General features: G+C 41.2%; 2 protein-coding genes across 6 annotated transcripts in view; one reads left to right on the top strand and one right to left on the bottom strand.

Annotated features, from left to right (window-relative positions):
• Positions 1-3,480, top strand: part of GPR12 (G protein-coupled receptor 12) — a 5,094-nt gene extending 1,614 nt beyond the window's left edge. For both annotated transcript variants that reach the window (XM_087757318.1, XM_087757319.1), the window contains exon 2: positions 1-3,480. This exon is cut by the window's left edge. In XM_087757318.1, coding sequence (XP_087613444.1) covers positions 1-127 — 127 coding nt within the window. In that variant the 3' untranslated portion in view covers positions 128-3,480.
• A 32,485-nt stretch (positions 3,481-35,965) lies between these two features.
• WASF3 (WASP family member 3) lies at positions 35,966-111,430 on the bottom strand. Of its 4 annotated transcripts, XM_087757135.1 has the most exons (11): positions 111,322-111,430; positions 95,692-95,822; positions 86,402-86,494; positions 62,999-63,141; positions 55,155-55,289; positions 51,651-51,804; positions 50,724-50,841; positions 44,417-44,592; positions 41,295-41,558; positions 39,287-39,657; positions 35,966-38,556 (listed from the first exon to the last, which is right to left on the bottom strand). In XM_087757135.1, exons 4-11 carry the CDS (start codon positions 63,129-63,131, stop codon positions 38,399-38,401), a joined length of 1,509 nt encoding a protein of 502 aa, XP_087613261.1. In that variant the 5' UTR covers positions 63,132-63,141; positions 86,402-86,494; positions 95,692-95,822; positions 111,322-111,430; the 3' UTR covers positions 35,966-38,398. The 4 variants fall into 4 exon arrangements, with proteins under 4 accessions (XP_087613261.1, XP_087613263.1, XP_087613260.1 ...); XM_087757137.1 differs by lacking the exons at positions 44,417-44,592; positions 95,692-95,822 and adding an exon at positions 42,417-42,583 and having other exon boundaries at positions 111,322-111,425; XM_087757134.1 differs by lacking the exon at positions 95,692-95,822 and having other exon boundaries at positions 111,322-111,425.
• Positions 111,431-139,892: the final 28,462 nt, after the last annotated feature.

Genomic DNA, 139,892 nt, shown 5'->3' on the forward strand with positions numbered 1-139,892 from the left:
TTCCATCATCAATCCTGTAATATATGCTTTTAGAAACCAGGAGATACAGAAAGCACTTTGGCTCGTCTGTTGTGGCTGTATTCCTTCTAACCTGTCTCAGAGAGCAAGATCACCCAGTGATGTCTGATTGGCAGCTAGGAGGACTCTCCTTAACATGTTACTTTCCAGAGATTCTTGCGATGCTGTCTTTGGTTTAGATGCATTCATTAAATGGTGTGTGATGGGTTCATATAAAAACCACAGGACTCACTGACCTTTTTGTAAACAGAAAACCCCAGTGACCAAAATGAATCGAGTGGTTTGAGGGAGATTTCCAAAATCAAAATAATCAGTATTCTTACAGATTTATAATGTTGCTCAGGGCCTTTTTGTTATATTACCCAGACTTTGCCATGTTTGCCATGATTTTACATTAAGTTTGCTAATTAAAATTAGATTGAAACAGCATACCTCCTTTGAAATTGTTTATGTGATTGAGTTTAGTCATATTGCATGTTACAGTCTGTTGTCAGGATTTTTTCCCCTCTTTAATTCTTTCTAAAACAGAAAAAGAAAAGAAAACAAAACCCAAGTCCTGCTACCCCATTTGTATATCATCAGAATACTCTTCAAAATAATGGCCAATCGTACTGATATCTATGGCATTTATTGTAATAATCTCAGTGCAACAAATTTGCTCTAAGTGAGGAAGTACTTGTATAGGTTTTTATTTTACATCTCAGCATGAATTAGCTTGATAATTGTTTTAAAGGGTTACCTGTTCTCTCCTGGGTTCTGGCTGGATGTTAAAACAGAAGATATGCTTTGCCTTCCTTTTCAAAAGCCAGCCATATGGTTTCTCTTAGATATGGGATGTCAGAGCTCGTTATACTATTAATTTTAAAAGGAATTCAGGGGGGATCTCTGAAATTGATGAAACAATATGGCCTCTTTCGGCTGTGCATTTGTAATAGATGCAACACTAAGTTTCTCAGACAAGTTTATCTTTTCAGAAGCATATAAGAAAATACCTAATAAAATAACCTACAAGTTGCTTGCAACACATATTTAGCATCTATGTGAAATGGTTCCCCTTAAGTTTGTTATCAAGTCAAAACTATTGCCACTGGTTTTCATTGCACTGCTGTATAATTTAAAATACTAAAGCTTATAAATTCTCAGAGCATATCTGGTTCATAATTGTATGCAACCAGAACTGCAACATGAAACAATATTTCCTTCTTTTCTGGCAGTTTCAGCCGTTACAGATTGGGATTCTTTGCACTGTACACATGTCAGTTCACTTCATTATAGGATGATAGTTCTGGTCTAAAAAGCAGAGCTTCCTCTCGTGAATGGTTACATTTCAGACCGCTTCTAACCTTTTACTGAAGCCACATTAGAATGCACTAGAAAGAAAACATTTGTTTTCTAATTTGAAGACTTGATTGTCAGAGAGGAAATCTTCCTGGCAGATGTCTTTGTGAAACTTAAGGTGTACCCTAATGTCAGTGCACGGGAGTTTGTAGCACCGCTTCCATTGGTGTTAGTGGGAGCTCAATGTGGTAATGCCCTGGCAGCCGTAGGAGGGTATATTCCCTTGAATGTCAGTCAGCATACTGTATTGTTGCTTCAGTATTTTCCATTACAGTTTAAAAAAACCCAACAAACTCAAGTGTAAAAATAGCAATATTTACGGTTCAATGAAAAAATATACCTGTATAGTATAGATAGTAGAGACAACTGTGTTGCTGGTCTGGATTTTTCCAAATGGAATCTGTCCTTTTCACATGGACGTTTGGATGACTGTAGCTTTTTGTGGCAAAGTTTCTGTGACGTTAAGAATCATAGGCTATACACAAAGCTGAATCTCAAATGTGAATGAATTGTCTGTAAACAAGGCTCTGTAGAGATTTTTATATGCAATAATTAATTTTAGTTGCAATGCTGGGTTCAAATTCCATTATTTACTTGGTTCAACCTTCACGATATTTGGCTCTTACTTTGTAATCTGATTAGTTTAATAATTGCATGGCATGGTCCAGTAGAGCTATGAACTTGCAGCTCCCTTGGCTTCACTGCGATTTACAGATGCTCAGCACAGCTAGACTGTGGCCCCTATTCAGTGTAGGAGATTGGTGTTCTTCATCTACTTCTGAACGCTAATGAAACTCTAGTTGTTGCATTTTGTTATGAATTTTTGTATAAGAAATAATCACTTCATAAATATCCATGCTATGTATGCGTTCAGTTTTGCAAGTATGCAAAGTATTGGGAATAAATGGCAGTAAAAGTCATGAGCTGAATAACAGAGAGAGGCTGAATAATGTAGAATGGCACTTTTAAAAGCAGGAAATAAGTTAGTCATGCAAACTTTACACACACCCCCTTTTTTTTCCCCCTATTTGTTCTTCTGTATCAAATTGCTCAAAAGTGTGATGAAGACGAGCCGCTACAACTGTGACCAAAATTCAGTCCTGAGGGCAGCTGTTGTTTTGCTCATGCAGACCTGTTCTCATCCTCTTGGATAACCTCGCAGGCACTGGTGTTCTTCTCTCCACAGCACCTGGGTGGTAGGGAAGACAGAAAAAAACAGCACAGAGGGAGATAATGTCGTCCTCTCTTCCCATGCTGGTTCACCTAGTGTCCTTGTCATCTTCCTCGCTCCACAGGCTGCTCAAATCCACAGAGGCTCTCCAGAGTGCTGGGGGAGCCGACCTTTTCCTTGTGCCAGAGCACAGAAATTTGTAATTGGAAACTCCTCTCCTGAGGAGCAGTGCGAGTCAAACGGAGGAAAGAAGGATTAATTATAGAAGTCCCACAAAGCTAGCTTGTAGGGATGTGATTTGCCCTTGTTTGAGGAGTAGCGCGTGGTTACCTTAAACCGCAAACAGATGAGAAACATGATTATGCCTCCCAAGCTACTGCTGTGACCCCCAGTGAGGATGTTGTCTCTTCCAGAAATATGTTCTTAAATTGAGACTGTGCAGCATTGGCCAGAAAAGCCTTCTGGAAGTCAATGACATAGGTTTGCCCACAGCTGTCAGACCAAGCTTTAACATGGTTTGCAGTACTGGATAGATGCTATATAACACACATGTCAACGAGCTTTTGGGAGTAGGGGCAGAGCTGTGGGTACAAAGCTGCCTACCTCACTTGCACAGGAGAAATGCTTGACGGACAGCCACTTTTCAGACCCTGCAGAATTAAGCAATTCTCTGCTATCACCTCAGAGTTACAGTGTAGGCCCCGGTTCTGTATGGTGAGGTGCCAGTATCCATCCAGGATCCCCCTGAAACTGGCAGAAATCCTGCCAGCTTGCAGGATTCTGTCATTTGTTGTCCTGTCAAACAACACCCGGGCATAAGACGTCATTAATGCGTTATTTAGTTTAAAGAATTGAAGTTCATTTTTATTTATTAATATGCTTTACCTGGTGTTAGTAGCAGGTTGTACCTTGATGGGCAAAATTTACTATAGTCATTTTTTTCATATATTCATCCTCAGAGCTTGGGAGAGGATTTTTTTTTTACTTGTCTTCCTCCCCCCCCCCCAATTTTAACCATTTCTCCTAACAGATTTCAGCAATAAGGGGAAATATGTTTTTAGCACAAGAGCAATAAAATCCTCCATGTTGCAGGTACTATAAACTGCTGAGTAAACTCAGAGCAATAGAGAGGAAGCAATATATTCTTTAGACAAAAAATAGTAACTTGCATAAAGACTTTAAGTAAGCAGAAGTCTTCCTTTGTTAAACAGTTGCTATCAGACTGATGTGGGACATTATTTTTGGTGGGTTTGTGTTACCGTTATTGAGTTCCTGAATAGAATTACTCAGCAATAACCTTTTACCTTAGTTCTTGGATCCTGAATTCATGCTATTTGCGAGAGAGAATTACGCACTGCAGTGGGGATTTTTATTTGTTTCATTGTTTGGCGTTTAGTTGTACAGCATTCTGTGGATAAATTCATTGTGTTCAGGATTTCCAATTGTAACTTAATACTGAAAATACTCTTCACCAAACAAAAACTGAGAATACCGGAATTTGTCATGCCCATCGAGATGGATATGATAAATGGTGCTAGCCCATTCTGAAGACAGCTTGGCTTTTAAAAGCACAAGGTTATGGTATCATTGAAGAAAACTCCTACCAATACCCAGGGTATTTGGAAGCAAGCTGAAAGGCCTGCTATCGCTGCTGTATCTTCCTACCATGGACACTCAGTGCCATAGGCAGCTGCATCCATCCTTTGTGTTCAGGGGCCAGCTGTGAGGCATCTTGGAGTCACTGAAACCCCTCCATGGACAGCAGCAAGCTTTGGCTTAGACCAGCAGCCGTTCTGTCCCCAAAGAGTTATTTTTCTGTTGTCTCATTTTCTTAGGGATTGTTTAGCTTTTAAAAATAAGATACTTGTGGATTCATTTCTCAAAAGTAATGAGCAACCTGCAGCGTGACTGGAAGTTGGGATAAAATAGCTTCGCTACAAATCAAGGCCCTGAAACATAACTACACACTCATTACTTAAAAAAAAAAAAAAAAAAGTGGTTATGTAACATTCAGAACCATATTTTCAAAATCTTGGCCCTGACTTTTATGGAGGAAAAAGTATGTATGGTCTGGTTTTTGTATGTACAATAAAGAAAGAAAGAAAAATAAGAATTGGACAGAGTGGTCACTATTTAAAAAACCACCAGCTATTCTGGCACTTTATCTGAGATACTAAATGGTTCTTAGTCCTTGAAACAGAAACCAACTCTGGCAACTTTCTAGAAAATCCTGAATACCCACAAGTCAGTGTAAAAGCTTTTTAGCAAAAGTAGGAGGACTAGCATGGTTGCTAGTGCAAAACGATTTGATGTAACAGATCAGTTGTGAGTGGGAATAAGAACAGTATATCTGCACACCAGCTGTAGACAGATCAAGTCCTAGGTGTATAGGAATATAATCAAAAAAAGGTGAACAGCATTTCTTTAAATCATACTGCTGCAAGAAGATGATACCAGATAGACTCTCACTGGATACGGATCCTATGTTGTAAGAATTCAAGAATATTTCAAAGTGCTACTGGCCAGCTATTCAGGAAAGGCATCGTGGTGGTGTACTTTTTGAGGGGGATCAAGAATGCAGCTAGATCTATGAAAGAAGTAATTAAGGATGATGTTGAATATCTACACGTAGACTCATCAGATCTCTTTGGGAGAAGGTCTGAGAATCATTTTAAGGTTTTACTTGGCTGCCTTTTGGAGCAGCCAATTCTAGAACGAGAGGTTGCTCCAGTACATACATTAAATGCAGTAAATAATCTGTCCTTCTTTACATATTTGTCAAAAGGAACAAATAGCTATTTGCAGTCAGAATTGTTGTTTGCAACTAGACAACATCTTTTTAATGATACCACAGGAAGCCACTTTACGAAAACAGTTTGATACCTTCAGTGGTAAACTTAGAAAAACAAAATTTTCACATGCTTAGCGTATTGCACACTTAGCGTATTGCATGTTAGCAAGAAGCCCTGTAACTTGATTGGTATTAGGCAGCAGGGCTTCTCAAAAGCACGTGAAATTTGGTGCTTAACCAAAAAAAAAAAAAAAAGGCCAGTGCAGATAACAGTGCATAACTATAATTGGGAAACCCAATTTAAAATAATAATTAAATTTCCTGATTTTTTTTTTCTGGTTTTTGAATGCCATTATATAAAGCAGTGGTTTACCCTCTCTTTCAGTGCCACATTTAGTTTGGCTTAGTGGTAGTCCAGAGATATGCAATGGAAAAAAAATAAGATCTCTCAATTTCTGCTTATAGAGAGGGGACTAAAAGGAAGGGGCATGATTTATATGTCACGAATAAGCAATAGTACAGGAAGGATAAATTAGGCATGCGTATCTCCCCCATGTGTCAGTAAAAGAATGATGGGACTCCCAATAAACTTGAAAGGTCTCATATCTGGAAATACTTTTTTGGTACAAAAGGAAATTACCCCATAACACTGGGCACTACTGGCTTCTTCCGACCAAAAATTTGCAATTCCTTTTAATGGATCAGAAATCTGGATGAACTGCAAGGACATCTGCTTTGATATTAGGTGGATGATGAAAGATGAGAGGATGGAGGTCTTTATGGCTTGGTGAATCAGCCAGGTACTCGGTGCTTCAGCTTGGATAGGAAGGATGCTTGAATAAATGCATCCCCTGTGAGAAGGTGTTTTTGAACTCTCCGTTTTGAACCCTACCCGATGTACCCGGAGCACCTGAGAGGGGTCCTGGGGCTGCCGTTCTTCTGGGGTGTAGTGTAGCAGTCCCGTGTCCTGGAGGCTGGCAGTATTGCTGTTCCTGTGGAATGGTGTCCAGGGAACAGAGAGGAGGAAATACCATCAGAAGTGAGGTCCTCCTTCCTGGAAAACGTGACCTCGTATGTTTTATTCAGATTATTATTTGTCGTGGTAGCACAGTCTTACATGGCTCTACTTGAAATAGGAAGAGATTTTTTTGTGGAAAAATATTGAAAATATGAAAGTAGAACCAACAGCACATTATTTTACAGTAAGTCATTATGTATTTCTGTTTCTTCTGAGAAGCAGCTGAGTCTGTAACTTTGCAGTAACTGTTTCTTTGAAAACAATACGCCTTTGCACTAAAAAACGAAAAAAGTCCATGCTGCAGTTTATTCACATAATCATTGTGAACTTGTAAGCCAGACAAGACGAAGAAACAGTTGCATTTTTCGCTGTGTTATCCAAACCTCTTCTAGAAAAGAAGGGAAAAAAACAAACCTGAATGTAGGTTAGATGAAACCGTATTGCAATTAACTAGTGCATCACTGCTGTGATGCAATTAATTCAGTGCCATTGAAAGGTTAAGGGGCGATTTTCCAGTGGAGGTTCTCTGCAAATGGATTGAGAGAGTAAAACTAATTTTAAAACAAAAGTCAGTTAAACTTGCCATCCCAAACTCTTTGAATTGGCTTTTAAGGAAATTGTCCTCACCTCCCCAAACCTTTTGTTTTGCACTCTACCTATGCCAAGGCAATTTTTGCAAACTTGCTGACATGCTAGATGTTTAACTGGACAAGATAGTATTATGGGTTTTCCCCTCCCAAGTGGGGGGAAGACTTTTATGTCCCAGAACTAGTGAACTGATTGATTTATCTGATATCTCTAAGTAAACCAGACCTTTCTAAAAAGCATAGAGTTCTCACATTCACTGCACGTTTAGGGCCTTCATTAAATTACTATTGTAGAATAATTCAGCTGATGGCCATAGGATTACGGGGTTGGGGGAGTCCTTCTTTTGTCCTTCTCCCCCCCCAGTAGTAAGATGTCTGGCACAGTCCTTTTTGTGCCAAGACCAATGTTGGTTTACAGTTGGACTCAATGATCTTAAAGGTCTTTTCCAACCTAAATGATTCTATGATTCCTAAGAACCTGCCTCGCATAAGTACAGTGCTGCATTCTTAGGTTAAAGCTTATTTACAAGGAGTTTAATAGCTTGTTATAACCCTTTCAAATATATCAGCAGCACTTTTTCGTTTAACAACTTTGAGCATCTGCCTTACACTGGAAATATATCTGATTCACCTGCGGGGGTTGGAGGGAAGCAAGTGAACTGCTACTGTTTTCTTTACACTGGTAATACTCTTTTTTCCTCAAACCATTTGATCCCAACTGTATGATCTACCGTGATGTCTGAGCACAGGCCTAGTCCTGGTTTCTCAAGGAAAAAGCAAGCCATACTAACTGCATATGCTGAAGACTGCATCCTGCAAGGATTTACCTTAGAAAACAGAGGGGCCTTCCACTTTTAAGGAACAGATGCCAACAAAATAGATTTGTTTTTTAAAAAAGTATAAACTAATTCTTAAAGGGAAATACCTATGTCCGGGTTTAACTTAAAGAACCTAAGTACTAGTTATATTACATGCTGAATGGAGAAACAGTTTCTTAGGGTATTTTGGTGTGCCATTAACTTAAGTATTATGAGCTATCGTACTTAAATAGCATAATTACATACTTAAATATAATATAGATATAATTATTATGATTATTTAACTTACTTTATATGTATGATATGCTAGATATCATGCTTTATGCCTTCAGTATTGTAATGGTCAAAGTATAACCTCTTTGCTGAGGCAGTTTCATATGATTAAAGAAAAAGATTGCCAAACTTGTATGACTGTTGCAAACACTGAAAGACTCAGTGGTAAGTAATCAATATTTCAACAAAGACAGACAACCCAGAGGTTTTGGAAGGGAGGTGAATTCTCGTGTCTTTAATTTGGCCATATCCCACTGCCAGCTTTGAGTTTACAGGAGTGTGTTACATGGCCACATATGGGACAGAATACAAGAAGGATAGGTATCACTGACATGAGCCTATATAGCAGTTATTTGTTCCTGCGCACGCTGTTCCCTGTTCTCTCTCTGTCTGTCTGTCTGTCTTTCATAGGTGCTTTGGTTAACAGGACTGCACAGATCATGAGTCTAAACAGCAGTCCACACAGTCATGTGACACAGGTGCACATTTTGCACTGGCTGATGCTAACCTGAGGAATATTACAGTGTCTAAAAAAATCTTGTATGTTTATTTTTAAAGGGCACATGAAATACGCATATGCTTCAGGGGCATTCTAGGAAAAGGGACTAGGACCTGTAAGATTTAGGGCCAAGGTATGGAGCTCTTAATGCATTGATTACTTATGGTCCCCATAGAATTTTCCTCTTACTTCAGTGTTTGCTAAGATGAAACCCATTAAAATAATCAGGAATTCAGCTTCCACTGCTTTCAGGGAAGAGATATTTTATAGTATGCAAATGAAAGCAGCACGACCATTTTCCTTTGGAAATTGAGATACCACATCCTGAACAGAGTGTACTGTTGTGGCCCCATGGAGCTCGGGGAGTTGTGCCCCATCCATGGGTTTTTGTTTTGCCCTCTGACAACGTACTCCCTCAATATATGAGCAACACTCAGTCCACTTTGTGGTGCCTCTGCCCCAGAGGGCTCATGAGAAAATGGCACAGAGGTGAGGGTCAAAGCATGCTGGGTTTGGAAGGGAGCTCTGCTCTCAGCAGAGAGCTTTCTGAAGACATGATAGAAAATAGTAAGCCTTCTTCAGTCACATTCCAAGCAAATTTCAGCTCCTTTCTTTTGTATTTCCCTTTGAATGTAAGCAGAGACTTTGGTCAGTCTAGGAGGAGAGTAACTCATTGCTGGGAGTTAGCACGCTCCAGCATGCAGCTTTTTACAAGGCAGCTGTCCCAGAGGAGAGTGGCTGAATGTGCAGTAGTCTGCTTCTGAACTCAGGCTGGTCCCACAGGTTAAAATGTATATGAGGAAAATGCGGTTTTCCAGAATGTGGAAACAGTACGTGTGATTTGTGCCAAAAGTGTGGAATGGGTATTGCAGCTGAAGAGGCAGGTAAATTGCCTAGATTACATACACAGCAAAATACTCAGGCAATCTCTAGGGTTACTTGCCTGTGCTCAAATATATTTTCCATTGAAGCTGGTAGCAGTCCCATGTATGTACGGAGGAGGAGAAGAATATAGACTTTTCTATTGGGCCTCAGCCAGAGCCCACTGAAGGAAATGGGCATTCTTAGTTTTGTCACTGTTTCTAGAAAGAGCCACATTAGACCTCTATCCATTTTGTATGTCTACAACTTTTTACTCTTTGGGGCTAAATTCTACAGTGACGTTGTCCTTTGTTTGGTCTCAGCTTTACTGTCGCAGCCAAAACCTACAAAAGTTGATTGTAAATGTGTTTACAAATAAAAAGAAATTTCATAGGATAAAATGTTATAACTGTGCCTCTGAAATAAAGCTATAAAACTCTGTATTTAACTTCAGGCCATGAAATTTGGAATACTCTGGGCTAGTAGAACCACTCGTAATTTTCTGGACTTATGAACTAGACCCCTACTTCTTTTTTTTTATTGCCAAATGCAATTAAAAATAACCTGTGGTTTACCATGTTCAACTCATGAAATTGTCAGAGAGAACTTTTCCTAGGAAACATCGTACGATTCATGTAAACTCCTGATACTACTGACTGCAGTGTGGTTCCATGCTGAATTCGAAAAGCTTTAGCAAAAGCAGCTGCATGGGGGTAGTTCTCACGCTACACATCTCATTAGGAGCCAAATGGCTTTAAACTAGTAATTTAAATTCTGCATGTTGCGCTTTTCTTATGAGAACCAATTACTGGTTTAGTACATAAAGGCCTGTGGTTATTTCTTATACTAATTTAGGGGTTTTTTTATTTAACTGTGGTTGACATTTGAACCGTAGCTTGCCAGTATATGAAAAAATTTTAAAAGGAAGTGAAACATCTTTGCCTCAGTTTCCCTTAAGATTAAAGCTTTGGATTGCAACTACAGAGCTTCTTGTTGTATACAAGATAGTCATTTAATGCACTTTATTTAAAAAAAGGCACAAATTATTTTGTTTATAAAATGTTACAATTGCACTATAATGTAAGAATTGGTTACTAAATATAAACTGTACAGTTTTGTAGTCAACATTGTAAGTGTTTAGTCATAAATGATTGAAACAATTACATGTTTCAGTTAAATGTTAATTTTATATGTGGTATATGTAACCATAAATAAATTTCCCTTTCTAAAAAAAGAATGGTTGTCTGTTTCATTTCATTGAATTTCACATTCTATTTTAAATAACAAAACAATATTCTTTCTAAAACTGTAAAATTAAATATGCTCCAGTGCAAAGAGATGGCAGATGACACTAACTGAACTTGGGGGATTAAATTCAGATGTGCAGACTTCAGTTGAACTTCTGTAGATCCCCTGCATCCACTAACACTGCAGAAAGAAATACCAGGCACTACAGCTTTGCACAAAAAGTCTGAAAGAAGAGCTAACAGAAGTTCTTGAATATAGAGTTGTAAATGAAAGCCAGGGTGCCCTTCTAAGTCTACCTTTCTTATCCAAGTTAATTTACCTCTACCGCGCTTCTCTTCTGACACGCTGCCATTTATTAGCATTGTATACGCTCAGTTTTGGGGAACAAAATTCAGTATGGATGTACAAGAGGGTCTGCATTGGGTCTTGCTAAATGGATGTAAGTACTTAACATTTGAGTTAGTGATCATTAATTGGGAGCGGTAAGAGTCGAAAGAAACTATGTTAACCTAGATTTTTTTTTTTAGAATTTTGTTCCTGATCCTCCAATTAAGTAAAAAAAAAAAAAATCAGATGCATGATCAGAGTTCTGTTTTTTCAATTTGACTGTTATAGACAGGCTAAAGGAAAATAGTGAACTGTCATTTTTCAAATTAACTTTTAAAAAAAATTGTATATTTTAATTCTTGTGAATGGTTTTCTTGAATGCCCAACTTATTTTCCAGGGATATGAACTGATGGAATGAGCTACATCTCTAACCTTAAAACTGACTATTGTGTACCGTAGCCAGTGAAAATACAGCTTCTGAGAGAAACTGACCAGTGACTGACAGATACCCAGGTAAGTAAGGGAGAGTGAGGCAGCTTCCTTTATACTATGGAGCACTACAGCCCAGCAGCTCAGGTGTATCCTGGAGGAGATCTTAGTGATGTTTACTTCTACCAGACACAGCTGTCCTCCCCACCTCTCACATCAGACATTCAGGCACCAGCTACTTTATCTAGAGAAGACGAAATTGGTATCGTGGTGCAGGGGTAGAGTCCCAGTTTGCCTCTCTGCAGTTAAACTACAGCCAAAAGGACTACAGCACAATGGTGATCAGGATGTATTTGATAAATGGTTTTTGCTTAACTAAACATGAATTGCAATTACACGGTTCCCTTAGGAACTATCAGCCATCTAGTCTACTAAACTGGAAAATGAATAAGAATTAATGGGAAAAAACAATAGAGAGGGAGGTGAAATAAATGTTTCACCTAACAGAGAAGCCAATGTTGAAATCATGTGGCCAGGGATGTTTGGGGATCTCTTTGGGCTTAATTGCTGGAGCCTAAAGTAGGACAATAAACTGAACCTGTTCTGACCATATGATGCATGTTTAACCTGCTTCTGCAGTCAGGAGGCCAAGGAATGAGCCGGGAACAGCAGGGATGGATGGTTCAGACATCTTGGCGTTGCTGCGTTGGTGCCCCTTCCACACCTGACAGCGTCGGCATCAGCCTAACGGCTTCCTAGCAGTCTCAGATAGAAATATCATTAAGAGGGCAAAATGGCTGACCAAATCAAGAAACAGAATACTAAAAACCTGCCAAAACTTAGTGGTACTCAGCCAGAATTGTAAAGGAATTCCTTATTAAAATGGTGGAAGTATTAATGGCATTACAGAACTGGTAAGTATCCTGGCAGTGTTTTTGTTTAGTGCAGATAGCGTCCTGCTTACGAAGCAATCCAGCAGTATCACAAGCTCAGGAAACAGCACTATTACTAAAACGGTGTTTTGGATTAACTGGGAACTTTAGGCATTGGCAATGCTTAGGCCACCCAGTTAGAACTACTTTGTGCCCCCTGCCAAATATATACCGCTTTATGCACTGTGGTTGAATATCACATATGTCAACTAAGTCTGGAACTAAGCAGAGGTTAACAGCAGAATTTGTAATAATGGATATGCAACAGAAAACTTATGTGGCCAATAATAAATGGTCACTGTATTTACAAGGATAAAATAATTGAAAGCTGTCAGGACATCAAATAATTTCCATGCTACAGTAAGCAAAAGAAAGTTTCTTTATATGAGGCCCACAAGTGGAAATTAAAAGAGTGCAGTCCAGTGTTATTCTTTGGTTCAAGGAGGCTTGGCTGCAGTGTTCCAGGTGCATGTGCCTGTTCTTACGTTCTTCTTTTAAGTGTCTGTAGGTCACGTCAAGATGAGCTGCTGGGTAGGTGGACATTTGGACACAGTGCAGCGTATCTTACCTTCTTACTGAATTCTGATGAATCGTCTTCTTTATAGCAGGATAACAAAGAGTGTCTACAACCTCACCACTGTCGTACAGCATGAATCTATGCAAGGTGTGAGGCCCGAGCAGTTAATGGATATTTTATGTTCATCACTGAAAACTGTATAGGAAATACCATCAATCAGGCATGTATGACAAAGACAATTCCATTTGCAGGTACTCAAGCTTTTAAAAAACTCCAATTCGTATATACCTTTTAAAGTTATTTTGAAATGATCTAGGATCGCATGAGTCTAAATTTTTTTTTTCTAGAATTGCTTTTAAAGGTAGCAGCTCAAACCTAATTTTTTTTTTTTTAATTGAAATGTCATCCTTATAACAGAAATGCTCCCTGAGGTTGTTACTCTTTGTATTCCTCTGACTTGGATGTGAGCTGAGCAAACCCAGTGCTGTACAGCATGTTACAAACAACACTTGGTTACTACATGCAAATCAGCTCTCACTTGAGCGTCTTCTGCTTGCGGATTTTGTTGGGATTTTGTTCTTTCATATCTGCCAAAGTGTTTCATCCCCTTATTTTGTGCTAATTGTAAAGATGGTGACGTTTCAATGCAGGGCATTCTTTGTCTGATAATAAAAGGTATTTTAATGTACCAGGACGCTGTCTTCCCACTAGTGGCCTAGCAGAGCTGGTTTCATCTTCATTTTTTATCATGATGTATGGGGTTTAAATGATGCCTGACAGAGAGCCTATATAAATACGTTTTTAAGATGCGAGTTTGCCATCATCATCATTTTGAGCTGTCAAGCTCAAAAGCATCTTCTTAAGATTTCCAGAATAAGGATCATCACACTCCTAATCATTCAGCTTACAAGGGGAATGCAGAGGATGTGGCAAGCTGAGGTGGGAGGGAGCCCTCACAACTCCAGTTTCAGGCATTAGGTGGGTCTAATTGGGTGCGAGAGGATTCCAAAATCTCAGACTAACCTAACTAGCCTTCGCTCCTCTGGATATTCTTACTCTTTCACCTTCGCGAGAGGGGTGACAAAGAGGGGGCTTGTGTTGATGAAGCCTTCATGTTCCCCCCTTCTCTCTTACATGTCATCCATCGCTGCAGCCTCCAGTTCCCGTTTAGCTTTTTCCACGAGCTGGTCTTTCTCAGTGATGCCACTGGCAGTGCAGCGCAAGGACATCCATGGAAATTACTGTTAGTCAAACCGTGCATCTCCGAGGGCATCAGGCAGGAGAAGGAAGCATTTGCTATTTGCCAGTTTAACCCAACAGAAAAGTATTTCCTTCCTGACATCCAAGCAGATCAGATAGACCCACTGCTCTTGAGAGAGAGGCAAGGGTGCGCTTCCACTTCGCTGCCACTGACCAAGAGGCAGGGGACCATTGGAGAGGAGGGGCTGGTCCCTGCACAGCCTGCAGACTCTCCCTTGGCTCTGTTACTCTGCAGATACAGTTGAGTTCACTGCCTGGCAAGGTAGTGTATGCTACGCTGAGCCAGGGCCACGCAGCAGCAGCTCATCTCTCCCTTGATGCTTTGGCTCCTTCTGCAGCCGAGTTTCTTGTTGAAATGGAATCCAGGATTTAGAGTCAATGCTGGATTCCCAATCCTTTCAGACAGCTTTCTGTGAGAACTAGTAACGCAGATCTGGGTTTTGTTGTTGTTTTTTAATTAAACAGCCTGCTTTAGGGTCCCTGGAGTTCTCTGTGCTGAGGTTGGTTTTTGTTTGGGTTTTTTTCCCCCCTTCTAGGAAGAAGTCACAGAAAAATGTCATGACTCCTTAATGCTTGGTCCATTTCATTCATCATGCTCTTTCTGGACAGTGTTTGTTTGCCTTCTATCCAGCCACAGCTTGTGCACAGCCTTTACAGAAACACAGTCAGCCTTGCCAACAGATGCATCTGGTCTTAGATCTGAAAACCCCTGTGTTTGCCATCACAGGGTGGTTCAGGCTGGCTCAATTTCAGCAGCTGCATGTCAGCTCTGGGACCACAAGCTGCCCACTTCCCCAGGAGCAGCAGCAGCCCTCTTCAGATGGTGACAGCGACCTACCTCTGCACCCCCAGAGCATTTGCTAAAATTGGCCATTTCTCCTAGCAGAAGGGCAGGCCAAGAGAACCTTCCTGGGGTACTGGTTGTGGCTGCTACAGTCGAGACATCCCTAGGCCTGGGAAGAGCGGGGTGTGAGGGGCAGACAGCAACAGACACTGGTCAGGGAGGCACTGGTGAGGCCACACCTCAAGTACTGTGTTCAGTTTTGGGCCCCTCACTACAAGAAGGACATCGAGGTGCTGGAGCGTGTCCAGAGAAGGACAACGAAGCTGGTGAAGGGTCTGGAGCACAAGTCTTATGAGGAGCGGCTGAGGGAGCTGGGGTTGTTTAGCCTGGAGAAGAGGAGGCTGAGGGGAGACCTTATTGCTCTCTACAACTGCCTGAAAGGAGGCTGTAGCGAGGTGGGGGTCGGTCTCTTCTCCCAAGTAACAAGCGATAGAACAAGAGGAAACAGCCTCATGTTGTGCCAGGGGAGGTTTAGGTTGGATAGTAGGAAAAATTTCTTCACCGAGAGGGTAGTCAGGCACTGGACCAGGCTGCCCAGGGAAGTGGTTGAGTCCCCATCCCTGGAGATATTTAAAAGACAAGTAGATGTGGTGCTTAGGGACATGGTTTAGTGGTGGACTTGGCAGTGCTACGTTAACGGTTGGACTCAATGATCTTAAGGGTCTTTTCCAACCTTAGCGATTCTATGATTTTCCTTCCCTTGTGATACCAAGTTGCGAGCAGGTGCAGGAATAGACGTTTACCTGTCCAGGATATATTTGCTGCTCAGACATCTGTGGTGCATCTCCTAGAGGGAAGAGTCACCAGGCCAAATGGGTATGTGTCATAAGCCAGACCTGTCCTGTGGATGTGCAGCTAGGCCGTGCTGGTAGGAGTATGTACGCAGCAGACCCACAGCGGCTTTTTGGTTTCCAGCTCGTATCAATTCAGTGTTTTCTTCACATTTACACTTAATTTATCTTACCAGGGAATGCTGTATTCTTCTTCAGAGATGAGATAAAGCATTCATTACAGCCTGGTAGTTTCCCCTATTCTCTTTAGCGTTTTTCTGCTTCTACTTGATTCTATTAGAGGCTGTTTTAATGAGCACTCATTAAACACACGCATCTCTCTCTCCAGAGATCGAAGCAGCAGAATCTCCATCATTTCCACTGCTTCACAAAATGATGCAGTGCTTTGTTTTAGTCAAGTTAAAAGCAGAACAAAATGCTGCTCTGTGTCCCTTTCAATCATCTCACCTTCAGCAGTCATTTGCAAAAAGACTGTTGCTTTTTCCTCTGCTTAGAAGTAATTTTTTACACCATTTAAATGACAGCTTAATCATATGATAAAGGACTTCCCCAAGCACAGGTCTTTCCCATGTGTCAAAATATCAGTGGATTCCTTATTTAATATCAGACACAGCTGCATTGCAGCCGTAGGTGAAGTTTCCCCTGTGAATAGCTTGTGTGATATTGTATCACTGTAGAGAGTGCTTCCTTTTGGAAAGCTCTTCTGAGACAAGTCTCAGCAGGGCTCTGACCCCCACAGTGGCAGTCAGCAGCAAAAATCCAGAACAGGGGCTGAGTACCTGTAAAGATGTCGGTATACATGGAAAGGTAGGGCCATATATAGAATAATTCAGGCCATTTATGATAAAGTAGCAGTATTGTTTTCAAAGATACAGAAGCCTGGGCAGACACATGTGAAGTTCTTCGCAGCAGATAGCAATGTGAGCAGAAAGAGGTCATGTCAAGCATGCGGCAAATACAAGTATCTGCTGCTCTTCCTTCTTGCTTCCATGTCTAAGTGCTTGCTGTGAGAATGTGGCAGGTAAGACTAGTGCTCTCTGTCACTGTGCATTTGTGGGATTAATGCCTAAAAGAAATTATTACAGTGAATTTAACATCTTAAAAGTTTTGAACAATTTCCACTCCTGCGAAAAGCTAGGTTCCATCACATTACCTGTATGTCTCCCTGTCAGTAGCTTATATCATCTGGAGGAGCGCACAACCACATAGCAGTTGTAAAGTTTAACATAAAATTACCATGTTATCAAGCTTAGAGTGTAAAACAGGCTGGCGTCAGCCTTCTGGTGATGCAGAAGCAAATAGCAGTGCAAAACAGAGCCGGTGACTTGAAAGGCTTCCAGTAATAGGGTAGGGAAAGGTACGGATGCTTGATGGATTCTGTGAGGCTTTGGGCACTGTGCCCCACCTCCCCTTGGGCACCGTAGACATCTCCAATCTGAACCGGTGAAAATCCAAGGGGAGACACAGCAACTGGGAGTTTCTGGTCAGTGGATCAGGTTAAAGGCTTTATGAAGCCTAAGGTTTACTTGACCCATTAAAAGTTAGAAAAAGCCTCATCTCCAATAGGGTTTTACCAGATGCTTGCTAACGCTGATGAAGAATGGCTTCATTTTGTTCCTGGTGAAGACAGAGCCCAGGAGGTATTTTGCAACCAGCATCCATTGGTTCAACTGCAGCAGAGGTACTGTTTCCTGCAGAAAGGTCACAGGCCATTTGCAGCTTTCCGAGTCAAAAACAATCCTTAAAACTCCAGCTAAAAACCACCTAGCAGCTGTGTAAAGCACTGTAATTGCCCCTGGGTTGCAGCAGCTGACTACAAGAACTAGAAACAAAATCCTGCCCAGGAGAGCTTACGGGTTTTTTGCTGATGGTAAAACCAGAGCAAATGTGTAAGTAGAAGAGCAGGACTGTACTTTGCGTGCACAGCATCACGGCTAGGATATGGTGTTTCAGAAATAAATGGGGCAATGGGCTGGTGCGTGTATTATGTGAGAGCTCATCCTCTCTGGAGTGAACATTGTAAAAGAATTCAGGAAGCCACACGGAAACCTCTTGATATAGCTCTGCTTTCCCTCTTGTTCGCCATCAGGAGAAACAGAGGTCTGAGTAGCTGGGGAGGTATGGAGGTGACATTTGAGATGACACTGAGAGAAGAAGCTGGGAAGCCAGCAGGGCAGCTGAGAGGGACCCAGCTTGGACCTGCCTGGAGGAAAGGGTTTTAATCTTGATGACTGGGCTTTGAGCTGGAGGGAGGGCACAGTCCTGGAGGTACCAGTAGCCCAAGACAACATCTTACCAGTGTATAAAATCAAATTTAGCAGAGGAGTTGAATAGAGAGGAACTGATGGGAAGCTTTGACATTTGTATAAAACGTATAGACATCTGTGCTTTATCCTGCAAAGGCTTTATAATACCCAAATTGTCATCCAGATAACTGAGCTCAGACTGCTCAACAACTCAACATCACCTTGTGCTGCGTTCTGATGTTAAGGGACTTGTTTTGTAAACACGCACCCACGTGGGAAGATAACAGTACAGGTAAGTCATAGGTGGTAACAGAACAGCCTGTGAGGAGACACGGAGGGAGCTGGGCTCGTTCCGCGTGGAGAAGAGATGGCGTCGCGGGGATCTAACAGTGCCTATGGGGAGGTTCTCAAGACGACGGATCCAGGATCTTCACGGTGGTGCATGATGAGAGGGTGAGAGACAGCATGCATAAGCAAAACAAGTGAGGTTGAGCCTGGGTGTAAGGAGAAACTATTTCCCCATCAGGACAGTCAGGCAGGGGCACAGGTTGGCCAGAGAGGTCGTCCCTTCTCTCTTGGAGGTTTTCAAGACTCCACGTGATAAAGCCCTGAGCAACCTGGTCTGAGCCTGCTTTGAGACAGAGGTTGGGCTAGAGACCTCCTGAGGTCCCTTCCAACCTGAATTATCCTCATGGAGAATGAGACACACCTGTGGGTGTCCAACCATCTTACCCATCAGTCCACGAAAGGCAGACTGAGGTATAAAACAAGAGGGGATTTTTGTCTGGTTTGTTTTTTTTTTTTTTTTTTGCAAAGTTTAATCCAAGCTGTCCCACAGTGCCCTAGTAATCTTGAGTCAGAGACCCATACCATGGTCCGGAAGGCTTAGACCTTGGCAGAGCAGTAGTTCATAACAAGGAGGCAGAGATCAAACTATGTGCAAGTGTCAACCTCAGAAAACACTGCTTACAGCATCACGAAATAACTTGGCTTGGATGCAGTACTTCTTGCAGGGCTCCAGGTGCGTTTTCAGACCTGCTAAGTCAAGGAGAATAATTGCTGCTGGATGGGCTCTTGCTAATGCCGCCCTCTGTTGTATGGCTTCAACAGGCCGCTGCTGCTCACATTCAGCTTGCTGCCCCCCAGGACCTCTCCAGCCTGGACTGATGTGGGGATCTATTCCATCCCAGGTGTAAGAATTTGTATTTATCTTTGGTGAACTTCATGAGGTTTCTGTCAGTCCGTTCCTCCAACATCCCTGTGAACAGCAGCCCTGCCCTCCAGCTTACCCATTCCTCCTCCCGGTTTGGTACCATCTGTGAGCTTACATGGATCCTGTCCTGTCATTCAGGTGTACTGATGACAACGTTAGGCAGTAGTGGCCCCAGTGTCAGCCTCTGAAGAACAGCTCTTGCCCTTAGCTACCAGCTGGACTTCTTCAAATCAATGACCCTTTGAGCCTGGTAAGTCGTTCCAGTTTTCCACCCACACTGCAAGTCCACCCATCCATTTCTACTTCCCGGTCTGGCCGCTAGTATCCCATGGGGAAAGAGCATTGAAAGCCTTGCTAAAGTCAAGGTAAACAGCCTCGCTGCTCTCCCGTGTCCACATAGCCAGTTTTTCCATCATGGAGGTCGCTGTGACCTTGCTAAAACTGCGCTGGCAGTTCCTGATCACCTTCTGGTCCTTCATGTGCCTGGAAATAGCTTACACAGGACTTGGTTCAAAATCTTCCCAGGGACTGAGCCTGTAGCTCTGCATGTTGTTGCCTGTTTTTGAAGATGGGCATAAAAATTGCTTTTTTTCTAGTCACTGGGAAACTCCCTTGATTGCCGTGACTTCACAATTATGTTAGGGAGCATCTTCACGTACTGACAACAGCCTCGAGCTTCCTCGGCACCCATGGGTGCCTGCCGGCTGGACACCCTTAACACTAATTTCCTGAAGGAGTCTGTAGCTCAGAGTCGATATGAGCACAAGGCAGACAAAATTAAATGGTGCAGCTTGACACAGCGTGCCAGATTTGATGGCGGGCCAACACCTAGCGCTTTTCTACGCCACCCGCACGATGGCAGGGTGCCTGTGCACACTGCAGGGCACGAGCCCTGGGGCAGCAGCGCCAGGCAGTGAGCCCAAGGGATGCAGCCCTTCCCACCATGCTTTGAACCCAGCTTCCCCTGCGAGTGTGAAGATGCAGAAACCAGCCCTGGGCAGGAGAAAAGCCAAAGGCTTTTACCCTGAAGCCACGTTTTGAGATGAAGAGTCCCACAGCGGCTGCAAGGTTTTGGTCTGATCAGATATTCCTTTTCCAGACAGACACACAGACGCTGTGCCCCATCAGCAAGCAACGCGGCATCACCAGGTGGGCTGCAGCCCCAGCAGAGCTGCCCCAGAGCTGCTGTGGGTCACGGCACCTGCTGCACACCACCTCCGGCCCCTGCTCTGAGCCAGCCCTTCAGGTGGGTTTGTAACACAGAGCCTTTTACAGCGCCCTTCTCAGCTGGGAGTCACCTTCGGCAGGAACAAACTCCTCTTCCATCTTTCTCCTTGCTCAGCACGGCTGCCCAGCCCTGGCAGCAGGCGTCTCTGGATGATGTGACGCAGTCACTCAGCTCCAGCCCAAGCTGTAGGCATATTTCAAGTCCTCAGGGCCCGATTAGCTGAAAAAGTTAAGGCAGGACTTTGTGTCTGCAGGGTACCTGGCACAACATACCCTGGTCCTCACCTTAGAATCGCAGCTAACCTATGTTTAATACAAATAGAAAAATATAAAGATCGATCACAATTATCAGTTCACCATGATTTATTCCTCTACTTGAAGTCATTTGGGGGATCAGTCTAGTTGGTGGTGACTGACCCATAATTGCTCTGACTTTTGGCTCTTTTATTCACAGACTGGAAAAGAACCGAGAGCACATAAGTAACTTAAAGACGTCCTGTCCTCCCTAGGACTGAGGCACAAGGAGAAGCTTGCACAATTTCTGGATGGAGTGAGCCTTCCAGTCTCCAGGACTACCAACACGACATATTCAAAAACACTGAAGTCACGGGGCGGGGGAAAGAAGAAAAAAAAAATCCTGCCACTGCCAGCATTACCAATCAAGTACTAATGTTTATGAAATGAAAATTTTCTATGGCAGCTGGTGTTTTGCTAAACTAATATATATTCTTTAATACTATTTTCCATATTATCTCTGGCATTATCTCTCTAAATATAATATAATTTTGCTGCAATAATAGAATAAAGTACTGCCCGTCCACGGTTTATAGAAATTCCTGTTCCCTGCTCTAGCTTGACGATGGATCAAACCGCCTGAGTAAGTGAAGTAACAGCTCGTTTGTCACTGTCCCAGATGGCTGTATAAACCACTTGCTAGGAGCCCTGTTCAAACTGCTTTTGTAGCTGATTTTAGGCTTTTGTCCTGTTGAAAAGTTCCATTGAAAGCCTTGAATCTGCCACAAGAAATGGTTCCTGACTTACATTACATGCATTTTTAAAAAATTTTCACACTCAAAAGTATCTGATGGAAATGAAATCTCCACCTAAGCCGCCTGGACTGATTACAACAGGCTCACCACCATCCTGCCCCGCCAAAACCGGCTCACCTGGCAGCTTCCATCTCCATCAGACTGGGAGAAAAACATTTTCCCAGTTCATTTGCAGTCGGTCACTGGGAACCCTGACTACTAACTCCTGAGCGATGTTAGCCCGCCCTGAAACGTAACAGCAGCTGCCCCACACCAAACTCTCAGCAGCTTGCCCTTGGAGGGGCGTGAGGCTGCAGGGGAGGTTCATTGCTCAGCCTGGGGATGAGGGAGGCTGGGGGGCAGCTTGTCCTGAGGAGAATGGGGGTTATAAACTGTGCCAAGTTTCACCTTAAAAGAAAAACGTTCTTTCCTAACTTTTCTTGTAGAAAAGGAAAAACCACACACACACACACACACACACACACACACACACACACACACACACACACACACACCCCCACACACCCACCCCCAGTGTAAAAAACGTCCCTCCCCGCCATTGAAACCTGGGCTCTCTGACCTGGGTTACCTTACCGGCCACCAAACCTCTTTTGCTCTGGGAAGGAGGGAAGTCCCTGGGAGGATGCAGAAAGTGAGACCTGGGGGATGTGTGCTCCCATCAGTCCCTGAATACTTGTGGGAATGAAGGTGTGTGGAGTCCCGTCCGCATGGAGCATACTCCACAATGGAGACTAACAACAGAGAAAACGCAAAGATCCAGATGTGCCAGCAACAGTAGCACATGCACATTTACATCCATCCATAAGGTGAATCCCCTCCATCACCACTCTGCTCCCCGGCAGGAGGTGGAGCAGCTGAGGAGGCGTTCCTGGGGAAAGCCTGCTTAGGACCAGTGTTTCTACAAGCGGCGTAAGTAGTACAGCTCACCTCCACCCCGCATCGCTGCACGCACACTCGCTGGCTGTAGCGTACCTGCCACCTGCCTCTCGTATAGTAGGAAATCTTGCATGAGCTAATTCACCCTGCCAAGAAGCCAACCTTAGGATGCACCAGAGTGTATTCTCACTTGAAAGACAAAGAAACGGAAACAAACTGAAGGAAGATTTGTCTTTATGAGTACGGCTCCCAGGACAGTAGGGCTTTTCCTCAGCTCTATAGCACCAATAAAAAGGAATTACAGAGACTACATTACTAAAATTATCTTAGGCGCATGCATATTCCTGCAAGAACTGGGAAAAGATTAAAACCAGAGCAGCTAGTAACAGCACTATCTCATCTAAAAGGTTTGCCTACCGATGAGAGAGAGAGACTCTTCGTGTAACTCTCTCTCGAGAAGCCGAGCACCAGGGCCCGAAGGACGCCGAAGCTGCTGTGAGGCAGTCCTGGGGGGGAAGCGGGGCAGAGGTGCCCTTACCAAAGCCCGGGGGGGCTGTGCAGGGCAAGCTCTGGTGCCACCTCCCTTTTTGTCCTGGTTTTCTCTTCTTTCCCCGTTCTGGCAGGTCTCCTCTTCTCCCTTGTTTCTACTCCCTCTCTGCCTCTTGCCAAAGTAGTTCAGGAATTAGCAGGGGATGCTTTTTGGCCTCCTTGTCAGTACATTTAATTAGAAGACACCCTCATTTGCTTTGCTTTGGCTTTCTTGCCTGGCAGAGTAATTTGCATTTCACAGGCAATTCTCAGGTCTTGTTGAACATCTACCTGAAGTGAGCAGCATGGAGAGTCGTGCTGAACAGCTTGGCAGTGGCAGCTGTGGCACAGCCAGAGCCAACAGCTGAAGCAACACCTGGAAAGCCTACAGGATGGTTAAAAATGAAAGAAAAAGCAAAAATGCTGAATCTGCAGTGGACTTGGGCTGTCAAAGGTCAGTGCAGACACAGAGATCGTGACTAGGTGGCACACAGAGAACAAACCAAAGTCCTGAACCCCTCTCCAATGCAGAGCGATAAAAATTTATAGCAGTTGTGCCATCGACATCCTTTGTTCGTAGTTACCTGGGTGCCTGAAATATCACTTGACAGAGAACATACTTCTTGAATCCCCACCTCCTCTTTGAACACCACAGCAGTGAGGCTCAGCTTCCACACTCCTCCGTCATCAGGCTTTGCCAGCGCTACCCAGAGCAATAGCTCGTACCGGCTCCAGTGCTGAGCCACCTTTTTGGCTTTGTTGCATATTTGCACCACCAATATCATAACAAATCAACTGCTTGCAGAGACCAGATAGCTTTGCAATGCCATGCCCCTTACCAGTGAGTTGGTAGTACAGCAACTGTTGGGTGCTCAGATGAAGATGATCGCAAACACCTCCATAATGTATGAAATAAATCAGATCTTTCAGGAACACTTACCTTCTCAGTGGATGCTGGACGCTAAGAGCTTTTCAGATCTTTGCTATCATAGTACGGATCCTGTTGTACCATTTCAGATTGCTCTTGCCTTCACCTTTGTCGATGCCTATTGTTAAGCCATGCTTCCACGGCTGAAACTTCCAACCTTCACTAGTTATAAGCAAAATTTCCAACTTTCGATGAACACAAGCTCTTCCTTGGGTCCACTCTTAAATTGATCCTGAATTATTAAAATTACTAGCGGGCCAGGAAGAATCAGTACATTGCTACGGATGCGTCCAATGCACCCTACCTGTGGTAGGCGTCTACCTGTGTTCACCTGGTGCCCAGCACAGGGCAGCCTCTCATCAGAGAAAGTGGAGCTTCACTAGGAGTGAATGTAAACGCAGCAGAGCATGTACACATCAAGTCCTAAAAGAGATTCGTCGTTGAGAAGGTAATTTAGGAACAGCATGATGAAAAGAAGTCTGCTGTATTTTTTTGCCACCTGTTCACATGAGGTTTTTTTGGTCTAGTTCACTTCAAGAAAGTGCAGTCATCTGGCAGAGCTAAAACGCAAATACAAATTAAAATGTCAGCCCTGGAATTTGTTTTGGCTAGAGATCTACAGACATAGGAAGATAAGATAATTGTACAATTCGCGGACTCTAGGCACTTCAATAGAATTATCTGTGGATAAAATGAAGTAAACTGCCTTGAAAGAAACAATTCATTGAAGTAACTAATTAAACGGGCTGCATCGTTAAAAAAAAGTAGTATCAGAATCTGCTCTCTTTTCCATAAAACATCGATCCGGTTAATGGAATTTGCAGTATCTAAAGCTTTCTTCTGTATTTTCTTTGCCTACATAGGGCACAACCAAAGAAATCAAACTACTTGCTCATGACAGCAAGAGAAATAAGGAATGCAAAGTAGATATAGGCTTTAAATGCTGCAGTAGAGACACAGTTTTACAGAATAAATTGCCTGTCTCTACATGTATCTGCCGTGCACGCAAAAGCTGCATTACAGAAGGTTATTAACCAAGCCGGCTCAACACTTACTTTCTATTCTCCAAGAAATTCTGAGAAAACCTTAGTCTAGAAAAGTCACAGTTTTGAGTAATTGACTTGGAAACCATTATATGTACTCTGAAAAAGGTAGTTTTTCAAGCTATTAAAACAGCTCACCTGAAAAGGCTTCCAAAATTTCATCATGTGCCCAGCACTACCATCCCAAGGGCCAGCCCAGCTTCTCACGTTCTTTACAACATGAGCTAGTGGACAATGCGCAGCAACCCGTGGCCATCTTCAGTCCAAGGAAGACATGGAGAAATGGGCTCTGCCTCCGGTTCCCAAGACACTTCCCAGCAGTAGAAGGGCTCTGGGCTTCCACTTCAAGGCACAGCAATGATTTGTCTAGGAGGCACAGACACCCTCGCCCATTTCCCTCACACACTTTTCCATTGCCTACCTTCTCCAAACCGTGCTTGCCCTGCTTGTGGCTTCTCCTTTAGTTGACTTTGTACCAGGTTTCTCTGCTTCTGGTACCAGCAATCCCAGCTCCATCCTTTCGAACTCCCCAGACCCCTCCGTTCCCAGCTGTAGCCGCCGTGCCTAGCTGTTCCCCATCCCTTCGTGGGCAACCGACCCTACTCCCATCGCATCATGCACCTATCCTCCTCCCCCTACTCCAGTCCTCTGGCACCTGCTGGTTCTTCTTGCACCTTTGTAAGTTGAAGTATAGCAGATTTAAGACAGGTCTAACTTAGTTGTGCAAAGCTGATTCAAACCAGAGGAGGCAAAAGTGATGTAAAGAGCCTGACTAAAGTTAATCTTGGACTAATGGCTGTATTCATCATACAGAAGAAGAGAGAGCATCGCGGGGGGGAGAAATAGCACCGCAACTTGGACCTGCAGAGATCCAGGCAGGGAGGGTCGATACTCCGGCGCATCATGTTCGCCGTGCTCTGCTACTGTGAATCACCATAAACTGGACAGCATAAGATGTTATGTACCGACTGTGGGCGTTCGGTCAGTTTTAATTGTATTGAAAGAGACATTGTTCCGATGGAAATGTTTTCTTTCATTGTCACTTTTCCCATCTATTCAAGAGCAAAGCAAATTGTAGAAAAATAGAGCCTGAGGAACAGAACGACTGAAGCAGATTGTTATATGGCTCCTGTCAGCTGAAAGGAAAGAACAACAAGATCAAGCAGCAGCAATGCCTTTCCAAGACACGGTGCAGAGGGATGCCGCGGTTACCCTATGGGCAGACCCAGATCAGAAGCAGGCTGGGCTGGGAATCACACCATACGCTACAGGAACGCACCGGCAGCGTGGTCTTTGCGGAGATGGCTGGGTTTAATCTGAATCCGCTCCCTGCTTGATAGCATTACGGCATTAAATTGAGGACAGTTTGGTCCATGGCAACTCTCTCATCATGGGTGGGCTTTGAATTAAGAGCGACCCACAGCTCCTCTTCAGGTGATGCGGCTGCCCACCAGCCACCCCTCGAATTCAGGTTAGACTGCAGGGTTCACCTTTTCTTTCTGTGTTTGTACACCAGCTGGCATCGCAAGCTTCTGGCCATAACCCCAAATGCTAATAAAACGACAACGCCTGCAAAACATTTCTTGTTCGGAATAAACAAAAACCCCATCTGGAAACTGCAGATGTATCAAGTTTATTAAGAAAGGAAAAAAATGATTCTTTTTATGGTATTAGTACTATTGGCTTGTAACCTCTTGATGCAGTTTAGATATTATGGAGTTTCAGATTTAATATTCCACCCAGAGGATGATATAAAAGCCACTATTGATTTCCACTCCCTGTAAGCAGGCTTCATCTCTATGTAAATTAAAGATTCTATAATATATGTCACAATATAGATTAGTTGTCATTCAAGCCTTGATCTATGAGAACAGATCTCATACCAGCAGGCTGACTTATTGGCAAGTTCCAGACAATAACGCACCTAATGAAGTCGGGTTAGGCCTTTGCGCATTAACGCCTGCATCTACAGACACATCATCAAACATCCCAAGGAAAATTTGGGATGGATTTCTTATGAGAGGAGGAGCGGTGTACACAGCAGTGCTGCAAAAAGCACATCTCGCTGTCATGGTCCCAGGGGAAGAATTATCCCCTTTCTTTTCACCAGAGGAGGACAGGGGAAGGCACCGCCATCTTCTATCTACCAACTATTCCAATCCTTCAACTATGTGGAGAAGTTCCAGAAGAGAGAAAGTGAAGCAGAAGCATAAATGCGCTAAGGTCTTCCACGCAAGACCCCGGCTGGCTTCTCCCTGAGCAGGGAAGGTCGGCGCTGCCGACAGCTCTTCCGCACCGCAGCGAGGGCGTTGCCTACGTGCTCTTCCCTTAGTGACCAGGAGACATTTGCTTTCTCCTCTTCAGAGTGATGGTGGAGGCAGCAGTGGGACGCACATCATCAGCCACTGCATTTTTGGAGGGGAAAGCTTAGCCCCATCTTGAAGATCCTTGTCACACACTGGAAAAAAAAAAAAAAAAATCTTAGCAGAGGTACCCAGGACTGCGTCAAGCCCCGAGCAGCTTGGTCTGACCTCAGAGCTGACCTTGCTGCAAGCAGGACATTGGACCAGAGACCTCCTGAGGACCCCTCCTGCCTGAACTACCCTGTGATCCTACGAAAGAGCAGAGGAAAGGCTTTCTACTAAGGCTCATTTCCACCACACAAAGGGGTACAGGAGTCGAAGGAAACAGTATTAGCGCTTGCTGCTGAACATACCGCCCTTCTTGGCCAGGAGATGGGCTCCCAATTACCTCCCCATCCGAACCTGCGCTTGCTCACAAAATAAAAGGGGAAAAACTTAGGTCTGCCAAAACCTCACTCTGTTCCTCCAGCCCTTTTAGAAAAGGCAGCCACAAAACTCTCTCCTCCTCCTTGAAAAATAGCCTCATCGAATCCAACAAGGCCCTCAGATTATTTCTCATTAGGCTGCTGAGGGGCATTAGAAAACCTCAGCGCTGCAAAACTCAAAGCACGTCTCCCAAGCAAGGCTGGAGAGGAACAACCAAGGTTTTCCAGTTTCACCTTAGGCTCAGCTACAGCCACCAGAAGTCCAATGATGAAACCTGCTGTGCAAATGCAGTCTGTACAACTGGCTTTTTTATTTAGTGATTTTTATTAGTGTAACTGAGAAGCAGAGCAGCACATGCATAGTCTCCCCTGTAGAAAGAAGGACTTACCCATTTTTAACTCAAGCATTGCATTTACAGCAACACAGCTGGTGAGCAGAGGTGCTCAGCAGCCCTAGGGCTCAAGCGGGCAACTGAAGGCAATGGGCACAAACTGACACACAGGAGGTTCCCTCTGAACATCAGGAAACACTTTTTCACAGGGAGAGAGACTGAGCACTGGCACAGGTTGCCCACTGAGGTGGTGGAGTCTCCATCGTTGGAGATACTCAAAAGCCATGCAGACATGGACCTGAGCAACCCGCTCCAGGTGGCCCTGCTTGAGCAGGGGGGTTGGACCAGATGACCTCCAGAGGTCCCTTCCCACCTCAACCCCTCTGTGATTCTGTGAATGAAAAGTTTAAAACAACCAACATTAAGCTGCTGCCATTCACCCCCCTCTCCCAGCCTCCCTGGAGGCCTCCTCTTCATTTGTGCAGGCACATCACCTCACAACTAGGGCAGGCTCAGAGGACTTCTGAGGACATTTACAGGCGGGAGCTGAGCAGAGGTGCAGGAACTCCCTCAGCTGTCATATCTTCTCACTTCAGTGCTTTTAGCTTCACGGCAGTTTCACGTTTCAGAGCGTCTCTGCCTTGTTCCAACTTCGCCAAGGACTGGGGGACTCGGAGGCTCCAGAAGCCAGCACGGCTGCCCGTGCACTGAGACTTTGCTGTACACCCGCTTTTACTGCAGCACCACTCACTCAGTTACTGAGGGAGGAACAAACCGTTGCAAGGTCTGCAGAGGACGGTTCCCAGGGTCTACTGTCCTCCTGGAGCTATCAAATCAGTAGAGCGAAGCTCACATTAGATCAAGTCTTAATAGTCAGGTTTCTCTTCTTTCAGAACGCTTGTCTGCATGGGGCAGTGCCTCCACAGAAAATACGTTCCTCAGGGGGAAAGAAGTTGAAGAGACATTGTTTTATTAAGACAATCTGCGGTCTTAAAGACACTGAAATTTCACCAAGGTACATAGGAATATTTGCTCTGTGGTTGTATAGAAAAATAAAGGCCTTGGGAGTTTGGGGAACAGCAAACTGCATGAATCTCCACACCTTGAACTTCATCTCCTGTCCGGGTTCTCATACAGCTAAATTTTAATTAGAATAAACTCTTATGACTGCCCCATTTGTCCACTGGAGGTCAGTATCTTTCTACAGAAAGACAGTCCCTCTTACCTGGTGTGTTTGCAGGGCCCAGAAACCTCACAGCAGCACCTCGTTTTCCTCTCACAGGATTTTAAGGCTTCGGGCACAAGACGAAGACAGAAGCCTAGTACGGGGCCATCGTTGCCAAAGGAAGCCCTCTCCTTGCACATCCCTTCTCAAGCTAAGGTTTCAATAAGGTCACACAAAGGATTGAAGGAACCTCCAATTTATTGTTTTCCCAGGTATTAAGCAGGCTCGAGCAGGGCAAAAGCTTCCAGAGCCCTCCGGCAGCTCTCCTGCCACCACTGTGGTGCTGTAGGAGCCAAGTGCCTAGCTTCCCTCCCAGGTAAAACCACATCCAGTTGGGCAGGGAGTTCCTAACTGAGGAATAACCGCGTTCAAACATTTTTGTGCTTCGTGCATTATCTGGCCTCGTATTTTAATCAAATACTAACGTGTAATTGCCAGCCGACAGATTCTTACTATCTAGTTAATCTTACTTGGCTCACTCGCTAGGACGAGCTCCAGCGAAGGCGCCTGTTTCGGCTGCTGCACAGGCTGCGTAGGAGACGTGCTGCACCGCGCTGCTTTCAGAAACGCTCCCTCATTAGCAACGCTTCTTCAGCAACTGCCAGCGCTTTGCCAGGCGTTCAGCGCATCAAAGATGCGGGTGTGTGCCTGTCCCAAGCTGAGAAATACGAGATGTTGAAGGATGACAACGGCAGTGGACAGGAGTGACCGAGTGTGGCGGGGAAGGGTAAACAGCCACAAAACAGAGCTGTTCGGCAGCTGCGCGTAGATCACAGCCACTGTCCGCACCAGTATTGCAGTTTGGATCAGAAGCACTTTTGAAGCGAAATCTGCTCGTTCCCACTTGCCATGCTTTAACTCCCATCACGGAGCAGCACATGCATTCGATTCCTCCCAGAGGCAGCTAAGCGCGAGACCTGCTCTCACTGCAGCAGCAGGCGTTCGGTTCGCACCGCGCAGAACTCCCGAAACCCGGCTAGTGCTGAGCAGCGCCCACTGCTCCTGGCCTACAGACGTGCTCCCTTTGAGGTCCACTTCTGCGTAACGTGGACACACTCTGACCAACTAGTTGACATCATGAAGGGTGGTGAAACACTGCAACGGGTTGCCCAGAGAGGTGGTAGATGCCCCATCCTTGGAAACATTCAAGGCCAGGTTGGATGGGGCTCTGAGCAACCTGATCTGGTTGTAGATGTCCCTGCCCATTGCAGGGGCCTTGGACTAGATGGCCTTTAAAGGTGCCTTCCATCCCAAAGCACTCTATGATTCTATGATCATGGCTGTTTAGGCTGCAGTTTCACCTCCTTCCAGTAGAGGACCGGTCATCCATACATCTCAAGGCAATTCCGGCGGAAGGGAAGTAACACTACCAGGGACTCTCCTTGCCTTCGTCTCTCTAGTTTGGGCACCAAATGGACAAACTGAGGCATGAAGTCTGATGAGGTGACACAGGCCCCATGCCATGTATCTCAAGACCTGGAACTTTCAAGTTCCACGTTATTTTCTTTAACTTCTGTGCTAACAAATTAATGGTGCTTCCGATACCTTCAGTTCTGCCCTGCCAAGACCACGGATGTTCTCAGAGGAAAACTTTGCTCTTTCCATCCCACTGCCTCTCCATTTCCATTCCCCATATGCTTCCTGAGCCAACAAATTTTTCTACGTCCTTTCTACAGCACTGGGATCCCTGTTAGCATTCAAACAGATGGGTGAGAATGAACAGTTGCCGCCCAAAACCCAGAGAGAAGCAATACCTGCAGCAGGCTGGTAATTACAGCAATTGTGCAGAGCTCACACCTGGAAGCCTTAAAATAGAGCTGCACTATAGAAGCATGCTTTACCCACATATTCCTTAAATATCCTACCACCCTGAATATTCATCGTTTGCTTTCTGAGCAGAAAACATTCCCAGTTCAGCAGACTCCTTTAATAATTCTTGTATACATGAATTTTAAAAAAGACCTATTTACTATTTAAATGCCAGCCTAAGTCTATTTATCCTAATCAGGTATCGAGGCCAGCAGCACTGCCTGTGCCGTTTGTACTCTCATGTCTCATCTGATCAGTGAAGGAGATAAAAGCTGAAGCAGGCAGCTGGCTGAATCGAAGAGAAAGGTCATTACATACTGCCGCTGATAAGGTGAAGAGAATAAAATAGACAAGGTGATCTTCAGGGAGAAGGTTAAAACTTAGCCTCACCATTCAGAGGGTGTTTCTGTATGGAGATAAAATAAAACAAATGCAAAGAGAAGTATCATCAATTATTCACTGAAACTATTGTTTAGCACAGGAAAAATCCCAGCCTTTCTCTTCTTCCCCACCTCTGTCCCAAAAATCTCTTTTCCTCCCTCCCATTGAAGAGACAGAAGAATGCCACAGATCTGTGGTGTTACTCTCCCCATTTCAGTGAGGCATCCTGTACTTAAATGCTTTTTCTCTGATAACACAGTAAGTAAGCTGTAAGTAACTTACAGCTAGACAACTCCCATGTCTCTTATCTCAAATCATTCTAGTTGTTAGCAGCTGCCTCACAATTTGGTATATTTTAACTAGGTTTGAAAATCCTTAAAGTGAGGATTTAGTATCTCTTTTGGCAAAGTGCAAAGTAAATCTATCATGCTGTATAAATAATTCATATAAATTCTAGAAACATAGCAAGCAATATAGGTCAGGAGGGGCACTACAGGAGAGGGATGGAGCTTCCTTTACTTAAAGCATGTGGTAGGCCTACATTCAGTTTCCTAGACAGACTATGTCAACTTGAAGAATGAAGATGGCTCTTAAATAATTTAAAAAGCAAAGGGTGACCTGACAGTCAGTGGGGGTTTTGAAGAGAATACGGAGAACGAACAAAAATGAGATAACTAGGTTTTTTCCAGAAAAGAATTTGCCTGATGGAAGTCAGCTGGGTGCAAGGCAGCTATCTTGCCTTTTTTTTTTTTTTTTTTTTAAAAACATTTGTGAAATGTCACAACAGCGGCTTTCAACAGTTACGGCAAATCAGTGACTGGTCACTGGGAAAGCCAATGAGCCAACAGGATCCACCAGTTTAAGTAAACTCCAAATGCTCCTAGGAGTCGTTGACATTTATAAATAATGAAGATCCAGGTGTATGTCAGTATTTCAATGTACACATAGCGCTGCACACATTACATACCTCAATGTTCTCTTCTCACAGTCAGATTAAATATTTTGATGAACCTATACAAGAGTTCTTCACAGCACTCCAAAAAGTTCACTAATTGCTGTAAGCAAAACTTCTAAAGCTTTGTTAAAGAGAAACATGCCATAAACAGAAATCGCGTAGAAATAAATTTATGAGGAAGCTTTTACAGACAGTCTAGAAAGCGTTAGTGGTGGTCATTCTGAGAACTTGAAACAAAATAAAAGCCTTCTTCCTCAAATATGGAAATAACATTCAAACACAACGGCAACCAGAAGCAGTTTAGCCAGCTGTGTGAAGGCACCCCAAGAAAAAAGTTTTAGTCTATTGAGCTAAAGTATGCTAAATTTGGAAGGAAACCCGAACAGAACAGACAAATGAACCAACCCAGGTGTGGCTGAAAACACCACAAAACCAGACCAGAGAAAATGAATACACACAAATCTGAAAGAATGTCCCAAGTGAAGTTAAGGTGAGGTCTCAGATGGCTGGAGCGAGCAGTAACTTTGGAAATATTCGAGTTTCATCACTAAGATAAGCCGACGATAAACAATCCTGCTACCACCATCACCCTCTGCAGAGAAAGGCCCCGCACCTGGAAGCGGCACCCCTGGTAACATCCACTGTTACCCACGCAGCCACACAACAAGAATCTATTTGAGGGAAAGAAACCACAGCCAACCAACCAAACCGAAAGCCCTGCTGATGCAGTGCATGGGAAAATCCTTGGCTGGTAACATGTAAACTACCTATTAAAAACCAGAAAGAAGAGACTCAAGAGAGAAGGATGCAGGGGACAGGCTGCAGGTGAAAATCAGCACTGGGCTATTGACTTCCGAAGAGTAAAGGCAATTTTACAGCAGCTGGGGACCGCACCTAGTCTGTAAAGGGTGACACGCAACAGGCGCAGGCCATTCAGCAAGTCAGAGAAAGGTAACTGGTAAGGGACTAGAAAGTTGAATTTGCTAGAGAAATAGAACATTAACAGGATTACTCAGAAAACTGAGTAAGGAACGCATCCAGCCCGATTCTCAAGAAAAATGGAGAAAACAGATGAGTTCTGCCATCTCCTTCAGTATAGTTGGTAGGACTCCTGTTTAGGGTCCTACCCTAAACAGGGACAGACCAGGGACAGATGGGACAGACTGCCTAATATTAACTGGCATTAGGGTAACTTTGCCAGAATCCCAGCCCTTTCCTCCTTCCTTTAACCTACACCGCATTGGCAACATGAGTGACCGCTGAAGGGGGTGGATAGCTTTCACGTGGTACGACAGCGTGTTAGCGACTGAAACGCCGAGTGGCTCAGAAAGACAACACATCTAATGCAAGCCGTTGAGACGCCTCGGAAACACTTACCCTCAGCTCTAATCTCCACAGCTCTCTGCGTGTGACCCCACACCAGGAGAAAAGTGCAGTACTCCCTGCCCCAGCTAATCAGATAAATAGAGAAGTTCTTATCTGCAGCAGTAAGAATTACTCTCTGAAGAGACGACTATATTTAGCTAAGAATCTCTTAAGGGCTACTTGTTTTCTTATGCAGCTGAAAAAAAGCCCAGTCCAGCACAACCGTATGAGATCGCTTTCCACGTGTAGGAGCACACACTTATACCAAACACAGATGAAAACACATTTCTCCAGAGAAACCTACAGATACTTGACAGCACACGAGAAACCACCCTTTTCCTCCACCTATTACTACAGAAAGCAAAATATGAAATTCCTTCTCCCTGTTTTGTACTTAAGTGTTCCCATTCTTTCTGTTCACCTCTAATGAAAGACGATGGTTGACTGGAAACCTACAGTGCTTGCAGAGTTCCCACACTTCCTTTAAAGTCCAAGGGGATTGGGAAGGTCGTTCAGTGACAAGCTCAAGTCACTCCCAACTGTTTTGCAGTGGATGCCAGGGCCTGAGGGATTCTAGCAGGGTTCATCTATTTTCATTCCCTGTACAGCACTGAGCACACTGACAATGCTTAAGTACATGAATACAGAGTAGCCTCAAGATGCTGAAAAACCTTGGACTTCTGTGTGTGTGCACGTACATACGTATGTATGTGTACATATGTATGTACGTACTGGTATCGGGAACACCTCAGACTCAGACTTAACAGCTCAGGCTGGCTGCTCCCCCCCCGCCCCGAGTAGGAAATGTTCCCCAAGGCAGACTACAGCAGGTTGGATTTGGTTGGTTGGTTTTTGAGGAAAAAGGGTAATGTCACCTTAAAAAAAAAAATCATTGTCAAAGCCATCTTTGGATAAGCTGTTCTAATATTTATTTTACTCTGCTGCTAGGAAATAGTACCTCAGCTCAAGATTGAATTCATGCAACTTCAGCTTCCAGCCACAAGATTCTAATGAAATGTTCATTATCATCAGGTTTATACTCAGTAGTGCAATTTTTAACATTTTTAGACGCATACATTTGCTGTATCCTTAGATGTGTTGTTTCAGGTGGAAGGGAACACCTTTTTACTATTAAAACAATGCCTGGCACATGAGAGAGAACATACCTGCAAAATACATCACAAGAATCGATTTCCCAAAGAGTCATTTCCCTTCCTCCCAACTCCATCTGCATACTGCGAACGAGCTCAATCTTCAGCTTGTTCTGAACAGCATGCACCCCTCTCACAAGAAAGATTTTCTTCTTCTTCATGCAGTTCATCTTAGTACAGAGAACTCTGAAATACCTAAAAATCCAACTGATGTCAGTTTAGTCACACGGAAATATTTAACATTCAAAAGACAACCATAAAAGCTGCAGAGGCAGTACGCTGAGTGATCATCGGTCCTAACTCCAACCCCAGCTGATAGATGAGCAGTTATAAATGCTTTAACTAAGATAGCCTTTGAACCAAAATGGCAAGTTCATATATTCAGTTTCTACATAGAATTGGTGTCTTCACTCTAAATTACCTGAATTAAGTTCAAATCAAAGATGGAAAATCTCATCTCATTTCTCAGTGAAATAAGAACCGAGCGCCAGAGGGACTGGAATTTTCAGCTGAACAGATTAAAGATGGATTCATCTTCCCAGGGAACAACCAAGTCGAAGATGCATAAACAAGTCTGTTCAATTTACAATTAGGCTACTATATTACACAATTGGTTTATCATGTCATACTGGGAAGAACGACATAAACCAATTGTGTAATATAGCAGTCTAATTGTAAATTAAATGGATTATGTTTGTAGTAGGCAGACAAGGGTTTGCATTTTACAATATTGTGCTTCGTGTCATTAACCTACAAAGACTCTTTCTTATTAATGAAAGTGGGAAAGGGCGCTTGCTAATACAACTCATACATTCTGCCCTGTTCTTTCTGGGAGCAAAGCTGTTTAATGCATTTCACTGAAAAAAAAAAAAAAAAAATAAAGCTACCAGCAAGAACTTCAACGTGGAGCTTGAATCAAGGAGCAAAAGAACAAACGAGTATGCATGTTAGGAGAAGGAGCAGTACCTTTAAGGAGTCTGGTTTTGTGGAGTCCAGCCTCCATCCCAGTAAACGTGTGGTTCCTGGGATCACAGATAGCATTTGCAAGCCTTACATTTTCATTTCTGTTATTTACTGATAAGGGATAAAGATAAATAGCAAAATCTTACTAATCTAAGGAAAGAAAGACAGGCTCAAAAGTGAGATTTTATTCATATTTGTTACTTATTCACAACCCAAAGTATGATAAAACTGATAAAAACAGCCTAGAATAATGTTAGTTTACATCACTAAATTCAATTCACATTTTATTAATAAAATACCAAAAGGAAAATGACAACATTGCAGGTTCAGAAAAACAGGTTGGCTACTATGACTGAAAAATCTACACTATCTTAACTGGTCACAACTGATTGCTTGTTTAATGTTTACTATTTAAAATTAACATAAATTACAAAATTTCAGACACACCCAACTTCTGTGCTCATAAAATATATCTTCTGTCATATCAAATTTCAGTAGATTGGAAAGAATTTTCTGCTGAGATATTTCATTTCAGCATCCCTTAAAAGAATGCTGAGAGTACTCTCCCCACCTACACAGGGACATAACTGCAGTTACAGTCCCAGTGGCACCTTTAGCCTACCCATCCAAAGAACGGATTTGCAAGCGCACCATGATGACCAGAACAAACCATCTCTCACAGATTGATGCAAACCACAATCAGGCTATGGCCTAAATTCTGTCCTCTGCGGTGGACACACAGACCCCAGACTGCAGGACATAAAAAAAGCAGACTTCAGCTCTGTATTTTAAGGCAAAGACAAAACCAGCTCCAGCTGAAACGGAGATGAGTACCTTCAGCTGCCGCCAATTAACAAGAGCTGTACTTGCTCACCATTACACAGAGCTTGGTCACACTTCATGTGATAAATTTTAACACTACCATTGAGGCAGCATGTTACCACTCTACCATAAAGACAGCCACCACAGACTGGAAAAATCATACACAGATTAAGCAGCAATGATGTAGCCAATAGTTTGCATGCAAACATCGTGTTAGACTGTTACATCCTCAGGACTAAAACTGTTAATTGTGTAAACACAAGTTAGATAATTATCTTCCATTTCTCTTTTTATTTTACATACTCTTTTTTCTTTTAAGGACAGGGCCTCACAGAACAAAGGGTCTTTACCAAATGTTAGACCTGGAATTACACAGACTTCAGTTACAAAGATTAAAACTAATTTGGTAAGGAAAAAACTCTTCCCCTGCTATGAATACATTTTTCAAATCCTCATTAGGCAAAGCAGCAGCCTGACTCTCAATCCAGAAGAAAAAACAAAAACAAAACCACATTTTAATACTGTACTGCAAAAAAGGAATTATTTTTAAAGAAAACAGAGACAGCATGGCAGCAACTGTTCCTAGGGAAGGAGAAAACAAGTTTATATATATGGCACAGTACCTAAACAGCCATTCAAACTGTTTTAACTGCCAATGTTTTATCAATGGGATGTACCGGGAAAGAAATACATTCAAAGTAATAGTAGTTTTGAGTAAACGTGCTACAGGAAACAAAACAATCATGACTATACATGTACAAAACAACAAGAAAAAACTTATTTACAAACATTTATACCTACAGGCATAAAGACTAAGTTTAATACTTGTGAAATGCCTCTGATTGCTAGATCTGGACTGACAAAGTTCCAATCTTTCGTAATAACAGAGTAACAGAGTAACACTGCAACAACCGTATGGCTTCAATCAGGTCTACCCTGAAGTTTTTGCATCTAGTCGATCTGTATCATAAAACTGAAAAGCTCTACAGGTATTTTAACTTTCATTTGTAACACGGACTTGCATCCGCTACCTACCTGAGACCCCCCATCACTCTACCCAACAAGCAGCCAGCAACCTAGAGCTGGTACTGTTACAAACTTATCCAGTCTGCACACAAAATGTTCATTTTGGATCATGTGGATGCATTCTTCAAAGCATATATTTCATCACCTGCTACATTTTTAAGATAAAGAGTATATAAAATTAATTCTGTATGCAAAAAAACCTAAGCCCAGAAATTATTAAAAATAGACTAAGGCGGGCATAATTAGTAACTAATTAAAAAAAAGCGCTAAAAGTCATGTTTATGGAACTCAACACTTCACTCATCATATAGTTAACTGCCCTCAAAGACTAACAACCAGACCAATTCACAAGTACCTAAGTTGCTTACATTATTAAAAGAATAAGATGTAAAGTCAAAAAAATATATTTTATCCCTTCAAGATCAGGAAAGTAAAATAAAATGCTGGTTCTGTAACAGTGCAACAACTGCAGCATATTTTGCACGCAGCACATGATTTGCTACATTTAGTGGCACTTGAGTATTATGTGGTAAATACTGAAGGTAAGACAAGTTTCTGAACTGCATAAGCATAATCACATCGTTATTACCAGAGTTGCTAAGCTACAGCATTCTGAATAATACCAATTCAATTTTAGCACTTCGATCACTAGCCTTAATACACATCAACGTCCTGCTTTACATCTTGCTAAGAAAGCAATCACTGAAGCCAAGTACTTCATGAACTTGCCACTGGGCTTGGACCAGGTTCAATCTGACCAATCGTTCTCATCAAACTCTGAGTCATCATCGGAATCACTGTATTCCACGGCAATGCGTCTTGAAAGGATGGTTGCCACATCATTTCCAACAGGCTCTCGCTTTGCTTCTTGCTCACGTTGCTCCTGCACCTTTTTCAGCTGAATTCCTGTAGAGACAATTACTCTCAAAGTTTTCTGCACAAGAGATTTTAAATTTCATAGTTATTGGTGAGTTTTTTTTGTATTCTAACAATATATTCAGGAAGAAAAGAAGGAAAAATAAAAAGAAACCATTGAGTTAGAGAGCCTCCCTGAGCAAGGAAGACAGAAAGACAAAAAAGGAAGACTGGAATCCATTCTCAGAGACTGAATACTTCTAGACTTCTAAAACTGCCAACAATATATTAAAACTAAATATTCACGGATGTCTGGGTCCTTTTGATCTGAAGATGAAAGTTTTCATAATTGTATTTGGAAATACCATTAGACCTACGGCTCCATATTGTAAGCAAAGTCAGGAACAGCCATTAGTCACTGGTTAAAAATCAGTGGGCCGAAGCCTGGTGTTGGATAACTCAGTTCTTCTGAACAGCAGCCAAAATCCACGGATCTCTACTGGCTACTTTACATAATGAACACACAAGTACTGTTTTCATTTGATGATGTCCACACAAACACTAGGACATATTTAACAAAGCTGCACATCTTGGAATATCGGGATTCAGAAAGAGATTCAAAGTCAGGGCTGACAAGTGTCAGAATAGGTGCGTGGCACCTGTGGTTAACTACTCTCTCAATGACATTCTGCCCAGTTGGGAACAGAAGGCATAAACCCAGATCACTGGAAAACACAGTGCTTCCATAGAAAAAAATAGCTAAAACTCAGTGTCCACTTACCCATTCGAATGGCAGCAAGAAGATCGCTACGTGCATCGCTTATTGGGGGCTGTGCAGGTTCGTGGCGTTTTGCCTCCGTAGCTGGAAGAGCATGCATTGGGGAGGAAGAGAGGGATGAACCTGTAGCAGGAGGGCCTGGAGGGGGAGGAGGTGGGCCGGGAGGAGGAGGAGCAGTGACAACAAGCCCACTAGAAGGAGGAGGATGAGTAGCTGCGTATGTAGAGCCAGTCACCAGTCCAGAATGGGAAGGTGGCACAGGAAGCTGAAGGGGACTAACAAATGCAGTTTGTGCCGAAGGAATCATAGGGGGAGGAGGAGGAGGAGGAGGACCTGTAGGATTGTAATAATCCACCATCTGAGCTGGAAGCATCCTATATAAAACAAAACAAAAACATTTAATGCATTGAAAGTTAGGATTTACAGAATCATCACCCCTTAAACTGCTCTCATCCAACCTCAGCTAAAACAAAAATCAAAAGGAATTTAAACGGGCGAGTTAAATATGCAAGTGATTACAAACATACGAACTGTCAAATATTGATAATAGATTGAGATTTAAGGCAGATGACAAAGTTAAAGGCAGTGTCCTTTCAGCACTCCACAAAGCGAGATTTTTATTGCAATACTCCTGCCTAGTTAAGTACAAAGCTATATTTGTTACTAAACATCTACTCTGTGAGAACATTAAGAAAATGCCTATGATGAAGAAGGGACCAAGGAAACTGTAGACTACACATATCACTTCGAAAAAAGACCAAGTGTTAGAACAAATATTAAGAGATAATAAAAGACACAGGCATGGAGGACAACAGAAAATATGAATGGAAAGATTTACCCAAAGGTATATCATGCATCTCATGTGCTTCTGTAGTCAAGTTTATCAATTTAAGTATTATTTTATTAAACTGATACATTTCATTGATACTTTAAAGAGTAGGAACAGGGAAGAGCTAATTTCTTTGTTAAAATGTCATTAAAAGAATTCTTAAGCAGAAAAAATGGGAATTAATCTAAGGGTTATGAAGCAGGTAAAGAACTAGATATAGGAGACGGGAGTTGAAGGAAAGTTACTGATGACATTCAGAGATACATGTCAATGTATGACAACTGTGATACACTGACAGTGGTCATGTACCTGGGGACTAAGCACAAGTATTTCTGTTACAAACTGGAAATAACAGAGAAAACGCAGGTTGGAGCAGTCAATCATAGCATAACTGAGTCATCTACAGCATGATACAGGCATGAATTGGGCAAATGCTATCCCAGGATGCATCAAGTGAGGCTGGAAAACCTTGGCTTGTTTAGTTTAAAATGACACAGGCAAAAATGATTACAACTTTCCTGGGGTTACAACTTGAAAGTTTAAGCCATTCAAGCAAAAGAACAAACAGGCACAGACTGGTTAGAAAACAGATGTTTTCCTGCTATCGGAGAGCCAGTACTCTGGAGCAAGCCCTCCTTCAGAATGCATTCAGGCAAAATATCCACATAGGAGTTTGATAAATTCGTATCTTGAATTATGGAGGTGTCTGTGGTAGTAGGGAACTTGATTCTGTGTCTGAGGAGATCCCTTCCAATTCTGTCAAACTCCATTAAACAGTCATTTCAGGGATGCAACAGACTGCCACATTAATCACATTCAGCAATGCTTTTCCTGCACGTTTCCTGAAGTTTAAAATATTATTCAAATCATGCTGTAACTATTTTCCACTTTAAAGGAAAATTATAAAATTATCCCCTTTTTAATATTATATTAGGAACCCTTAATATTTTACAAGCATATTAATTTCACCGCATTCAATACACAGTTCATTATTTCTGCTTTCTTCACTTAAATCCAGTTCATACATAGAAATTATACCCATTTTTTTCTGTCCTCCCCAGGGAGATAACTAATGTATTTGGGGTCTTTTTGTGTGTATGCATTATATGTTATGATGGTTATGAAAAACATGCATCCCTCTAGTTTTGTTAAGAATCGACTGGAATAAATCAGGAGTTTTACCCATATTCTGCTGGTACCACAGGTACTGAGCTATGTTGGCCATCTGAAGGCTGGGGCGGAGGTGGAGGTGGTTGCTGAGGTCTGTTTAAAGTAGCATGTCGTACAGTGGTGGAAGGTGGTCTGTATTCATGCTCATGGCTTTGGGATGCTGCCATGTACTGTGGACCATCTCCTGTTCCATATGAAGGCATTGCTATCTGCTGATGGAGGGAATGATTCGGAGTAGCAGGATAAGAATAATCTGTAACATCAGATGCATGGGACCTAAAATTAAAGTAAATGGATGCAGAAGAACAGATTATGTGAGTGTAACAGGGTATTATCTAAATAGCTCACAAGAAAAGCAAAAAGGAATGCAATCAGAATTTTCTTGCAACAGGACTCCCTGATTATCAAGCACCATTCCCTTGTAAGTCCACAGAAAGCACAAGAACAAATGCAACAAAAAAATCACGGTTCAGCTTAACACAACTTAAAAATAAATTAGTCTGACAGGTCAGCATAAAAGGACTAAAATTGAATGTTTTCAATATTTCAGCATACTAGCTGCATGCAGAATGTCCTCCTATAATACAGACTTTAAAAAAAGGAAAAAAAAAATAGAGCTTTCTCCAGATTTTAAGAGTTTTTTAGTAGTCATAAGGAGGCATACTGTTTTTCACACAACAGACTCTCAAAATCCTTGACAAACGATAATACTTATCAGGCCTGCCTTAAGGTAACAATAGCAGCAGAAAAAGGAAAGCAGTACTGCAAGCATTCACAATTATGCAGAAGAATGTATTTTACCAAAGCAGAGACAACCAATTCCAAAAGTTAGAAAACGTTTATTTTGTTTGCACAATTAATTTTGCTGGAAAGGCTTAGAGAAACTGCGAAATGTAAATATTAGTTGAGCAGAGAGTTCATAAAGATACAAAGTCTAGGATGCTCTGTCAAATAAGCCCAAGAGAGGGAGCAAAAGGATCTCTTCATCCCATTACTGCAAATAGTTGTTTTAGTAATGAACAATCGTGCAGCCTGGCTTTTAGTGAACGCAGTAAACTGATGCACTTATCTGTAAGACTGGAAGCAAGGTAAGCAACAAAAAGCCAGGGCTTTGAGTAAAACAAAATGACAAACCCTTTGGGCATTTTGTCCTCTTTCATGCTTCCTGCCTGTTCCATTTTCTTTGCGTCACTCATGAACTCAATGCCCATTTTCCTTCTCTCCCACTCTTCTTTTCTTGTTCTTACTTTTCTCACATTAATTTGCTGGTTTCTGTTTGGATTCAGCTTGTGTTTCTCTCTCTAAAGTACAATAAGTATAACAAACACATTGTAAATTGCCACAGTCTGGACACTTGTAAGATGCTTTAAACATTGACATCCAATTAGCAAATGAGAAGAAACATGAGCTTTTTTTACTTCAGCATTAAAAAAAAGAATTACAATACAGCCAAATACACTTCTTTGGGACCTCATTTATAAAACACTGCTCATGCAGTAGCTGAGACATAAAAATGTCTCTGAAACCAGTACTTATTTCTATATGTATGGGGCTTTTTGTAGCTTAGTTCATACAGCTAAGACGAGGCCAAGATAAAAAACAGAAAGCATTCTCTCCACCTTACCACCACTCACAAAATTAACCCTTCATTCAAGTAAAGCAGATTTCAGGATTTGATCACTGATATTTGATTCACTGAAATTTAAAGTTCTCCATACATTGTAACATTTGAAAGGCTTATGTAAGTACAAAACATCTGTCATACCACAACATCTATATCCAACATAATGATGCATCCTACAATTTCTGCTTAAAAAAAATCCTACAGATTCCAAATATTATGGATATCTGCAAACAGTCAAATACATGTTGACACTGCTGGGAGATAATCACTTCAATATAATTATTTAAACTCAGGAATCCTGGAAGCAAGGTGTTAAGGCTAGAAAAAGACTCAAAATGCGTGAAACGTAGAACTCGTGATGCAAAAATCCACATCTTGCACTTGACAGCTGAACATCCATGTCATTTTACCAGATCAACCTATGGAAAGCATAGTCTTAATGGAACATTACAGACTGACAAACAGAAGACAACATTTTGCATTAGAAACAGTAAAAAAAAATTGGTGATTAAAGAATTTTAGACAGAGAGAGGGGGGTCTGAATATATTATTGAAACAGCAGTAGCATTTTTCTTTAAAATTTTTTGTTTCAATTACAAGATAATTACTCTTCACAAAGATCAAAATATTACATATACAAAGTTCTGAGCAGATTTTTTTTTTTTTTTTTTAATTAATCTCCACTGGACAGCAGACTAAAGGTATCAGTCCACAGTGGTGGCTGTTTCCTCAGCCTAGCCATTCAACAATTTAGTATTTAAATTGTCACACACTTTTTCCAGTAGATTCTATTTATTCTTAACATTACTGCTAGCAATTAACCATGACAGACAGAGGAAATAAAATAAGTGGGAAAATCCTCTAGCAAGACCAGCTTAGTGAAAAACCTCAGACTTCCATGCACACCAGGAGAACGTAACTCCCACTGAGCTCAAAGGGAATCTCAGTCAATGAAGATGAATTCTGCTGTGTGTCTCTAAAGCAGAGACTTCTGCTATTTCAAGCAATAATGTTGCATCTGGTTTTGTAGCTTGCTTTTTAGACAAATGTAACATTGATAAAGCTGAACTGTTCCCCCATTAAAGCATTCTGTTAGAGGCAAAAGTATACCTGAGTTGATCACAGAAAAATACTTATTTAGCTATCAGCAGCATAACATACAACAAACTAGAAATGAAGGAAGAGGTACTGACATTATCTAGTGGAGACAGATTTAAATGCTTTTGCAGCTGCAACTACTCAAGATCAAATAAAAAGGATACAGCAAACACTTATTTCACTACACCGCGTAACATTATGAGGACAAAATGCTCATCTGAAGCTGAGGAAAAAAATCATTAATTACAGAATTTGTTATTTGTGCTTCAAAATAATTTTGAGAAGAATTTTAAAACATGCATTGTATGTTTTGTCCATTCTAACTATTCCCAGCCTGTAAAAACACCTAATTCTACTCAGTATTTCTGAACATACAACTGTGGTATAACAAACAGCTTTGCTGTAAACAGACCTAGTATCTGGGGACAGTGATCCCTCGGAAGATGCTCCATGGTACACACTTTGAGACAACCTGTTGTCAGGTCTAAGCTCTTTGTCATATGCCATCATATTCCACTCCTGGCGTCTGTTCCTGGCTTTTCTAACCTTTTTCACCTCACGGGTGGTGCCATCTATACGCTTTTGCTCCTAATTTTCAAACAAAAGAAATAAAGCATGCAAAGAGAGAAAAAAAGGAAAGGAAAAAAGCTGGTTAAAATGCAGTTAGAGTGCATGAAAATAAGACCAGATTTACAGATGAGGCCAAGTCTTCATAAAATTTCTCTGCACTGAAAATGAAAAATCTCCTTAAGCCATGAACCTCCTCACTAGTTAAGACTGCTGCTTTGCCCTGCTTCTGTAGGATGAACATAGTAGTGTGATACTGACCTACTGTTTTTCCCAATACAGACAGAGATGTGACTGATTGTAAAAGCTAGAAAGTTTAACTACTTCTGACATCGTATATCATTTATTTAGACCATCCTGAAGCACTTGTAATTTCCTTCTCCTGCAAATCAATCTTATGAGAACATGTTAAATATGCTCGGGGTTATTCTGGGTATTCGTTAGGGTCACAATCCCCTGAGGCCCTGGGGAAGTATGGAAAAATTAGAAACACTTTCCTATTTCACAGTCTGTGTGAAATTAGTTGTTTGTTTTAACTTCCTCTCCCTTCTTAGATCTGATTAACTACCAAAATTCCTCCTAGTTTTTCCTCATCATTGTTTCCCATTATCTTATACAAAAATGAATGACATTAATCCTCTCTGCAATGTGGCAGTAATATTCAGGCCAGTAATACATTACAGCTTGGTAGCTTCATGACAGATCAGTTTAGTTTTTTTAAAAACTTTCTATATAATATCAGGCCCAATCAATGTCAGTGTTTATCTATCAGTAAGATCTCCTAGAAGTGGCACTCAATGCTTTCACACCTCTGAAATGTTGTCCTCACCTACTTCTGACTAACTCTGTTTGAATACAAAAACCGTACTGGTGCTTCAGTAGGAAAATAAGCAAGTTTGCACAATCCAAACTGAAAAGAGTATTAATGTGCTACTCCTTTTCTCAACATTATGAGGGTGTTGGATTTCTTTTTTTTTAATCAGCTCTAGAACCCACATCTTACAATACTAATTCATAAATAGGTTAAACATGTTTTAGCTATTAATAAGTTGGTATTAGGCTTTTGGCTGCTAGAAAAATAGTTTCTCAGGAAATAGTTATATTGATATTCTGAGAATGCAGTCACGTTCAATTGTATTTCGAGACGAGTTCAGTAAAATGCTGATATCCAAGCATTTTATTGTGGAATCTCCACCTTCAAAGTAAGGGATAATAGTTGGAAAGCCAGTCTCACCAAAAACTAAAAGAAAAAGGTACATCACAGGTGAACATCGGTATTTTACTCCAACTGTCAAACAGCACTAAGTAATTCTGAAATCATGTATTTGGCATTATACAACTAACAAAAATCTATCAAATGGCTTGCTTGCCCTTGTTTTGGATCTCTTCGTTGTTTATGCATGTCCATATGAGGGACCTGCTGATCCGCATCTGCTAACATTAAGAATGACAGAGAAAGTCTTTTTAAGTTCAACATCCAAATGTTCCGACAACGCTTGCTCATTCCTAGCCCCTGCAGTGAGTAGTTTTTTGATCTGATTCATGTGAAGTAAATATCATCACCTTGGTTCTTAATTACTTCCTATAAAATCTTTTTCCTCCCCAAACTTTTTAGAATCACACCGTTCTTTATCCAGGTTATGCAAGGCTTTACTTTCTCCTTTAATACCACTTCTTCACTTCAAAATCTCCCGATACAGGAATTGGAGCAGAAGGGAGACAGATTCAGCCATGCTTTATTTTAAACATATAAAGTTTTGCTAATCGCCATGGTTGAATATATGCTTGTTAAAGTCTTTTTCATTTGATTGCTGCAAAAATTTAATTTGTTTTAATTTGTGACTTTTATCCTGGTTCATTTTTTAAGATTTTGTTACTAAATCATGCTAGATTTGAGAGGAAAGTTCAAGTAAGCCTTTTGGTTAACTGAAAATATGCTTTAGTTTTTTCTTCTCACAGAATAGTAACTCCATCCTCTAAGGGTCACAACTACCTATTTCTCACAAGTTTCTAGATAAAGTTAATATCTGCCTTTTGATGAATGTATGACGCTCCTTGGAAGATAATCATTTTGATACAATTCCTGCACAACCAGGAGTGCTTACACGACTGCTTACATATAATCACCTATTTATAAGTTTGGTTTTAAAGAGGCACTATGTTTTTTACGAAAAAGGTAAATACATAGAAGGTAAATAAATAACCAACATAAAATAAACTCAAAGCTGAGTTTGCTTTCATTGGATCAGATTTTGGTTGGATACGTTGTTCCAGAGCAGCATCTGTAAGTGTGATAATGAATAAATAATGAATACATAAATAAATATGGAACCCTTTTTACTCAAACAATACTAAGCCCTACTGGTATTGAATTTTGGATTAAATATTACAGAAATACATCTCTCAAACATTTAATTTCTTCCAAAGTAGTGGGGCAGGCTATTACCAGCAGCTGACAAAACTGTATATACCTCTAACTACATATACCTCTAACAGAGTAGTTTTCAGTTGTTCCAGTGATACTTTCATTACCTCGGCAAACAACGGTGACAGCTCGAGTTTTAGTACCTAGGGCAATGACAGAGTTCTAGAGGAGCTGAAGTCTTTCAAAATAACTACAGTTAGAAATATCTCTTAGGAAAGTTAAGCAGTATTAAGAAGAGTTACTTCCTTTAACCAAGTGTAGTAGAAGCTGTGGCAGACAAGTGGATGCTGTAGGTTAAGCCAGAAAACAGGTACATCATTCCAGCTGCTGGCAGAAAGGGATTTCAGCAAACACAACAAACAGAGCCCTCAAACAGGGTTAAGTTAATTTTAAGCTTGATATTTGCATCAAGAATTAGGAAATGGTATTTCAAGCATCTTAATAAAGAATTAGAGCTAGTAACAGAAAGTAGCTTCAGCAAGTATTTGCAATACTTTCAAAAAATTGGAAGTGTGAGCCTAGCGTATTTTCCTGACTTCACAAATTTACAAGATCCTATCAATCACAAGTCATCAAGAATGATTTTTGAAATCCAAGCCCTCCAAATTTAAAGATTTCTACTTTTTAAGTAACTAATCATTCCTCAGAAAAAATGGGGAACAATAACAAGCAAAGTAGGTTAACCAAAGGAAAGTTGTTCAACAGTTAACAACTGGTCTACTACAGTCATTCAATTCAGAATATTACTGATACATGCAAAAGTCAAAACTAACTTCATTGAACTCTCAGGCACTGATCTACTGAGAGTTTGACAGTAAAAAACCCCAGAGACTACACCACAGATTTTTAAACTTAAAGAATTAAAATTACAGTTTTCTTCGGAGAAAAAGTTCACCTGAAAGAGCCAAATCAGAAAAAGCCTGTGTTAGATTTCTTCAGTTAAACTGAATACAGAAACAATAAATAAGCGTGATATATGAAAGGCAGGAAAATGAAACTCCTCACAAACCTTCTGCTGCAACAGCTCAAGCACTTAAGATAAATTACCAGAATAATATTGGAAAACTGATTCTCTGGTGCAAGTGGTACTCTCAGGCTTCACTGACCACCTGAAAAATTGAGGCTAAAAACCAACTATATTTGGTCAGCTGAGTACGACTGCATTTGGATGTCTAGTTTATGATTTGCTAGACAATACACATCTATTTCACCTGCACAGTTTCTCAACAGCTTTCACACTTTGTGCTTCTGTAGAGTACAAATTGCATAAGGAATTCTCACTTACAAGATTCAAAATACAACTTCAGCCACAAAATGCTCTGGATTTATTCCTGGTCACTGATATTGTAAAGACAAAACCAAAAGAAAGTGACAGTCTGTTAAGCAACCTGTGGAACACATGGTGCCTGTGAGACATCTCACCCAAACCCTCCAGCTCTCTAAAGGTTCCAGATGATAAAAAGCTCATTTGCGCACCAGCTTCTGGAAGGCTAAAAACCAGACTTCTTCCTGTCACAAAGCGACACCTGTCCATGCAAACTCGAATCTGTGCTGCTTTCTTCTTAGTTGGTCTCGTTATATATTTAATCAAATCAAAGAGCACTTCAGGTAGAATTTATCAAGGGGTATTCCTGTGATGTATGGCTATTATCCCACATGATTGGAATTGAGCATATTTTACATCTGTTTTGTAGACTGTAGTAAGACAACTGAAATCTACAAAAAATATACAAGGGATGGAAATAATTGAGATGTGTTGCCTAAAATACAATCTAAAAGCAAGTTTATATGTAAAACGGGTTTTGTAAAAATCTCAAAAGCTATAAAAAAAATTTCAAGCAATATTCTAATTCTTTTTTAAAAAGCTTTTGTATTTTTTTCCTTTTTTCCTTTTTAATATTAAATCAGAATGAAAAAATTTAGCAGTTGATAGTTTCTTTTTATATCTCTCTCTACTGAAAAGATCTAAATTTGAAGGGAAAAAGGTGGGAGGAAAAAAACTCAAAGGGTGCAATTATCCCTATATATTTTTTCTTAAAGAAATACTGAAGGAAATTTTAAAACCCAACCAAACTAGAGAATGAAAGCTGCTTTATTTCCAGTCTTTTAATCAGCTCTGTGACTTATCATACTGAGAATATAGTGGGATTATAACTCTACATATACATTTGTATACAATTATACAAATAACCAAGTGAATATTTTCCAGTACTTTGCTTTAGACAGTAACTTCTATTGAAAATGTTTACGCAGCTTTTTCAAGTCTAATATTTCAATACTGAGATACCTGTCAAAACAGAAAACATTTTTGGCTCATACGCCTAACAGAAAGACCTGATTTATTTCTTCCAAAACTTTTAAAATCATGAATTCACAAAATGTTTTAGTTAAACTAAGTCTTCCTGTTTTGTTTAAAAACATTGTAGTCAAAGTTTTGCCTAGCAAGAGGAACAAGGAATTAATAGAATTTTATAAAAACAGAATAGTAAAGCTTCCCAGTCATGCCCTACGATTTGATTTCTAAGCAGGTACCATATATATTAGCATATATATACACACGTATCATACACATGATGTATATACACACAAAAATATACATTAGCATGTATATTCATGTATCAGACATGTATATACACGTGTATAATACATGTGTATATATATGCTGCTATATTATGATACCTGCTTATATATATACATGTATAGGTATGTTAGTGTATATGATACATATGCGTACATGTACATACAGATATATATGTGTATGTATGTGTGTATGTATACTGAAAACTAAGTAGCTTCCTTCTATTTACTCTGAGCAATCTGTGCATCTTGCTTGGATTCCTTTTATTTTAAATCCCTTATCTCTCACTGAACCTATCTAAAAGGGCACCTTCTGCTAGATAAGACAGGCAGTCATTGCTTCAAAATTTCTTTCTTCACTTTTTTTTCAGAATTATCTTCAAAAATCTTAAAGCCCTCGGATTTGATAAAAAAAACTGACTGCAGAGAAGCTGCAGAAGTAGCAACTAATTTCTTCATTCAAAACTAAAATCCATTAAGAAAACCTTGATTGCATCAGAACACACGTCTTGGATCAAACTGCTGAAGATATTCCAGAAGGACTGAAGACACTTCTCTCTGAAAAAGCCCTTTTTTGTTGGTTTTAAGCTTAGAGAAAACAAAGAATATTACTCCTAAAATTAATCTTCTCTCGTTGCTGAACCACAGAATAATTTTTCTGTGTATTATCATCTTACTAACTTGTAACAGGTGTAGAAAAGTGAGGAGTTACTATCAAGGAATTAAAAAACCCAACAAAGTATTTATTTCTGGGTAAATTCATGTTTTGCTACAGGAGTTGATGCTGCTGGATAAAGAATTACGAAAATAAAGGAAACGGTAATTCAAATTCCTTCCCCCCCCCAAATCACAGTGTCTTTTTCCAGAGCACAAGAGGGCCATTTTGCTGAGTACTAATAAGCAGATACTGGCAAAGGATTAAAGAAAGTATCTTGGAAGATAACTACAGTACTCCTAAAATTCAATTTGCCAGCTTCTTAAAATAGACAGTATGAGCCATAAAAACTGAACCAGCTGAATCTACAGCCATGTGTAAAGAGGAATAGTCTTTCCATGCACACAGACTAAGTATGACCTAGCAATTTTTACGGCTGGACAACTATACACAAAATTGTAATACATACATTTGTTATTATGTTTCTGCTTTTACCTTTTGTCTCCTCTTTTCTTTTCGCTTATCTTCAGTATCTTGTAACATTTTTTCTTTCCAAAGATCAAAAAAGTAGGAAGGATCAGTATAAAACTTCAATCCATCTTTCTTATCATCCCTGGAAATACAGTAGAAGAAAGGTAAGAAAATATGAATTAGTATTTTTCAAGCCAACGAAACTCACCTGTGACAATCACCCAAGATTCATCTTTTTGCATTATAGGATGACAGCATGCCAAGTGCATTAAATGCCACTCTTGGCAGTCAGAGCTTACAATTGGTTTGATTCATGACAAGAATTTCAGGGGAAAGGGGTGGAATCCACAGCCTTTTGGGAGGCATGCTCCCAGGCTATGCCTCATCAGAGCTCAGCAGGAGCTGACTAGGCTCCTGCATCAGCTGGCTCACTGGAGTGAAATTCACTGGTGCTGCAAGAAGATCAGTGCCAAGACAGGATGTGTAGGGGACATAAGAGTGTAAGAATGGAACTCAGCTGTCTCAAAACAAACTGGAAATAGAGTATTTGGCTCAATCCAGATGGGTCTTAAGATCTGAATTTAGGAACAAGGTAGGTGTGCGTACCTTCGCCCTTATGACAGGAAGCACAAGAGAGTCGCTATTCTCTGTGGAACTCTTCTAACTAGGGGAAGGGCTAGGACAGGGCTGGCAACTCAAAGGTTGAATCCTACCAGACTGTTCTGGGAGGATTTGAGACAGAGCAGATCTGGGCTTACCAGCACCAACTGGCAGCAGGAGCAAGGGACACCCAGACTAAGAAGCCACAAAAAAGGTATGCTATCAAATCTTAATTTGACGCCATGGCCTGGAAATTAGGAATCTTCTAATATCCTAAACTCCTGGAAAGCAATGGGAAACTAGGAGATAAAGGCCAAAGTACAAGAATGTAAACAATGACTATTTCCATACCTATAAGGTGAAAGAATATTCAGAGGTGGTGGTTTGTCACTCTGATTATAAATATCAGCCACCGGGTTAGGAATGCTGTTCTTTGAAACTACCTGCTGATCTTGAATTGTTGAGCTCTTGAATGCTTTTTTCATGTTGATATCCTGTAATGATACTGTTAGAAACAAAAACACATTTATCACAGGTTTGAAATTAACATAAGCGGATAAACAAAGTCCATTTTACACTAGCTATTTAAAATATTTTCAGCAAAATACAGAAGCAAAACAAATATTTTTCTCTAGTGGATAATCATGATATTTAAGCACAAAGGCATGTAAGAATTACCATAATAAATCAGATTTAAGTCCCACTTGGTCCAGAACCTCACTTAAAATAATGGGGCCAGGGATTGTGTCTTGGAAGATCACTCAAGAATCCTGTCACATGCAGAAGTCCAACGATCTCTTTTTATGAGGTTTAACCTGGATTTCTAATAGCAGAAAGACTAGCTTCAAGCCTGAAACACAAGATCTGGTATTCCTGACACAGCATATTTTATAATTACATGTGGTACCCATATACATTCCACCCCATTCTAAGTTTCACTAAATTATGGCCTCCACAACCTCCTGTGAGAGAGAGTTCCGCATCTTTTACCCTCTTCCAGCTCCAAAATCTTTCCATATAACTGAACATCCCTGGATCTTAAGTTCTCCTCATCTCTCTATAGAGAGAAATACTTACCTTCTTTACATAGTCCAGCAACACACTTCCGTTTTATTTTTTCACCTACACAACTCTGGGGGAAACAATACTAGCCTTTTCATTCTTTCTTTTCAAATGAAAGACTTAAGTTGCTTTTAATTGTTCCTGTCACTTTCAGCAAGACTTTCTTTCATTCTTAATATAAATTTTCCTGAGATGGAGTGACCATTGCTAAAAAGATCCAGATAAGGCCAATCACAATGTAAAAGTGGCAGTAAGCTCTCCGCATTATCTTCCATTCTTAGGCAACCTGAAATACAGGTTTTTGGCTGCAGTGGAACACAGGGCTGAAGTCTTCACTGGCTTGTCTACAATGACAGTAACCATTTCTTGAATTGATCCCACTGTTTCACAACAGTGTAAGCTGTAAGAGCAGTGCAAACAAAATGCACTGGATTGTTCTCTTTTTATTGCCATTTCATCTTATATTTCTTGCCCATTCATGTAATTTATTGAGTCTCGAGAAGAAACTGAGAATTTCACACAGTAACTGAACAGTACCGGGCAAAAATATTGATGACCTGAAAAACCAGAAAGGCATGAAGTTTGATACAAACCCTGTAAGGTACACTGTTATCCTTTGTCATGATGGAAACCAAATCCCACTCAGACTTCTCTACCCAACTATTTTTGCTATCTGTGCTGAGGTCTTGCCTCTCACTTCAAGACCACTTAAGAGTCTTCCGTAGCTTTTAAAATAGCAAAAAATTAGAAATAGAATATTTCATTCCAAACCATCGTTCCTCCATCCATATCATCTGAAGTATCAAAACATCATTTTTTATAAACTACTTTCTATTTAAACCTGCCTATAAGGAAACCAGTACGGTATTTCAGGCAGATTTTTTCAGATGTGTATATCTGAATTATTACATTCTTGTTTGAAGGAAGACATTCAAAAGAGCACAAATCCCATTTTTCTGGCGCTGTTTAGTGTAAGTTATTTATATGTTTTTGAAAACTTAACCTCAATTATTTTAAAATGTTTTTTCAACCATAGCATTAGTTATATATATAAAATATTTTTATGTATACACTGTATATTAGTTATACCTAAGAATGTAAGAAATCACCGATGCAATTAAATCTAAAGGTTTTTTTTAAATCAACCTAGCAACTGACATTTTACTTAAATGCCTCAGCTACCCAGAAATATATTTAGTATTAGTGACAGTACAATGAATTATTATAAAGACTTCAATTTCTACAGTGAAACAGCTAATAAAATTTCTTACTGACACTGAAGTGACAGCAGTTTGTATATATAGCTTATTAATGTGAAAGACGATTAGCAATGCAAGAGTAGTAACTGCTATCAATTTAAAATAAAAAATTATTAAATTCTCAGTCCATACACTAATTTCCCCTTTCAATAGGCTGCTTTTAATTACTCTCCAAACTCTGGAAACCAGCCAAGAGGTATTGCATAATACAAATGAGATATTAAAAAAAGAAACAAAAGCAAAAACAACCTCTGACGAGGACTGCGTTTCCAAAAATGTTGAACTTGAAAGTCATGAAGACTGACATCATCCACCTCAGCACGGAGCAAGTACAGTATATGAATGTCATCTAGTTTGCTCATATTACCACCACAACATGCCTCAAAAACTAAGCTGAATAGTGACCCCACAATAGCTTAGTTTGTGTTACCATATAGCTCTTGACCTCTAAGACAGCAGAAGAAAAGAGCTAGTATCATCTGTGATACCCTATCAGTTAACATGTTCCAGAAACAGAAAAAAATCAGACGTGTAATAATTTTCAGACAGTAACAAGCTAAAAATGGAAGGCTAAATATTACACTATTAAATATCAACGGTAACATTTAATATTGGCATTAATAGTAGTATTAAATATAATATAAAAACTATACAAATACAAATACTAAATATAATATATAAACCTTATAAATAGTACTATTAAGTATATCACAAGTAATATTAACTACTATTGAGTAAATATTACACTATTGTCCTGATGTAACAAGCTTTTACATTTTACTAAATGTCAGAAATTATCTAAACAAGGAGTACATGCAGTGGCTGGCTCCGACATGTAACTGCACATGTAAGCAAACATGCACATTACAGCTTTTAGGGCTAGACAGAAAAACACGTTTTACTTACTCAAATAAGTGCTTTCAAACAACGTAATGATGTTACTCAAATCCTTTGTTTATACTGTGTATTGATGAAGTGAATGACCAAACACATAAGCAAGTGAGGATGTAACAGCATTTTAAAGGAAATACTGTTTCTAGTGACTAAAACCCTCCAGCAAATTTCACCGAGCTGATGCAAACACGCAGTGTTTAGGTAAAGAGTATTACAAGATCTTCAATGACTGCACTACTAATATAGTCTGTGACCACCCTACCCTGAAATAAACAAATAGAGCTACTGTCACAAGCTTTTTCCAATATTCTGACTTATTTCCACTAAGGTCTATATTTATTCACTTCTGATTTATTACACTCACAAACTAAAAGTTTTCCCTGTGAAAAAGGCAGCTTAATGGCTCCATTACTACAGGGGCTTCTTGAAGTAACACTAAGTCAAAAATGAAGACAGTTACACAACTCAAGAATATTTTTCCTCACTCTGCTGACATGATTTTTCCCAGCTTGCCTTACTGAGAAAACAAGATGAAATATCGGTTCAGGATTACTTTGAAAAGACAGAGATTGTTGTGTAATTAAATACTGTGGTCTTGTCAACATCACTTCTGGCTCAATGCTTCCACGCAATTACCTACCCTCTTCTACCGTTGAATCCAGCTGGGTAACTTTGACAGCAAGGCGATCAATTCTGTCTTGAAGGGAATTTGCTCTGATGTAGAAGCTGTTGGCCTCATTAAACAATTCACCAAATATGTCTTCAGCATGTTTGCCTGTGTAAGAAAATAGACAGGGAAGTCCCTTTGCTAAAGGCTTACAAAACACAAGACAAATGGCTTCAATATCATGAAGTTATAATAAAACACAGTAGCTGTAGAATTATAACAGCACAGTTTGTCATTCAACAAAACTCTGGGCAACATATTTGTACAAAAACTTCAAAATATACCATAAATGCTGCCTGAAGTCTGTTCACCTGGACATCCTGGTTAGTCTTCTACTTAAACAGGGAGACTTTCAAATTTTAATCCTTATATAGCTGAACTACTGCCAACTGACACACAACTGATCATTAAAACCTGCCTCTGTGATGAAAATAAAAGGCCATCAAAGTTACTGCTGTCCATAAAAGCTTCTGAAGTAAATTTTGAAATCTACAACGTTGCAATCCATGGTCATTAAGATTTAATTTATAAGCATGAGCAAAAGCCAACATCAAAACAAAGGCAAAATGAAACAGATAAAACCCAGGATCCTCATGCAAGGCAGCCCACTTGCCTCTACAAATGCTCACTGTATAGATGTTGCTCTGTCACTGGAGTCATTTGAGAGACTGAGTAAGATGGCACTGACCGCATTTACCCATGGCCACTCTGGACTTGATATAGCACAAAGGAGAAGCCTACAAACTTTTCAGCATTCTTATCAGCTGCCGTATTTTCTCAGTCACTATGAGAGTGGATAGTTCAGTTCAGATCTGCAGCCTCAGGCCCTACCTAACAGTGCTACAGTAGACAGGAGTGCCACATGATAAACCCAACCCCCTCTTGGTCCACAGATCCTTGTGCATGCCCATTCCTTTCCCAGACCTCGCTCCTCCCAAAGTACTAGGCATTCTCATCCACCGTTTCATAGAATCATAGAATCGTTTAGGTTGGAAAAGACCCTTAGGATCATTGAGTCCAACCGTTAACGTAGCACTGCCAAGTTCACCACTAAACCATGTCCTCGAGCACCACATCCACCCATCTTTTAAATACCTCCAGGGATGGAGACTCAACCACTTCCCTGGGCAGCCTGCTCCAGTGCCTGACTACCCTTTCAGTGAAGAAGTTTTTCCTAATATCCAACCTAAACTTCCCCTGGCGCAGCTTGAGGCTGTTTCCTCTCGTCCTATCGCTTATTACTAGGGAGAAGAGACCAACCCCCACCTGGCTACAACCTCCTTTCAGGTAGTTGTAGAGAGTGATAAGGTCTCCCCTCAGCCTCCTCTTCTCCAGGCTAAACAACCCCAGCTCCCTCAGCTGCTCCTCATAAGACTTGTGCTCCAGACCCTTCACCAGCTTTGTTGCCCTCCTCTGGACACGCTCCAGCACCTCGATGTCCTTCTTGTAGTGAGGGGCCCAAAACTGAACACAGTACTCGAGGTGCAGCCTCACCAGTGCCCAGTACAAGGGGATGATCACTTCCCTAGTCCTGCTGGCCACACTATTCCTGATGCAAGCCAGGATGCTATTGGCCTTCTTGGCCACCTGGGCAGAAGGTATGACTCTCCTTCTGCCCCAGTCCAAACCTCTCAACCACTCTGGATCCGAATCCCCAGTTTAATACTTCTCCTGCCCCAGAACTTCCCCTACAAATTTCAGGTTCCACCCAAATTCATTGCTCCTGCTCACTCAACTGACAGTACCGCACCTACTTGGGTCTCAGTCCCTCCTACCCAGATACTGCTGCTTCATTTAAGATCTCCCCCTCCACAACTTCTGCAGCCAACACCCCTCCCAGGACATCCACACTCCATCAGTTCTCCATGCAAAAAGCAAAATCCCACCTCCTGCATTTAACCATGCTTTTTACACACACACAAAAAAAATTTAAAACCCTACTTCTGAGTTAAACTCATCTTGTTATGACCTGTATCAAGACAAGCCTGAAGAGCAGAAATGGAGGGGAGGGGGTAAGTGAAACTCTGTCTAATAGTTGGAACAATACGGAATATGTATTACCCACCTAAATGACAGTGACTTTCAAGAGAACAGCAATTGTTGACATGTTGAGTCCTATAACCAACCTTAATATTGTAAAAAGAAAAGTACAGATATAATGAAAATTTCAGTCAAGATCTCACCCTGTGAACATCTGGAAACCATAATTCAAAGTCAAAAATAGCCACACTTAGGAAGTCAGCAGGATCTTCCCCTTTCTTGGATCATTTACTTGGGACACACACACACACACACACACACACACGAGACAGACAACACGACAACAACAACACTAAAACAATATCTGAAAGCACTGTTTGTGAATTACAAATAAAAAAAATAATTTGATTGCTTTGCTTTGAGTGGAGGACTTAACTGGTAATAGATTTCTTCACTAAACATAAGATCAGCCAATAACTAACACAAAATGTTAGATATTTTGGTGTACCCAAGCTCTGCTTAGGATGCATGTGGAAGGTGGATAAGCAAGGTGTGCTGCCTACCAGCTCCTTATCTCCTCCCTCTCCAAAACAGAAGTCACACAACTGCAGAATAGTTGAGGCTGAAAACCATCTAGTCTAACTCCCTGCTCAAAGCACAGTCAGACAGAGCAGGCTGCCTAGGACTGTGTCCAGCCGGGTTTTGAATACTTCCAAGGATGGAAGATCCACTGGCAACCCGTGCCAGTGTTCAACCACCTTCACACTAAAAGTGTTCTCTAAGTGCTTCCCAGCAGCTAGTTGAGATTCAATTACAATCCCCACTTGATTTAGTTGCTGCAAATGAAGAGGCTATTCCAAGCTACAGAACAAATAAGCTTTTCAGCTCTTCAGCTAAATAAAGCAGGCATTACATTCTTCAGCCACCGGTATTCAGAGCTCAAAACATCAATATATTTTAATGGATGTTAGTTTATGTTAATGTATCGCAATCTGCCTGCTGAATGAGGACTGCCACATTCTAGGATTAAACACATCACTCCTAGAGAAGTCAAGCAGACGGGTGCTTGTCAGTTATCTTTCAGGAGGCAAAATAAGTCAAAGTTGATTTGTGGGAACATAGTACTTTTAATATTGAATTTTTTTTTTTTTTAAACACTTGCTACTCTAAAAGAAGTGAAAGACAAGATTGTCAATCTCCTGTCAGTAAAAACAGTGACATGGTAAAGCAATATTGCAACACACTATTCTGATTAATGTGATGAAGTAAGTTTTAGAAATAAAGTAATACTTCTCCAGTGTTTTCTATATTACCATTTTTTTAATTAGATTTTTAACAATACAGAAACACGCAGAAAAAAAACTATCTGACATTACAAGCACGTATCTTTCAACTTAAGAGCTGATTCTCATACTATGAGAGAGTCATTTAAAAACATGAGATGCTTCCCGACATACAGGCAACCAAAATATTCATTTAAAAAAACACCAAAGGAATTATGCAGTCTTTCCTTCTAAGGCTCCCTCCAACCACAAAAGTAGTTGAGGGGAAATTTAGTCATGATGCCGCCTCACCAAATCCCTGCTCTTCATTGGTTTTAATGTCAATTAACAGAAGTGCCACTTTCTAGCATTTCCACAGGTCATCTTCACAGAGCTGTGTATTTGATTGCTCATAAAATAAACTTCTAAGCATTGTGAGACATTTCTGGAGACCAGTAGTTCACAAGTAATTGAAATCATAGTACCTCTCCCCAAGTTCTACAGTAATTACATGAAACACCATCTTGCCACATCAGCTTATAACATCTCTAGCAGAGACCAGACACCACCTGAATTAATTACAATTCATTTTCACATACTGCACGAAAAGGTGTGCATTAACACATTTGAATATGTTGTCCCAAAGGTATCTTTTGTCAGCAGTCAAAATGCTCAGTGCTGTAACGGAAGAGGAATCCAACAATGATGCTGGTTTCTCTGAAGATCAGAAACCCGGCGCTGTTTATTACTTCAGCTAGTTTCCTTTCACATATTGGAGCCTAGAAAGTACAGCTTTCCTTTGCATTCCTTGTTCCACAGCACAAGTACATGGAAGAACACGTTCAAGTTAACAGAAAGATTTACAGTGCATTAAATTTTTCACACTGTGAACATGCATTATTAAAGAGAAAAGGTAAACAATGACATCACCTGGCATTCAGGTGTCAGTTCTAAAAAGACACTGGAAGAAAGATTACACTAAGGCTGCCCCAAAGGGAGCCAGCACTGCACCAATGCTCTCCTCGGGGTCCTAGGTAAGGACTGAAACGTCCCACGGAACTAGCTGGTGTTTCGTAAGTTGGAATTCACCCAGGACACGACCATTTCATCACAACATGGAGCAGAAAACAGTGATTCCACCCAGCCATTTGTAACTGGATTAATTAGCATTAGAATCATGCTTCCGCACACACACTTTTTTTTTTTTAAATAAGCAAAAGTGGTAGGCTGTTACTGACCAGGTCTTGATTTTTTATCTGCCTCCTCTTAGTACCTCCAGCACAATACCCAAGGCCAAAAAAGCTAACTTCCCAACTCAGCCTGATTTAGCAGTGGTAAAGAGCAGAGTCACACAAAGCTGGATACAGTGTGCTCAGGCCTGTGTGCAAATTAGTGAAACTCTGAGCTGATCTACCCAAGAAAATACTGGGAGGCAAGCTGGTGAATATTACTCTCTGTGTGAAAGAAGTCGTCTTCCAAGTCCCCACAGATCACACTTCCTCCATTTTATGTTGTACAGCAAAAAACATTTGGTATCGCTTGCATATGGGTCAAAGAAAGTAGCTCTGTACCCATGTACAGATGGTTTATACCCATGTAGAAATAAGATTTCAGCCTGACAGGTAGTATCCGAATGAATGGAGAAGCCAAAGACACAAAAATTCAAAATATTTAAAGACTCAATGAGTATGTTAATGTACGGACTGAAATCTAATTAAGAAAACCTTAATAACGGAGTACATACACAGTTTTTGATATTTAGTTTTCAACGACAATCAGATGCAATTTATTATTTCTTCCCCATACATACACATGTATAAAACTCAGGAAACAAAACCATGGTGCAACAGATCCTGTTGCAGAGAGCAGCTTTTTTCACTGGCTAGGGTCCTGCAGCCACCAGACCAAACTTCACTGCCAAAAGTAAGGAAGTATTTTGTGGAAGCTTTCTCCAAAGCCTTTGCTCCATGACTGTGTTTAGTACGTAAAGCAAATGCTCCCAGTCCTCCCCCGGGCAGATTCTCTCCTCCCAAGTGGAGGTGAATCCCCTACTCAAGCTTTTGCCTTATATAAACGTGCATAGTTTCATACAGAACGCTGCTCACTGTGCCTGTGCTCCAAGCCAGCTGGCTGCAAACAAACCCAAATCTGAAGACATAATAGAAAAAAGCTCCACTGAGAGCTCATTCCCTTTGGATAGGAACTTGTTCATGTCTCCTGAAAAGAGCAGAGGCAGAAGCAAGCCAAATTTGTACGCAACAGCACAGATCTGCCAGTTTTTAAAATCCACACTGAACTCACAGTGCAACATTAAAAAACAGTGTGACTGCAAGATAGACCTGTACTTGCTCTCTCTACGCTTCAAGCTGCGGGAACACCAACAAGCTCTGATGCTGCCAGCAGGACATACTGCATTAGCTCCAGCACAGCATTTTTCTATGATCATTTCCTTGCTCCCAACTTGGCTTGAAACAAAGGCAAAACAAACGCTGTCTGCAGAACAAAACCCTCTGCAAACATGACAGATTTTAGACTGTGGACAAGCCTGGTGGTAGACTTCACTCATTAAATACCATGTATTCATCTGTTAAAACAAAGGATACATCATTTATTTGCATTGATCTTTAACTTGACACTAATGAAGTACTTTAGGGCTGTCAACAGATACTTCTGATGACCAGAGAAATCTGCTAAGGGAAAACTGCAGGATATGGATTGTGTAAGTAGCCAGTTCCTCAGCAACAACCATAAGAGGATCTGAACAGGGACTGTAACAGGCAGATTAGCCCCAAGACCAAATCTGGAGAAATGAAAGCTAGACATTCCTAGCAAGTCAAACAAGTGAAAAGGGTATTATCTACACTTCGGCAATCATTGTACAATGCCAAAATGAGGTCTTGTCAGATATCCTTGAATGTAATTAGAAGACGTTAGCCATTCTTCTCAATTTTCTGAAACTTAAGGATGTCAATACTGAGCAACTGTCTGGTGAAGTGGCAAATGAAACTCAGTGACAAGACAAACACAAATTAACTATAAATAACATTAGACTCTAAATCAGCAGCTACTGCTCAAGAAAGATCAGAGAATCACTTGGAAACTTATCCGAAAATATCAACTCAATGTTTAGCAGCAATCAAAATTTCGTCAATTCTGAGGGAACTAATAAAACAGAAAAAGTCTGTTTTGATTATGATCTGAAGTCCTCAACACTCCACCTTAAAAAGACCCCAACATACTCTAACTTACATATCCAAAGCAGAAATAACAATTATCAGAAATACAAAATGGTTTCTATCCAAAACGTGTGCTAACAGATCAGGATACTCCAGCCTGGAAAAGATATCACAAGGAGAACACAATAAAGATTTAATAAAATCACAGATGATTAAATCACCTTTCATTATTTTTCACAACTCAAGAACAAGGAGGTATCAAAAAGAATAAACAGATCAACTTCTACTGTGGGACATTCTGCCACAGGTCATTGGGCAAGAAAAAAGTGCAATCCCTGTTTGAACACATCTAAGCAATTCCACAGACAACATGTTTACAAATGCTCATTACATAGGATGATTCCGATGGACCTCCAGCTCAGAAATCCCTAAATCACTGACTACTTGAGAGGGGAACACGCTGTATTTCTTGTACTCTTTCCCTAAGCAGAGGCTATTTCCTATCATCACAAATTGAAAACCGGACTTAGTGGGACCCGTAATCTAAACTCCATACAGACTTTCTTACATTCTTAAACATTCTTTCTTACATTCTTAAATTTCCATTTACAAAGTGAAGAAACTGATGAAGCAATAATTTCTTTTCTAGAACCAGAGTTATCAGCACAAACAACAGCTGCTGATTGTTAAACATTCTCTGAAGAAATCTCTTTTCTCATTCATTAAGAAATATTGTTCTTCTTGCAAGCACTCCAGGCATGCTTCTAGAATTGCTAGTTGTGATGTCAACTGACAGGTGTACTGTGTAGGCTACTCTGTATGGAGCTGACAGTAGCTTGCCTCAACCATAGCCTACAGGTTCGTTCAGTGAATGCCATTCTTTTGATGTACATGCGTAATTTCATTCATATGAATTGATCACACACATACACAAAGGAAAGACTTAAGAAATATTAGCACATTAAGCCAAACTGAAAGTTCAGTCAAATGTGTCATTTGATGCAAGAGGCAGAAGGGTTTGCTGGCTTCATCTTGTGCAACTGAAAGCCTAACTCAAGCGCTAGTCTTGTTTCTTACACCAATTTCTCTCACCTTAGAAAAATTCCTTGTTTCCTATAGCATAGTTTTTTGGTGTTGTGGGGTTTTTTTGTTTGTTGGTTGGTTTTTTTGTTGTTGTTGTTTTTTTAAACACTTGTAAATCTTAGAGAGGCTCTGATTGTATAAACTTCAAAATATAAAAGAGCATAAAAGCAATGAAGCAGCATTATATTACTATATTACATAAGTGGCAATGTCCTGTATCATAATTTTGCTATTTAAAACAAGCCATCTTAAAGCTTTTAATTTATTCAGTTTTTCATCAGGAATCAAATACTTGCAGGAAGTTACAGATACTTACTTAAGCTGCTTAGCTGGCGTATGATAGCAGCCAGGGTACTATTCGTTACACATTCCAGTTCACTGGTAATTCCCTCTGGCAGAGCTCCTCGGCAGAGATGCCGCGGTTCAATGTTCCTTTTCACCAAAGGCATGGCTCACAACCTGGAATTTACAGAAAAATACGTAGTACGTTTACAACAATGAAAATAAGAGCTATGAGTCTGTGTAACACACATTCAGTTTTTCCTATAAAACCTACTTCGCCTTTCTTCTTTTAAAGCACTTGCTTCGGCCTTCCTGCCGTATGATATTGTACAATTGCTGCCGAGGCACTGAGTCATGCACTCAAGCCAGAACATGACAAGAGCGCTGCAGACAAGCCCAGAGGATACAGTCCATGCAGATAACGTACACAAAATCCAGGCAAAAAGTGTAAGATTTACTGTCTACACAGACCTGTGCTCTGGTACCACAATCACTGGACTTTAGTGCACATCTGCATTTATAAAAAACTGGCAGTCCTCACAGGAGTGGCAGGAAAGATCACTGTCTGGAGCAAGCTGGCTCGCTGCCTTGGCAAGCTGGCCACCGACGGAACGTCCGTGCATTGCAGCCCCCTGACTATGTCAGGCACTGACCTAGCCTTGCTCCGACAGGTTTCAGTCGAAATGATAAACTCTTCTGACAGATAAGGGCAGGGCCTCACAGAAATAGGCTGGGGGAGAATAAGGAAGAAGCTGCAATGTGAGGAAGAAGATATTTTTCCACAGGTGGTGCTGAATGCCAACCTGAATGAGGTTAAGAGCACATATTGAACAGATTTTGGGAGCGTGCCAGATGCAGGAAGACATTTATTTGAGAAAACAAAGGCTGTCAGAACTGGTTTTCTTGGAAAACTAGAAGAAACTAGGCTGGGGAAAAGAAATACAAAAAGAGATCTCAGAGCATCACAAAAGGGCACCATGGCATAGAATACACTATGCTGCAGGGAGAGCTTTGAGAGCAAGGATGCCCAAGTGGGACAGAATTCCCCCAAAAGGGAAAGGAGAGCATATAATATAAAAAGTTCTTCAGAAGTTTTCTTTAAAATGTCATTCATACAATTACAAGTCAATCTGATTAGCATTTTTGAATACTGACAATTCAATGTCCATGCACTGCTTATGAATAATACTCTGTTTATAAAGACCATGTGGCACCAGAATTTTCTGGAATGAGAAGCCAGTGTATTACCAAGGGCGTAAGTTCATTTGGAAAAGGCTTAACAGAAAATTTCTTTTTTATTGCACTAAAGCAATTAAAGTAACCTTTCAATTTCTCTAATTAAAAATCACATTAGTAAATTAAAAGGATCTTTTAGTTTTTCAAATGTTGCACAGTAATTTTTGTAATGACTTCTCCCGCTCCAAGGTTTAAAATATTTTCTTCTCAAGAACATTTCTAAAAAATTAACAACTTCAGTAATTAGCAAAAAGCAAATTATTTAACTGTAAGGTGATTTCAGAACAAGCCAGGAAGAAATAGGCTCATGACTTCTAAGCAGTAGTCTTGAGTTATATTTTATATCTTTCTTAATATGACACAGTTTATTTGAATATGTCAGAATTTAAGGTCAGTTGAGTTGCTAAATTTTAAACAACACAGAGGTAAGAGAGGAACAATTTTTATTTTATATTAGAGCAAAAAAGTTTCTTGTTTCTGTTCTATGCTTTCATATTCCTCTACAAACAGATGCATTTTAAAATATTACTTAATAGTCAATGCGGTCAGTTTTCTGAACTTGATCAAAAATAGGTAAAAAATGGAAATTCATAATTATTAAAGAGCATCCTAGCAACATCATACTGAACAGGCTAGCACATTGCAACTATGGAATAAAAGTCATTATGAGGAATTATTTCACTATGCAGTAAAATGTTCATAAACGTAATTAGTAAGAAGTAAATTAATAGGAGCATAAATCAGTGCTAAAGCAGCCAATTCCAAATCTTAGTATTACTCCAACACACCAGCTACAATTTTTGGTTTTCTCTGTAACATTAACAACACTGCCATACAAACCAAAGGCATAAAGACTCCCTACAACTATGACAACAGAATTCCTGAAATATTGGTCAGTGATCAGACATCTCATAAGATTGTCTTTCCTTGGAACTAATTTTTATGTGCAATTCATCAGTAAAACACTCTGGTGACCAAGGCAACCATTCTACTGGGCTTGGGGTTTGTGGGGGGTTGTTTGTTTGCTTTAAGAGAATTATTGGGAATATGTTTTGCTACACATGTTTTTTAACCCACTTAAATTCTTACATGAAAAGACCAGAAGACCAGGAGAATAAAGCCTGTTTTCCCATGGCTGTTGACTAACATTTTCAGAACTGGCCCCCCTCTTACCTTTTGCAGTTTACCCAACTCCTCCCCACCACCCCATGCAACGTGTGGGGGCCAGTCGGAAGCCGGCCGCATGCTGCCTGGCTAATTGCCTGCTACCTCTTGAAACACCTACCACACTGAGTATAATCAAAACACCTTTTACCAGGAGCACTAAGTCCCTTCTCCACATCATGTTCTTTCTCACCTATAAAAGCCAATTTGAAGAAAACCTAGAACTGCAGTTGGAGATTTTCATCTCCTCACGAATTCTTTATGAGATGGTCCAAGGGGTTCAAAAGCTAGCAGGGGGGAGAGAGAGACCGACCCAAGACAATCCATTTCTTCAAAGAGCAGACTAAAACACACAGCAGCACTCGGGGGGGGGGGGGGGGGAACCAAGCTTCATTTGTGAATGCATGATTTAAATTATGTATCCACCTCATTTCAGTATGAAGTTTAATTCCAAAAGGTAAACTGAACACTGATGAGTAAATACATGCAACAGATTAAGCAATGCATTAACTGCTCCTGATCAGAGGAAAAAAAAAAAAAAAGCCTGCCAATTATAAGTTTCTTCTAATTTAAAATCTTTAGCTATCTGAATCAAACACTTACAGACCTATTCAGCTACTAACCCATTAGTAAGTAAAAAAGCTCTTATTACTATGCATCCTTGCCACTAAAGCACTACCACCCTTTTCTTCACCACACACAACTGAGACGAAGTTAATCTTGCTTAAAGAAAATTCATGGGAACTGAGGCTAAAATTTTTTCAAAATATATGTAACAGGAGGTTAAACAAGGAATCAAGACAAAATAAGCCTCTGAATTACAGGAGCTTCATCAGGCTCAATCAGGCTGGAGGGTAGCATGTTACCAGGTGCAGGGGAAAAAAGAAAAAAAAAAAAAGAAAAAAGAGTTGGCAAAGACTTCCACTGCCTTCCACATTCATCTTCTACCTGTTTCGAGTCACACTTCAGCTCCAGCTTATTACTACACAAGATATTAATTGTGATACTCTGTCACGGTATTAAACACATTAGCATTTGGTAAATCATACTCAGTTTTACAACACAGAGGTTAAGTAACAGCTTCTCTTTGCTCCTATCCCCAAATAAATGGAAAACATAAGGCAAAGAAGTTGTCGTTATTTTCAAAAACTGTATCAATTCAGAAGACTGGGACCAATCCTAGTTGATCATTTTCTTACATATTTTACCCTGGCTGAGTACACAATACAGCCATAGACTTACAGCTAGGATAAACAGGTCCAACTCCGCTCACTGCGTAGAGCCACCTGTGCCTAAGACAGCTGGCTTGAAGCCACCAGCTGTATCTGACACAAGAGATGAAGGATCTAGAAAGATGCTACACTGCATATATATAACTGGCTGCACTAGAAACGTATGAGACATTAGCACCAGACCAGAAAAATGGGAGCAGGAGTCAAAGGCATAAAGAAGGAAATTAAGAGAGTGAGATGTCGAGGGTGACATCTCACTAAATCCACACGTGCCTCATTGGACGTGGATCGGACGCAACATCTGGCTGGACTGAACTCTGGCTGGAGCACAGACACTGCTCTCCAAACCCTACAGGCAACAGCAACTGCACAGCTCCCCTAACTCAATTTCCACACACATTCTGAAAGGACAGGACATCAGAAGCTTGAATTAGCTTAGTTTAGCCCATTAAAAATTCATATTAGGTGTGCTCTCTCTGTATTCTCACCTCCTTTTTTCTTCTTTTTTTTGCCCTTGTAACAACTTGCGTAACCACCTTTTGTTTTAAAATTAGAAGGCACCTATCCAGCAGTTATTGCTGTAGAGGCAAGCGAGGTACAGAAAGAGGCAACAGAAGCACTTCTGCTTTTCTTTCTACGCTTTCCCTGTGGTTGCGGGAGTATCACTCCAGGTCAGCTCGGACCACCTTCCTCTGGATAACAGCTGTTACACGGCATGTAACAAGTTTGACACTGCCTTGGCAAGTCAGATTTTTCAAAAAAAAAAATCAAGTAGAAAGCAGATGTACAGTAACAAACATGACAGGCGACAAACACAGTGTACAATCTTTCCAAACAACAGCGGAGCAGGGCTATTATAAGAGACAAGCTGGATTTTCAAGTATTTGAGCAACTGGCAAAAACTCAAAGCAACAGCTGTTCCCCAAACCTGCCTTTTGCCCTTTCACATCCCCAAAAAGACACTGTAATTTACACTAGCACTAAAAATATGTAGCTGAATTTCATGGTTCTTTAAAGTTCTTTGTATATTCACAAATACTACAAAATGAACGCGAATTCCTTATACAGCCTCTCTTACTTATCAATGTTTATTACATTGTCTCAAAGACATTGTTCAATCGTTTGTTTTTTTAAATTCTTAAGAGGTTTCCTCTTACATCCTCTAGTAAAATATAACAAAGCTGAACATTTTTACCATGAAAAAGAGCTTTCCACACATCCATCCTAAATTCTTCCTGAATATATTCTATTATTTTCAGGAAGCTTTAAAGCTTTTCATTGATGAATCTCACAGACCTCTATAAAAAGAGAAACTACCATAATTCTCCTTCTATGGAGAAAAAAAAAACAAGAGACAGATAGAATATGCAGCTTGTCATAAGTGATGTACTGGATGGGATTCCATTCAAAATGAAGCACCTAAATTTGTATGACTACACATACATGAGCTCAGTCTCCACGTCCCTCTTGAGAGCTCAGCAGAAGCCTAGAAAGCAACTAAATCACTGTACGTATTGATAGATAGAGAGGAGAATTATACGGTGAGCTCATATACCTCATATGTAAGCTGTGCTATGGACTCACCTAAATTTAGGTGTCTGAATCTAGAACTGAATTTCACCTTATCAAAACCAGAGAAATACAGTCGGTTTCCTCACCTCTAGCCCCGCAATCAAGTTACACTACCTCCTAATCACAGTCTCTATGCGTAGGGCATTTCAACATTTCAAATGTTTGCAGACAGTTACATCTTCCCATACCTAATGTCCTAACACTCAATTCAACAAGCTAAATTTCCATCTCTGAATGGCACCCAGTTCAGTAATTTTGCCCATTTTCCTATTCAAGTTTGTAACTCTAGATACTCTGCAATTGCCCCACCTTCAAAATGTATGTGTGTGCTAAATAGAAAGAGAAGGGAAAGCAGGAAGATGAAAGACCCCAAACACTAGTTCTGGAGATGCTCTCCATCCCTATTCTTTTCCACGGAGTCACTATAATCACAGATCTCCCTGTCCTCCAAAGGCCCCTCATCCTTCACTATGAGACACAAAGAAAGGGCTACATGGACAGCAGACACCGGTATCTACTTATCTCAAGAGAAGGAAAGGAATATGCATGCCCTTAATGCATGACCCTTTCTGTTTTCTCCTTGTCCTAAATGACTGGGATCCCAATGTTTGTGAACCTTTCCTACTTATCATCTGTGAATGTCATTTACTTCTTTATCAGTAATGTCAAGTTAAAAACAAATAAACTGGAACTAGCATATAATCTGGAAATCATTATTTTAAGTTCATGATTCATCTAATGTCATTCATCTGTACTTTTTTAAATTTGGGTTTTTTTAAACTGGTTTCATTCTAGCCACAGTCTGAATCAACATTTTGTATACTGCAAAAGAATATAAAATATTTAGCCATCAGTTACTGTATATGTTACTGCTCCAATGCCCCAGAATTATTTTATATTTATCAAAAAGCATCTAAACAAGACTGATTTTTAATAGCCATCTTCTAGTTATTCTAGTTCTACCAAGTATGCAGTTCCTCTCTTAGCCATGTTACTATCAGACAAATATCAAAACAAAACAGAGTTTTACTAAACATCACAATTACAATTTAAAAACTGAGTCCTTTACTTCCATTAGAACTAACCCAATCTAAGGGACACACAGTGTATTTATTAGTTAATATAGAGTTTTTTCATGTTTCCCCTACTTTTTAGTGCAACTCTCGATTTTGATACTGAGTTTGCTAAAGCAAGCACAGACATTTGTTAGAAGTATGCACAAAGTCTAATAGAATTCTGTTCCTTAAGGGCAACTAAAAATCAAGAACAATTTTTTTCTTATCTGCAGCAAACTACATCTTTCAACAAGACAATACATGTAAAGTGAAATGCCTAGAAAACGTCCACCTCAAAAGAACAGCTAAAATTTCATGTACAGCCAGCTCTCTTAACATCATTTCCACAGATCTTCCTCCTGATTGTCAAATCTACGTGAAAGGCATGACAGTCACGGCTGGAATAAACACAGGGTTTTTTTCTTCTTAGCATCAGACCACCGTTTCTCATCTTCCTCTCACGTCATACCAACCTAACTATTAGCAATGATGAAATGGGCACAGAAACGCCTAAGGCAATTTTGTTTCTTTAACAGAGGTCTTATTTTAATGTCTGTTGCAATGAGCTATACTGAAGGTTCACCAGCTTGGAGGGTTGATTTCTTTTTTTTAATTTGTCTGGGTTTTTGTCTGTGCTGCAATCTTCAGGGCAGATTTTATGGTCCAGTGATATTATGAAGGAAATCAAGACATTAAGCCATGACAAGAGAAGGGACAACAGGGGAGGGGATAGTGTTTGGTTTTGTTTATTTACAACCTACATGTATTTTATGGACCTACGTTTCCCTAGACAACCCTCCCCATCTCCAAAAACCCCGTAAGAAGCAGAACAAAAATTTTGAGTCCGGTAGTTACCTCTGCTAACACTGTAGGCCTGCAACACAAAATTTACAGAACCATTAAAAGATGAAAGTATTAATTCAGAAATTTCCTCTAATTAAAAAGTTGGAAGAGAAAAAAAGTAAATGGAGCTCCACATCACTGAATATTTACAATTACCTTAAATTTAGGTCTCATCAGAATTTCACACTAACATTAACTCTAAACAAGCATATGCAAGATGACATTCACTAATGCAGGAAAAAAAAAAAAAAGTCCTGAGAATGATTTAACCTGAAATTAAGTAGCTATTCTTTCCATGAAAGCACAGACTGTAATATAAAAGAGGTTTTAAAATACTAGCAACGACTTTGAAGACAAGTCAGAAATCTGTCTTATTTTCTCTAAAGCTTGCTGGATGATTTTTTTTTTTTGCCTTTGTTCTACAGCCCCATCTTTGCATTACCTGTTGACTGTTGTTCAAGAAGATAGTTGTGCATCTGCCATGCTGTAACAGCGTCAAAGGTCTCATCAAGTTCTGCTTAAGTACCTGTGTCTACAGTTCACCGCCTAATAAGGGTGCCTCAATGAACAAGACTGAGGGACCACTTTAAAGTTACTGCTTTAATTATTTTGTTCCCAATACAAATTAAACATTCCAAAACTACAATCGCAACACTAACTTTTCTTCATCACAATGTTTTTCCCCAGCAGTTTCTAAGGAAATAAAAATCTTACCATTATGAAGTACAGGCAGATTATGATAAGTTTCATCTTCTGCTCCAAAATAAAGGTTCATATACATGTCATCCAATTAAATGGCTTCACCATTGTTAAAGGAAGAAATAAAGATATTTCTTGCTCTCTGCTAATGAAGCAAGTGTACAATCAGTAGCCTAACTGAGGTTACCGCACTGTTTTATCTCCATTTCTGGGTATAAAACTATAGTTCTTTTCAGGCCAAATTAAAACAGAGAGTATAGAACACATCTATGGAATGTAATTTTTTCCTGCATTAAGTTTTCTCATTGTCCAAATTAATAGATTTTGCAATTTATATTCATAGCATTTTGTCACACTGCCCAAAAAACTTTGCCAGTAAATCAGTTTGGATTTTTTTTTACCCCCCTGTCACTTAAATCTTTATACTTTCTAAGGATGACTTATGATTTTTATAAAAATACAGGAAAACATATACACACACTATGTTTTTCATGCTGAAGTACTTTTTTGTTTCCCAAACACTATTTACTTAATTTCATCACTTCATTTCTTCACCAGATAAACTTTCCCCAGAACATCTGTGAATATCCCTCAGCTAGTTTTAGCCTCTGTTCTTTTTCTCATGCTTATCTTTCCTTTCAAAGTTAAGATCTTCGGTTGTGTCGCTTTCTTCTGATTCACCTTCTCACTTAGAATAGTTTACCACACCAGAGCAGTAGTAGTTTCAGGCTTTAAGCATCTCATTCTCAAGTAGCCTTCTGGAATCTGATGTCAGATTCCCATGCCTTAAAATTCTTTTCATTGAAAGAAACACAAAACAACAGAAGAAAACCACTGTGGTCCCACTGAAGCTATTTGTTAAGCTTTTAAGTAAGATTTCTCCTTCACCAACACATTTTAGTCTTCCTTGGTACACTTAATGTTACCAAGATATCTATTTAAGAACAGATTTGCTTACCTGAAATCTAATATAGGTTCACAGATTGCACAATACAATAGCTTGCTGTACTGAATCCAATCACTCTGCCAGCATCGGATCCACCCACCCTTTTCTACTCATCCTGTGTCAGAATACAGATGATCCAGGACACCTTCACATGTGACTAGAGTCACTTGTTTCTAGATCATAAGCTGTCCTTTCTCTAATCAAAATTTTGTTCATTAAGCCAAAACACTAATCACACTTTCCCTCAAAAGAAATAAGGCTAAAGGGCACTAAAGAAATCCAACTGATTAAACTGGAAGACATCCACATGTGGTATACTTATTGCTGTAAAAAAAAAAAATCAGGGTAAAAGAATTTAAAAAGTACATGAAGAACACGGACTGAAAGTCTCTGGAAAAACATGTAGAGAAGCTTTTACCCAAATAAGTAAATTTAAATCTGGTTTAACAGAACAGTATTACCTGACACTGTGCTTAAGGGCAGAAGGTGGCCAGTCAATATAGCATGCTGAATAGGAAAAAAAGTTGATTTGTGCCTGTGTGGGTCCAAGTCCAGACTGACCACCATTAAATTTATTAATTGTTCTACGTAATTCACATTTTCTCTTCTGTCTTATTTCCATATCTACGTGGATAATGTAACCACACACACAATGACGACAACTCACATTGTTGCTTTCCACTGAACAAACAGTGACCAGTTTAAAGTATCAACAAAAGATGCCAACACATTAATCTTGTTCTTAGCGTGATGGCTGCTCATCCTGCTCATAGTCCCTTCCAGATGGCTCGGTGTGAAAGGGATGGTGGGATGGGGAAGAAGGAATACTCCGTACTGTTCTGAACATCTGTTCCACTGCCTTTATACATTAAAAGAAACAAACCAAAAACCTTACTGCCACTATCAATTTTACTATTTCAACCTAATACTACTAGGCTAACACCAAATATAGTGTAAATGTTATGTGTGTACATGAGAAAGGAAAAATGTCTTTTCAAGTCACATAAAAGCATTTGTTTAGTTTTTGCTGTCTTAAGAATGGACTTGTTGCAATAAGCAAGTACTTATGCTGCACTGAAAACACATTTTTCTTCCATATGACCTTTCTTAAAATCTGTATTATACTCCAAGAATTTATTATCATCCCTTCTCCTATTCAAGCAAACAGAACTGAGTCACCATTTGTTTCCCTTCAGTTTTATTTGTTTGTCTTTACTGAAAAGATACACAACATGCATTTGTTAGAACTTGTTTAAATTCTATTTGAACAGTTTTGCACAGTGACCCAAAAATATTTTCCTTGTGCATATACAGATATAGTGGTAGCTTTTTGTGTTTTAAGCAGAGTTGAAAAAGAAATAAAAATAAAGATATTTCACTACAGTATACAGTCTACCTCTCAAATAACATTTACCCTTTAAAAATACCATCTCTTGAGAAGAGGCACTCAGCCAGAACAAGGAGAAGGAACTCGAGTGCAGAGTTAAGAAAGCAGAGGAAGCAGCTCTTTGTCCTACAGCACAGGAAAAAAAGACTTAGATTGATCATCCCCCCGCTTTTGTATCATCTTGACATGTGCGAACCATACAGCTGCTGAATTATTCAGCTCTTTCTGCTTTGAATAACCAATGATTACATGTATGAAAATTTAGAAGTACTGAAACACTGATTGGAAAAATGGCATCCTGAAAAATCTAATTTTGTTTTAACCTTTAGGACCTAAATGTCCTAAATGTTAAAACAATATTAGATTTAGGACCTAAATGTCCTAAGCATTCAGTAAAGAATATAAACTGGATGAGGTCAAAAGGAGCAAAATCACCAAGCAGCAGAGAGCTAGTTATAATGCCAAGCTAATTAGGTCAGGAACAGCCCTCCACTAGCAGGCCGAAATGTTTCCAGATGTCATCAGGCTTGGATCATATCAGATTTGAGTACAGAGTTGGTTGTGTAGACAGAGCCACACAGTTCTCACTTTCCATAGCTAAACTCAGCAGCCCAGATATCTGAGGAAAATGTCTACAGACCACTCTTTCAATAACCAGGCAAAGTATTCCCATAAAATAGCTAAGATGAATCTAGCCTTAAAGTAAATCATGGTTCAGACATCTCGCTGTGCACTTCCAACACTAGCGACTCCCACTTATTTAGTACCTCTTATTTTTTCTAGCATAGTAACACGACAGGGATATAAAATTTAAAAATGGCAAAGCCAAGAGAACTGCTATTTAATAAATACTATTACTTAACTAACAATCAACCATACCAGGACATTTCCCACCTAAAGGAAGTTTCTTTCTTGTTCACCACCCACCTATTCCAGGATCTTTTTGGACTACAGTCCAAAAAGCATTATTACAAACACAAATTCCTTCTTCATCCATCTGACAATTAAAATAAGAGGGCACAGAGTGGCTTTTCATTTCCCAGTTTACTATAAACTACTGAGAGACTATTATAAGTGTGATTCTTTCAATATGGTCTCTTGAATGATGGCCTTATACATCTTAAGAGTGCTTACTTTAAATCTGTTTTCGATATCTAATACACATTCTTCTAATCGTTTAGTTTGAGTTATGGAAAGTCACGTTTTATCCACATTTACAGAAATGGAATAATTCTGTAACATAAGAATCATTAGCGTATGATATTTTACGCTACTTTAGGCAATTTGACACGGGAACAACTTGTAACAGAATATTAGATGTCTGCAACTATAAACAAGCCTTTTCTTAACATTTAGGCTACAATAATGCACAAACAGCTCTTGGAGACCATTTTCAGCGCATTTGTCCCAGCCTTCCTCCCTCACAAACAATAAGTGGTATCAGCAGCAAATGCCTTGATTATTTGAAGAAAACGTATGATGCAGCTAGGCCTTGCTGACTTACATTGATCCCATTTAACAGAGCCTTACTGGATTTAAAGTGCTTGAAATAACCGTCTGGGTCACAGCCCATGTGACAAAGGCAGCCCGGTAAGGCCTCAGGAGCCCACCTGCGGGGAGAACATGCCGCTCAGAACCTCAAATGACCTCAAGCTAAACCAGAAGCAAATTCAGTCATTTGTTTCTCAGAACTCCAATTAACCCTAAATGGGAGGGAAAAGTACAAAAGGGATGAAGTATCCCCTTCATTCCAATAATATCAATTTTATGGCAATACACAGTGTTCCTTATTTCCCTTATCATCTAATTTATCATTAAAATCCTTTCAGAACAGCAATTTTCAGAAAAAAAATTTGTTCTTAAACTTTTGCCCCACAGCAGTTGATCTAAAATCTAAAATATCACAGGGAAGTGTTAAGTTTTCTCAAAGTTCAGTTAATCCAAAATCTAAAATGTCATAGAGAAGTGGTAAGTTTTCTTATAGTTCTTTCCCATACCGAAAACCCTCCAAAAATCATATATACACAAGTACACAGTTTGTGTACATCTATATTTTATATATACACATACACACAGAGATATATACATATTTTTTAATAGCTATGACACTGATGATGGAAGAGAGCAATAATATAGGTCAAACTGCAAAAGAAAAAACACTTTGTACCATGACAGCTCAGCATTAATCTCTGTCTGCCTCAACTCCTAATGTGCCTCCTCCACTCCCAGTTCCCACCTGGCAGGACAGACCTTCCCACTGGGAAACAACTGCAAAGATGCTTTCTCAGGCTACCGCAGCATGTCATGATCTCTCAAATACCTTGCAGTCAAGCAACTTCAATGTCCACCTGAACAACCAGGTTCTTGGAGACAGCGGCAGAAATTTCCTGGCACACGTTCCCAGCACACAGACAGCCCATGAAGTTTTAAGTTAATACAAAATAAATCAACAACCCTAAAATTCCTCAAGGTAGAGATTCTCACCCACCCCTGCCATGGAATTTCAGCAGGAAACTCAGGATTTCCCCAATTCTTCTGATTACAAAGCTACCATCAACACTGCACTTTCCCTACGTATCAGGAAGTGGCAGCTCGGCTACGTGGGGAAACACACAGATTTATTTTGGGTGCATTTTAAGGAAAAACTGAACAAAATATTTTGCGCTTTAATCCAACAGCTGAGTCTAAGTGAATCAACATAAAAATTCCTAACTATTTTCATCCTGAGCCAAGTGCGCCATCTGTTCCCATGAAGTCCATCTTCTGGTGGCTACCGTACTACGGCGTATCACAAATTGCCAGGCAAACAAGGACTGGTGCATAAATCAAGAAAGATACTATGAGTAAGAGTGCAACACTCAAGACAGTAGCAAAAAAAAAAAAAAAAAAAACAAAACACAAACCACCAAACCACCAAAAAACCCACAAACAAACAATCAAAAAAAACCAACAAAAAACCCACCACCCAAAAAAACACCACAAAGCACAAGTAGCCTTATTAAGCCCCAGCATTAATGAAGCTACATCTTCTGCAGCTTTGGGTGTTGTGGTTATTTCGCTTTGGTGCCTAAGGAAGGCTGAGCTCTGATTAAAGGTTTTCCCAGAGTGGGGATGCTTTTCATATCTTTCCTACTGCCAGTGTTCAGTAACTTGAACACTAATGATGCAATTTCTCTCTATCAGGTAACCTTCCTCTCTCTCTTGCACACGGTTACCATCTTCAAGTTAATCACAGAAATCATTCACGTTTGATGCACAAGAAATTAGCAATTCATAATTTTCCAGTTCATAAAATAAAACAGTAATAGTTACAGATGGCGCAACAGACCGTCCAGTTATAAGTGCAAGAGATCCATATACCCCTACAATTGAATCACAAGCAAGTAACACAGGGTTCAGCAGAAATCAAGACGGATCATAGCGCTTTCCCTGGCCTTACTGATACTGAAGACATTTTTAAAAATTAAGTTACATGGACAAATACCCATTTATACCTTTCACCAGGAACAGAATACCAAGAAAAATAAAACTGCAGTAAAAAAATAAATCTGAATACACTTGGTATATCTAATATTAATATATGAAGCACATCAAGATTGAAAGCGGCTCCATCTCCCCAAATATAAAAAATTACTTTCCCTTGGTGTTTCTGGCTCTTTTGTGACAGATCCTCCCTTTTACTAGCATGCCAAATTCAGGTGTCAAAGTTTTGCCCACCATTAACTTCCTAATAATTCAATGAAAAACTCACACAAGGATTATACATTTGTTTTGTTTTGGGTTGCGGGGGGGCGAAGGAGTTGTTTGTTTGGGGTTTTTGGGGGGGTTGGTTTTTTGGCTTTTTTGTTTTTGTTTTTTTAATAAAGCCTAAAATGAATGTCAGGTATTAGTAAAAGTAACATGTTTTGATACAGTAATGTTGGCTTACAAAACCTTATTTGCAGCATAGAAGAGATTGCCTCGTTACATATGCAGTAACTCCCATTATGAGACAAATAAGCTACTATAAAACCATAGTGAGTCTCAGACCAAATACAGCAGTTAGTCTTCTCTAAAAATCCCCTTTCAAGACTTGAAGGCTGAAAAGCTGTGTTCCATGAAATCTGGCATTGTATCAACAGATCTCCATGGAGCTGGCAGGGTAGAAGTGCTCTAGAAACCAGCTTCAAGGAAAAAAAAGCATTCTTACCATGCATAATCAATCACTAAGAAGAGGCTTAAGCAACTTTTTTCCCCAGCTAAAACCATCAAATCTTAGGTAAGATTACTGGGGATGCAGAGGTTACCAATGATAATACTAAACAATTTTTAAAGTCTGCTTTCTTCCAGTATTTCAAATCAGTGCATTTAAATATCCTTTGTGGAACCTTTGGTAAACACAAGTCTTTCTGGCTTTCTTCAAGACATATATGTATATAGGTCTTGAAAATGTAAACATAGCTTTTTAAGAGTCTATGAAATTTCAGAACCTAACATTGAACATTCGGAAGTATCATATTGATTTACAGCTCACTCTATAATTCTTCTCTTTTAGTCAATGCCAAGTGTGGGTGAATGCCAAGTATGGGTGAGTTGGGAGGAAAAACAGTCTAATAGTATTACTAGTATAATAAAAGCAGAACTGAAGAAAATACATGGAGTCCACAAGAAAGAGTGGCACCATCCATCAGTGGTTTTCCACTTGCGGACCTCTGGGGATGCTGAAAGACTTCAAAAGGCATTAGGAACAGTAACTAAGGTTAAAGACTACATTAGCAAGTTGTGTGGTACAACAGCAGCAGAAAGACCTGCAGAGCAGAACAGTTGGTACTGATTATCCTGTGTCCATCTTATATCCTTTTTTTTGCAGGGAAGCAGAGATTTTTTTGAAACTAGCTCTCACCTGGTCTCATGGCCCATTAGATGCTGAACACCATCAGGTATGCTCCTCGAGAACACCTTTTGGTTTTAGACTGATCAGAAAAGAGTTCATATACTCCACAACTGGGGAATTTGCATCATAAACATACTCCTGGATTCAAACTAAACCAATAGCATAATGCACCCTAAAATGCCTGTCATCTCGGCATGTTTTAATTCACTACATAAAGGTTGAAAAAGAACAGGGTTTTTTGTTTGAATTTTATGACAACAAGAAGGAGGAAAAGAGGCAAACACTAGTTAAAAAAAACAATCATCTTAAGGCTGAAAACCTGCTACACAGTATTTTTTAATTATGGCTCCATCCAATATTTACGAGTGAAGGCTCCATGGGAAAGGAGGGAATAAAGACACTGCACGAGAGCCAGAGCTTCATATAGCCTCTCCTTCCCTATAATGTACTCAGCCACTCAACACCTGGGGAAGGATCTCATCTTCCCCACTAGCTGGCAGTCACCCACACACCAAATTCCTGGCAATACAGCCAACTAAAACCCATTGAAAGAGGAACGGACTGCCTAAGCCTAGCAAGGCTGCAACTGCAAAGTAGCATCAGAAAGGTAAGGTTGCATAATACCTATGTTACTACAGTATCTATACACCTAGACATCAAATTTACTCTCCGAACTTGAGAAAGGCAAGAAGCAGCATCTCAGTTACACAGTTGAGAGGCACAAAGCTACTTGATGATGCTGGCAGGCACACAAGGCCCGTAGAAGGATCGGAAATTGGACCTAGATCACACCAATACTTAGCAACAAATACTTCAACCACAAGATGAGTTATGTTTCCTTCTCGGAAGCAAAACCCAGTTACTGCCTTAGGATCCACTCCACTTAAAGTTGTGCTTTTTGAGACAGCTGTAAGCCAACCACTCCTTGATTTAATTAAATGGATTCCTCTCCCAATTCCCTGTTTCAACATTTCTGCTATTATAGTTGCTGCTCCTGGCTGAGCTGCTTCCAGGGCTAGAATCAGATTGGAAGTGAGCAGAAACTTAATCCAAAGGAAAGAAGTCAAAGCAGTTTATGGAATTACTGCCCTTAGAGCTGAGACCATGCAAGTGATAGTGAGAGTGCTCAATCTGCTTCGGCACAAAGAAAAAAAAAAAAACTAACCGCAATTCAAGCTAACCTCCCATTTCATACTGAAACAGGACAGAGGCATCCAAAAGACCAGTTACAGTGTTTAGTTGTTTAGGTGAATAGCAAGCTAAGTACAAGTGACTACCTAAAATGTGGTAACTAGACCTGAAAGATTACTAACTGCTTTCTACAAGAAATGGCATCAATATTGTCACAGAAAGAGGATTGAAGTCTAGTCATAGAATCATAGAATCCCCTGAGTTGGAAGGGACCCATGAGGATCATCAAGTCCAACTCCTGACTCCACACAGGGCAGCCTAAAAGTTAAACCAGATACAAGACTGTTGTCCAAGCGCTTCTGGAACCCCAACTGGCTTGGGGCTACAACCACTTCCCTGCAGAGCTTCTTCCAGTGCTTGACCACCACCCTCAATGAAGAACTTTTTTCCTAATACCCAATCTGAACTTCCCCTGATGCAGCTTTAAGTCATTCCCTTGTGGCCTGCCACCGGACACCAGAGAGCCAAGATCAGCACCTCCCTTTCCGCTCCCCCTCATAAGGAAGTTGTAGACAGCGATGAGGTCACTCCTCAGTGCCCTCTTCTCCAAGCTGAACAAACCTAGTATCTTCAGCTGCTCCTCATAAGCCATGCCCTCTAGTCCATCTTTTGGTAGGAATACAGACCTATGACACTAAAGAGCTCAGATCTGTTGCAATTTTGTCACCCTCTGCTGCCACATTTCCCCAAATCACATAGGAGTCCCATCAAACTCTGAGAAGGCCAACAAAAATCCTACTGAACAGAAGAAAATAGACATTTCTTGTATGTTTATTCCTCAGGCTGAGAGGCATCTGTCATGTCCCACGGACTGTATTACGTGACATCTCAGGTATGCATAACAAATTCTGTTTACCTTGTTAGCCACATAAGTAGTTAATGCCTGCATCATTTCCATCTTTTTCATAAAAAGATGCTTTTGGTGAATGCTAATTTGGTATACATTGATTTCTGTGGTTTGATTACAAAAAGAAAAAACAGCATATACCCATAAATACTTAAGACCAAATTAATTTTAAAAGCATTACGTATTAAAGGATCACTTTTTAACAAATATACAGTACTCCAAAAGAGGAAGGTGGACAGAAACTCAGCAAAAAATTGGTATCCTCTTCTCAGGAACAAGAAGTCACCAATCTGATGAAAGGTACCATCACATCTCAAGAAAAGCAGTTGCTCTTAGCTCCTGGTAAATTGTAAAGGTCCTTTTTTTCTTTTTCAATAGAGTAAGATGGAATCAAGGACAAACCATTAAAAAAAAATCAAAAGGAACCTATTCTCTATATGTTCTGGATCTAAAAAGTTTTAATTCTTACAATTCATAGAGAACAGAACATTTCTTTACTTGTTTCCCATTAACAATAAATGTCATAAAATAATATACAAATAGATTGCATGTTGAACTGATCACATTCATATTTCATAAATTCAGAGAGAAAGACCCTTCTATCAAAATTCAGTAGCCAAACACCTGAAGAGAAGCCGCTCAAGTTTTATACTGATGCCTGATGGTAAGATGCCCTGCCCACATCTTAGAGCCACAGTCCAACCTTTTCCTCCTTTATAGGAGCCCTGCTGACAGTGCTTTTCTCTTCTTCACTTCCAGCACCACTGCCTTTTGCATACTCTCTGCTCCAGTTGCCAAAGGAGGCTGTTGTGTCCTTCACACATCCTACAGCTGCTCTCCTCTACCAGAGAGTTTACTAGCTTGGACTCTGCTTTGCACGCCTCGCTTTTGACAATGTCATGCCTCACTGCTACTTCAGAAGTTGCAGCTGGTCCAACAAGAGTTAGAGGCACTGGTAACTAAAGCTAGAGGTATAAACTAATGTTTCCAACTTCCCTTTCCTCCCCCCAGTTTACATTCCAATATTTGCCTACAAGGCCTATTTGGTACAAAATTTTGTTCTTAACTTTTTTTTTATTATTAGGACTGTTTACTAGGCATAGACAGATTCTAAAGACTGTTTATTACTCTCAAAAAAAGAGTCCGGTAACTAAAAGAATGGGAGAGCGCAGTTGCTCCTCCCTCTTTCCTATCCACTCCCCACAGACTTCCCAAACTCCACTCCCGCTGTCAGGGTAGACAGAAATACTGTGTTCTTATTTGGATGTGAAAACTCCTCAGACAGGCCCCATAACATGCCAACTCTTTCCACAAACCCTCAGGACTAAATGCAGCTTCTCCCCAAATCATGGGGAAAATGTACCTAGCTAACCAAATGTTGGCAGGCTTCGGATCAGGCAGCTGCCTACAAAGATTCTCGGTGCCCTTTTTTTTTTTTAAAGTATAAGGAGCCATTAATACCTATTTTTAAACTGTTCAATGCATAGCTGAGGCAGCTACATAAAGAAGCTAAGTAGCTGCCACCAGATGAACAGAGTTTAAGGGCAGTCTGTTTAATCCTATAAACATACAAACTGCACATAAAAAATGAGGAAGCTTTACAAGTTAACATTTTATTTACAAGAAAATGTATATGACTTCAACGAGTATTTATAAAATATGCTTTCATTTTAATCCTGAAGAGGAAAGGGCAACCATCTAGATCCTGATGATCACTGCAGACTCTTGTGAACTTAATGAAAGCAAGCAGTTTGAAATTAATTTCAGCACCTATTTCCAAAAAAATGTTATTACTTTCCCCACTCCAGTTCCACAATGTCCAGTCCTGAAGTTTGCTTCAAAATATTTTGCACATAGGACCAAAATACTTTCAATATTGATCTGTCATTAAATTGTTTTGAACAAAAAAGTTTCCTAGATGTTTGTTCTCAATACCAGTAAGTAGCTTTTGAACCTAAACATGCTGAAGTGAAAACAATGGGAAAAAAGTGAAATCCTAGAATGCTGATGTCCAGGATGTTTTTGTTTTTCTTTTAACAAAGCAAGATGCAGAATTTTGAAGTGAGCTTACGGTAAACTTGCCTCCATCCCAGCACTGTTGTTGCTGTTATCCTCATGATAAAATACTCTCCCATGAAATGCAATTATTAGTTTAAATCACATTGAGCTCGTGAGATCCCACAATTCAAGAGGAAAAGATTTCTTAACTAAGGCTGTAACCAGCTGGCTGCTGAACAAAAAGAGGACTGCTATTGCCACCTCTGTGATGTGGCTCCAGGAGGCAATACTGCAGTTGTTGGCACCCTGCCTGAGGCTATTTGAGAATCAGAGACTGAGCAAAACTTGTGCAACTGCACTGGAGACCAGAGGTTTTGTGGACCGATAGGGTAACGCTAGGCACAAACATGTTGACTCTGATTCTCATTTAAAGTTAACTATGATTACATGGATCTTCCATACACCCCACCAAATTATGTAACAAATCTGTCAATACTTCCATTGCTCTTAACTACACTTTAAAACAGTCAATGTAATCTACAGAGACTACAAGCTGCACGTATGGAAAAAAAATCAAGCCATTAGAGACTAATCTACACACAGTTCAAGAAGCAATTTAACTACATCAGTTAAATTTAGAAACTGATTTAGTTAATCATTGCACAGGCAACCAAAATTTAAACCTCATCTTCAAGCAGATCCCTATGCACTAGCTGCATAATTCAGAAGCAAAGTTACTATGATGCCAATCATAGAAAAAGTTCAGAGAAGAGGCCAACGACTGCATTTATTTGCAGTGTTGAAGTAGCACTGAATTTCCCACAGTCTCAGACACTGATAATGAAGAACATTTCTGTACATGTTCATATCAATATCTTGAAAACATGATGGGCATGCTAAGGCTCTCACAGCACAGATGCCAGTTTAACCAAATTACTTGTCCTGTATTAACATCAAACCCCTTTTGCCAGGCTGCAATTTAAAAATATAAAGTCCCTCAACTCCATGCAGTCAAGTCCAAAACGTAAGTAAGTGCACACTGAATAGAGTTTAACCCAAGACAGGCAAGAGTTGAGCCCAAATATTCAGCCTCTTCTTGGATTTTTGTCTGATTTTGATATTAGAACAGCTCATAGAAAATGCATGCACCTCTTAATTAAGATCAGAATCTGTGATCACACTTCTCTATTACATTTTAAGTCAGTCTCTCCCAAAGCCAATTCCATCTCATTTTGGCTTTCCCATTTGTAATGCAAGGATTCTGGGATACTTTCTCCTCTCTCACAGGCCTTTTTTCTCCCCAGGAGACCATTTGGGAAACATTGTCCTACTTCTCCCCCCATCCATCCACTGCTATGTAATTAGTGAACTTCAGCTTTTGGCTGGCCAAGTAGTCCAAAAACCTTCCATCATTCTCCAGAAGACTATTTCTCTCTCCTGCCCAACCTACTTTTCACACTCACTCTCTCCTATTCTGAAAAGCTTCTTTCCTTCAGGGAAAATGCAAACTGTAGTCTTCTGAAGAAAATTCAGAGGAAACTTTCCTTAATAGTTTGTTTTAACTCAAGAATTCAAGTTACTAAATCATTCTATAATTTGCCAGCCACAAAGGATACAGGTTATGTGACTGAAGAGTCAGATAGTACAGGCAAAAGTCTTCGTGAATAAATTTGGTTTAACCCTGACTAGAAATATCTAAGTTGCTTTCACAATAAAAGTATTTCTAAAGACTGGAACAGTTTTATCCACGCAGCAATCACAAATATAATTTCAACATCTTTCTTCAAAACATATAACTGAATATGCAATATTTTTATATGCCAAACTAACTATAAACGTGTATTTCTTAGAATTGCTTGTATGCGATGACAAAGGAGTTCTTCAGCTGGTCTAGTGAATTGACATTTGGGGCTGGTAAGCATCAGGGTCCCTTTTCAAGCCCTGCATTTGGTGTTTCCTTCCTGACTATACGCTCTCTAACTTTCTTTGTAGAAGACACTTTTGTAGTGTAGTGTTGTAGGATGACAATGGAAGTTTAGAAAAGCCAGTGCACGCTACTTACACAGGATGGCAGGTTAAGGAATCTGCAGCTTTCGCAAACATCTAATAGCTGTATTTTGAGCAACTTGACAACTTTTGAGGGTGTTTATATTAGCAAGGCACACTAGGAAATCCAGAGAAGCAAGAAAAGACAAGGCAAAATTATAATCCAAGTGACAAAATGAATGACTTGATTTAAAATTAAAATGCCTTACTACGCATGCAAAACAGGCAAATTAAGCCATTTAAATTTTTAATTATGACTTGTAAGTGAAATTCTTTGAAGCAGAAATTTAAAAAGAAAAATATTACATTTCTGTAGAAATCAATCATTATTTTAAAAACAAGCTTACTTTATTGACCAGGTAGAGTTTCCAAATCGTACATCCTATTAGAACGTTTGTGATACATGAATGATCAGTGTTCAACCAAAAAACTGGAATTTATTATGTTTACTAAAATTAGTATTTATTTTTTTTTAAAACTCAAAGGCTGATTACTTTCAAGTATGTTCAGCATTCTGTCTTTAAATACCCTTCAGCTACATTAAACTCCAGACTATTAAACACTAGGTACATTTCAATTAAATTCTACACGAAAGTTGTGCTTAACCTGCATAAAGAAACAGAAAATATTTGATAATACTACACTGAGTATGAACAGGAAATATCTCAAAAAAATTTTTGAAGTGTTATGAATAAATACAACCTAGGTAAAATATTCCTAAACCTAGGTTCTTATTCCTGTAACAACCAATCTCTACAACCTCCCATGAATAAAAGCAAGCAATGATGTTTCCATGCAGCATGAAATGCAACTGAAATATAACAGTGCTGTAGCAATTGTTAAGCTTATAATATTAAAAAAGAGAAACACTAGAAGTTAAAATACAACAGCTGTGACTTTTTTAATCCCAAAAGCAGGAGAAGAGGTCTGTAAAGCCAGCTGCTAGAGAGGCCATAATTCTCGGGGCCGCATACTGGAGAGATCAGGGGTCTTAAAGTCAGCTACTGGGGTGACCACAGGTATGGATTAGCTTCTCCTTCAAAGGCTGTTGCCATAGCTTTCACATTTCTATGTGCACCATATTGCTTCCTGATCCCTTCATCCCTCAAAATAAAGTTTCTTACTTGACATTGTGAATACATGCATACATAAGAGTTTTCCAGAACTCCTTTGAGTTTTTCCTAACTTAAGGTGCAATCTCTTTCAGAACATACATGCTGATAAGCATGTTGAATATTATCAAGCATATAATCAGAACTCAAAATCAAAATAAGCATATGTGAATTTCAGCTGAGGGGACAAAGCGTGCCAAAGGATCATAGACAGGGTTATAGCCAAAGTCAGCTCTAGGACATAGGCAAAGTCAACAATACCCTAAAGCACTGCTGCATACTTCGCTTTTTTCAGAGACCTTGAAGCAAGGCTGACTGTGGTTTCTGCCAAAGGCAGCACTGTGGTGTGTAATGCAGGAAGAAAGCGGTCTCTCCTACGAGTAGCTAATACTACTTTTAACCTCCTCATGCTCTCAGAAGGAAGAACAACAAACCTGCTCTCCAGCTTCTTCCCCTGCTCAAAAAGTTTCTCTTTCCCACTGCAGAAGCAGACAAGCTGCAGCCCCCTAAAAAAATTATAATAATCGGCTTTACTTATTCTAACAAAATTGGCTGCACTTTGGAAGTAGTCCTTCATTAGCACCACCCAGTGTGGCCCACATCTTATGTCACACAGTGAATGAAGTGCTGCACAGCTGTTTTCATACTCCTCCACCAACACAACAGATATTCCTCATCTAGAATTCTGTGGTGTGCATGTCACAGCTGAGAGATTGGGGGGCAGGGGGATTTTTCCCCCACAAAGCTAGTTTAATATCAATAAATACACATCTTTTATTATCCTTTGCACATTAAGGCAAACAGTCAAACATTTAACCTCAGCAGATTTAGTTTAAATCTCTAAGACGACACATCAGCAAAGTACAGATTATACAGGGCAAAAGTAATTAACAGATGCAAATTTATAAACCCAATCTCTCATGAACAACCATGAATAAAGTAAATTTATTTCTGTTGTCTACACAGTAAGTTTAGTGTTTCAATGATACTGGTCTCCTGGGCTAGCAGTGCTTTTGACACTTATTTCAGGCCCTAACACAGCGTATCTTCAACACCACAAAAATACAAACTTCCTTCCCAATACTAACTCAAAACCTTCTGGACAGTTTCCAAACTTCATCACTGGTCTTCAGTTTAAGGACTTACCACAGTTTTCAAAGCTATTTGTAGTAGATTCACACAAATGCAAAGTAAGTGACAAGGTATGTTCCGTAAGAGCTCCCTTGAACAACTTACCATTTAAAAGAAGGAGTAGAGAATATCCTTTCTGTTTACACGTTTGAGAAGACAGCTGTTCTGTAACTTGCTAGCACACTCAGGTGGCTTTCTCTGCAAACAAAGGCAAATTTCAATTTAGCTTTTCAAAAACAGAATAATTAAAGACATGCATTAAAAAGTCAGGTTCAGTGATCAGTTAAAAAAAACTTACTGAAACATACATGAGTAGAATCTAGACATACTTTTAACTGTTTTGAGCTAAACATTATTTCATGTTACAGCTTAAATTTTTTCAATGTAAGAAAATAGCCTGTGTTATTTTACAATCGATGTGCTGTTTTTAAACTGGAAATACCTGTAGAGAAGGTAACATTTACCCACTTAAAGACTGTGGGGATAGAAAAATGCGAGATAATGGCCTCTAGTAAAGCATAATAAAACACCAGGTTTGAGTCCCTCTGAGATACTTCACAGTAAATTAAATATTACTAAACACAAACCCACTAAAACAAAACACTAAAAAAAGCAATGAGAATCTCTTGCAAAAATTATTTGTTTTCCATGCAAAATTATTGAGATGCTTCCATGAAAATATTGCAGATCCTAGCATCAGGAGAATATTCTGACTTATCAATGAACATTTAGTCATACACTAAATTTTTATAAATTAAGCTTTTGTGGTCAAGACATAGCTGCCCTTTCTGCAAGAACTGTACAACAATGATCTCTAAAACAGATTGTTTGATCATGAGACTAATATTACAGCCATATTTTCAAAGGCTGCTGCTATACATTCCTCGATGGAACTTGATTAGACATGTTAAACAAAAATTTACAGGAGAGAAAAACTTTATTTCAAGGACACATTTATAAAACGGGATTTATAGCAAAGCCAAAGCATCTAGAAGAGCAAGACACTGTTAAAGTCACCACACAGATTTCTCAAAGGCAAGATATCAGTGTCCTAGACAACACCTCTCGTTCACTGTCACCACTCTAAGTTTCCTTCATCCTCCCTCAAAATATTAGAGCTTTAACACCATGGTGTCCCCACCTCCATTCCAGTAAGCGTTGGTGCAGTGGCCACCTATTGCAAACATAATATTGCCCTCTAGTTAGCTTGCTACCAAGATCTACCAGTTGGCCAAGGCCTTGGTCCTCATTAAGTGTTTATGTGCTTACAGAAGGAACTGTTCTGAAGTTACACATTAGAAAAGGCTCAGGTACATATCCTTCATTCACATTCAGAGGTCTCCCTATCTTATCACCAGGACAGGTGGACTATATGGGGAAGAAGGTGCCTTCCAAACACAGCTTCACAATCCTGACTAAAATTATGTCAGACAGGATCCTATTAACCTAAAGTGATTTGAACCAACAGTGATTTATTCAAGTATACCTGCGGTTCAAGAAACAGTAAATCTGCTTTAGAGCAATTAGCACTAGATTGAAAAACACTACAGAACAGATGTCATAGAGCACTAGCCTAGTACAAGGTGACTGGAACTTTATATATAGAACTCAGATCCTCTAGTACTATCAGGGTGGCTGCGGATGTATTTACACATTACATTAACCGCAGCAGCAAAGGCACCTTATGAGGTTCTCAGTTCCCCACATTAGCTACTCGTTCCTGTCCATGTGCTGCAGTTCAGCACTTCCATCGGTTACATCAACACAGTGTCTGTAGTGCTGAACTGTATAAACGGGATCACTGAATCCATCCTGTGATGAAAGAACTCTCCACTCAGGTCAGCAATGTGTGGCCCACACAGGTATGGGAAGGAAGCCAAGAATTACCACATCAACAATGAGGGTGAGACTCCTGCAGTTTTCACAGTGAAATGAGATCAACTATCCTGACATATATTCCAGGGGTTAGTATGAATCCTTATGTGGTTGAATAAAGACATCAAGACACGGCCTATGTCAAGCGGTTTTATATCTTTTTTTAAATCAGATTTTTCTGGGGGTTGGTTTGTTTGTCTTCGGTTTGTTTTTTCGGTTGTTTTGGGTTTTTTTCTTTTTTTTTTAAGTAAAATATTAAAAAAAGACCCAGGATAAGTCAGAGGAGAAATGCTGGACTTTCTCACTACATGGTCTACATTTAAGATACATAGTTATGATGACAAAAATATTGCAGATGCATGCAACATGAGATAAAGAAAGGAAAATATATTTCAGTACGCCATTAACAGTCCAGCAATATCTATCTACTGGCATAACTGTGAATACACACACTCCCTTTTGAATGGATTATTCTTTCCCATAAAATCTTCAAGAGGAAAGAAATCCCAACGAAAGCCATTATAAAAAGATTCTTACTCATTACCAAGTACATCACTGACTCCTCTGCAAAGTGCCCCATTTGCCTCATATTCACTGACTAAATTACAGAAAGTACTGAACAGTTTCAACAGGGTAAGATTTTAAAGGTACAGAATGTACAACACTGACTTCTGGTTAGAAATGTATATCCAGCTGAATTTTGTTTAAAATCAATGTTTTAAAACACTCTAAACAGGACTCCTAGAAATGAAGAGATTGCATGCAAACAATTTCAAGAACAAGCTATATGGCACACAGAGGATTACTTCAGAAATCCCCAGGGAAAAAAAAAAAAACATAAAGGATTTAATGCAAGACATAACTTTTATACAAATTGAGGATTAAAAGTATCCAAATGGTAGGTCATCATCAAAATGGTGAAAAAAGGGTTTTATTTTAAAGTCTGCTTTCTGGGGAAGGGGGAGGGGTTTTAAAACATGTTTTCGTATATGAAGATCCAAAGCTTACTACTGTAGTTTGAATTACAAAGTAACTGTTTAATCAATGCATACACACAAAAAAGGAAGTGGTTTAAATCTTCGATACCGATTTACCTTGTTAACGTCCTGTGTGTATTCAATCTCAAAAGCATGAAACTAAAATCTTGGAAACTACTGTAACTCTAGAGCAGACATCTGGAAAATCTAGACAGTTTCTGGAGTCGTCAAAGAGCAGAACCACGCATCAATTAGTGGTTAGGTTCCACTTGGTCGTAAGTGCTTCTACAGCGGGGTGGGGGGCTTTTCTGTAACAGTCATACAACCAATTACGTAGAACCACGCTAAGCAGCCTTCAGGAGATTGATCAAGATAACTAGAAGGTTTCTTATATTTAAATTAGACTTGATGCAGATCCCAGTCTTAAACTTGGGCACATAACAGGAGCAGCATAAAGGAAGACACAACAGCTCATGTTTTCCAAGTGGTCTTTAATTGCTGTTGTCTAGCCCAAACTCTGAGCCTCCACAGACACCCAGAAATGCAGGCTTAGATAGGACATACACTGTCTTTGGAGTGTGAAGAGCCATCTAAGAGCCATCTGTCCTCTGCCAAGCCCTCAAGGGACTATTTCCTACTCCATATCTTTCTGAGAACCACTTTGATGGTCAGACTTGGTCACAGCACCCTGTGTGTCCTCTGCCACCAATTCCTTCCAAACAAGTTCAAGCTCTGCAGTTTTTCTTTAAAGCACAGGCAGATAATAAAGTAAAAATATCCAACCTGTTAAGGAGTACCTGGTATCTCTTCTACTCATTTTCACTCACTGGATTACGGTGCAAATATCCACTGCTTGACTGAGTGTAGCAGTCCTGGACAGCAGTATTGGACAGAGGAGATATATCCAAACTGGAGGCTGGCAAAATCCTAAACACCTTGTGGCATTTATCTGAGGTTAAACACTTGATCTTCAGAGATTCTGCAATCTACAAAAGACAGCCCATCAAGCACTGGTTTGTCAGACATTCTTGGCTGGTAAGAAGCATGCTAGCATTGACCAGCCCCCACATATCTCACCTCTTTGGTACCTCAATGGTAAGAGGGTTGCCCAGGACAACACTCTCTTCCTTAATGGTCAGCACTGATTCTTTACAGCAAATGAAGCTAAGTGTAAAGATAAGGCTATACCACAAATGACTACTACCAACCACAACAGGCAGGAAGCAGCTCTTTCACTCTCTCATCTTTGATCTAAAAAGAAAATATTCTCCCACCACTGACAAAGAAGTAAGCAGTAACTCTGAGAAGGAACACATTTCAGCTGGGATGTCAATATTAAAATGTTTTCAAACACTTGAAAAGGTTTGCTGGCAGCATTTACCATCCCTAAATCTTCAGAGGTAACAATCCTAATCTCAGAGTACATGCCTTCTGTATTATCAGTCTGCTCCTTCTCCCACTGTAGCCCCACACTCTTCTCCAGAAGTTTGATGTCTACATCTTTACAGAACAGCAGAAAGCTCCCTCCTAGCTCCACTCCCAGTGCCCAGAGATGTCTCCCTAACACTTCACATAAAGGAATGCTGCTAGCTCTACGCCAAAGTGGAAATCCACTGAGTAACAATACTAAAAATGGACCTTCCTCAGCAGACAGAGCCTCTGTAATTTCAGTTGTTGCCCACCCAGGCGGGGGGGGACATAGTTTGTCAGTTAATAAGATTCAAGAATATGCTTCTTAAAATAAAAAGGTCCCTTAAATTCTACTTTCTGTAGCATTCAACCTCATTTCTTGTGGTTAGCAGATACTGCTAAAAAGCATGAACAGCTAGACAGATGCTTTGTGTAAGTAAATATCGAAGACAGAAAGAAAACCTGTGGGCTCATTAAAGGGATTAGTCCAAGGCTAGATGATGGGAAAGACAGAGGTACAGGCTTTTAAGTTAAATGCTTCACTAAAAACATGGATATGGTGACATCAGCAATACAAAAATACTGTCAGATAGCTAACAGTCAACATTCAAAGCGAATAGCGGACTTCACCATCTCCTGAACAAAACTTAAGGTTTTCTTTAGCTCAAACATCTCCATAAGTAGTAGAGGGTCATGCAGCTTCTACCCTAATGTTTCATAACATCAGAAAGAAATGGCAGAATAAGGGATGCATAAATCAGCACAGGACATACAAACTCACTCAAAAGTGTTAGTCAAAACTACCACATGTACACATATATGCCACTAAAATGAGACACCTAACTACTAAGATTGATAAATGAAATTTAGTAGGCTTCAGAATGCTTAAGAAGAAAGGCAAACTAAACAGAACTGATATAATTTTTAAAAAGGGAAAACACATCACATCTGTAAAGAAGTGCAACAGGGAAGGAGGCAGCAGCAAGGTCATACTTAATGGTATCTTACTCTACTGCCATAGCTGACAGCCAGCTTTAATTCCATGGAATCAAAATTACACAAATGGTCACGGGCTGGATCAAGAAAGCAGCTGCTCTCCCTAGCACACCCCATCCAGGGGTAACACATTTTTACATCTGGATCTAGCTGAAAGTAACCACTCGCATCACTCTACAGCTAATTCCCCTATAGCTTGGAAGTGAAAAAGAAATGGAAAAAACAGAACAACATTCAGATTCAACATTTGGAAAATAAGAGGCACATCCTTCACCCTAACAGACAGAACGATGCTTTGTGGTATAGACCTGGGCTCATGGAAGAATCTCACCTTCCCTGTAATTATGTTCTCCTCAGAGGCCACACCCTTTGTTCGAAAACCCATCTGAGATATGAAGCTTGCTTCCTTTGTAAACTGTTCTATGACCCCTTAAAAGGCTTTTTTTTAAGTATGCTAATAGCAAGAGGAGGTCTAAAGAAAACATTGGACCAATACTTGAAGATGGTCATCTGACTAATCGGGATGAAGAAAAACCAGAGGCATTCAATCCATTTTTTGCCTCAGTCTTTAATACTGATAGACCTTGGGCTGCCTGGTCCCAAGCCAGAGGACCACGAGTATGAGAACAGCAACTTTCCATTTCGGGACACTGAAATTGTTAAGGGACCAGCTGTATCAGCTGAATGTTCGCAAGTCCATGTGGCCTGATGGGATTCATCCCAGAGGTCTGAAGGAGCTAGCAGATGTTATGGTGGTATCCCTCTCTGTTGTCTACCAAAGGTCTTGGGAGTCTGGGGAGGTCCCTGCCGACTGGGAGCTAGCCAATGTTATTCCAATTTACAAGAAGGGCATAAGGGAAGACCCAGGAAACTACAGACCTGTTCATCTAACCTCAGTTCCTGGAAAATCGTGGAGAAGATTATACTGGGTACTACTGAAAGGCACTTAAAGAATAACGCAATCATCAGGCACAGTCAACATGGGTTCACAAAGGGGAAGTCCTGTTTAACTAATTTGATATCCTTCTATGATAAGGTCACCTGCCTAGTGGATGAAGGGAAGGCAGTGGATGCAGTTTTTCTGGATTTTAGTAAGGCTTTTGATACTGTCCCTCACAGCATCCTTCTGGACAAGCTGTCCAGCTGTGGGATGAGCAGGTTTATGGTGTGCTGGGTGAAGAACGGGCTGAAGGGCAGAGCTCAAAGGGTTGTAGTGAATGGGACTACATCTGGCTGGTGACCAGTCACCAGCGGTGTTCCACAGGGTTCACTTCTAGGGCCAGTTCTGTTCAATATATCTGTCAAGGATCTGGATGCAGGAGTTGAATGCCCCATTAGCAAGTTTGCTGATGATACCAAACTGGGAGATGCTGTTAACTCTGTTGAGGGACAAGAGGCTTTGCAGAGGGATCTAGATCAATTGGAGTATTGGGCAATGATTAATGGGATGAAACGTAACAAGTCCAAATGCTGGATTCTGGACCTAGGATGGAGTAATGTCAGACACAAGTATAAATTGAGAGAGGAGTGGCTGGAGAGCAGCCCTGCAGAAAGGGACCTGGGGGTGCTGGTCAGCAGCAGGCTCAATAGGAATCAGCAGTGCGTCCTGGCAGCCAAGAGGGCAAACCGCATCCTGGGGTGCATCAAACACAGTGTCACCAGCCGCTCAAAAGAGGCAATTGTGTCACTGTATTCAGCGTTGGTGCGGCCTCACCTTGAGTACTGTGTGCAGCTCTAGGCCCCACAAGTTAAGAAGGACGTGAAGGTCCTTGAATGTGTCCAGAGGAGGGCAACAAAGCTGGTAAAAGGGCTGGAAGGCATGTCCTATGCAGAGCAGCTAAGGACTTTGGGCTTGTCTAGTTTGGAGACAAGGAGGCTGAGGGGCAACCTCCTTGCTCTCTGCAGCTTCCTGTGGAGGGGAAGTGGAGAGGGAGGTGCTGAGCTCTTCTCCCTGGTAGCCAGTGACAGGACGCAGGGGAATGGTCAAAGCTGCGCCAGGGGAGGTTTAGACTGGACATTAGGAAGCATTTCTTTATCAAGAGGGTGATCAAACACCAGAACAGGCTTCCTAGAGAGGTGGCTGGTGCCCCAAGCCCGTCAGTGTTTAAGAGGCATTTGGACATTGCCCTTAATAACATGCTTTAAGGTTTGGTCAGCCCTGAATTGGCCAGGCAGTTGGACTAGATGATCATTGGAGGTCCCTTCCAACTGAAATAGTCTATTCTTATAAGCAGTTCTCTCTCATATGTACACACTTAGGTATGCATGTAGATATATATATACTAGTGCAGTTTAGTTCTCACTATTTATAAAGCCTTTCATATCTATAGATACATATCTCTCTCTATAAACAAAACCTTTATAAAGGTTCAGTAGAACACAGACTGGATGATACTTGTGAAAAGTAGGTTTCTTTCCCCAATTTGAAAGTCTCAAAAAGCATTTAAATTTAGACAGATGTAGCTATCATACAGATTAATCATTAAAGAGCCACCATTTATAAAATTAAAACTCAATGGAATTAAACAGTTAGTGACTCCTTACAGTTGACCTATGGGGTTCAATTAAGGACATTATTATGTAAAGAAATAAGGAGGGTGAGAAGGGAGGGAGAGAAATGAAAGCTTTTTTAACAGATGAGACTTATGTATTTAATTATTCCATTTTACACCCCAGCTGAAGCACTATTCTTGAAAGAGATTAGCATACTCTAGTATTAACTCCGTGGTTCAAGTTTATCCCAGTTTCTCAAGGGTTCCTCCCAACCCCATTTTTAAAGGGCCAGATGAGACAGGCAGTTTTGTTTGTTTCTTGTGGGTCTTTTTTGTTATTAACATTTTTACTTATAAGCCAGTTAAACTAAAGCAGTTTTGCATGGATCTGTGACCTCAAATCTCATTCAATGTAGAGGAGCTTAGCAGTTTAGGAAGATCAAACAAATCACAGAAATCCAGAAGTATGTGAAATAAAGTCTACTTTTTCTTTCGAAAAGAAGGTTGAAGTGGCTTAAAGCCATCATGCCTGCTGTTACCATGAGATTTTTATGGTTTTAATTAAGACCTGCTTTCATAAAAGGGAATTTTAAAACTACTTCTACTTCACACTGTTTAATATGGGTAAGGAAAAGTATGAACTTCATTATCCTAATCGCATAATCCATCCAGGTTATCTACTACTTTACCACCAGACTCAACACCAAGCAGTTGATACTAACTCAAGAAATCAGGTTTGCCTGTTCCCACTAAATATTCTCATAAATTCACTAAATCCTGTTCTTCAGATTATTTCAGTATCATTTTCACAGCCACATTTAGTATTTTCTATTGGGGGGGAGGAGGCAGTCGGCTGCCACAAATGCAGCATCTTACAAAAGTAATTTCCATGAAGAAATTTTGAAACAATTAAAAAATCTTGATCCGATAACCAAGTCTAAGAAAACCTAAATTTCTTAATACATACAATACTGTATATATATACACACATCCTGGATCTCTCTTAACAGTTCTTAATGTGATTGCAAGTATGCCATCCTATTCTCCCTCAGTTTCTTGCCTGTGTCCCTTCCTCAGTCTCCCAACAACCACAAAATACCCATTTCAACTGCATTTTCAAGTCCTGCTCCCTTTGCCTTTCTCTATTGAATATTTTGAAAACTATAAATAATGTAGATTATTTTCAAGAATTACATATTTATATCACATCAGATGCAAAATATCTTGACTTTGGGGAAAAAAAAACAAACCTTAAATATTTTGCAACAGTGGCAACTGGTTGCTGGAAGGCACAGGCCACCAAGAAATCCACAGTATTTTTGGTTTCTGGGTTTGTTGGTTTTGGTTTTGTTTTGGTTTTTTTTGTTTTTTTTTTTTCAAAGAGCAGAAGCTATTCTCTTTAACACTATGCAGACAGGAGCAGAGGCACCAAATGTATCAGAGGAAAGGAAGTATGCCATGTCCCAGGGCAACACCATGCCTGCCCAGGCAGCAGCTGACAGCTCCAAAGCAATGCGTAGCTTACACTCGGGAGTGGAAGCAACCAGGCATTTTGGTCATTACTGACCACTCTGCTCTAGGAAGGGAAGAAAGAGAGAAGGGATAGCAGGGAATCTGGCACAGCTTCAAATCCACCTCTTCCCACCTCCGTATAGGAAAGCAGAAACCACACAATGCGTTGAGGTTCTCGCTTCGCTTCCCAGAGGATGGGGTCAGAGCGGCACCACTGTGACTCATTGCTTCCTCTTTCCCTCTTCGTTTATCAGCTGCTTGGTGCTGGCAAAAGAGCAGTACAGCAACAAACTATTACCAAAAAGGGAGGTTCAATTAAAAGTTTAAGAGCTGCTAATATTCAGTGTGTTAACCTTGTACAAGCACATGCACTGTAGATGTGTGGAAGCTAACAAGTAAAGCTACACCAGATTGAGAACTCAATGCCTTACCAAACCTTTACTCTCCCACCACAAGTGACCTTGGTTTCAAATGCTCATGTAGCTTTTCATAGGTGACCTCTGTGACCAAAATGTGGTGAGGTGGTACACAACCATCTGAGCTGACCACTCAAGTTCTTACAGGTTACAAAACTCCTGGCAAATTCTGCATCAAGTACAATGAACTAAACCGGATCATCCAAGAAGGCATGGAACCTTGTTTGGGGTGTTTTTGAGGGGGCGGGGGGGGGGGGGGGGGGGAAGGCTGTTGGCGTTTTGGGGTGGTTTGGTCTTTTTTTAAAGCCCCCTTTATGAGGAGCCACTTAAAGGGCCACCTGATCCCACATAATACAATTTTTCTTTTAGCACAGTACAGATGCATACTGGCTTTCTTATTTTAGCAACTCTTGTTGCAGATTACACCATAGGAATCCCATTTTTTTTTAAGAGGTTATTGCCCCCCAACACTTTTAAGATCCTATGTTTTCAACTTACTGGCTGCAGAAATAATGGTATTTTCCACTAACTAGCAGTATAAACTGTCATTTCCATAAACTACTGGCAACACATTTCCTGTCTCACCAACTTTACTCCTGCAATGCAGGTCTACTTTAGAAAAAACAAAAAAATTCAAACCAGGTTTCATTAATGATTTTCTCTCCTCTTTTGATACATGTGGAAGATCCAAGCTCAGATCTCAGAACTGGAGATGCTCATTAAGATTTAACTTTGTTACCCTTACATGTTTGGGACATTCACACCAATGGAAATGTAAAACTGGCATTTAAACATGTCTAAGTTTCACTAGTCAACTAACTACATCCTCGATGTCTTTTTTTTTTTTCTTTTTTTGAAGTCAAGGCTTCCAGAAAGTGACATTTAACCATGCTGCTGGCATACACAGAACAAAACCAAAGGGAGCAAAACCTTCCACCTACCTCATTTTCAAACATGACAATAGCAGAGATGCCCTTCCTTTGAGAAAGGCTTTTATTTAGGAGTAGCCTATTAGCAGGTTTACATGTAAATAACAATGTTCTGCACCAAAACTACTACTTCAAAAGGGAATCTTGCAACTTTAAAGTGGACAACTTAAGCTATTATTAGGACAAGCCCATGTTCAAGTGCTTAAAAAAATAAATAAATAAACAATCATCAGGACCAAGTAGGCAGTCACGGGGAGAGGGCATTTTCCCAATAAAAAGTCACAGTAACAATAACCAGTATCCATACAATGATCTTTGCCCTCATGTGGCCCACTGAAAGACTGAGGTTTAAGATTTACAACTTAGATCAAGACACCTTTCTAGATACAACCTTACTGCTACAAAAATAGTGATGTCCTCCCCTAAACATAAAGCAAAAAAAAACAGAAGTAGAATAAAAAGTCCAGCCACGCACCAGCACCGATCCTCCACTGGTTCCATTTTGCTGCATTTTTCAGGCAAATAGATCACTGGTTTTGTGCAAAAAATACATTAGTTTGGATTGTCCAGTTAACTGGAATTTTGATCTCAAAACCCCTTCTCCACAGACTCCCTGCATCTGATCACTTCAGGTCAGTCACTCTTTTCCTGCTTTTATTCAAGTAATTAACAACTAGTAATGGACAACATCATTTGAGTACTAACAAAAAGTACCACAGTATCACATAAAATTCTGGACAAAAGGTCAATGGAATTTCAGGTATCAGCAGAACTCTATTCCCTTACCAGCTTCTTGCTCTTTGAAAAATGAACTTGCCCGAAGGAGAGTTAGGACTTGTTCTTGGGAAATTTAAACCGAAACAGACTATTACACAGAATGAACTGCACTGGCAACGGGAACGCACACAATACCGATTCCCACAAATCCGAGACTTCTCCTCCCTAGCACAACCCTTCTTTCCCTCTAGAGGGATTATGGCACTTTTTTTTTTTAAACCAAGTGGAGTAAACTAAGATACAACTAACTAGGCCTAAACTGAGACTAAACTTTCCAAGTCCTTGTACAGTTACAATACAGCTGATAAGTGTTTCTCTACTACATTCTAGTTTTTTATTAAATAGTAAACAGACTTATGAGAAAAAAGTTTACCATTAAATCTTGCACAAGATGCACTTCTGAAGAAATAAGAAACAAAATAAGAAGGATTAGCCAGAATTCAAACAAAAGCATGAGAACACACAAGAGGCATGTTTTCAGATTTCATGCCCTTTGCAACTTACATTCTTTGCCATCTCTGTCTCCGTAACAGGGGAACACTGATTTAATGGCTGGAAGTTATATTATGCTATCAAGAGTAAATAATTTTCATCCCCAAGCACAATCCACTCTAAAGCAATGTATCTGTGTATTAGGAACAAAAGGAATTAAAAATAAAGAGTAGGTGAAAACTATTACTAGATCAGCTCAGTGATTTATAAAGCCTATTCTTGGCTACCAAGAATCTATCTGGCAGAGATTACTCATTAATAAGGAAGAGAACTTCACTTTCGCCTAAGCCTTTAGTGTATCAGTACCTGTTCCTGCATAAAACTGCTGTAAATCCCAATCTTACACAAAACAGTTAACAACTAACATTCTTTGTTTGAGGGGGAAGGGTAGGACAGAGTACCTGCAGCTACTGCATCCTTATGGGCCAGCTGCTCTGTAGGTCACATTCTTTTCTATTCAGAATCACCAAAAGTTGTTTCAAGCCTACAGAAAAAAATACTCAAGCTTCCCACTTTGGCCAAGTTTATTCTTCTTTTAACACCCGATAAGATTTGATTTAAATCAGCAAGTCCTGCATGCTTTGAGCCAGAAAAGAGGATCAGAGGATCAGCCGGGGCCAACTGTATGAGGTTCAACAAGGCCAAGTGCCAGGTCCTGCACTTGGGTCACAACAACCCCATGCAATGCTACAGGCTTGGGGAGGAGTGGCTGGAGAGCTGCCTGGCGGAAAAGGACCTGGGGGTGTTGGTTGACAGCCACCTGAACATGAGCCAGCAGTGTGCTCAGGTGGCCAAGAAGGCCAATGGCATCCTGGCTTGCATCAGGAATAGTGTGGCCAGCAGGACCAGAGAGGTGATCGTGCCCCTGTACTCAGCATTGGTGAGGCCACACCTCGAGTACTGCATTCAGTTTTGGGCCCCTCACTACAAGAAGGACATCGAGGTGCTGGAGCGTGTCCAGAGAAGGGCAACGAAGCTGGTGAAGGGTCTGGAGCACAAGTCTTATGAGGAGCGGCTGAGGGAACTGGGGTTGTTTAGTCTGGAGAAGAGGAGGCTGAGGGGAGACCTTATTGCTCTCTACAGCTACCTGAAAGGAGGTTGTAGCCAGGTGGGGGTCGGTCTCTTCTCCCTAGTAACGAGTGATAGGATGACAGGAAACGGCCTCAAGCTGCGCCAGGGGAAGTTTAGGTTGGATATTAGGAAAAACTTCTTCACTGAAAGGGTAGTCAGGCACTGGACCAGGCTGCCCAGGGAAGTGGTTGAGTCTCCATCCCTGGAGGTATTTAGAAGACGTGTGGATGTGGTGCTTAGGGACATGGTTTAGTGGTGGACTTGGCAGTGATAGGTCAACGGTTGGACTCGATGATCTTAAGGGTCTTTTCCAACCTTAACGATTCTACGATCAACATTTCATTATACACCTGCAGAAATGAGCAAAAGCATGGACGGCATATTTTATAGAACACTAGTAGTAACATGCAAATTAACTAATCCACCGTGGAATTCAATTATTTCTACAGTCTTATCTTTCCTACAGTTACAGTTATTTTAGTATTTTGTTCAAAGTTGATTTAGAAGACTCAAAAATACACTTCTAACAAAAGAACACTTGTCCTTCAAGCTTTGTATTTCAGACAAGCTTTTGTTTCAAGGCTTCCTCCATATATTTTAATTCTAAAAATATCAGGTTGAACATCTTAAAGAGAATACAATAGCTTTCAATAACCCTCAATTAAATTCAAGGGTTTTATGCCTCTAGATTCAACACCCATACTTCCTACCCTCACAGTTAAATCTCTCCAACTTTTCCCACTCAGTGCTAAAGTATATGATTTTTCTCCATTCTCATCCTATCCCTGTAATTGAATGAACCTAGACAAACTTCTTTGGCTATCTGGGACTGTTCTACACTGTGTTTACTGTTCTGTAATGAGGCACAAAGAAAGTTATCTTTGACCAACAAATCAAAGCTGCTCACTGTTTAGACTGTCATCCTTTAGGTTCACATAACTTACTTCAATATATTTTCTAATGCTTCATATTCAAAGGCATTAACAGCTATAATTTTACCAAGATGAACAAGAGTGGGGATACTCAAACTACATATATATATAGCCATTAGTCTTACAGTTAACATCACAATTATCATAAGCATAAAATGAAGCCTTATTTATTTCTGAACCTCAACATGTAAGCTTAGCTTTGAAAAACTTCAAAAAATTATTACAGGCTGCCTGTGTCCTTCTCTGGAGCCCAGTAACTTGGCTGAGGAAAACTCTTGCCAAGCTATGATTAGCACTTAGCAGCTTAAGGGCTAACTGTGCTTGTTGCTTCAACCTTGACAACCGACTGTAAGGACACACCATTAAATTTAACCTTCTGAAAGCATTTAACATTTGATTCTGCTGAAAATACAGTTTTACTACATGTTTTGAAAATAAAATCACTTTTTCCTCTTTTAGAAAACTATGATGATGCCAGACATATGCTTGTTTTCCAAACAACAACTGTTTAAAAGAAAGAATACTCCTTCTGATGTTCCTGCCAAAAATAACATTCTGTGGTTTAAAGAAATCTGATAGTAGGCAGTTCACTCAGTTGAGGGAAGAAGGGTTTGCATTTGGCAAGGGTTTACATTTCATGTCTTGCATCTACTTCCCTCCATTTTAAGTTTCTTTGGGGACAAATGTGGCAGTGGGGAGGGGTTTTGTTGTGGTTTGTTGGGTTTTGTTTTTTTTACATCTCCAAGCATTTCGCTCTCTAAAAAAAAGGCATCTGTGGGTTTTACCAGAAATTACATGAAGCAGAAGTGCATCACAACACATTTCTTTCTTACGGGGAGTACTAGGATATAAAAGAGAGTTTGAAAGGGAAGTAAAAGACTTCAGAAGAAATGGATAGGAGAGAGTTTGCAGCAGGAGGAAGTGGAACAGAAAATTCAAAGGAGGAAGTAACACACAACAAAGAACATTAACAGCTTCATCTTAAAATGTAGGACAGGGAGAGAAGGAGATGGATTTGGGGTTTCAGCTACTGTTATCGCAGACAGCAAAAATACTGCCAGCCCACTAAAGGTGGTTATTTCACTGCTTCCTCAATAGTCTCAGATTAAGAGATAGAACTGGTAATAGAAACATGCAAATTGAACTACATACTGCATAAGATTACTATTTCCGTACATTTCAGAAAGCCACCATTTTAAGACAAGGGTTTGATCTGCTACAATATTCGACTTAGTCCTTCATTCATTTTACTAGACATCAATTAATAACTCACAGAAATAGTAACTGGACCAACTTACTAAGTTACGTAAAACATTTAGTTGAAGCATCTAAGAGAACAAAAACTCTGGCATTTTCCTCAATCATGGAATTTTAATTACCGCTTCCCAGCAGTTTTTGCAAATAGAGTTATAAATCCCATTGCACAGAACCATGCCATCACTCTCCAAGATACAGAAACTCCTGAAGGCTGCTACACCTGCTCCAACATAAAGCCAACTAGTCAGACAACAGTTCAGCTAGCTGAGCGGCCAAGAGTCGTCTCCTACATGACAGCAAGCCGCAGATCCATGCAAGCTTAAAGGCCCTCAGAACTGTTAGTATGGCAACCAGAATAACATTATTGCGAAGCACGTACCTTCTCCAGTAGAATAGCAAATATTTTACAAAAATAAGCTCAGAATCCCAATGATCTTGCAGTAGTATTTCAGATGCAGCTGTTTCAGGCTAATAAAAATCCTTAAGATTAAAAATCCAACTGCTTATTAGTCCACCAACATGGAAGCTTTTCCTGTCATTAGCAGTGCAAATCCAGCACAGAAATTCAGCAACTAGACATGAAGGTCTGTCTTTACAGCATTATTAGCTTGAGCTATAACAACTACGTTGTTCCTAATCTTATCTATGCACTTGTGTAGAATTACCCACCCTGAATCAAAGGATGCTTGAAATTTCAAGATACTCTAGAAGAGTATGAGCAGTCTTTGATGACAGAAGCAAATGTTCCAATAGCTACATTTCATTTGAGGGCTGGAAGATTATAGCCCAGTGCATTCTCAGACTCTCCTCTTGAAGGCGTTTGTACCTTATCACTTCAACATTCAGGTATTTCACGCTTGCCATGCACAAGCTCTCCAATTCTTTACTTGCTATAAAGCAAACTGCTACAGCGAAGATGTAGAAGACCTGTAGGATTTGAAGAATGGAGAGCTTCAAGAGAAGCAAGCTGACTAAGCTGAAGGAGACAGGATGGCCTCCACCGGGGGGGGGGGGGGGGCGCTGCTGCTGAAATGCCAGTTCCTAGTTCTTTCTGCAAAAAGAAGGATGGATGGAAAGCACATGGCTTGCACATATGCTTGTCTAGCATAGCCTGGAAAACACCCTTCTCCTACTACACAGTTAGATAACCTGAAATTGTAACCAAACCACTTGTATAACTGTACCAAGACATCCTCTTTAAATACGACTTAAGAGTTAACTGCAGCCCCACTCCAGCTCCCGAGTTGGCATGCAGAGGTTAGAAGGAATTTCAATACTCAAACCGTGTGCAAAAAAACAGTAATACCCATATGAAAGTGTCTTCAAATTCAGCATAAAAATCAAACATAGGCTTCATTTGAAGTGATGTGTTATCTCCTCCATGTTTGCAGCTGTTTAAGCATTCAAAGCAGCAGCCAAGCTTTAAAAAGAAAAACAGTACTTTCCCAGGAAATAACTCTACAATAAACCTGTGCTGATATGAGTTCCAGAGAATTTCAACATTGTGTAAAAAACTCAGCAGCAAGCTCTAACTGCTCTAGAAGAATGAACTAAAAAACCACATTTTCATGAAAGCCCCCCTTCTAAGTCAGAAGTTCAAACTCTTCATTTCTTCATTCACATGTAATGAGGCAGAAGAACTTCTCAAAGAAGCGTTTCCAAAGACTGTTCGAAGTTTCAAAATAAAATAAGCTTCCCAGGCCTTGTTTTGTAGCATACAAGTCCCCACAGCTGCCTGTTGCTCTGTTAGGACAAAACCAAGTCCACAGCAGATGAATGGTTTTCCTCAACATCATGGAATACTGACTTTTTCTGCTACGGGATTTCAAGACAAACATCAAGAAACTAACTGCATCATTCACTGGAATACTGTTAACATGTTTTGATATATTATACTTGTCACACATTACATACACAAGCTCTCCAACTATTACTTGTTACAAGTAAAGTGGTTGACGCCATGAAGATGCACAAGAAACCTGGGATCCATCAGCTGAAGAACAAAGGACTCTGGCTTTGAGGAAAGTACGCGTCCTAAAGCCATTTAATTTTCCAAGTCACAGAAATGCAGAAGAGAATCTGTTTACACCTTTACCAACCTTTTTTTATGAAGCGAGTTATGGATCCAAGGGTTATATACTGCTCACTTGCTCTAACAGGCCTCTCCACTCCGGTACACAACAGTGACCCAAACGCCACTGACCTTACCTCATAGGACATCAGAAGCACAAAACAGAAAAGACAGGTTAGCCCTTTCTAACCTTCAAAGGAAGGCATTGCAACAAGAACAGCAGTGCTAGGATGCAAGAAAAAGATACTGGAGAGGGAGGAGTGGGCAACACCTGCATACATCAGCTACGACAGCATGCATTACCTACAAGCCCTCAAATAAGGGAATACTCAAACTCAGCTGGCAATTACAGTCATCAGCACTGGAACAAATTTCACTTACAGATTCAATCTGCACCTCAGTCGTTACTAGCACCCCTGTCAATGGTATCTCACTCTGCAGCAAGTGACAAGCAGATAACTGGTTATCCAGTCCATGGAAGAAAGTCCTGATGGTCACATTTTATATAATGTTCTCCACCTATAAATATGGCAGAGCTCCAGTAATTTCCAATTTATTGTCTTTTACACACAGCCTTAATATTATGCTCTCTTTGCACTGGCAACTAGACCTGAATAAAATATTTCTATGAGATTATACATGCTTTTCAGTCTTCACTGATGAGGTGCTTTGGTCACTTTTAGTTTCTATGAATATATTAACAATAAAAGGAAATATTTTTGCACACGCTGTCTTCCAAACAGTCGGTGAAACTCAAGTCCTCGAAGGCTTCTAAAATCTTATTGCATTATACCTTTCATGTTATCATAGAATCATAGAATCCCCTGAGTTGGAAGGGACCCATGAGGATCATCAAGTCCAACTCCTGACTCCACACAGGGCAGCCTAAAAGTTAAACCAGATACCCAAGAGTGCTGTCCAAGCGCTTCTGGAACCCCAACTGGCTTGGGGCTACAACCACTTCCCTGCAGAGCTTCTTCCAGTGCTTGACCACCACCCTCAATGAAGAACTTTTTTCCTAATACCCAATCTGAACTTCCCCTGCTGCAGCTTTAAGTCATTCCCTTGTGGCCTGCCACCGGACACCAGAGAGCCAAGATCAGCACCTCCCTTTCCGCTCCCCCTCATAAGGAAGTTGTAGACAGCGATGAGGTCACCCCTCAGTGCCCTTTTCTCCAAGCTGAACAAACCTAGTATCTTCAGCTGCTCCTCATAAGCCATGCCCTCTAGTACTTTCACCATCTTTGTTGCCCTCCTTTGGTATCCTTCTTGTATTGTGAAGCCCAAAACCACTGGTGTATTTTATTCCATCAACAACCTCTGCCTTCATAATCTACTAATACATTAAGAACATTAAACAGGCCTCATAAGTCATGAAGAAAGCACACTAATTTATCCAGAATACTCCTGTATGCTAAAATCCAACTAACTAGCCAGCAACCTAAAGTACAAGACACTAAGGAAGAACATAGACAAATATAAGCCTAAGTAGCAAATTACAGCATTCCAAGAAAAACATAACATTACCCCAATTCCTAACAGGGAGACGCAAGTGTTTCCTGAATGAGGAATCTCTAACATATTAACAGTAAGGCAATACAGTGTTCAGTATAAAGAGACATGCCCCTAAAAAATTAGGGCTTCCTTCCACTCAGGTAACCCAACAGGAAAGTACATGCAGCACCCTTTGAGCGTGGCCATCCCAACAGAGCACTTCAGCTCAACAAGATGCAGTAGCCTCTACACCTTACCAGCACAGCCCCAGTCCAAACAGCACCCTGTTTTAATATTTAACTGTTCAGCAAACACCTTAAATATATATAAAATAGTTACATGTGCTCATAGACAAGCCAGGCACCTGAAAACATGACAACGTTACCTTAGAAAGACTGAAGGATCCAATTTCAAGAAGATCTCAACGAAAAAAGTTAGAAAAGGCTGAATGGCAGCGAAGTATTTCAGCATTCTTTACGTAATGCAAAGTATCAAATAGGCTTATGTAAAATTTCACACGTCTGAAAAATTACAATTGCAAGGGGGACTTGCTACAAAATTGAAGAATTTTTTTATCTACCAATTTCATTTACATCATGCATTAAACAGCATTTTCACTATTTATAATTTAAACTTTATTTCCCAGTTTTGAAGTTCTATCAGCAAGCAACACAAGGCTGACAGAGGACCTGAGAATCACCATAATATATATAAAACTCTAAAGCAAGTGCATATTCAGATACTAAAACTGCCCCAAAACACATTAATGCATAGTTACAATAGCCAGACAAACCTTAACCATGCTTTTACACCAGCACAGGAGGAAACATAACCACTGCATAAGCCTCCAAAAAGCCTGTCTCATTTGAACTTAACAGTGATAAATACTTTTGATCAATATAAACTTATCTGAGTGTACTGCTATGTAAATGAACAATGCTTGACAGAGTTTTACCACAAGAAATTATTCTATAGTTTCTATATTGGGCAGATTTCCACAACAAGGATGTGCAATAAAAGCTTGTGCCAAAGAAATAGACGTTTGATTTATGGAACTAGAGAGAAAACAAGCCAGGCTGTAATTCCATGCACAATATTTGAAAATCTCATTTTTTCTTGTCCTGAAGAAAAATACATTTAAGTCAACCTAAAATTCTGGTTTTGACAGATTAATGGAAGTTACGACTGCCTTAGCATGGGCTACTTCTATTTATATCAATTATGATGACTCTAAAACATGAACTCTTAACAGATTCAAATCACCCTTGATATCTATACATAATCTATGCCACTTACCAGCATTTTAAATGTTGCATCATATTCTGAAGACTATTATAAAACCTAAGTATCTACAGAATGCAAGATTAATTCAAAAACTAAAGCAAAAATACCTACATGCCAGCCATGTCCAAGACACTTATTTTAGTTGTTATTATGTTCACTAACGCTTAGCCAATTCTCTAACTCAGCACTCAACAGTGTGTCAGTTCTTTCCAGTGCTTCTTATCAAAACACACTTGCAAGGAGGTTTTCAGTTATCAATGTTTAGAAGAACACCTACACATTAAGTATAATCCATTTGATAGTATACAAATGATGGGGAAATATTTTGCTCTAGTGTTTTTGTTTTAGACTGACATCTGTGTTTAAAACAAACACAAACATCAATCAAGTTCAACCTGAATAACACTCAATTTTTCTGCTATTAAGTATGTATTTTAAAATACAAAAGATGACTAAGAGTTGAAGCATGCCTTCGAGTAGCATGATTATAATAAATATTTAAAAATAAAATATTAAATAAACTTGGCATAAAGATCTTCCACACTTAATAGAAACACACATTGTCCCCTATTGCTGTATTTGGCTACCAAATCTCTAAGAATAAAGAGATATTTGTAACCAACAGGTAGGAAGGAGCTCCAAGAATCTTGAAAAGGAATAACTAAAATTCTGCTAAATGGAGAGGTCTACAAAAAAAAAAATCCCGAACACATACAGCGATTGATTCTAGACCCAAAAAAAAAACATTAGTTTAATGGCAGAATATTTCAGCATGTGAAAGGAAACACTAATTCACAATGTGTTCAAATTCAGAACGCCTATAAATCCCTAACACAAATAAATTTGGATTTGTTTTTTCAAAAACCAAGCAAATCCAACAAATGCTTACCATATTAACAAGCCTTCAACAAAAATTCTGCAGCTATCTCACCTGCCAAAAATAAAGAAATCAAACAAGATAAGCTCCTAGTTTACAGCATAAATAAGCACAAAGATTTCCATTTTGATCTCCAGCTGCTTCTACACACAAATTTCTCAGTTTCTTCCCAAATGTTTTATTTCCCCTTTTGGCAGAGGAAAAAGAAATTACATCTATCAGCAGCTAAAAATATTTCAGTTATCTGAGTTTTCAAAAGAGGGGTGAAAAACAACAGTGCTTTTCCAGTTAAAAAAAACACCCCAGTGCAAATTTCAACAGCTTTCACAAGAGGCTGGCTTATGAACAGTTAGATCTAAATAACAGTAAGCGTGGAGGAAAGCACTCACAGGTTAAAGTCAAACAAATAAATCTGGTGTAACTTCAGGTTATTTTCATTATTACCTCTAAAGGCAGACTAAGTTCTCAGGAGAGAACGTAAGCACTATAGCAGTTCTGCTGAAGAGCTAAGGCTCAAGATGCCTCAATTTAATTTTTAGTCAAGTCACTGATTTTCTTACATTACAGGTATTCTGTATGTGAGTCTTCCATATGGAGAAGTTAATACTCATCCTCTACCTCTTTCTGTATCTGTTCTTTTAACAGAATAAGCAGTTACAATCTGTGACCTGTAGTACTCCTTGTACAAAGAAGCTTCTGAAGGCAATGTACAGTTGTATATAACACTGGAAGGCACGTATTTGTAATCTGATCTTAATTAATTTATCTTCATATACTGAAAAGCTTTAAGATTAGAGAACTAAGAAATAAGCCTGATAAAAACAATTTCTCCCCTTCAGCACTGTAAATGAATACCTTTCTGCTATTGAGGTAATTAACAAAACTTAGTATCATAACCCACTAGACACGTGGGTTAGTAACTTATGCTAGCAGTGCAATTCACCTGATACACAGACGTAGCTCAATATCCTATGTAAGCAAAAATAAAATAAAAAGAAGTCACGGTAACAACCACAAGTCGTCCAAAAATTTTAATTGGAGCCACACATGAATCAGGAAGGTACCAACACATCACCTGCAAATTAAAAAGGCCAAAAAGTGCTGGTATTATACAATCTATACCAGATTCAAGCTCAGTTACAAGACCATATCAAGTACACACCAACTAAAGGCAGGCCTGCAAGAGCAGACTGCAATTAACTGCAACAACATTTCTTGCTCATTCCTCACCAAAAGCAGTCAAGAGAGCTCTGGAAGATGGTGGTATGGGAAGGCTCGAAAGAGCAAAGATTTAACTGCATATATTTATCCTTTTACATCATGAGTCCTCCATGCAGTTCTCTCAAGGCTCTTTCCCACTCCAGTTACTACAAATTACACCAATATGTAACTGTCCATGCAGGAAGTTTAATCAAAAAGGGAAGACTTGCAAAGGCTAACTCACTGTCCAGGTGACACTGATATAGTGACTTAAACACTCGGCTGCCATCAGCTCTTCTGGAATTCTTCAAAGTACCTGCTTTAGTTTGGTCTGGTTTTTATAAATCCTGTCCTGCTCATCACTGTATATAAGAAACTTCAAAATAATATTCCTATCTGTCAAACGATGGCTTTTCTTCCTCTTTCCTCCATGCCAGAATATTGTCTGCAGACATTGCTCTTGTTTCAGAGAAATATATGGCATGTACCTTCTCACTGAAGAATAAAGTAAATAAACCTGAGCTAAAGTAGTCACACCAAAGAGCAGCTGGTCTGTAAGAAGTTTATATTACTACTCCTAAAATCATAATCTTTTGAGGCATGTTGTACAGACAAGGCATACTGAAAAACAAAGCAGGTTTATGCTGCTATTAACTATGAAATGTCATGTGTGTTGTACCATATAAATCAAACATGAAGCCTCAATAACTTATTCCTGCTATGAAAGTCCCCTTTTAAAGCACAAGCAATTCTATTTTTGACATATAAAGTCATCTTTTATTATTTCCATGGACAAACAGGACAATTAGCAAAGACCATAGAATTTCAGTAACTATTATGTATAATCAAGACTATTGTTTCAGTATCTATCTGATTTAAAAAATGTTTTCCATTTTTTCTTTATTTGAAGAAAATAGCCATGGAAAAGGAAAAGAAAGAAGACTGGCTCAATTATGTATTATTTCATGTACAACAAAACTTCTGTGTTCACTGCCTAATAAATACATTCACACTGCCACTAGCAATGCAAACACAAAGCTAATCCTCCAGCAAGCAATAAGAAAAGTTTGCTTTGCACAATTCACCCCCGAAATTCAGCTGGAAATAAATTAAGCTTCCACATTGCTCAAGGGGAACATAGTCTGGTCCTGGTCTCAACTGAAGAGCTCCAGACAAAACACCCTTCTTACAGGACTTACTGAAAGCTGCATTCTTACTGAATGACTTAGGCCCTTTAGTGTAGGCAGATAACCGTCCTTCCGTCTTAGTGTATTTTCTTCTGATGAGAACTTAAAGGCAAAAGTAAGCTGTAACTGTGCGTAACACCTAACAAAGCTCAATTCCATGGCTCAAATGTGGGGTTTAATCTTGAATCTTTAAGTCTCCAAGCATCGTAACTTGTAACTGTAATCTAACAGGTTTCCAGCTTGGGTGTTAGTCTACATAATTGTTCCATATCAAGTCAGCCTCCATATATTAGCTACAGATCGCTGCAGCGTGGAAGAGCATGCTGGAGAATGAGAACTGCAGCCTTATTCCATTACTTCATTCCCTTCTTCAAGCACACATGCTATTAACTACTATGGAAAATACTGTATCAGGCAGAGTCAAAACAACAATCTGTCTCATATAAACGTAATACTTTTTGATTCCCTACGTAAAGCTTTAAAATGGAAAAGAAAAAAAAAAAGAGACCAGTCTTGCATGATACACAAGGCAAAACGACCTCCTCCTTCTCACCCTCAGACTTCAAGTCCCTTGACGTTCCTGGCTGCTTTCATAATTTGCCCCCATCTTTTTCTAATAGGAGTACTTTCTGCTCATTCCCTGTAGTTTACAGAAGGGGCACAAAGAATCGCAGCTAGACAGCTTTTTCCTATTCCTGCACAAACAGCACGCAAACTAAACCATTTGTGCTTTGAAGTATTTTCTATCAAGGAATCTCACAACTGCATCCAATAACCCATCACCCAAGTACTGGCCCCACTTCACAGACTGTTGCTCAACCTAAAACTATCAGCTCTTCTCCCGTTAGTTATCTGCAGCAATTACTGAACTGTATCGGAAACGAGAAGAAAAAGAATAAATAAAGCATTTAACTGTTTTTTGGATAGCGTTAGACATTCAGCAGTTTGCAGTAAATCCCTGTCTTCACATGCCTGCGCTCACTCTGACTCGGCTTCTTCTCAGCAACGCACTCACTTATGAAGTAAGTGGAAAAAACGATTCAGCTGCAAAAAAAAACACGAGTAGAAAAAAAAAGGGGGGGGGGGTGTTTAAAAGTTCCTGAGCTGTCAAGGACTTCCAGCGCCCTTCAGAGCCAAAGACGATTATTTTTAAGTACTTGAAGACCGCTGGACATCAGAAGAGGCTTGCCGGTGCCACGCCGCGGTGCTGAGGCCACTCGTGGGGGAAAACACGAGTGGGGAAGAGGCCCCCAGACTTGCGGTTCTCCGGGCGTGGAACACGGCGCCCAGCGCCGAGAACCGCAAGTCTGGGGCCCTCTTCCCCGGCCCCACGCAGGGGGGCTCCGCACCCCCTCTCCCCCCCGAGACCGAAAGGGGGGAAGGGGAACGCACCCGCGGCTCTGTGGGCTGGCGAGGGGCCGAGGCCGGCCGGCGGACTAGAAACAAAGCTTCCCCCCCGCGCCCCGGGCTGAGGCGGGAGGGCCCCGGGACGGGCAGCTCAGCCCGGGATGGAGGAGACCGAGCGGCCCCGGAGCGACCCGTCGCTGCTCTCATCGCGGCTGTGAGGAGAAAGGCGGCGCGGCGGCGCTGAGGGGGCTCCCACAGGGCAGCGGCGGGATTATCCCCGCGGGCGGGCGGCGAGAGACCGTTAAAAAGCGGCTGCTCCCCCCTCAAGCGCCCCTCCTGGCGGGGAACGGACCCCCTGAGCGCCGCCACCGCCCTGCCTTCCTTCCTCCGCCGCGGCTGAGGGAAGCCGGAGCACGGCCCCGCACCCACCTGGCGCCGCGCTCCGTCCCATCCCGCGTCGCCGCCGCTCGACCGCTCCGGCCGCCGCCGCCGACCGCCTTCGCGGGCTAAGCCTCCGCGCCCCCCGCCACCGCCCCGCCTCTTCGGCCTCGAGCCCCGCCCCCTCGCCTCCCTTTAGTACCCTGCCAAGAGGGGCGGGGCAAGGCGCACCAATGGCAGCCAGGGCTTCGCCGCACACATTGCCGATCGGCGTGAAAAGCACCCAATGAAACCGCCAGGAGGGCGGGGAGCGCTGTCAATCAGCGGCCCCTACCTGGGGTTCGCGAGAGGCCGAGCCGGGCGCGGGGGAGGGGAGTTTCCTCCCGCTGGCCGGCGGGGCCGCCCCCGCCTCTCCCTCCCCGCCGCCCTGGGCCTCGGTCTCACGTCTCGCGGCGGCCGCCGAAGTCCGCGGGCTGCGCAGGCAGCGCCGGAGCTCCCGCCGCGGGGCTGCCTCCCCGCAGCGTCTGCGTGTCCCTCAGGAGCAGCTGCCTCTTCTCCGCCCGGGCCCGCGCCCTGCTCCCACTCCCCAACGGGGATCCCCTTTCTCTGGGGGCTGCGCTCTCCCCTCGCAGGCAGGGCGGGGATGAGGGCCGCTGCGGCCCTCTCACACCTCTCCGGCCGCCCCGTCCCCACCCAGCACCCCGGCTTCACGACACCGGTGCCCAGTCCCTCACAGCAGTGAGGGCCGCCGTGGGTCTCCCCCGCGTTCGCGGTTGCTCGTGGGGCCTGCGCTCTCATCCACCCGCTGCTGCGGCCCCGTTCCCGGCTGCCAGACGCCTCTGCCCTCGCTCCTAACGGCCACAGGCATCCATCTCCCCTGCCCTGCCCTGGCCCTTGCGACCCAGGTCCTACTGAACCCAACGCCTCCGCGCCCCGACGAGGTTCCCGCTGCTGCAGACCGGCGCCCTCAGGCTGGCAGGGTCGGTGGGGCTCCTCCGGGGCCGGCGGCGGGGGGCTGGCGGCGGGGGGCTGGCGGGGCCTTCGCCCCGCTGGGCAGGGCGCGTTGTGAGGGCCGCAGCTGCCGGCCCCGCCCGAACAAAGTGCCCTTTCCCGCTTTGCTGGGACTCCGTCCTTTGTAGTTGTCCCTGCAACGGGGGCTTTTGCTGCTCCCTGCCAAGCCTTTAGAAAAAATACGTCGGACTTTATCATGTGAATGAGATTTTGGGGGGGTGAAGGGGGATAGAGCAATCGCCAAACGAACTTTAATGGCTCAGGGCACTTCGATAAATAATTACGGCTGAAAGTAGAGGTTATTGAACGCCATCTCGAGTCAATCATCTTTGGCAACTGAAAGTTTACTGAGCTCGCACCCAGTTGTACCACTGGCTTCAGCTACCCACGCTTTGCCTTACAGGGGAATGAAGCAAAGGCGTGGGCTCACGAGCCCCTCCTTTTCACAAAAAGTAGTACGCGACATTGCTATTAGTTTGAGGAAAAATTATTTGTATTTAAGACACCAGTATTGGTCGTGGAAAGAAGCAGCAGCTGAGAACCACTGCTGTAATCACTCACGGTTACACGGCAAAAAGCCCTAAGCCAGCCGTGCGGCTTGCTTAGGCTTTGAAGTGCAGATGGCGACAGTTTTATGATTGCTAGCAAAGAAAATAGAAGAGAAGTCATTAAATAACATAACCCGAAAAGAAGGAAGCAGCAGTCTTTTTAGTCAGCATAAGGGCTCACTAAGACAAAAATCATAAGAGGAAAATAGTCTCCAGGTTTTGAGAAAAAGTCATTCTCTATTCAAAAGGAGAGTATTTTCCCCAAGACGCGTATGCGGCAAGAAAGAGGAAACTCTTCAGAGACTGTAAAATAAAACGGAGGGAAAATGACCTGGCATTGTTAAAACACAGCTGCATTCACGCTCAGTCAGTGACGCTTTTTTCATGCTGAAAATGGGATCCTGAGGTTTGAAAAATATTAATTTCAAACAGACCTATCATTACCAGTAATTTTTTTCTGCTCCATCAATGCAAGTAAGTAGCCTGTGTGATGCAAGGTATTAATGAACATTTATTTTGTTCCAGCTCTTGGATTCCTTCTCAGCTTTCATTTTTCTCCTCTGTATTCATGACATATTTAAAACTATTTTTAATAATATCTACATCTTGTAAAAAACGAACTCAGGCAGAGCTTTATTACTGCTGTTTTGACCTTGCCTTAGAATTTGCAAATAAGGCAAATCTGCCAAATAATTTGCATTTACTCTGTACTGAGTTTCCGTTAAGAGACAAAAAAAAGGTGGTTGAATTATCTGCAAGGAATAAGTGAATCAGCTTTTGTCTGAACCATTATTATTTTTAAGTGAAATCATGCTTCAGAAAAAGTCCTCTGAAGGCAGTAGATACAGGTTTGGACTGACGCACCAAGAGATGTCCAGGATTGATCTTTCTCCTATTAATTTCACTTGAAGACAGAATCAGGCCTCAGAGGCTAATGAAAAGGGAGGGTTATTGGTGACTGAAGCCAAGATGAGTTAGCAGAAGTGAGCATGACATTTTCTTAATATCTGCTTGTACTATCACTGACTTAGGTGAAATTTATAAGGACCTCCTTTTCTTAGTTAATTTCACACACAAAAAAGGTACAGCATAAAAAGAAACAATATTTTGGAAGTCAGTTATACCTCTTGTTGATTCCTGCTGAAGAGCGTATTTCATGATAAGGAAAGCTTTTTGTCTTTCAGGAAACATGAAATTGCTGAATAATGTTAAAATAAATAGTGTTACGCAAATGATTTACAACGCGACCGATAATCATTACAGCATCTCTGATTATTAATGGGACATTGATGGGCCTCTGAAGAGTTTCTTGCTGAATCAGCTTTTGAAATAGATTGCTTTCCCTCCAGCCGCAGCCGCACCCCAGAAAAAGGGGAACCATGTCTTGGCTGAGGTAATTGATTTAGGACAGCTAGCAGCACAACATGAGATGCTTTATGAGTTACTACGTCTCTGTTCACGGAGTTTATTTTCCATTAACGCAAAACTATTTAGCCTTGATAAAGCTGCATACATATTTCTCATACTATTCATAGTTTCAATATTATTGATATTTCCCTAGTATTCATATTTTTCAGGAATATTTTCCCAAGACTATTAACTATTTTGGGGGGTTAGAGTTTTTTTCCCTTTAATATCCCTGGATCGACGGAATACTGAAAGACTAGCAAAGTGTATGAAACCAAGATGCAAGTAGATCCTCAAAGGAAACATTCAATATAAGTTCAAAGAGTCACTGTGTAATCAATCTTGAGAAAAGAATGCAGGGAAACAAGAACAAAAGGGAGCCTAATAACTTTTCAAGACAGCTGCTTTCATCAACTAAACAAGAGTTGTAATTCTGCCAATTAATAGTAAGGTCCATTAACTGTAAGTCATCAAAACTGTTTACTATGCAAAGCACTCATTTTTCTTTGCTGGCTCTGACAGTTTGGTAGGGCAGTGTGTTGGGATATCCTACAAAGGAGGGACTGGTGATCCATAGTGGGAGTGGATGTAGTCGCTTAATGGTTTTACAGCATTGTCAGTTGAACAAGCTCCCTTTATAAAAATAAACACACAAAAGACATGATTCCAAGTTCCTGGAGAGACTAAAAAATGATATACAGAAAGCTGTAGTTAGTAATAGACCATTGATTAGCAGCTCTACGATGCAGGGTGCAGCTAAGACTAATGGGATGAAGATAAGAAACAAGAACCACAGAGTGAATATCTAGTCCAAAAGAAAAAAGATCAGCTCACGAGGATAGTTGAGGTTCTGCAAACAGGACTGTGTGAAATGTTTCAGTGTGCTGTACCAAACACTTTTCCGTCAGCTAAGGATGAGCTAAATTTTATTTCTCCGGGATTCACTATAGACAGATGCTTTTTACAGACCGAGCGGTCCTTTCCTAAACTTCTGTGCCTTGTTGCATTATGGCCACCAGTCATAATGGAGTTGTAGTGTCAAGGGCAGGGAAAAAATCTCTTACTAGGTAAAAATAGGCTCTCCTGGATAAAAATAAATGGGTGAGGAATAGCAACGTGTTGCTCAGTTGTCAGAGGATTTACGCAGCTGAGTTCTGGGAAGTCCCTAGCTGCTTTCTCACTCCCCTGAGCCCATAAACAGACATGGATATCGAAAGGTTCATGACAACTACGTTTGATTGCTCCCAGCCTGATGTCCAATAGTTATTGGTAGCCTCGCTCCACCGGATTTGTCTGTCTGTCTTGTAGTATCATGGGGAAAGTTTACCAACACGGACTGCAATCATCCACTTTCAGCAAGAGGTTGTCACCTTCTCGTCCACAGAAGCACACAAAAGAGTCGGTGCATCAGTCAGTGTTATGCTCCACTATCATCTTTGACGTTGTGAAAGTCAGGGGCACAGTTAGACACAGCCAGAGCATGTTATCTGACCATCATGTGGCTTTGGCTTAGATTTGAACCTCTGTGATGTGCCTTAGATATGAAGATACTTGGAATGACACATGGATGTGCAAAACTTCAGAGCCAAACCCAACCTTGGTCAAGATCTTGGAATGTCCCAGCAGCATCCCACCTCTCTGGATGTTAGCTGCAGCCTAGGGTGTAGGGTAGGCTAAGGGAAGAATAATGAAGGAGATGGCTGTGATGAAAGGGTTAGTTACATTAAATGATTTTCCATCTTTTTAATTCAACTATAAAAATTGTAGTGGGTGCCAATAAAAAATATGCTCCTGGAATTGTTAGGAGGCATATTACATAGCAAACAAACATGGAAAGTACAGTCAAAAATGTATAAACATATAAAAAATGTGAAAGATTAAATAGCATCCCAGTCTTTCAACCATACAAGTATGCATAACTCATCAGAATAAAACTGTCATGAGAACACCTTAATTACTGACCTCAGTGTCTGCCTCACAGGAATCAACTTCTCTATATGCACAGCCATTTATGTGCCTGCTTTCAGATTGCAGTCTTTTCATGGCAGGGACCAAATGTGCAGGTAAGTTTGCACAACGAGGAGCACAAAATGCTTCTGAACTTTCCCTGGCCCAAGGTATGAAGCCTCTTAGGAGTCCTATAACAAGTGCACAATTATATGCACTGTTACGTGGCAGGAGAGCGACACAAAGCCAGTGAGTCTGGCTCCCTTCCTCCCAGTGCCTTGCTAAGGAGCACATTTTCCAGTTGGGATGCCCCTCTCCAACTCCCTGACCCCAGCTGTCAGATGCAGCTGGAACAAAAGTTAGGGTTACCCGGTGGACTTGGCATCTGGGGTCCCAGAATGGACGAAACTGAGATGTAAATGACTGAGGTATGGAGATGAGGGTAGGGAGCACCAGAAGAAAATCAAATGTTTGAATCTCATATAGTTTGGATGAGGTGAGACAGATTTTTATTGAGACCACTGCCGTGGTTTAACCTGGCAGGCAGCTAAACACCACACAGCCATTTGCTCACTCCCCCCACTCCGCCAGTGGTATGGGGGAGAGAATTGGGGGAAAATAAGTAAGATTCATGGGTTGAGATAAAGATAGTTTAATAGGACAGAACAGGAAGGGGAAATAATAATAATAATGATGACGATGATAAAAGACTATACAAAACAAGTGATGCACAATGCAATTGCTCACCACCTGCCAACCGATGCCCAGCCTGTCCCTGAGCAGCGATCGCTGCCCCCTAGCCATCTCCCCCCAGTTTATATACTGGGCATGACGGCATACGGTATGGAATAGCCCTGGGGCCAGTCTGGGTCAGCCGTCCTGGCTGTGCCCCCTCCCAGCTTCTGGTGCACCGGGCAGAGCATGGGAAGCTGAAAAGTCCTTGACCAGTGTAAGCACTACTCAGCAACAACTAAAACATCAGTGTGTTATCTACATTATTCTCATCCTAAATCCAAAACACAGCACTGTACGAGCTGCTAGGAAGAAAATTAACTCTATCCCAGCCAAAACCAGGACAACCACCCTTCAAAATACATATATAAATTAACTGCAAATAGAAAAGTTCACACTAAAATTAAATAGGGAGTCCAGTGATATGGACACAGAAAGCAGGGCCAAAATGACATCAAGAGATCTCTTTCATCCACCTCCCTGTGCCGAGGCTGCAGAAGTGAGAGAGATATGATTAGGGACTGACATATGTTTGATTGTTTTAAGGTATTTAGTCTAAACAGGAGAATTCCACAGTTTCCTCCTGCCTTCTTGCCTAGTGTTTATTGTCAGAAAGTTTTTACTAATGTCTAATGTAACTCTTCCATGATGTAATTTTAGCACATTTTTTTCTTGTGCTATCCACAGCGGATGTGGAGAACAGATGAAAACCTGTGATTATTTGAAGGCTTCTCACGTCTCTCCAGTCATTCATTCAATAAATTAAACCACTAGCTCGTTCGGTCTTGCCTCATAGGACATGTTTTCTAATTCCCTGGTCATTTTCCTTTCTTTCTTTTGGATTGCATCCACATTTGCTGAAGTTCACTGCACAGAACTAGACAGGCAGCACTCAATAGCAATGCCGCATGTTTGCTTTTACTGTAATAGTATGCCATTGTTGATACATATTCCACTTGTGAGTCACTGTAACCTCAACATCTTTTTTCAGCAAAACTTCTGCCTAGTCAGCTGTTTCCCATCTTGTCTTAATGCAGTTGATTTTTCCAGATTAAGTGCAGACCTTGCATTCTCCTTTTTGAAGTTCATCCTGGTTTTTTGGACCAGCTGTCCCATTTGCCAGGATCATTTCGATTGCTTCTCCACCAGGTTTGTGACATCTGCAAATGTGCTAAACATATGTTTTACTTCATCATCCAGGTTACTGAAGGAAATACAAAACGTTACCAAACTCGGGACACATTCCTGGAGAATCTCAGCCAACAATCTTCAATTGTAACAGTGAACCTTTGATAACTAATTTCTGATTACTGCTTTCCAAACAATCTTCTCCAGCTTCTTAAAAGGCATGTCACATAGCAATGTAAAAAACCTCTATCTATACCAACATTTTCAAGGGAGCTGAAGATAAACATTTCTTTAAAATTCATGTTTATATTAAAGTTCATTACTTATCTCTTGTATCTAGTATAGAATGCTTGGTGTTTGCACAAGAGACACAAAATGATGTTTCAGAATTGTCAGTGAAAGCCGGGCATTTTGGACACCAGGCAGGCGAAAGTTGGATTTTCACTCATATAAGGTCCTCAGATTTTGAGCATCGGTAAGCAATTTGTATTTGGGTGTTTGCTCACATGAATGAAGGTCAACGTTGCTTTTACACAGATTGGAAGGCCTCCCTCCATCTCTAAAGCTCCAAATTATCACTTCCCTGTGCTTTCCCAGTATCCCTCAGTAACGTATCTGGCAGTATTGCATTCACTGAAAATATTAGCCTAAAGTTGAGCAATGAGTTAGATGATATTACAAAATTTTGCCTAGACTTTATCAGGAGTATGATATTATCACTGTAAAGACTGGCCAGTGACACCTGGTTTTAGAGAGAGGGACTTCGGCTGTCTTCAGGGGGCTTCAATACCCACACTACCCCCTCAAACAGCTGTATTGCTCTAAATATATTTTTCCACCATAAGCCCTGCAAAGGTTTCCTTCTTTGGCAGGTCCAGCCGCTATAGACTGAGCTCCTCTTTTGAGCAGCCCTCTGGTAAAAGAAGATGCCTTAAATAAGGCAGAGCTGAATGAAGACCAAGATGAAAAGCAAAGTTATTTCCTGCTTCAGAAGTAATAGTGATTGTGGTTTAATCAAAAAAGCCACTAGATATTAATTTTAAAAAATAATCAGAGCGAAAGTTAGATCTTCATCAGAGTATTAGGACAGTTGAAATGCTGTCAGTTTGAAAGACCAGCTCTCTAAAAATAAATAGAGATGAGAGAGAGATTTGAAAACCAACCAACTTTTCTACAAGGCAAAGCTTTATGCATAATTAATATGTCACTGGGGGATTTTTCAGCAAGTAAATATAAAGCTAAACTATTTAATTACCAAGATAATTTCAGCAACTTATTACTGCTTCTTCTGGTAGGACGGACTTCCCCAGTAGTCTGGAATGTTACTGAAATTAGCTGAAGCTGAGATCCAGCTGATAGTTTAAAATGTAGAGCTTGAAGACAGGAAAAAAAAGGCTTATTTTCACAAATAGACAGGCTTTTAATCTTGAAAACTACAATCTTTCTTTGTAATGAATTTGGAAGTGCTATATTTATTGGATTTCTTTTGTGAAGCATATTCTTGAATTGTCCTTAACAACATAGCTTCAGCGTGTGAATTCTCTAGCTTTTATTCTGCTTTTTGGCTGAAGCTAATACAATGTAGCTATGTTTTACCTTCAAAAGCGAGGGAAATCATGCTCTTCCTCAAAACACAATGCACATTTCATTATGCAAAGTTGAAGAGCAAGCGCCGCGTTAGATCTCCGTCTTGCACATTATATCCTAAGCCTCCTGTTGTCTCCAATTACACTTGTGTAAGTATGAAGCATGAGTCTCTTCAGCTATCAGTCATGAGTTCAGTCCTGCTGACTGCAAAGCTCCCTTGCCCTTGTGTTATCGTAGGACCTTTTGGCTGAGCTGCATGGGGGTTTGAAAGTTCCACCTGTACTTTCTGGGTCAGTACGCTCATTTCTTTGCAGGATGAAACCCTCTGTGAAAAGAACATGAAAAGTATCATTATCATTTTCTGTGGGTCTTAACTCTGCCCGAAAGCTGCATGGATGCCTACGGTCTGCAGGGAAGATGCCTACAGTCTCCATTCTCATATGCAATTCATATACAATTGCGCAAATGCACAAGCAAATCTTATCCATGTGCATGCGAACTGGAATAGGCGAGAGGCATTGCACTGCACTCTGAGTGCACGGTGTGTCAAAAGGAACAGGAGGGCAAACTCCCAACGGTAATTAAGCCTTCCTGGGAAATCGAGCGTATGTCATATAGCCGTCTCTTCTGTCTTCCTTCACTCCCTCCCTCCCTCAGCCCCCTTTGGCGTAGAAAGGAATCAAAAAATTGAATGAGGGGGAGATTTTAAGTAAATCTTAACAGCAGCTTTTCAGTTGTAGGAAAATCTGTTGTTTGGATAACAGCATTCTTAGCTGATACAGAAGAGAAAGAAAAGCAACCACAGCAAGACAGAACAAAAACCTGTCAGAATAAAGAAATCTTAGTGAACCCACAGAAAGGACGATTGGGAAGCTCTATGGGAGAAAGAGAGTGGCAGAGCCCTTATGCAATGCAGATGCTCAGGAAGGCAAGGCAGAAGGGAGAAACAGAGGCTATTTGCTCGTTTGGTTTTAGCTGGAACCGGAGATGGCTGTCTTTCCTACCATACATCAAACTGAGCTCCGGAACTCCGGAACAAAAACAGTTCAATACAGACTGTCTGCAGCTATGTCGTTTTGATTCTCCTTTTTCAACCAATGCCTCATGGGAAACCTTCCCCCCCCCCCCCCCAAAAAAAAAGTCAGTTTAGAAACAACTGTCATTACATAGCATATTTTCCTCATTATAAGGCACTTAAAGAACAAGGAAAAGCCATCTGCTGTAACTTGGCTGCCCTTTCCATTTTAGGTTAATCCACATTTCTGGCTTTTTCATCATCATTCCCAATTAAATCCTTCTCCAAAACAAATTCAGATGGGTTTACAATTCTTCAATTGCAGTCCTTTTGGCAGGGTATCTGACAAAATGGTCATATCTTATATGTAATATTTCTGCCTCAACTTTGTACACATAACTGATTTTCCGTTTTTAGATTGATCTCTGGGGAGAAGGACTGCAAACCCCCATGTGACTAATAGCCCCAGCTTTGTGCTGGATGCTGAAGTACAATCTCATGATAGCACACCTTGAATTTGAAATACTTCCTTGTACAGCGTTCTTGTGTGGAGCTTTCTGTTCACTTCCACTTTACATTTCTAGGAGGCTGCTAGGAGAAGCTGTTGCATTGTGCTTTGCACAGTCAGAGAATTGCACCGTGTCCTGTCTCTTGGGGAGACGTTTGATTTTTGTTCTGCCTAGTTCTATCTATTGCGCCTTAATCTAATACAGAAGTATCTGTTGGAGAGCAGAATGATGGGAAATGCTTGCCCTGGAGTTCTAACGCTGTCTCTCCTATTTCAGTCTTGTTAATGAACAACAAAACAAAACAAGCAGCCGACAAGTCTGAGCTTCTCTTAGCTGTCACAGCAGGCACATGGAATGGCTTCTCCCAGGCATACTGATCGCTTTTGCCACAGTTATCGTACTCTAATAAATGCTTCTTGGAGACGCTCCAGGCAATTGTAATTAATTCTCAGTGGGATGCTCATAGTGGTCACCCCGGATCAGTAAGGTCAGGACTTTGTCTGTGCCTTTACAACATCAGTAAAAATTAAATACCCACTTTCCCCAAAGGTCATCACAAGCCGAATGCACGAAACAATCAATCTCAATCAGTTTCCCGTTCCCTGCTGTTTCTCATTATTTCTGCAGTTATCCTAAAAATTAAAAGTAAACACGTAAACAAATTGAAGCAGAAGCTGTTTTCAGTGTTGATCTAATTCTCCGTCCTATGCAAGCAACTGATGAAGATATGAACAGGAGAAGTGAGAGAGCCCCCCCGGAACACGGGGAGAGCCGTTCACCTATGGGGACTCAGGCTTTAATTAATCTCCCTGCCTTCTTAGGGTGGCTAAAAGAGGAAAATCCAGGCTGGCAAGCATCTGTTGCGCCGCGCACGCAGCAGCGGTTCAAGGTAAAAGCCTCCGTAACCTGGAGGAAGAACCCTGCCCCTGCCGCGGCTCGGCCCGCCGCGGGCGCGCTGCCGGGGCCGCCGCCGCCGCTCAGCACCATGGACAGGGCCCGCCCGGCCCCGCCCCGGCTCCGCGGCCCCGCCGGCAGCCGCGCCGGCAGCGGGGAGGGCGGGAGGAGAGGGCGGGCGGCCGGGGGGAGGCAGGCAGGCAGGCAGGCAGGCAGGGAGGCAGGCAGGCAGGGAGGCAGGCAGGGAGGGCGGGGAGCCAGCACGGCGGCCCCCGGGAGGCTGCCTGCCCCGGCCCCGCCGGGCCCCGCCGGCCCGGCCGCCCGCCGCCCGCCCTGGGCGCGCAGGCCCGCCCGGCCGCCGGCCGGGAGCGGCAGCAGGCTTGGAGACGCGCGTCCTTATTTACCGCATGCGTTGTGTAGCCAGGCCGCCGCTTTATTTTCCGTAACTTGTTACGCCCTTTGAAAAGGGCAATGTGAAATTGGTTGTGAGTTTTCTTTCTGGTGTTTTCCTTTCTTTTTTTTTTTTTTTTTTTCTTTAATGCTGCGTATCTTGCAGCCTGGCAGTTTTGCAAAGGAGGAGGAGGGAGGAGACCTCAACACAAGTGAAGCACAAAAATAAGGAAGAGAAATAGAGCAGTGTGCACCCAGCCAAGAGAGGAAGCATCGGCCAAAGTCATGAGCAAAATAAAAATGGTTCCGGACCGTTCTAACCACTCAGTTACTCAAAACTATGTTCTTCCTGAGAGGGAGAACATCAGTCAATTTTTTCTCAGTGACACTGGTGTAAATCCAGGTGCCTCTTTCAATATCCCTGGTTTCTCTTTCCAGTGCCAGAGAGGTCAAATTTGACCCTGGTGATTTATAAAAAAAAATAATTTAAATTTTACAGCAAAATTTTCCCTGATTCTTCTAACATATTGTTCCTTTATCTGACAAATATTTCTTTCACTGGCCTGGTGGAAATCCTGAACACGATATTGCTTCTTTCAGAAGCCGTGTAATTTTGCTTGTAAATGTCAAGTCCTATTGTTCGGCATGGGAAGTGCCAGCCTTAGGGCCAAGGCAGCCAGGTTGAATTAAGCAAGTGCAAGAAAGAGTCTTCAAAGACTATGAGACACTGGGTGCTGTTACGCTGCTGATTTCCCTTGGGACACTCTCCATCTCTGCTCATAGGCTTCTCACAAACCTCTGAAAAGTCTTCATCTCAGCCTCACTCTCCTTACATCAATCTCTGCCTCCCTCCCTTCCACCCTGTCCTCACTTGTGTGCATCATCTCTCTCACGTTATTTTTCTGTTTAGTCATTGTGCACCCCCATTACACCAGCCAAGGAACAGAAAATGTTCAAGCCGCACTGCCTTTTCCTCACTGCCCCACTTCCCTCAAAAAAAAGGGAGCCAAACTAAGGTGGATACCGTCACATCCTACATGATGTTTTCAGGGGTCTCGCTCTTACATTTTACTTACCTTGACTGCAACTCATTGGGCAGTCCAACTCTGAACAGTACAATCTCAGCAGATCTTTGGCTGCTGCTGAAGTACAAATGAGAAGAAATTATCTGTCTTCAACTTGTACACAAGATAATTTCATTTTCTATCAAATAGTGGTCTTGTAAAAGATGCAGATGATGGACTCTGGCTGGTGTTTACTATATGAAGTGCAACAACTCCTATGATGCAGCCCTCCCTCTCTGCTCTATCTATTGATTCCCATCACATAATTAAATTGTGAACTCTGAAAGGGAAAGCCATCTTTCATTTCAAGTACTGATCAGCGTCTAGCCCACCAGGGCTCTAAGCCCTTATTAGATCTCTGATAATACTGCAATGCAAATAGTAAGGGAGCTGCATCTGCCTGCTTACTAGCCCCAAGACTCCACGTTTGCCTAATGCAGAGGATCTTAGATATCCAATAACACAATAGCCAGAGTGACAGATCATTACAGTGCTGTTGTGTCAGAAGTGTTGTTATGAGTGGAAAGGATTGAGCTGGTTATTAATCATCTCAAAGCATTTTACATGGGCACAAACGTAAATCACAGCACTCCATCCAGTTGGGTAATTGCATTCTGCCACAATAAATTCCTTCTAAAATTTCTACCAATAACAGTATTTCTCACTTCCAGGCCTAAACTTTGTGCTTTGTTACTTTACACCACTAAATAGCTGATGTATTTCTCTTCTGAGGTGATCAATTGCCTTCTATGGAAATTCAGATGTACGCAGAGCTGCACTATATTCTTTATGTAGCCAACAGAGAACTCTGTAAAGCCCTTTCTTCATATTAAATTATGTATAAATGCACAATTTTCTTCCTCTAAAGGAAACACACTAATGGCATTTAGCAACAGAGTTCTTTAGGCAGCCTTTTTGAATGCCAAAATAGTAAACGTTGACTCCTAAATCATATTTATCCCATGATGTCATCAAATCCAAAAGCAGCAGAGAGGAAATACTCTAATCTCCTCTTAATGCACCTTGCAAAATACCAACACAATTTGGACAGTTCTGATTATAAAATAGCAATGTCATTTGCAACTGGCTATTTATTATTTAGTATACAGGGCTGTATAGCTGTGCATTCCTTTATAATACATGAAGGGAGCTTTCAATTAGTAAAGCAGGGAAGATTTGGCCCTTTAGACAGGCACACTTGAGGACGTTCGAAAAGCCTTGCTGAACCGCGGTTTCTGAAGATCTGTGCCACTATTCATAGCTACCACTTAGGATTTGTTCCTCAGAGAGAGCAATTCCCCCTACCCACAGTAAAGTGTTTGTGTCCAAATGAAAGCGACATATTGGAGCATGCCGTGCTGGTGGCAGTGCAGGTCATTTCCTTTATTAAAAAAAACAATAAAAGTCACTTGCCGGTAGCCTTATGTAAGCTCCGATGCACTCTTTAAATCAGCTTCCAGAGAGAGGATAAATGGACAATCTTTTCAAAACAATGTCTTGAAATTACGTATAACACCTGATATCATCACTTTCACAGCCATCTTTGGAAGCTTCTCTGGTTTAGCAGCAAACTACAGAGATAAGCAAACACATACTAGGATCTGCATCGTTGCTTGGAAACAATCAGTTTGGGAATGGCATAATCCTATTAGTCTGAAGAAGACCAAAATTTTAATAGACTTCATGCAATTCAGATGCAAACTCTTCCTCTTGAATCAAATTTTATTACACATATATAACAGGTTTCCTCTTTTTTTTTTCTTCCTGCCTACTAAAGGGCATACATAAATGCCTCATGGCATCGCAGCAATGAATAATGATGTGCTAAACCTTTATTGATTTGCTTGGCGTTCTTATAGACTCCCCACTCCCAAAACATATGCATTGAATTATACACTCGTGTTTGCAGTATAAAAAATACATTACATTCAAAAGAGAAGATTGAAGAGTTTAAAGGACTGCTAATGGAATACAGAGGTCTGGATTATTCAAGCTGGGCTTGGCACAAGAGCACGTCTGGGAGCACAGGAGGGATGCTCACACCACAATTTTAGGCAACTCAGTATGTCTGATTAGACTCCTGCTATTGTGAATGGAGAAACAGCAGCACCTCCTGTAACTGAGCCAGAGCAGGAGTCTAACTTACTGTCCTGCTCTTTCTCCCTTGAGTACAGAAGGAGCCCAGCTACCTAAAAAAAATTACTGAAGTTGAGCAGAGCAGCCTCAGGCCTACTCTGATGTATTTTCAGCTGTCTCAGGAGCCAGGTCGGCACCCTGGGACCGCTGCAGCGCGGGGAAGGCCCCTGCTCATGCTGCGGTGCAGCCTGGAGGGTGCTGGAGCATGGCTCGCTTCCTCAGCTCCAAGATGTAGATAGTTCTAGCGGTGACTCATGAAGATAACTATCCAAATTCAAAGTGGTGCAGAACATCAAGAAATAAATAGAGGATGAAGCCTGTAGTCGTCCATCGCTAGAATTCCGTTTTCAGAAGTACTGAACTATGCACTGAAATCCATCTTTATTCAGAGGAGCTGTCATTTACACGCTGAATTCCCATCTGCTTCAGTGGAGCAGAAACTTGTGTAAAGTGTACCATACCCAAGTGCTTTCCCAGTGAGAATGCCTCCCGCCTCGTGGTCATGGCTGCTGTCTTCAACCCAGCCAAGAACGATAATCATCTAACCTTACTCTATCAGTGTGAAATTAGCTTATTGGCCATGGGCAGCTCCTTCTGAACAGATATCAGGATCAGAGCCCCTGCCACAACCCAGATTCATTTCATACCTGGTCAGCAGCAAGGCAAAGGATGGGAACAGCCTTACAAACAGACCTGCTTTTTCACCCCAAGACACTTCTCTTCGAGGCGGCGTTGACACACACAGGGCAGGAATAATGCTGAGGCACCTACTGATGTTGCCTGGTCTGAACGCCATTCTCTCAGGCTGTCAAGCAAGCCTGCACTTTCAACGGGTACAATATTCCTATTAAAAGCATGAATTGTAAAAGTACAAATGGGAGATGATTCTCAAAAGGCATTTTTATAGCCAGCAGAAAGCTTCATGCCAATTGCTTAAAAAGGCTTGGAAAGTTTTCCAAGAGAGCACAACACAGGCCCAGATCACTCCTACCGGTTTAGCTTCATAATTGCCTTCCTTTTCAATACTTATTTTTGTCTTCAGCTGAGTGCCTCCCTCCCCGCCGCCCAAGTCCCCTCTCACTGCCAGCATCCTTCAGAAAGGGCTGAATAGAGCTTCCCTTTCCACCCCACGGACATGGCCCGGCTGTGCCACGGGGCGCCGTGAGCAGAAGCACAAGGTGCACTTACCCAGCTGTGCCTGAAAATATTTCCAGCTTTCCCAGCATGAAGTATTAGGGAGAAAGTCCAGCCCTCGGGCACAGCGCAGCTGACCGCCAGCTCCTGAAACCTGGAGCAATCCCACAGCGTTTGGCAATTTCTGCTTTGCCAACACAACGCTCGTGAAGCTTAACTTATTCTGTCACCAAGAATTACACGACCAGCTGAGAAGAGGAAATATTTGTGTTTCAGCCAGCCCCTCTGAGTGTTGGGTTTTAATGAGACAGGTTTCTGCAAGTAACTTGAATAAAAGATCATACCCTGAACTCTAACACAAGTTCCTGGAGTTTCCCAGAAGCCATTTTTCACCTCTGTACCATCTGTTCTCAGCCACTGTTGAAGATCCCATGAATTTTTAAATGCTCTGTTTGGATCAGAATTTTTCTAACCTCCTTTGCTGCCGTTTCTGTACACATTGCAGAAGAGCTAGTCTGACCTGAGCTCTCTGAGACTGTCCTAGAGACCTTTACTTCTTTATTACTTATTCTGCTGGTGTCTAGACCTCCTGGGCACTTGTATTTTCACTTCAAGACCTCCAGTGGTGCTGTCCTCACTCCTACAGCCAAGCACTGAGCAATTTTTGAGCTAGCTGCTTCAGAAATGCAAATCAGTGGATGAGAAGATAATAACCTTTTCTCATTTCTGTTCCTTAACTACTTTTTCTGCTAGTAAAAAAATCTGCTTTTTTTCCTTGTCCTTTGTACACCTTCAGCGCTTGAATGATTAGTCTACTTCTTATTTCTTCCTCTTTGGATTTTTTTATATATTGCTAACACATTTTTATCTTAGAAAGATTTCCTGGGTTCTTCAGTGTCTAACCATGAGATTCTTTCTTATTATGTTATTGTTAGCTGGCTGTTATTATACATATCTGTGTGGGATACAGCTAACTGGTCCTGATGGTCAGCTTTTGCTGGGGAAAGAGGTCAACATAGTGTGAGTGATGATGTCAAAGTACCTCAACACCTATTTTTCTTTTTTTCTCTGGCTTTTCATAGTCAAAATCTGCAAGAGCCTTTCTACTCTGAAGTTGTACCCCCCTGCCCAGTCCTCATCCCATATATCTGCAAGGAGGGGGGGGGGTCTTTCAATTCCGCTTGGGATCTGAGCTCTTTTCTTTGCTTGCCCGTTAAGGGAGCCTGGGTTTGGGATGATCATGGATGCAGTTCACATGGAAATGTCTGCGGTCATCACAGCACACATTTTGGGACTCTGGGGCCACCACAGGGAGCAGAGGCTGACATCAGCAAGGAGACACGGGTGAGCCAGCATCATGGGGCCCAGCTGGGTGAAAAGGGGAACAGCCAAGGAAGTGAGCCTGGTATTACCAAGGGAAAAATTGCCTTTCCAGTAAGGCTGGAGGCAGCAGATCGTGGCAGAAAGCAAGCGTCCGCATGCTGAAGAGTTAACAGCTTGCCTGTTTGTCACAAAACGTGATGAAGCTGAGGATGAAGAACAAGACACAAGCGCTAAGCTTTTCTGAGAGGCTTAAACATTTCAAGTACCAGCACTCGTAGCCCTGTAAATACAGCACTGCCCCTGCTCCTAACAGGACATTATGTGCAGTGCTGAGTTTGCAAGGTCTCAGGACTGAGCTTCATCACACTTTTTTTGTCTGAACTTGTCTTAACCTACCTACAGCTTTGTTTTACGCCTGGTTAGCTGTATCTGCATTTTTTTCTAATGACCAGGCAGCTATGCTTGATTTGTTTTCCTTTTGCTTATTTTTGCATGCTATAACCATAATGTTTACATTGATGGTAGCAACGAATAGCTCTTCCATGCAGAACAAAACCTTCATGCCTAACACAAGGTGCTGCAGAAGAAGGCAAGCTGGGCATGACAGCAGGGGCCTTGAACGTCGGGACACAGGACACAGCGTACAGGCGTGGGATGATAAGAAAAAGGGCAGAGGCTGACATGGCAGAGCCCAGGGCTGTAAACAGCTCAACCAATAGTCAATTAAGGAAATGAAGACCTGGGAGCTGGACAAAGCATGTTTCAGGGGTAGCAAACAAAGCAAACAAGTATCTAACATAAGTAAAAGATACCATATATGTCAATTTGGTTGCAATGCAGAGTGGCAAATCAAGGTGTGAACCAAATTAGCAAACTTATAGAAATAGCCCCAATTGGCTCCTACAGGGAGGAGGAAGAAACCATCAACCTGGTGAGGAACTCAGGGCTGCTGATGCCTCCCCCCCCTCTCCTCCCAATCTGAAGCCATCGATCTGAGCACCCAGAAGGGCAGTGGAAGGGGCTGCAAAACACTGGAAAAAGGACAAGACACTAGGACTGGATATAACAATTTTAGCTGTATTGTTACTATTGAAAGTTTTTCTGTAGTAGTATGTTTTGCTTTTTTTTCTTTCTTTTCTATTAATAAGAATTCTTTGATTAGATCATTTAGATTTCAATTATACTAACAGCAGATTCTTAGCTCCACGTATGAAGTGTGTTTCCTTTTTGTCCATAACAAGATTTTAGGCTTAACACGTTCAATAAATCCGCAATGCGCTGGGGACTGAGGCAATTTCTGATTTCTCTCTCTGTTAACAGCTATGCACGCCAGACACCTGAAGGCAGTAACATTCTCACCGTTCTCCCAGAGCAATATGAGTAAGAGTGGGAAAGAGACACTCAGCAGTCGCAGAGCATCCATTACAGCCACTCAGCCGGAGTAGCAGCTTCACTGAGGCCCTGTATAACCTCCCTAGTATAAAGGATTTCTAATTCCTGTAAGAAACATTACTCTTTCACATGGCTCTGCAGTGCATGCAGATAATTCCCACCGACTCCTAGCAGCTCTGTGCTATGTGGTTTAATGTGCTTCCCCTGCTTTTCTGAGTGTAACAGAATGAGGTCCCAAAAAAGGTGAGATCATTCCCAGCATCTTTGTTTCCGCACTGTGGCGAAGGGGCTGTAGTCCTCTATTAAGACAGTCTTCAGCCAAGCATCACAGAGCAGAAGAAAGCCCCAGATGATATTGGACGTGTAGGATCCATTATACCAGTTTCTTGCCCACAGAGGCAGTGTCAGCTCTTAAGTATGCTAGTTTTACGGTCATTTTGCTGGAGGAGATCAATTTAAAGCAGGTGCAGCATCACCAAGAAATGAGGCCACTGACCTGGAGGTCCAAAGGGATTTGAGCATCTAGATGGAAGTACAGCCTTGCTGAAACTACCCCATGCTCCTCGGGATACTCCTCCCTCTATTACTGACTGCTTGGAGTTGCTTTTCCTCTGATTATTTCAGCATTTCCAATATTTGCTCGGAGATTTCCAGATCTCTGCTGACATGGATGAATTCAGGAGACAAAATGTCAGCTTCTCCTTCTATAGTCATCGAGATAATCCACTGAATTTCCAAAGCAGCTACGTGCAAGTCTCACTCAATATCAGGAGCTCCAGTGGGAATTCAGTGCTTCTGAAAGTCCAGCAAGGAAAAAAAAACAGGCTACAGACAAACTGGAGAGGATATTGCTGGATGAAATGGAAGAATAACTCTCTGAGAGATATGGTGCCCCCTGGAGAAGAGGATGCCTAATCTGGCTGCTGCATAGGTTTTTAGCTTGCTTTTGAAAAAAATATAATTACAAATACATTTTTTAGAAGTTTTCATTTGCCAGTTAGCACCTAAATCCTTTGCAGAAGAAGTGATTTAAAGAGGAATTTGAATGAGGAAAGGACAGTCGTTGAGGACAGGGGAGCAATCCCCTATGCACAGTGTATATGCCCTTATGATGTGCATGCATTTTCCTTGCGTTTCCCAACTTTCTCTCTGCCCTCTAATTTAAGTTGCATGTTCTGATAGTAAACATCTCACAGCTGCAGAAAGGAAGTTGCAGACAGCCTGTAATTTACTGCCAGACATCACTCGGAAGAAGTTTGCAATTTGTGATAATGGTATTGTTCCTTCAATGCTGTTCTTGTAGCTCATCCTTCATTACACACAATGCTTTACAAAGCCTTCTGTGTTTAGCAGCATTAGCCCCTCAAGCAAGAGATTACAGTAAGAATATTTAAAATTTTATTACTGCAGCTATTTTTTTAAGTCCCTGGTGGCGGTAAGTACAAGGTATGAGCGCGTAGTGCCAGGAAAAATCATTCTTGTTTGTATCAGGCAACGAATAAACCCCACATGTCTAATACATAATAAACCCTCAGTGCAATTAGCCCTTAGATTAGTAATTTTATAATTCAGCTGTTCAGCAATGACTCAAACCTGTTGTATGCCATCTTTCAAGTAATGATATAAATAGCTTTAGCAAGCAAAACAAAGACCTGCAATTTATTATTTGAAATTGCACTTTTCCTTTCCAGATTTCTGATCTTTTTCCTAATAAAACTGTCTGAAGATGATTTGAATTAAATGGATGGGCTTTACCCAAAGCAGTCTGAGGCTCAGCTAAGAGTGTGTAATCTGTGTCAGCCCTGAATGGACTGGGAAAGGGTACCTTTGCCCAACAACAGGCCATTTCTCTGCTAAAGAATTTGCACTTTACTGCTTTCCCAGGCACGATATGCATCATCTCTTACCTCTGAGGAGGGATGGGGGTGTGCACAGAGAATCACTGTGCAGAATCACCCGGGCAGGATTCAAAGCAGACGGATTTGCTGTTTCTTTAGGCTAAAGGCTGAGATCTGCTTCTAATTATGATACTGGTCAAATCCAAGGGTGTTGTTTGTTTGTTTGTTTTTTTAAATTTATTTTGATTTGTAATATTGGTTTTGTTGGGTTTTCCCATTAATGACTCCTTCCAGAAACATTATGGAGTGTTACCAAGGGCCTCCTGAGGAAGGGGGAGCGCCCAGCTCTGCTGCAGAGCTATATTATTCACAGACTGCATGCAATTGCTCAGGATCCGTGACACTGTACTTGGCTCCCAGATTATTCCTGTACTTCTGGATTGTATCAGTACACAATGTGTCCTCTGGAGTGTTATATTTAAATGGTTACGCTTTTCCTCTTCGGTGTTCCAATATGCTTGTTTCTTTTCCCCAACCAGGATACACCTTTCCCCTAGAGAAATAATATTCAGTGCCTCAAAATGTTCTTGTGCTATGGAAATACACTGCTTTCTTTTTGAAGAATCTCTGTTTTACCCTAAAATATGATTTTACCCTCTGGCTTTATAAACCCATTTTATACTATAGCCCAAATTCCACTGCCTTATATTCCATGTCTTTCTTCTCACCTTAGTATGATGAGAAAGAGGGAGCCATGCAGGCTAGATTGCTCATCTACTTCATGGAGAACTGACCCAAACTGGTAGCTAATGGGTTGTACTCTTAAACATGGCCTCTGTTAAGCAGATGATAAAAGTTTTTCTAACTCTGGTAATATATATCAAAAGGAACAGGGCTCCTGGGAGGCCACCATGGTAGACTCTGCTTCAGCTGGTAAAACAGAAACAGGAGTATGAGTGATCTACCTTTTTCATATCAATCATTAGCTATATTTAATTGAACACCAGGTCAATAAAGGCTTGTGATCTGATAATTTCTTTAAGTGGAATGAACTTAGACTAGGCAGTCAAGTTGATATGGCATTTGTGGATTTGGATTTGTTTTTCAAGAACAATTTTGGTAAGGTTTTGTAAAGCTAATGTGACCCTAATGATGTTAAATATAGAGGTGAAGTAATTAGAAGGTAGTTCATAGTTAATCAATATTATGGAATTCTCCAAATGCTTTCGTGGATAGATCATCATATATAGTTTTAAATAAGAATACAAATAAGACTGGTTGAGAAAAAGTTGTATTTTCAGAGCAATTCTTTGGCTGAATTTTTTTTCAAAATGCATTGCTGTCGTTCTGCCAAGATGAGAATTTCCACTGCACAAAAGAAAGAAACTGCTACAAGACTGTGCTTTGTGAGAGTGCTTAAAAAATCTACTAACAGAAAATGCTTGCTTTGCTTTCTGATTTCTTCTTAAAGAAACCTGTAGCCTCTGGCAGTATTTTTTGTGTGATTGGTCAGGAGTAAACCTAGCAGAAGCGTTACCCAGGCCCTATCTCATTGCACTGTAACAGAAGTAAGAAGTGTACTCTGTGTGATCCTAAAATAGAACTTTTACTTTGGGTTCTTCAGGGAACGGTGTCTGTAATTTTCAGGGATTTGTGGCACATGCAGCTGTGTAGGTATGAGGCATCGTTGGGCAGCGGGGTCTGTTTTGGCAGTCCTGATGTTCTAGCTATTACCCAGCTCTCCTCAGTTAGCAAAGAGCTCCGTAGCAGCGGGGAACCCCAGAAGACATCATGGAACCTGTATGAACAACACATTAAACACTGGTTGCAGAATAATTACCATCTTTACTTTCATCTTTGTGTGACTGGCCACATTCAGTCTCCTTCTAGTGACCAGCAGGCCATGACTTCCATCTCCCATGTGGACACAGATTGCAGCTCTAGGATGAGACACAAGGTCTCGGTGGAATACAGACTGACCTCCAGAATGGCACCGTGCGCATTTCTGAGACTGGGCTGCAGGTGGGAGAGTTTTCAGAAGACCTTGCATCACAGGCCTGCTGACTTGTGGGAGCATGGCTGAGAACGTGGCGTGACATGATTAGATGGGGGTGATACTTCAGGTTTGCTGTTAACAGCGGGAGACATTTCAGCTACTAGTCCCTGGAGGAGAAGAGAGGCTGGGAAAGATGTTGCTTCTGCTTGCTGAGGTCAGGTTTCACCAGAACTTGGCATGAAGAGATACCAGCCCTAAGAATAGCCTTGTCCAGATACTTTCTGAATCCTTAGGGACCTGATTGCATCTCAGGGTGAAGGTTTGCTCACATCTCTCCTCTCTTTGTTAAGCGTTTGTGATACCTGAAGATTAGCACCTCGCCCTCACATTGCCACGCTCGTCTGAGCCCACCTCAAGAGTAAACACAGACACTGCTGGTAAGACAAAGCACCATTTACCCACCAAGAGATAAGGTCGGGTTTCTGTAAGAAGATGGCAAACTAAATTGCCAGCAAAGCATAAATACAGTTTTAATCTCAGCCCTGCAAGACAATGTGTCTGTTTGCTTAGACTCTCTTACCTAGGACGTATCTCCTTCTCAGAAGAAAGGACTGAAGGCAGCATCCCACCATCAGGTCCAGAAGCAGAGACCTCTTCCCCAGCATGGAGCTGGTTTATAGACCTTAGGACTGGAGTCAGAGGTAAAAAGGTAAATGCTGAGGAGAGTATTTAGGAGTCAGACTGGAAATTAGAACCACCTTAAATATCTACAGACTGTCTTTCCTCTGGTCTCTGGACAAGATAACATAATACATTGCTGCTATATAATTTTCCTGTAACTGATCACAGAAAAAAATTGTGAAGCTCGTACGGTTTGCTGCATACTTGCAGCTCAGTTGCCCATTTAAATATTGCCTTATTTCCATCCTTCTCCCTCCAGCAAATGTCACAATCAGTACAGCAGAGCTTCTGAAGGTCTTGTTTTCCTCTGATAGCATGAAGCAGCCCAAATAATTCAATGGACTGTGGCTAGAAAGCTTCACTAGGGAGGAGAATTAACTCAGTTGGATAAACATGGGTCGGCTTTGGCTAGCACCTCAGGGTGAAATCTCTAGGTCACTTTGGCTGAAAATGACAGTATTAAATGGGTCAGACATCCAGGCCTTGGCTCTCCCTGTTTTCCAAGCTCTAAAGTCAGTCTTCACAGGCGAAGCAAGCAGGGAATGTTTTCCTGCTGGCCCAGTGGCGTTAACGGGCTCTGGGAGGGCACAGGGGAGTGCTGGAGCCTGCAGAAGAGAAGGATGGAGACAACCATCCTTGGGGAGGGTGGGACAGTGGAGAGGAGGCAGAAAGGGAGCAGAGCATTGCTGCAGCGACGGTGAGTTCCTGCAACAGCATCCGACTGCACCCCGCTTCTCTGCACAGTTGATAGAGAGGAATAATCGTGTTTTGAAAAGGCTGGTTTTAAAAGACACAATAAATTTCCTGACTGCCACCTCTCTGGTAAATGTGTATAAATTCCCTTGGATAACAGGCCGCTCCGAGAATTACAGGCTCTGAGTGCCTGGGTAAGTTTTATGGCTTTGGTTTCCATAGGCTGGCTAATGGCTGTGAAATTCCCTCCCAGCTCTTAGGTTGAACACTGCATCTGCAATTTAAAAGCACTCACATGTTTACCCCATGTTAGATAAAGAAAGAGGCTAAATGGGCTATATGGTATGTTATACTCCTTGATGCAGCTAGAGGGATACCAGAAAGCCCAGTCCATCAGCAAGGCTGTAACCTTAAATGAATAAATACACAGAATAGCTTCTCCAGCAAAAACCAGCTTTGAGCACCAGGAAGAATGAAGCCCTAATTCTGCAAAGATATTATCAGCAGCCACTGCAGCACCTATTGTTTCTATTCATAAGGTCCCTCCTATATCTTTGCCTCTTTTACTGCATCAGTTTCAGGCTACTGAGAAATTCCTCAGTTCCCAAATCATGCTCAAGCTTCTGTAACCCCTGGATGCACTTGAAAGCAGCTGATTCTGATTTGTTTTTTGCTTTATTATCTCAAGTTTCCTCCCTTGACCTCTTGAAGAGATACCATTCAAACAGTCTGAAAAGAAACTCTGACTTGCTAGTTACATAAACTTTCAAACAAAAGGCATGAATAATTAGATCACCCAATTTTGTGCAGTAGCAGAAGCCTTATTAGCAGACAGCAACCCTAGAAAGACAGCTTTTTCTTAACCAAAGCAAAACTACTGTGCTCCGAGTCTATAATGCTGAGAAAACTTGGACAGTACTTAACTATTGCAGTCTTATAAATGACATAATGCAGTTAATTAATGGACTCCAGAGAGTTGTCTTGGTTTGCCTTTGTCTACATTTAAATAAAAACTTTTCTATCACTGACCTGAACTTTCTTTTAGGGAGCAATTCTGCATTGCATTTTCTATGGAGACAAACACCCTGCACATACGTAGAGTAAAATAGCTGTACGGCAAAACAGCATCATTTAGGGTCATAGGGAGTTTGCTCGGCACAGAAGAACAACTTGGTGTTAGACAACTGCTGTTACAGCTAAACAAGCGAGCACGACCTGCAGGCAGATTATGGCTCCTCCAGACGTGGTCGTCGTTCAGTTACTGCAAAAGCCTGTGATCTGCTCCTCAACATGATGCCACCCAACTTACTGGGCTACGTGGCTATCACAGGTAGTGAACAGCATCTCTTGATGTTTCTCTGGGGACATAAAGCAATTTGTATCTTTATGACTCTCTCCAAAGGGACAACATCAAGAGAAGCTGACACTCTCCACAGGAGATATGGACCTAGTTAGTGTCCAGATCACAGCCACAGTTAGAGGCTGTGAAAGGCTCAAACAGCTTCATTTATAAGAATATCCTCTCCCATGGGAAATGAGGAGAATGGAGGCAAGGAAAACCATCCTGGAGAGCTCAGCTCATCTGGAAGGACTCCAGTGGCCTTGCACAGACACAGCGTGGTGTCTTCAGAGGGTTTGAAGAGTGTGTTTGCTTCTGGTCTTTCATCCCTGCAGACACATAGCCAGACTTCTTCAGTGTATTCTATGTGAAAGCTGTGGGTGCACACAAGGATGAGCCGAAAGCGCAGCTGGGCCACAGAGTGTGTTAGTGTGGGCAGGATTGTCTAGGAGTGGGACATCTGGGTGTTCCCCTGCAAGGATCCGCCTGTGAGCAAGGTGCCTGCTCTGCGTTTATAGTCAAGGCAGTCTCTGGCTCTTGAGGACAATTTTACTCCTCTTAAAGTAGACATTTAGCTTAGCTAAGTTGGATGCTTGGCAGATGCAAAGTATGTGTCTACACTGTTGTTTTGGTTTGGATCACAAGTGAGTTTTTGAAGTGATTCTCCTGCTCAGCCCCATGGAGCTTTCCATGGATACTGAGAACAGCCTGAATACTCCTCCTAGCATCCTCCTCCATATTTTAGAGGGAGCTTCAGGCAATCAAACAATTGTCAATTTTCAAAGCTTGACAAAGCAGCGGTTTCACTTCCAGAAGAAGGTATACTTCGCTCTTCCTGAGCAACAGCCCTGATGGATGAAGTCTGACCATGACAATAAAGGATAACCTGGACCAGGGTGGCTGTGGCAGATGAGGTGAGGATGGATTTAAGCCCCTGTGCACCCCGTGGCTCTTGAGCAAGTGCAGGGTTGAATGTTTCTTCACAAAGATGAGATGAAAGACAGGCTCACCAGAGCCCCAGCCCAGCTAATAGACTACTGAGCAGCTCCCATCATTCCTTAACTGGGCCAAGGGTACAGCTGGGAAGGAGAATTCGATCTGAACACTACGGCTTGGTGAGAAAGTATTGACTTCTCATTCCCTTTTATTTGTGGGTAGAAATTTGTCAGACACACACCACTATTTTTTGGTGGAAAAGAGAGTTTCAATGGATATTCCCCTGGAAATAAAAAAGAAAATATTCTCATGAAAAGAAAATTAATTTATTTGGGCTTAAAACATCAGCGGAAATTAGTCTACAGCTGATAAGAAGGTCAATGTCAAAAGGCAATGGATGTTGAATTTTAGATTTGTTCGTCTGTGTGGGTGTTGGGGAGGGCCTCCTTCTCCCTCTTTGCCAGAGGGAGATAGTGCTGGGGCTCTACATGAGTGCTGTGTCTGCCTGCACCAAAGGGTCAGTCACCCTCATATTTCCTCCATCAAAATGATTCAGCTTTCTGCAAAAAGACAAAGCACTGCCTGACTCTTCAGAAATATAAGAAGAAAGCAGAAGATGATGTTGCATGCCATCTGATATAAGCTCTTATTCTGTGGCATCATAATGAATGTGTTTTGCTGAATTTTAAAAAAATGTGGTTTTTCTCATCTGGCCATGGAAATGGAATACAAATGTGAAGTCAGTATGAGCTAAAGATTTGTAACCTGATCCAGCCAGGTCATGGAGTGCCAAGATTTCTCTAGTCACCTAAATCAAGGAATTGTGTGAGCCATGGGACTAATAAATCCTGATCTCCTGTGTCCTTCTTCTGCATAAGTCTCTACTGTCTAATAAGGGGACAGTTGTTTGTTAGTTTTTCCTTCCAGAAAGGAAGGAAATTCACTCAAACCACTTGAGACCACTTCATCCTTGGTTCCTGAGATAACCCGGGAGGGGCAGGACTTAAGACCTGCTCCAGGAGCTCCCTGGCAGAGCCAAAGGAAGCCACTGGCTGTAGTAGTACTGGATTACCTCCAAGGAAGTCTGGAAATGCTGTTTGTGATGTGGGACTTTTTCCTTCCGTCACTTTGTCTTGCCTAGAGGAACGACCAGCTCTTTGGAAAAGCATTTGTGCTTTTGCAAAATGTCTAACACAAAGGAGTTCTGCCCTAGGCAGGTGCTTACTAGAGGAACAGCACGATCCTACTTTTTGAGAAACTTTCCGGTAGGCTGCTCACTCAGCCACTTTCTCTAGCGAGATACTAGAAATGGAGCTGCCTTGGTGATGCTGGCTTTTAGCTCTAGAGAACAAGTGCTCACGGCTCTGACTTCCTGGCCATAAAGGGAAGGCAAGTCCAGGCCTTTCCTTTGCTTATTTGTTCCCAGCATGATGAAACAGAAATTTCTCGTGACCTAGTGAGACTCCCGCAGGAAGGTGGCAACCATTTGGAGAGCAATTTGAAAAACCGAACAGAGTAACAGCACGTTCTGCAAAGGACATGGGAGCGTCCTGGTAAGCTGCTTCTCTTTGAGAGCCTTTGAAGGATCTTGTCTAGAGTCCCTCTTTTTTTGGCAAAATATAGTTACGGTTCCTGTTCCCTTGTCCTGCCTTGAGAAAGAGCCAGGGGAAAACGCCAGTCACTCTCCTGTGCTCCAGGCATCCCATCAGATGTCCTGCCTGGAGAGTGGTTGTTCCTAGACCCTTTCTGCAGCTGCTCAGTTCCTGCTCTCGCAGAAGCAAGGGAGATGGAGCAGCACTGGAGAGCTGGTGCAAAAGTCTCCCTTGACTGACGAGTCAATGAGTACTGAACTACTTACCTTTCCTGAGGGGTCACCACTTGTGACAAACAAAGAGCTTGGGAGAGTACTTGTAGCTGATGGCTCTCTCAGGAGACATGAGACTTGTCTCACTCTTACCTCAGGGAAAGAGAAAGCTGAGGCCACGCTGTCACTGCTGGTTATTTCCATCTGTCCTGCTGCCCCGGTCAGCCTCGTTTGCTGTTTTCCTTCATTGTTCCTTTTTAAGGTGTAACAGATGAGTTGTGAAGTGCTGTGGGTGATGTCCTGGTGTCTCTGGCCTGCTGCCGCTTCCATTACATCACGTAGGAGCTGCAGGGTTGTGTGAAGCCCCTGGAAGAAATCTGTTTGGCTTCATCACCCCAAGCAAACTTGCTACCAGCTACGGTGCAGCGATCTCTGCTTTGTGCTTCGATGTGACACCCTCTGAGAGCTGGCAGAAGCTCCCTCTCCCACCAGTGCTTGGTGTTGAACTGGAGGGCTGCAACATTATTGCTGCCTCATCTCTCACTGCCCAGGACGTGCTGCATGCTGTGGCTTACTGACACAAGTTTCCTTGGGACAGGAATGTGGGGGAGACCAAATCTACTGGAGACCTGCTCCACCCTCTCCTCCCAGTCCCACCCTCGAGTGCTTCCCTGCTCCCATCTGTCTTGCTGGAGGCCAGCCTGCAGGCTTCACCCCAGCAGGAGACTTTCTTGTTTGGTACCCAGTACCTGCCAGATGACTTTTTCTCTAGCATCTCTTGATTTAGTGGTGGACTTGGCAGTGCTAGGTTAACGGTTTGACTTGATGATCTTAAAGGTCTTTTCCAACCTAAACAATTCTATGATTCTATGATTCTCCCACCACCCGAATGCCTGGCAGCCCCAAACCCTTGCCCAGGAGAGATGCTGAGGTGTTTCTGCTATAGCCTCTCGTAGCAGGCTGCTCTCCTGCCCTCTGCCCTGTCCCTCATGGCTTGGGAGGCCATGCAGACCACGCTGAGTCAAGCAGGCAACAGCAAGTTTGAGCAAACTTTTCTGTGGCTGTAAACATTTGCTGCAAGTGCCAGGGCACAGAGGGAGGAGAGGTGGCTGCCCTGT

Source organism: Nipponia nippon, unplaced genomic scaffold (genome assembly GCF_047370975.1).
Source record: "Nipponia nippon isolate SJK-2023a ecotype South Korea unplaced genomic scaffold, ASM4737097v1 scaffold_2, whole genome shotgun sequence".
In the NCBI taxonomy this organism is placed as follows: Eukaryota; Metazoa; Chordata; class Aves; order Pelecaniformes; family Threskiornithidae; genus Nipponia; species Nipponia nippon.

Excerpts from the sequence above, each read along its gene's own strand:
- WASF3 (XM_087757135.1), bottom strand. The coding sequence starts at position 63,131 with ATGCCTTTGGTGAAAAGGAACATTGAACCGCGGCATCTCTGCCGAGGA. Across the intron at positions 39,658-41,294 it reads GTGGTACCAGCAGAATATGG|GATGCTTCCAGCTCAGATGG; the intron begins GTAAAACTCCTG and ends TGTTTTATATAG. Across the intron at positions 38,557-39,286 it reads TCTTGCTGCCATTCGAATGG|GAATTCAGCTGAAAAAGGTG; the intron begins GTAAGTGGACAC and ends TTGTCTCTACAG.